We start from the raw sequence: 131,681 nt of genomic DNA, 5'->3' as shown, positions 1-131,681 counted from the left end.
GCTAATAAACCAATATTCAAAACGCTACCGTTTCGTCGTCGAAAGTCGGATCAAAAAACTGTCTGAGGGTTTCTTTGCGTGTGCGTCTGAAGATGCCGTGTGCAAAGTTTGGTGTTGATTGGTCAAGAAATGTGGGAGGAGTAGCGAAAAAACAGTTTTGCGGTTTTCGCGATTTTGCGGAAAAAAATTCTGGACGCAAATGGGCGTGGCCTATGCCAAAAGATGCAGCAGACTCCAGTGAATCTGTGTGTACAAGGTTATGAATGTGGGAGGTTCGGTGTGGGAGTTATAGCCCCAAACGCGTATTCCTTGGTATAGCGCCACCTAGTGACCGGCGGGTCTGGATTTGGTTATCTGAGTAGCGGTGCCGGACCTGGATCTAGTCATGCAATTGGCGTGTCGGCACCATTTACGGTTTGGGCTGTGGTACAACTTCTAGGGGGAGGTAGTATAACTAGAACTGCAAGCAGTTATGCAGGGGTCCAAGAAGTGTGCATTTCGCCGGCACAGCGCAACAAGAAATGTGCGTTTCGCCGGCACAACGCGAAGCATGTGTTCAAAACGCTACCCTGAACCTGTGGATACAAAGGATTTGACTGTGGTAGGAGTAGCGAGAAGTAAGTGTGGCGTTTTCGCGGCGAAATTGTGTAGAAGATATACAATTTCCTCGTTTATTGCGCCCCCTAATGGCGAAATTTTCCGATTTTTTTATTGAACGACATTAACGTTAACACCAACATGTGTGTAAAATTTGGACTCGATCCGATGTCTAATTTTGGATTTCTTTGGATTTTTGATATTCCACGTCTAATTTAGCTAATAAACAAATATTCAAAACTCTACCGTTTCGTCGTCGAAAGTCGGATCAAAAAACTGTCTGAGGGTTTCTTTGCGTGTGCGTCTGAAGATGCCGTGTGCAAAGTTTGGTGTTGATTGGTCGAGAAATGTGGGAGGGATAGCGAAAATACAGTTTTGCGGTTTTCGCGATTTTGCGAAAAAAAATTAATGACGCAAATGGGCGTGGCCTATGCCAAAAGATGCAGCAGACTCCAGTGAATGAGTGGGTACAAGTTTTTGACTGTGGGAGGTTCGGTGTGGGAGCTATAGCCCCAAACGTGTTTCTCCTTGGTATAGCGCCACCTAGAGGCCGGCATGTCTGGATTTGGTTATCTGAGTAGCGGTGCCGGACCTGGTTCTAGTCATGTAATTGGCGCGTGTGCACCATTTACGGTTTGGGCTGTGGACCGACTTTCAAGGCGGGAAGTATAATAATAATAATAATAACTAGAACTGCAAGCAGTTATGCAGGGGTCCAAGAAGTGTGCATTTCGCCGGCACAACGCGACAAGAAATGTGCATTTCGCCGGCACAACGCGAAGCAAGTATTCAAAACGCTACCGTGAACAACATGTGGATATAAAGGTTTTGACTGTGGGAGCTTCGGTGTGGGAGTTATAGCCTAAAACGCGTTTTCAGAACATTCCATTGGCCAAATAGGAGATAGACAATGTCGTCGTTTTTTGGCGCCGCCCTGTGGCGAAATTTTCCAAAGACAATTTTCCTTTGCCAAATAACTCCCGCCCATATTAATAATTCTTGGCCATATTTTCTATATAGACTCGGGTTTGCCCCTTGATGGTTTCCCTTGAGTTTGAAGAACATTCCTTTGGCCAATTAGAAGATATACAATTTCCTCGTTTATTGCGCCCCCTAATGGCGAAATTTTCCGAAATTTGTATCGAACGTCATTTAGGTTAGCACCAACATGTGTGTAGAATTTGGACTCGATCCGATGTCTAATTTTGGATCTTTTTGGATTTTTAATTTTCCACGTCTAATTTAGCTAATAAACAAATATTCAAAACTCTACCGTTTCGTCGTCGAAGGTCGGATCAAAAAACTGTCAGAGGGTTTCTTTGCGTGGGCGTCTGAAGATGCCGTGTGCAAAGTTTGGTGTTGATTGGTTAAGAAATGTGGGAGGAGTAGCGAAAATACAGTTTTGCGGTTTTCGCGATTTAGCGAAAAAAAATTCTAGACGCAAATGGGCGTGGCCTAGGCCAAAAGATGCAGCAGACTCCAGTGCATCTGTGTGTACAAGTTTTTGGACTCTGGGAGGTTCGGTGTGGGAGTTATACCCCCAAACGCGTATTCCTTGGTATAGCGCCACCTAGTGGCCGGCATGTCTGGATTTGGTCGTCTGCATAGTCTTCACGTACCTGGATCTAGTCATGTAATTGGCGTGTCGTCACCATTTACGGTTTGGGCTGTAGTACCACTTTCTTGGTAGGAAGTATAAGAATAATAATCCTTACAAAAACAATAGGGATCCAACCTGTTGGCTTGGACCCCTAACTAGAACTGCAAGCAGTTATGCAGGGGTCCAAGAAGTGTGCGTTTCGCCGGCACGACGCGAAGCATGTGTTCAAAACGCTACCCTGAACATGTGGATACAAAGGATTTGACTGTGGTAGGAGTAGCGAGAAGTCAGTGTAGCGTTTTCATGGCGAAATTTTGTAGAAGATATACAATTTCCTCGTTTATTGCGCCCCCTAATGGCGAAATTTTCCGAAATTTTTATCGAACGACATTAAGGTTAGCACCAACATGTGTGTAAAATGTGGACTCAATCCGATGGCTAATTTTGGATTTCTTTGGATTTTTGATATTCCACGTCTAATTTAGCTAATATACCAATATTCAAAACGCTACCGTTTCGTTATCGAAGGACGGATCAAAAAAGTGTTTTCATGCATTCTTTGCGTGTGCGTGTGAAGATGTCGTGTGCAAAGTTTGGTGTCGATTGGTCAAGAAATGTGGGAGGAGTAGGGAAAAAACAGTTTTGCGGTTTTCGCGATTTTGCGAAAAAAAATTCTAGACGCAAATGGGCGTGGCCTATGCCAAAAGATGCAGCAGACTCCAGTGAACATGTGTGTACAAGGTTTTGAATGTGGGAGGTTCGGTGTGGGAGTTATAGCCCCAAACGCGTCTTTCCTTGGTATAGCGCCACCTAGTGGCCGGCGTGTCTGGATTTTGTTATCTGAGTAGCGGTGCCGGACCTGGATCTAGTCATGCAATTGGCGTTTCGGCACCATTTACGGTTTGGGCTGTGGGCCCACTTTTAGCGCGGGAAGTATAACTAGAACTGCAAGCAGTTATGAAGGGGTCCAAGAAGTGTGCATTTCGCCGGCACAACGCGACAAGAAATGTGCGTTTCGCCGGCACAACGCGAAGCATGTGTTCAAAACGCTACCCTGAACCTGTGGATACAAAGGATTTGACTGTGGTAGGAGTAGCGAGAAGTCAGTGTAGCGTTTTCGCGGCGAAATTTTGCAGACGATATACAATTTCCTCGTTTATTGCGCCCCCTAATGGCGAATTTTTCCGAATTTTTTATCGAACGACGTTAAGGTTAACACCAACATGTGTGTAAAATTTGGACTCGATCCGATGTCTAATTTTGGATTTCTTTGGATTTTTGATATTCCACGTCTAATTTAGCTAATAAACCAATATTAAAAATGCTACCGTTTCGTCGTCGAAGGTCGGATCCAAAAAGTGTTTCATGCATTCTTTGCGTGTGTGTCTGAAGATGTCGTGTGCAAAGTTTGGTGTCGATTGGTCAAGAAATGTGGGAGGAGTAGCGAAAAAACAGTTTTGCGGTTTTCGCGATTTAGCGAAAAATATTCCTAGACGCAAATGGGCGTGGCCTAGGCCAAAAGATTCAGCAGACTCCAGTGCATCTGTGTGTACAAGTTTTTGGACTCTGGGAGGTTCGGTGTGGGAGTTATAGCCGCAAACGCGTATTCCTTGGTATAGCGCCACCTAGTGGCCGGCGTGTCTGGATTTTGTTATCTGAGTAGCGGTGCCGATTCTGGATCTAGTCATGCAATTGGCGCGTGTGCACCATTTACGGTTTGGGCTGTGGTTCCACTTTCACCGCGGGAAGTATAATAAAAATCCTTACAAAAACAATAGGGATCCAACCTGTTGGCTTGGACCCCTAATAAGAAAAATCCTTACAAAAACAATAGGGATCCAACCTGTTGGCTTGGACCCCTAATAAAAAGAAAAATCCTTACAAAAACAATAGGGATCCAACCTGTTGGCTTGGACCCCTAATAACTAGAACTGCAAGCAGTTATGCAGGGGTCCAAGAAGTGTGCATTTCGCCGGCACAACGCGACAAGAAATGTGCGTTTCGCCGGCACAACGCGAAGCATGTGTTCAAAACGCTACCCTGAACCTGTGGATACAAAGGATTTGACTTTGGTAGGAGTAGCGAGAAGTCAGTCTAGCGTTTTCGCGGCGAAATTTTGTAGAAGATATACAATTTCCTCGTTTATTGCGCCCCCTAATGGCGAAATTTTCCGAAATTTTTATCGAACGACATTAAGGTTAGCACCAACATGTTTGTAAAATGTGGACTCGATCCGATGTCTAATTTTGGATTTCTTTGGATTTTTGATATTCCACGTCTAATTTAGCTCATAAACCAATATTCAAAACGCTACCGTTTCGTTATCGAAGGACGGATCAAAAAAGTGTTTCGTGCATTCTTTGCGTGTGCGTCTGAAGATGTCATCTGCAAAGTTTTGTGTCAATTGGTCGAGAAATGTGGGGGGAGTAGCGAAAAAACTGTTTTGCGGTTTTCGCGATTTTGCGGAAAAAAATTCTGGACGCAAATGGGCGTGGCCTATGCCAAAAGATGCAGCAGACTCCAGTGAATATGTGTGTACAAGGTTTTGAATGTTGGAGGTTCGGTGTGGGAGTTATAGCCCCAAACGCGTCTTTCCTTGGTATAGCGCCACCTAGTGGCCGGCGTGTCTGGATTTTGTTATCTGAGTAGCGGTGCCGGACCTGGATCTAGTCATGCAATTGGCGTGTCGGCACCATTTACGGTTTGGGCTGTGGGCCCACTTTTAGCGCGGGAAGTATAATAACTAGAACTGCAAGCAGTTATGCAGGGGTCCAAGAAATGTGCATTTCGCCGGCACAACGCGAAGCATGTGTTCAAAACCAATTGGCGTGGCCTATGCCAAAATATGCCACTGACTCCAGTGAATCTGTGCATATAACGTTTTTGACTGTGGGAGCTTCGGTGTGGGAGTTATAGCCCAAAACGCGTTTTCAGAACATTCCATTGGCCAGTTAGGAGATATATTATTTCGTCGTTTATTTGCGCCTCCTTGTGGCGAGATTTTCCAAAGACAATTTTCCTTTGCCAAATAACTCCCGCCCACATTAATAATTCTTGGCCATATTTTTTATATAGACTCGGGTTTGCCCCTTGATGGTTTCCTTATAGTTTGAAGAACATTCCTTGGGCCAATTAGAACATATACAATTTCCTCGTTTATTGCGCCCCCTAATGGCGAAAAATTCCGGAATTTTTATCGAACGACAGTTAGGTTAGCACCAAAATGTTTGTAAAATTTGGACTTGTTCCGATGTCTAATTTTGGATTTCTTTGGATTTTTGATTTTCCACGTCTAATTTAGCTCATAAACCAATATTCAAAACGCTACCGTTTCGTCGTCGAAGGTCGGATCAAAAAACTGTCTCACGATTCCTTTGCGTGTGCGTCTGAAGATGTCGTGTGCAAAGTTTGGTGTCGATTGGTCGAGAAATGTGGGAGGAGTAGGGAAAAAACAGTTTTGCGGTTTTCGCGATTTTGCGAAAAAAAATTCTAGACGCAAATGGGCGTGGCCTATGCCAAAAGATGCAGCAGACTCCAGTGAATATGTGGGTACAAGTTTTTGACTGTGGGAGGTTCAGTGTGGGAGTTATAGCCCCAAACGCGTATTCCTTGGTATAGCGCCACCTAGTGACCGGCGTGTCTGGATTTTGTCGTCTGCATAGTCCGAAGAGACCTGGATCTAGTCATGCAATTGGCGTGTCGGCACCATTTACGGTTTGGGCTGTGGGCACAGTTTCAGGGAGGTAAGTATAATAATAGGAAAAATCCTTACAAAAACAATAGGGATCCAACCTGTTGGCTTGGACCCCTAACTAGAACTGCAAGCAGTTATGCAGGGGTCCAAGAAGTGTGCATTTCGCCGGCACAACGCGACAAGAAATGTGCGTTTCGCCGGCACAACGCGAAGCATGTGTTCAAAACGCTACCCTGAACCTGTGGCTACAATGGATTTGACTGTGGTAGGAGTAGCGAGAAGTCAGTGTAGCGTTTTCGCGGCGAAATTTTGTAGAAGATATACAATTTCCTCGTTTATTGCGCCCCCTAATGGCGAATTTGTCCGAATTTTTTATCGAACGACATTAAGGTTAACACCAACATGTGTGTCAAATTTGGACTCGATCCGATGTCTAATTTTGGATTTCTTTGGATTTTTGATATTCCACGTCTAATTTAGCTAATAAACCAATATTCAAAACGCTACCGTTTCGTTATCGAAGGACGGATCAAAAAAGTGTTTCGTCCTTTCTTTGCGTGTGCGTCTGAAGATGTCGTGTGCAAAGTTTGGTGTCGATTGGTCGAGAAATGTGGGAGGAGTAGGGAAAAAACAGTTTTGGGGTTTTCGCGATTTTGCGAAAAAAAATTATGGACGCAAATGGGCGTGGCCTATGCCAAAAGATGCAGCAGACTCCAGTGAATATGTGTGTACAAGGTTTTGAATGTGGGAGGTTCGGTGTGGGAGTTATAGCCCCAAACGCGTCTTTCCTTGGTATAGCGCCACCTAGTGGCCGGCGTGTCTGGATTTTGTTATCTGAGTAGCGGTGCCGGACCTGGATCAAGTCATGCAATTGGCGTGTCGGCACCATTTACAGTTTGGGCTGTGGGCCCACTTTTAGCGCGGGAATAATAATAAAAAAAATCCTTACAAAAACAATAGGGATCCAACCTGTTGGCTTGGACCCCTAACTAGAACTGCAAGCAGTTATGCAGGGGTCCAAGAAGTGTGCATTTCGCCGGCACAACGCGGCAAGAAATGTGCGTTTCGCCGGCACAATGCGAAGCAAGTATTCAAAACGCTACCGTGAACAACATGTGGATATAAAGGTTTTGACTGTGGGAGCTTCGGCGTGGGAGTTATAGCCTAAAACGCGTTTTCAGAACATTGGCCAAATAGGAGATAGACAATGTCGTCGTTTTTTGGCGCCGCCCTGTGGCGACATTTTCCAAAGACAATTTTCCTTTGCCAAAAACTCCCGCCCACATTAATAATTCTTGGCCATATTTTCTATATAGATTCGGGTTTGCCCCTTGATGGTTTCCCTTGAGTTTGAAGAACATTCCTTTGGCCAATTAGAAGATATACAATTTCCTCGTTTATTGCGCCCCCTAATGGCGAAATATTCCGAATTCTTTATTGAACGCCATTAAGGGTAGCACCGACATGTGTCTAAAATTTGGACTTGATCCGATGTCTAATTTTGGTATTTTCTGAATTTTTGCGTATCGACGTAAAACGTAGCTAATAAAGCAATATTCAAAACGCTACCGTTTCGTAGTCGAAGGTCGGATCAAAAAAGTATATAGTTTTTCTTTTCGTGTGCGTCTGACGATGTCGTGTGCAAAGTTTGGTGTCGATTGGTCAAGAAATGTGGGCGGAGTTGGGAAAAAACAGTTTTGCGGTTTTCGCGATTTTGCGAAAAAAAATTATAGACGCAAATGGGCGTGGCCTATGCCAAAAGATGCATCAGACTCCAGTGAATCTGTGTGTTCAAGGTTTTGAATGTGGGAGGTTCGGTGTGGGAGTTATAGCCCCAAACGCGATTTTCTTGTTATAGCGCCACCTAGTGGCCGGCAGGTCTGGATTTTGTCGTCTGCTTAGTCCGAACAGATCTGGACCTAGTCATGCAATTTGCGTGTCGGCACCATTTACGGTTTGGGGTGTGGGCCCACTTTTAGGGGGGTAAGAATAACTAGAACTGCAAGCAGTTATGCAGGGGTCCAAGAAGTGTGCATTTCGCCGGCACAACGCGACAAGAAATGTGCATTTCGCCGGCACAACGCGAAGCAAGTATTCAAAACGCTACCGTGAACAACATGTGGATACAAAGGTTTTGACTGTGGGAGCTTCGGTGTGGGAGTTAAAGCCCAAAATGCGTTTTCAGAACATTCCATTGGCCAAATAGGAGATAGACAATGTCGTTGTTTTTTGGCGCCGCCCTGTGGCGAAATTTTTAATTTTCCAAAGACAATTTTCCTTTGCCAAATAACTCCCGCCCACATTAATAATTCTTGGCCATATTTTCTATAAAGACTTGGGTTTGCCCCTTGATGGTTGCCCTTGAGTTTGAAGAACATTCCTTTGGCCAATTAGAAGATATACAATTTCCTCGTTTATTGCGCCCCCTAATGGCGAATTTTTCCGAATTTTTTATCGAGCGACATTAAGGTTAGCACCAACATGTGTGTAAAATTTGGACTCGATCCGATGTCTCATTTTGGATTTCTTTGGATTTTTGCTATTCCACGTCTAATTTAGCTAATAAACCAATATTCCAAATGCTACCGTTTCGTCGTCGAAGGTCGGATCAAAAAAGTGTTTCATGCATTCTTTGCGTGAGTGTCTGAAGATGTCGTGTGCAAAGTTTGGTGTCGATTGGTCAAGAAATGTGGGAGGAGTAGGGAAAATACAGTTTTGCGGTTTTCGCGATTTTGCGAAAAAAAATTATAGACGCAAATGGGCGTGGCCTATGCCAAAAGATGCAGCAGACTCCAGTGAATATGTGCGTACAAGTTTTTGACTGTGGGAGGTTCGGTGTGGGAGTTATAGCCCCAAACGCGTATTCCTTGGTATAGCGCCACCTAGTGACCGGCGTGTCTGGATTTTGTCGTCTGCGTAGTCCGAAGAGATCAGGATCTAGTCATGTAATTGGCGTGTGTGCACCATTTACGGTTTGGGCTGTGGTACCACTTTTAGGGGGGTAAGTATAATAATAATAGGAAGAAAAATCCTTACAAAAACAATAGGGATCCAACCTGTTGGCTTGGACCCCTAATAATAATAACTAGAACTGCAAGCAGTTATGCAGGGGTCCAAGAAGTGTGCATTTCGCCGGCACAACGCGACAAGAAATGTGCGTTTCGCCGGCACAACGCGAAGCATGTGTTCAAAACGCTACCCTGAACCTGTGGATATAAAGGTTTTGACTGTGGGAGCTTCGGTGTGGGAGTTATAGCCTAAAACGCGTTTTCAGAACATTGGCCAAATAGGAGATAGACAATGTCGTCGTTTTTTGGCGCCGCCCTGTGGCGAAATTTTCCAAGGACAATTTTCCTTTGCCAAATAACTCCCGCCCACATTAATAATTCTTGGCCATATTTTCTATATAGACTCGGGTTTGCCCCTTGATGGTTTCCCTTGAGTTTGAAGAACATTCCTTTGGCCAATTAGAAGATATACAATTTCGTCGTTTATTGCGCCCCCTAATGGCGAAATATTCCGAATTCTTTATTGAACGCCATTAAGGGTAGCACCGACATGTGTCTAAAATTTGGACTTGATCCGATGTCTAATTTTGGTATTTTCTGAATTTTTGCGTATCGACGTAAAACGTAGCTAATAAAGCAATATTCAAAACGCTACCGTTTCGTAGTCGAAGGTCGGATCAAAAAAGTATATAGTTTTTCTTTTCGTGTGCGCCTGACGATGTCGTGTGCAAAGTTTGGTGTCGATTGGTCAAGAAATGTGGGCGGAGTTGGGAAAAAACAGTTTTGCGGTTTTCGCGATTTTGCGAAAAAAAATTATAGACGCAAATGGGCGTGGCCTATGCCAAAAGATGCATCAGACTCCAGTGAATCTGTGTGTTCAAGGTTTTGAATGTGGGAGGTTCGGTGTGGGAGTTATAGCCCCAAACGCGTTTTCCCTTGGTATAGCGCCACCTAGTGGCCGGCGTGTCTGGATTTTGTCGTCTGCGTAGTCCGAAGAGATCTGGATCTAGTCATGCAATTGGCGTGTCGTCACCATTTACGGTTTGGGCTGTGGGCACACTTTTAGGGAGGTAAGAATAATAATAATAATAATCCTTACAAAAACAATAGGGATCCAACCTGTTGGCTTGGACCCCTAACTAGAACTGCAAGCAGTTATGCAGGGGTCCAAGAAGTGTGCATTTCGCCGGCACAACGCGACAAGAAATGTGCATTTCGCCGGCACAACGCGAAGCATGTGTTCAAAACGCTACCCTGAACCTGTGGATACAAAGGATTTGACTGTGGTAGGAGTAGCGAGAAGTCAGTGTAGCGTTTTCGCGGCGAAATTTTGTAGAAGATATACAATTTCCTCGTTTATTGCGCCCCCTAATGGCGAAATTTTCCGAATTTTTTATCGAACGACATTAAGGCTAGCCCCGACATGTGTGTAAAATGTGGACTCGATCCGATGTCTAATTTTGGGTTTTTTTGGATTTTTGATTTTCCACGTCAAATTTAGCTAATAAACCAATATTCAAAACGCTACCGTTTCGTCGTCGAAAGTCGGATCAAAAAACTGTCTGAGGGTTTCTTTGCGTGTGCGTCTGAAGATGCCGTGTGCAAAGTTTGGTGTTGATTGGTCAAGAAATGTGGGAGGAGTAGCGAAAAAACTGTTTTGCGGTTTTCGCGATTTTGCGGAAAAAAATTCTGGACGCAAATGGGCGTGGCCTATGCCAAAAGATGCAGCAGACTCCAGTGAATATGTGTGTACAAGGTTTTGAATGTTGGAGGTTCGGTGTGGGAGTTATAGCCCCAAACGCGTCTTTCCTTGGTATAGCGCCACCTAGTGGCCGGCGTGTCTGGATTTTGTTATCTGAGTAGCGGTGCCGGACCTGGATCTAGTCATGCAATTGGCGTGTCGGCACCATTTACGGTTTGGGCTGTGGGCCCACTTTTAGCGCGGGAAGTATAATAACTAGAACTGCAAGCAGTTATGCAGGGGTCCAAGAAATGTGCATTTCGCCGGCACAACGCGAAGCATGTGTTCAAAACCAATTGGCGTGGCCTATGCCAAAATATGCCACTGACTCCAGTGAATCTGTGCATATAACGTTTTTGACTGTGGGAGCTTCGGTGTGGGAGTTATAGCCCAAAACGCGTTTTCAGAACATTCCATTGGCCAGTTAGGAGATATATTATTTCGTCGTTTATTTGCGCCTCCTTGTGGCGAGATTTTCCAAAGACAATTTTCCTTTGCCAAATAACTCCCGCCCACATTAATAATTCTTGGCCATATTTTTTATATAGACTCGGGTTTGCCCCTTGATGGTTTCCTTATAGTTTGAAGAACATTCCTTGGGCCAATTAGAACATATACAATTTCCTCGTTTATTGCGCCCCCTAATGGCGAAAAATTCCGGAATTTTTATCGAACGACAGTTAGGTTAGCACCAAAATGTTTGTAAAATTTGGACTTGTTCCGATGTCTAATTTTGGATTTCTTTGGATTTTTGATTTTCCACGTCTAATTTAGCTCATAAACCAATATTCAAAACGCTACCGTTTCGTCGTCGAAGGTCGGATCAAAAAACTGTCTCACGATTCCTTTGCGTGTGCGTCTGAAGATGTCGTGTGCAAAGTTTGGTGTCGATTGGTCGAGAAATGTGGGAGGAGTAGGGAAAAAACAGTTTTGCGGTTTTCGCGATTTTGCGAAAAAAAATTCTAGACGCAAATGGGCGTGGCCTATGCCAAAAGATGCAGCAGACTCCAGTGAATATGTGGGTACAAGTTTTTGACTGTGGGAGGTTCAGTGTGGGAGTTATAGCCCCAAACGCGTATTCCTTGGTATAGCGCCACCTAGTGACCGGCGTGTCTGGATTTTGTCGTCTGCATAGTCCGAAGAGACCTGGATCTAGTCATGCAATTGGCGTGTCGGCACCATTTACGGTTTGGGCTGTGGGCACAGTTTCAGGGAGGTAAGTATAATAATAGGAAAAATCCTTACAAAAACAATAGGGATCCAACCTGTTGGCTTGGACCCCTAATAATAAAAATCCTTACAAAAACAATAGGGATCCAACCTGTTGGCTTGGACCCCTAATAATAATCCTTACAAAAACAATAGGGATCCAACCTGTTGGCTTGGACCCCTAATAATAATCCTTACAAAAACAATAGGGATCCAACCTGTTGGCTTGGACCCCTAAAAAATATAATACAAAACATGACGGTAACTCTAAAGTCAAACCGTCCAATCTGAAGGCTTTACTTAACCACTCCCCCTACTCACTTCCACCAATGCAAAGCGAACAGAACTGAGTATGGGAGGGCGTAGCCCAACTAGTTTGTGACAGACCCAGAGGAACGCAACGCAAATTAAATGTCAACATGTATTGAGGCTTTATTAAAATCCCTGAAATTTCACCCGGACGCATTTGATTCCTACCCTTCCACTGTCAAATAGCGGCGCAAGTTGTGTGGCGTGTGAGCGTGTGCATGGGTTGAATTGCGTGCGTCTCACGGACAGCCCTGCGCAATGTGCAGCTGTCAGAAATGTGTTGTAATCACTTGGATTCCTCATAGCTCTCAGGCTGTGAGGAAATCAGCAGTCCGCGATCTCAGCTCCTTTTGATGTGAACGCGTACAGAGCGCATAGTTCAGAGCCGGACAATGATGTCGTAGTAAAGCCCTCAGGTCTATTCTGCATGTATTAACTGTGGATAAACATCAACTGCACTGAAGTCATCATAACTTCATAAGTTCTCATTGTCAAATGATTATGTACACTATTATTGTTATTTGAAGCCGTGTCAGTCTTGACTGTGGGTGGTGTGGTCCTCTGTGTCTGCTAGTGTCTATGATAAAGTAATATTTTTGTCGACATTATCAAACGGAAGAACTTTTATTATGAAGAGCACAGGTCAATGAAGCACGCTAGCCAACAAGAGGACCCGCCCACCGGCGGAAACCAGATATTGAGTGGTAAATTCGTTTCGCTCAGTAAGAACCAAAAAACGAATAAACGAACTGAAATATTGATTTTCGTTTTTTTGACAAAACGTAGAAACGAATAAACGAACTGAAATCTTGATTTTCGTTTTCTTGTCAAAACGAAAAAAAGAAAAAACGGCTTGTTTTCTGGTTTCTGCTTGCGTCAATTATTCCCAGAAAACAGAGTAATAAAACGTACCTTGCTCGTTAAAGAAAGCATTGAGGCCCCTTCAGCATTTTTAGTATTCGAAACACCTTTACTCCAAGCACTTCCGGGTCATCTCCATAGGAAAGGGAAGTCTTTTTCGACCGCTCGTATATTGTATTCTATTGTAGGTTTTTATCCACAACAATATCAATTTGTTAATAAACATGTCACCGTGCGGCCCAACTTTGGAAGAACAGCTTTCGTCCATAATGGATTTACTTGCGAAAGGTGCTGTATCTGAGATTAGCCAACTGTTCTTGGAAGGCTCGGCTACGATTCGCTTGCAATTAACTCGGAGCATGAAAGAAAACCAAGCGCTGAGGAGGAGGATGAAGGTGATGAGGAGTAAGATATTTTCTTTGCGGCTTCAAACGAGATCAAATGCATCGTGTGCAGCCAGACATTTTGCCCTGGCTCGAGCCATCGTCTGCAAACCACAGACTACTAAACCACTGGGAAATGGTGAGTTGTGTCCCGGCTGTGATGAAAACAAGACGGTTCAGGGGGCACTATTATTTTCTACATTTGTAGCAATTGGAAAAAAGTTTTAATAATCATGATTCCAAGTTAATAATGACAGGGCTGCCAAGTTTCAGAAAATGACAAGAGTGAGACTTTAGAGTCAGAAGCGTTCGGCCGCCGACCAAAGAAATTGGCCTTTTTTAACATTGATTTATACCTTAGGACTGATGTCCTAAGGTATAAATCTAAAACTTAGATCACTTAAACATGTCTATCACAGCATGAGAAAACGTAGTAATTGTTTTCGAGGGTGTACGGAAAAGCATAACACAAGGCTTTCTATGGGATAACTGTATAACAGCTGTACTAGCGACCTGTCACAACTGTTGCCTTTCCCCCGGGACGAACACTTGAATGATGTTCGTGTCATTAACTAACAACCAACTAATACATTTGCTGAACTACATAAGCAGAGGGCAGACAAACTGCTTTCCCTGTCTTTAATTTTCAACGTGGGACATTATCATATTACATTTGGGAATCTCAAGAATAGATTTGACTTTGGATGAACAGACAGCGGAGACAAAATATTAGCAAGGGGGAGGGAGAGGCGTCAGCGGGTAAAAGTCAGCCGCAGGTTCGATATTCGCTGGATATTCGGTTTTCATTTACCCCGCAATCAGCTTTATCAACCCAATTGCATTTCATTACGGCTGTAGTTTGTTGAGGACAGCATAGGACACCGTATCAACAAAAATCACAGTGACATGTTGCTCCTATCGATATCTGTGCGAGAAAAGCTCTCAAATCAACGTCCTGGCTGCTGTCTGTTTTAGGGACCGTCTACAAATTACACCCCACAGACTGGTGGCAGAAACGTTTCCATGGAATTGTTTCAGGAAAGAAATCACCACAAATCACTTGAAACATATTTTCTCATTCTGATTGCTGTAGTACTTGCCAATGGTGGGCTTTTACTTACTACGGGTCATTATGTGTTGATATTTTGCATAATAGTGGAACAGGATGAAATTAATAGCTAAAATATTCACCAAAAATCAATAAAAGTACATTTTTTCATTCTGATTGCTGTATTACTTGCCAATGGTTGGCTGTTACTTACTACGGGTTATTATTTGTTGACATTTTGCATTATAGAGAATGAGGATGCAATTAATAGTTTCAAATATTCACCAAAAATCAATAAAACTACATTTTTTCATTCTGATTGCTGTAGTACTTGCCAATGGTTGGCTTTTACTTACTACGGGTCATTATTTGTTGAAATTTTGCATTATAGCGAAAGAGGATGTAATTAATAGTTTCAAATATTCACCAAAAATCAATAAAACTACATTTTTTCAATCTGATTGCTGTATTACTTGCCAATGGTTGGCTGTTACTTACTACGGGTTATTATTTGTTGACGTTTTGCATTATAGAGAATGAGGATGCAATTAATAGTTTCAAATATTCACCAAAAATCAATAAAACTATTTTTTTTCATTCTGATTGCTGTAGTACTTGCCAATGGTTGGCTTTTACTTACTACGGGTCATTATTTGTTGAAATTTTGCATTATAGTGAATGAGGAGGTAATTAATAGTTTCAAATAAAGTCAAAGTAAAAGCCAACCATTGGCAAGTACTACAGCAATCAGAATGAAAACAATTAGTTTTATTGATTTTTGGTGAATATTTGAAACTATTAATTGCATCCTCATTCGCTATAATGCAAAATTTCAACAAATAATGACCCGTAGCAAGTAAAAGCCCACCATTGGAAAGTACTACAGCAATCAGAATGAAAAAATGTAGTTTTATTGATTTTTGGTGAATATTTGAAACTATTAATTACATCCTCATTCGCTATAATGCAAAATTTCAACAAATAATGACCCGTAGTAAGTAAAAGACAACCATTGGCAAGTACTACAGCAATCAGAATGCGAAAACGTATTTCCATTGATTTTTGGTGAATATTTGAAACTATTAATTGCATCCTCATTCGCTATAATGCAAAATTTCAACAAATAATGACCCGTAGTAAGTAAAAGCCCACCATTGGCAAGTACTACAGCAATCAGAATGCGAAAACGTATTTCCATAGATTTTTGGTGAATATTTGAAACTTTTAATTGCATCCTGTTTCACTATTATGTAAAATATGAACAAATACTGACCCGTAGTAGGTAAAAGCCCACAATTGGCAAGTACTACAGCAATCAGAATGCGAAAATGTATTTACATTGATTTTTGGTGAATATTTGAAACCATTGATTGCATCCTCATTCGCTATAATGCAAAACTTCAACAAATAATGACCCGTAGTAAGTAAAAGCCCACCATTGGCAAGTACTACAGCAATCAGAATGCGAAAATGTATTTACATTGATTTTTGGTGAATATTTGAAACTATTAATTGCATCCTCATTCGCTATAATGCAAAATTTCAACAAATAATGACCCGTAGTAAGTAAAAGCCCACCATTGGCAAGTACTACAGCAATCAGAATGCGAAAACGTATTTCCATAGATTTTTGGTGAATATTTGAAACTTTTAATTGCATCCTGTTTCACTATTATGTAAAATATGAACAAATACTGACCCGTAGTAGGTAAAAGCCCACAATTGGCAAGTACTACAGCAATCAGAATGCGAAAATGTATTTACATTGATTTTTGGTGAATATTTGAAACCATTGATTGCATCCTCATTCGCTATAATGCAAAACTTCAACAAATAATGACCCGTAGTAAGTAAAAGCCCACCATTGGCAAGTACTACAGCAATCAGAATGCGAAAATGTATTTACATTGATTTTTGGTGAATATTTGAAACTATTAATTGCATCCTCATTCGCTATAATGTAAAATGTCAACAAATAATGACCCGTAGTAAGTAAAAGCCAACCATTGGCAAGTACCACAGCAATCAGAATGAAAAAATGTAGTTTAATTGATTTTTGGTGAATATTTGAAACTATTAATTGCATCCTCAATCGCTATAATGCAAAATTTCAACAAATAATGACCCGTAGTAAGCAAAAGCCAACCATTGGCAAGTACTACAGCAATCAGAATGAAAAAATGTAGTTTTATTGAGTTTTGGTGAATATTTAAAACTATTAATTGCATCCTGTTTCACTATTATGTAAAATATGAACAAATACTGACCCGTAGTAAGTAAAAGCCCACCATTGGCAAGTACTACAGCAATCAGAATGAGAAAATGTATTTCTATCGATTTTTGGTGAATATTGGAAACTATTAATTGCATCCTCATTCGCTATAATGCAAAATGTCAACAAATAATGACCTGTAGTAAATAAAAGACCCCCTACTGGCAAGTACTACAGCAATCAGAATGAGAATATGGGTTTTTATTGATTATTGGTGATTTCTTTCCTGAAACAATTCCATGGTAACGTCTATGTCACCAGTCCGTGGGGTGTAATTTGTGGACGGTCCCTAAAACAGATTGCAGCCGGACCGTAATTACAGCGCTGTTCTTGCACAGATATCGATAGCAACAACTAATTTCGGTGTGATTTTTTGTCAGTACGCTGTCCTATACTGTCCTCAACATACTACACCCGTAATATAGTGCAATTTTGTTGATTAAGCCGATTGCTGGATTAATCCGATTGCAAAACTGAATATCCGGCGAATATCCAACCTGCTGCTAACTTTTACCCGCTAGAGGCGTCTCACACCTACTTCGCCAACATTAAATTGACATCAGCCCTTGCTCCGGGAGGTTCCTACCCCCCCCTCCGGCAGGAAGTCCGAAAACTCGGTGAGAGGGGAGCTCTCGGCGTCCTCGGGTGGGTCGTTCAGGTCTGGCGCCGTCAGGGTATCCGACGTGTCGGGTCCGGACCGCGGTCGTCCAGCAGCACAGCCTCTCGAGGAGGTTGGAGTCCCCGGTGGCGAGGGTCCGTCCCCTTCCGGCCCGGTGTCCTCTGCCGATGCCTCCTCCTGGGTCGCCGGGATCCGGGTGGCCCCATACGACGGTCGCGTCTTCCTCCCCGCTCGGGGAGGCGGCCCTCTCCTTACCCGATTTTCCCGCTCCGGATCCCAGAGTCTACGGAAAATCGGGCAATCCCTCCCGATAAGGAGGGGTACCGGTAGGTGGGGTACGATCCCTGCCCGGGCCGTGAACACCCCGTAGGGGGTCCGGATGACCACATGGCAAGACCCGTAGGTCCGGGTATCCCCGTGTACACAGGCCACCTCCATAGGCTCCCCACCCTTCCCCCCAGCTAGTTCGGGACGAAGGAGGGTCACTGCACTACCCGTGTCCAGGAGGGCCTGTGTGTCCTGGGTCATAACCCGTGCTGGGACAGTCGGGGACCCGGCTAACCCCTGTGCCCAACAGGTGGCCAGCATACAGGGCCGGTGCGTGTCTCCGTCCGCGTAAGCCGACGGCATCGACACGTCTCTGTCCCCGGGACAGTCTCGTGCCAGATGTCCCGGCTGTCCGCAGGCGTAGCACCGCCTCGTGTCTCGAGCCTCCCGGGACACGACCGGCGGCTCCGGTGGTGGTGTCCGCGACGCCGTCAGGGACCCCCTCCGGTCACGTCGGGTCTCCGTCGGTCGCAGGTTGGTCCGGGGACTGGCGCTGAGTTGCTGGGCCACTTGCCAGTTCTCTAATTGCCGGATCAGGTCGTCTACCGACTCGGGATGGTGGTGGGCTAGGACCCTCCGGGCGTCGGCTGGCAGCTGGCGGACGGTGTTGTCGATAAGCACCCGATCCAGCGAGCAGGGTCCCTCACCCGTGGCCAGCCACCTCCTCACTAGCCGCCCCTGCTGGGCGATCTGGGTCCGCACCGCACCATGGATGTCGAACCGCCAGTCGTGAAACCGTTGGGCGCGGGCGGCGAGGTTGTGCCCGTAGTAGGCCATTATGGCCTGTTTGAGCACCGGATACTGGTCGGCGTCCTCGGGTGGTAGATCCTGGCTTGCCTGCTGCGCAGGTCCGGTGAGGAAGGGCGAGATGATGTGGGCCCACTGTTCGGCCGGCCAGCTCTCCCTCCGGGCGGTCCTCTCAAACACCTCCAGGTACGCCTCGACATCGTCGTCCGGCCCGAGTTTAGTGAGCCGGCTGGTCGGACCGGCTGTCGGCGCGGCTGGCGGCGTGTTGTGGACGGCATGCTGCGTGAGACGGAGCACCGCTTCCCGGAGCAGAGCAAGACTCTCCGCCGTCTCCCGCTGTGACGCGGCCGCCTGCGCCAGGATCTGTTGTTGTCTCTGAGCCCCCGTGGGAGCGGCGGCGCCGTCGGGGTTCTGCATGCTGGATTGAGTGGGTACGTTACCGCGTGAGGTAGTGGCGTCGAGCTGGCTGCATTCTCCACCATATGTGGCAGCCCGGTTCGCGGATGTTTCTGTCGTACACGGAAAGCACCACACTCAGGGTCCAAGGTAAGCCGTAGTAGGCGTTTATTCAATGAAGGTACAGGGTAAAGCAGACACTATCGATCGTGGCCTCCGCGAGGCTCTCTCCTCTCGACTCGTCGTTGGCTGCTCCTACTAGTTCCCCCGGTGTGCGTCCGTGACCGTCTTTTAAGCCGGCTCTCCCCTCCTCCGGCCGGGTGCGTTGCATCCCGGTGATTGCGCCGGATGCCGGCGCATGCTCTGCTGCCGACTGGTGGGTGAAGGCGGTACACCCCGTCGACCACTACCCCGCGGTTCCCCCGGGTAGGGAGCGGGTTGTCACAGTATAATGTATATTTGAAAGAAGGCGATTGATGTAGGCCTACTTACCCTTCTTGAAAATGTTGCAGAATGCAGTCCAGAAGTCAAATTTGGCACTATATACAAAGACGCTCCACCAAGACGCTCACACGCGCAGGTCGCGGGAGATTGTTTACAAACTGTCAAACGTATACATCGCAAAGTGGACACCGCGCGACTACATAACCACTCGAAGCCGCGAGGACCAAAGCTTATTATCATGAGAAAAAAAAATAGAGTAATGAATGGGGAAATAAGCGTGAGAAATGGCAAGTGTGGCGTGTGGTGTGAGAATGGGTCAAATTGCGTGACTGTCACACTCAAAGCGTGAGGCTTGGCAGCCCTGTAATGACGTTAATCCCATTTCCTGTCTTTGAATGGTCTTGGATGTAATGTATTCCTCATCCTCGTCATCAGGCCTAAAGCACAAGGCGGTTGGAAATTCCACAAATCTTACAGCACCCATAGATTCTAGGCTGACTGCTAGATTCCGCATTCCCTAAAAAGCCTGATGCTCTTTTGCAAAACATGACCAGAGCCCTGGTGAAACACGAGTCAGTTTTCGGAGTTGCATTTCGAAGATGGAAACAGTCAGGAGCCCAGAAGGGTTTCAAGACAGATGCCACGTGAGCTGGTTTATCATTCTTATCACATAATTAGTCTTTCACATTCAATAGACAGGAGTATAATCTGCGTTTGAGTAGGTATATTCAATAACATGTTCCACTGATAGAGACAGAATTTGGAAAGACTGCTTTTACTTATAATGCACCAGTTGCTGGGAATGAAATTCAGAGATCACTCAAACGTATCGCTTTCATTTCACTTACTGAGTTGTTGAAGTCGTATCTCAACCAAACAATTCAAATTGTCTGCGCCTGTTTTTAATTTCTGACTTTGTTTTATGTCCCTATTGATTACCTTTGTCTGTCCTATGTTAATTGTGTGCTGCTACCTTGGCCAGTGCTCACTTGTAAAATAGATACCTCAATGTGATTTCTGCCTGGTTAAATAAAGGTTGAATAAACAAATAATCTCAAACATCATTCAATTCAAAACGTAAAAATGTTAGCTGATCAGCCTACAGGCAATGACACGTTGTCGTTTGTTATTGTAAACTATAATAAGTGTGCCCGTCTTGCATGTCATGTTGTGCACATGTGATTTTGCACTGGTGTTCGATCAGTGTCCTCAACCTGGTCACCCGCTTGGGCTTTGAGGGAGCTCTAGGGAGGAGTTGGTAGGAGGAGACATCCCTCTCAAACTCTGAATCTGTGTTTGCAGTACACAATTATACCTGTGTCAATGTTGCATAAAGATATTTCTAAATTGTTTTGTTCAAGCCCCTGGCTCCTCCCACATGTCCAGTCACAGCGAGGAGCTGAGGATCCTGAGCGTCCACGGAAAAGGGGGGGGCCCACTGGCGCTACACGGCCATGACGCCCTCTTCACTGCGTCTGAACCAGAGGCTCTGAGCTCGCTGTCCACGGAACACAGCGTGGTCAAGAGCCTGGAGCGCGGCGAGCAGCTGGTCCGCCGCGAGGAGCTGACTGGGCAGGTTGGAAATCATCTTCTCATTCACCATCCAAAAGAGAGGCTTCCTCTGCTACAACTCCAACACACACCCATAGAAAGCACACACATTTATGATTCAATGTGTCGTTAGCGGGGATTGACAACTATTCTGTGCTAATGAAAGATTATGTCTTGTGTGTGTTTCCTTCTTTCTGTGGAAAGCAGCAGACCCCAGACACCATTTTAACCAAGGATGAAGAGGATATTGGTGGAGGCATGGCCGCTGTAGGTTAGTAATACACATTGCATTTAGGGGTTTTATTTGTTCATCACAAGGGCAGATGCGAGCGCAGAATAATCGTAAAAAGGAAATTTGTTTGACCGGTTGCCATGGTTTTCTCCGTGTGGTTACTTCTACTAATCATGCTTGCACTTAAAGGTTGGGTATGGAATTCGCTTTTTTCGCCATTTTTGCAAAATTACTTGAAATCCTTATCATAACCCACTTACAGCCACTGAGTTAGAAGTACTGACATGAAAATTAAACGAGTCAATCATCTGTGGAACGGGCAGGGCTCGAAAAACTCCAGCCAATGATTTCCAGAGCCACCGAGTTGCATTGGACAGTAAGTACGTCAATCAAACGGTCGCACTGCACTCCCCCTCTCCCCGCGCGACCCCTTCGTGCACGTACTCAAAGCTCGTGACCCAGAGCAAGCTTCTGTTTGTTGTTATCCTGCGGTAGCTACTGGAGCTAGCTAACTAGCTAATGGCTCGCTCTCGCGCATCTGTGTTCACTCGTGCATGATTGCGCGTCCATGTACTTGGAATGGGTGGAGTCAGCGTTGAAGGAGAGGGGGTAGGACCATTTGAGTTGTTTATTTTCAGAATCTGTTGGCGTTTCGCAAATCCCATACCCAACCTTTAAATGCTTGGTCCTCTTTTGAAATTGCATTATGACCAGAGCCCTGCTAAAACACAAGGACTACTTGTACAGTTTATAGTAGAATGATTTACATCTTCTTCATAGCAGACAGGTGGCAGGAATGCTCAGATCAGCTCTGATTCCCAATATAACTACAGTATTGGTAAAACAGGGGATAGAAAACAACAGATCGTCTGGGTTTTGTCTTCATGACCTCCCCACATCTTTAAAAGGGGGAGACGTAGTGGTGCTACGTTTCAAATGGATACATACTGTATCCCTTTGTGCAAATAATTAATTTAGTACAATTAGTACAATTACTTCCTGCCTTTATTCCCTCTGCAGAAGACTGCGATGAGTTTGGAGACTGCAGCACACAACACGGCGCCACCTTGGATAGTCTGCATGTGGAAGCCCCTGGCTCCTCCCACATGTCCAGTAACAGCGAGGAGCTGCGGATCCTGAGTGTCCACGGAAAAGGGGAGTACCCACTGGCGGTGGACGGCCATGACAACCTCTTCACCGTGTTCAAACTGGAGACTCTGAGCTCGCTGTCTGCGGAACACAGCGTGGCAAAGAGACTGGAGGGTGGCGAGCAGCTGGTCCACCGTGAGGAGCTGACTGGGCATCGGGGCGGCGGCAAGGACCGGCCCGCTGTGTTGTCTGGCGAGTGTTTTCCCGACAAAACCAATATGGTCATCCACAGGCGTACCCACACCGGCGAGAAGCCGTACGGGTGCGACCAGTGCACGGAGCGCTTCAAACTGAAAGACAGCCTGAAGAGCCACATGAGGAGGACTCACTCCGGGGAGAAGCCCTACAGGTGTGATCAATGCGTGAAGTGCTACTATAGGAGCTCTCACCTGAAGAGGCACATGAAGACTCACTCCGGGGAGAAGCCCTACAGGTGTGACCAATGCGTGAAGCGCTTCAGTCGTAGTTGCATCCTGAAGGAACACTTGAGGACTCACTCCGGGGAGAAGCCCTACAGGTGTAACCAATGCGTGAAGCGCTTCATTTCGAGCTCTCACCTGAATGTCCACATGAGGACTCACTCCGGGGAGAAGCCCTACAGGTGTAACCAATGCGTGAAGCGCTTCAGTCAGAGCTCCGCCCTGAAGAGACACATGAGGACTCACTACGGGTAGAAGCCCTACAGGTGTAACCAATGCGTGAAGCGCTTCATTTCGAGCTCTCACCTGAAGAGCCACATGAGGACTCACTCCGGGGAGAAGCCCAACAGGTGTAACCAATGCGTGAAGCGCTTCAGTCGGAGCTCCGCCCTGAATAGACACATGAGGACTCACTCCGGGGAGAAGCCCTGAAGGTGCAACACCAGCCTCAGTGACCCTAGCAATTTGCGTTGGCACATGCTTAAGCACAGAGGCAATGGGGTGCTTTGACACGGGCAATGGGACCTTTTAATTCACACCTCTATCCTGTTTTTGTCTGCTGTAGTTATTTTTTATTCATGATTATAGACGCTTTCCAACTTTTCGTTCGTTTCGTTTACTCTTTTATTGTTGTAAATAATTGATTTCTGTGTGAAGGTGAGGGGTATTGACCAACGTGGAGATTTTAGGATTGGCCAGAGGAGCGAACAAGTTGAATTGCAATACACTGTGGGTGAAGTGGACTTGGCTGCAAGACAATTAAAGGAATCTACAAAAAAAAAGTCACTAGATTGGCCAAAGTATCAGACTTGGTGGCTACAGTTGCAATGCAAACTATAACAACACCTTTCATTTAGAGAGGACAGGAGGTATATCTAGGTCCAAAGAGAATGTATATACAATATACAATTGTATATTATAATTAGGTGATGCATGCAACGCTCAATGTAGCTGCCAGCAGAAACGGTTGCATGATTTTGGATATTATCAGAATAATTTTAAGTTTCATAAAATAATATTTTTAAAGGTCCCATAGCATGCTACTTTATAGATGCTTTAATATAGATATTAGTGGGCCCCAAATGCAGTATTTGAAGCCGTTTTCGAAATTTAGCCGTGGTGCAGAATTACTGCCACTACGAGCCAGTCGCACATTGAGCTTTCTCCAAACGCACCATTTCGGTGTCTGTAGCTTTAATGCAAATTAGGAGAGAGGTGGTTCAAGGTGGAGGGTGGGGGTGTGGCCCTGAGCAGCTTGCTGCCACGGTTTCATGCGCTCCGATTACAGTGGATGTATCGCAATGGCGAGGCGCACATAGCCTTTGGCAGTGTTCTGTAAATATTCTAGAACACTCTGGGTGCTCCGGGGGGAGTCCTGGAGCTCTACATCTAAATAATATATTATACATGGATATCTATCAAAAAATATATATTATTACGACCAAAAGCTGGGCCTCCAGAAGATATTATGAATCACAAACGACTACGTTGGGTTCTCTGACCCTCTGGTTCTTCCACGTCCACATCAATCTGAAGTAGACTGAACCACGAAATGGAGAAGAAAGGGTTTGTTGAGCACGGTTGTCTCCCGCTGGAGCCTCGCTGCCGAGGGACCACCTTCTCGGCAGTGGTCAGCGCTTAGGCACCACTGCCTCCTGCAGCGGGCAGCGCCGACACGGTGGTCCCTCGGCAGGGGGAGGAGGGGCTCATGCAGGAGATATTTGCGGGCAACAATCCCTTTCTCCTCCATGTCGTGGTTCATGTACTTCAGGGAATCAAAGCCAAAGTTCCTTTCCCCCAATTCCTTCTCAAACATGTCTGAGATAACGCCCACTACAAGTCTCGTTGTGGAAATACCAGAAACGAGAGTCCGACGTGTTATATGCCATAACAGGGTTCCCGCGGATCCTTAAAGTCTTAAAAAGTCTTAAATTCATAAATCAAAAAAATAAGGCCTTAAATAGCATTAAAAAGTCTTAAATCCATCTTTCAAAAGTCTTAAAAATGTTTACACATGGTAAGTAGGATTTTATGATTTTAATTAGTCTCAAATCTAAGAAAGAATAGTTAAAAAAAATGTATAGGCTATATATAAATTAGGGCTGTAACGATACGCGTATCGAAACCGAAATCGCGACACTCAAAGCCATGGGAAAGTGAAGGGAAAAGAAAAAAACAATAATGCAGAAGGCAATTCTTTTTTATTGTCTCAGGTTGAACCACCTAGTGTCATACAGTCTCTCCCCTGAGCTAGCTGCAACAGCCTGAACTGTGTAATCGAAGATTTAAACAGTAAACTATAGGGCTTTAACGATACGAGTATCGAAATCGCGACACTCAAAGCCAAGAACCCGTCTCACGGTTTGAGAAGGCCGAAGCGCGATACGCCCTTTCTAACTCTCCGGTCAAATTGTCCGATTTAAATTTGCTAATAATTTGTCTAAATAATAGTCTGCTGACACCGCCCCCTCTTATCGATGCCATAAGTTTGCGACGAGATGCCCAGTGATGACCGCTCTCCGTGGCTACGGAGGATTTCATTTCTCCACAGCCGTCGAAGTCCTCATATGCGATATGAACTACATTTATCCAGAGTGGGCCAAGCGCGAAAAAAATTGCCTGCCCTTGTCTCTATTGTTTTGTGTGATTTGACCGGCAGTTGGTCTGCTTATAGGTCGGAATGAAGCGGCCACCGATTATTGACAGGATGGGTACTTTATTCTACCGGACTCGTTCGCTTCTTCACTAGACACACACGCTACCCATCGCTCTCCTTGCTCGTCTACTCACTCGCTGACGTCACTCACACACACACACATACGCACACTACCATTCTCGCGCACACACATACGCTACTCGTTTTTTCCCATCTATTGAAAGTTAGGCTATTAAACATTTTTCATTCTATACGGATTATGTCATTATTTAAGTTTCATAGCCTAATAAGAAGCGCCAATAGGATATTTGACTAAACCTCCAAACTAGTTGAGGGTTTTTGCTCCAACTACAATCTTTGGTTATTTATTTATGAATTTAGCTATACTTTAATAGTATTCTTTCTGTTCAAATCTGTTCAGTGTTCCAAATTATTTGTTATTAAATGTGACATTAAGTTAATTGTTATATAAGTGTTGTTGAAATAAAATGCTTTTTAAATTTAAAAAAATCGTGGGATGTATCGAATTGTGGGTCAAAAATCGTGATACAAACCGAATCGTGAGTTGGTGTATCGTTACAGCCCAAATATAAACGAATAGCAGTATTGTTGCGCAATCACGAGAGCGGAACCAACAAAACATTTGTTTTGCGGCCGTGACTCAGATGCACGTCGTTCAGGTGCGCAAGAGGTCATTTTTGTTTCTGTCCAAAAAGCCTACTGAGAGTGGAAATATGTTCAAATACATTTTTCCACTAGTGTTTATTGTGTCGTTGGTCTTAAATTTCCTTTCAAGTGGCATTAAAAAAATCTTAAAGTCTCAAATTTAACTTTCATTAAGCTGTAGGAACCAACACCAACAGCAGACCGGTTATCCAAATAACAAAGAAGTGTACCATACTTGCGTTACAGTATGTGTAATCACACACACACACACACACGGCGCTCTCACGGGCGTATCTCATTGGCGGACTACATTTTCTGGGCTGGCAAGGCAGAGAAAGGAGAGGTTGCATCTCCCCTTATGACGACACACCGGGAAAATTCCAAAACGGCACGTCTGACCTTCGTTTTTTCAATGGCGGAGCAGAATGCCTAGTGGTCGTTTTACACCCAACAAAATTTCTAGCTACTGGGGGAGCATAGGTAGGCTAGGGGATCTCATATTAAAGGCACCCAGTGCAACTTTCGAGGCTTAAAAATAAACATTCAATTTCTAGTCTTTTTTACATGTAGTAAGTTTCAATAACTCCATACCATTACATACCGACATTCAAGCAGCAAAGATGAGACGTCGTTGTGTGGTGAGAACTGATAGAAAATCGATAACAACAATGCCGCCATTTTCTTTATTTTTTGTAACCTACAATAAATAAAGCAGGCTTCCAGTCAATGGAAAAATGGCTTCTCCCCACCGGAGATTGTTGTTGTTTCAGTTCTCACCACACAGCGACATCTCATCTTTGCTCCTTGAATGTCGATATGTAATGGTATGGAGTTATTGAAACTTACTACGTGTAAAAAAGACTAGAAATTGAATGTTTAATTTTCATTGAATGTTTACATAAAGTTGCACTGGGTGCCTTTTAATGTTAGAAAACCTCAAAGTGAAATTTTCATGACATGGGATCTTTAATAAGAATGACACCACATTTAAATATATCATATATTTATCTGCATTTCTTTTATTTTGCAATATGTTTACAAGCGGACCCGTTTATGCAATGTATAGCGGAACTCGATCCAAGCCAATCAAATGTATTCAAACTTTGTCGCATTGTCTATTAGTTTAACTCTTCCATTTATTTGTTCCCAACTCTTTTTTTTTAATGGTGTGCAGGTTTACATTGTTTACTCCATTTAGACCAGGGATGGGCAACTGGCGCCATCGGGCATGCGGCCCGCGGGCATCCTCACTCAGTCAGGCCCGCACATAATTTAAAAAAAAAAAGATTTTTTTTTTTTTTATAATTGATCGAGTTACAGAAAACTCGGTCAAGAAAGATGAGAAGAATTCATAGAATTCTAAGGCAAACCCATGCTTCTAGTTTGCTTAGAAAGGATATCAGTCATTAAAGATATCCACATAAGTCGCCACTACAACTACTACAACTGCAATGAATATCATGCTTGTTGGGTTTGAGGTCATTGAGTTGTTGCACTTAATGTTGGGCCACTGTTTTTCAGCTTTGTGACATCATTGAATTATGATATATGTGAGCCCTTTGCACTGATAACAATACTAACCATTCATGTGGCTGTTTGAGCATGCAAAACATGAAATGAATTGTTGGTTAAATTAACATACCGTACATAGGTACGGAAGATTTTTTAGGTAGTTTTTAGGTAGTACCAGAGCCCAGTCGGAAGATTTTTTAGGTAGTTTTTAGGTAGTACCAGAGCCCAGTCACGCCCTAACCCATAGGGTTAGGGCGTGACTGGGCTCTGGTAGAGCTCAGTCACGCCCCTTACGTTAGAGCCCATGGGACCTATAAAATCGAAAAATATGAATGGGTTTCAATGGAGAGAAAGTAATTATATTCTGGTCCCAGTCTTTATATGCTCCGGAAATATGTTGTTCGTGGATTTAAACGATAATTTTTCAGCCAAAGAAAACTAAACATTTTCGTGAAGAATTTTGATAATGTTAGGTTTTTTCCAAGGGGAGGATGAAAACATCAGAAGAGGTGAAAACCATTATAAATTGGGGCATGTGGAGAGTTTTCAGTAATGCCGATGGGGAGATTGTCGGTCTTGTCCACGCCAGCGTGACGTGACGGCACATACAAGACAGTCTTTCTCAGTTCTTTTTCTCTACAGCCTTTAACTGAACAATTACACAATAAACAATCAAACTCTTGACATGAAAAATTAAAGTTTAAATCCACAAACATATGTGTAATCCGGGGCATATAAAGACTGGGATCAGAGGATAATTACTTTCTCTCAATTGAAACCCATTCATATTTTTCGACTCTACCGGAAAGGGCGTGACTTCGCCACTCTATGGGTCCATGACATCCAGACTTTTCCCGGGAAGAAGATTCCTGCGCCCGGGAGTTTGCAAACCATTTCAGGTTTTGTTGATAGCTAATGCAAGTGGTAATAAGCCTTAATCTTTCAAACCTAGTCCTTCTCGACCTCTCGTATCTTGTTACAGTATTCCATTATTTTTTTGTTATCCACAATAGGGTAAAATATGTTGATAAACATGTCGCCGTGCGGACCAACTTTGGAAGAACAGCTTTCGTCCATAATGGACGTACTTGCGAAAGCTGCCGTATCTGAAATTAGCCAACTGTTCTCGGAAGGCTCAGCTACCCTTCGATTACAAATTACTCAGAGCCTGAAAGAAAACCAAGCGCTGAGGAAGAGGATGAAGGTGATGAGGAGTACGCTGTTTTCTTTTCGGATTCAATCGAGATCAAATGCATCGTGTGCGGCAAGTCGTTTTACCCTGGCTCGAGACAACATCTGCAAACCACAGACTAAACCACAGGGCGATGGTGAGTTGTGTCCCGGGCCGTGATGGGTGGAAAACAAGACGGTTCAGGGTTCACTATTAGTTGTTACATTTGAAGTAATTGGGAAAAGTTGATTATTCAAAATGAACAATGTATAATGACAGTATAATGTTAGTCCCATTTCGTGCTCTTTGAATGGTCTTGGATGTAATGTATTCCTCAGTCATCCGGCCCGAAACACAAGGCGGTTGGAAATTCCACTTATGTTACAGCACCCATGGATTCTAGGCTGACTGCTAGTTTCTACCTGGAGCTCTTTTGAAAAGCATGAAGACCAGGCCTTGATGAAACACAGTCAAACTTGGTAGTTGCATTTCAAAGATGGAAACAGTCAAGAGCCGAGAATGGTTTCCAGACAGATGCCACATGAGCTGGTTCATAATCTCAAACATCGATTCATTCAAAACCTATAAATGTTAGCTGATCAGTTTACAGGGAATGACACGTTGTCGCTTGTTATTGCCAGAATCGATTAATTACGCTTGTCTTGAATGCAGGGGCGTAGGAACGTGTTTAACATTGGAGGGGACACATCGGAAACCTGACAGATCCATTGATGGTTCGAAGAGAAATGTCATAAATGAACTACACTGCAAAACATTCACAAATGTATTTTATTCTTCTAAAAATATACATTTGTAAAGGAAAACACATTTTGAATGGCAGTATTGAACTGATACATATCAAATCAATTATTTAATTGCAGGCCTTATCATACAGTTTTGTAGACTGATAAATAACATGTGAAAAATATTGATCTAAATTTGAATTCGTATTTTCTGAATACCTTTTCTTAGTTGTATCTCATGCCTCAATGAACACACAGGCAAAGTTTAAGGTTAAAGGGAAAAACAGCATCAAGAATTTTAACATATACACCAACGGTTCTATGAACATCCTTTCTGTACCGACAGCGATATATTGATGCACTTCTTATGACAAATGTACTTATTGTAAGTCGCTTTGGATAAAAGCGGCTGCTAAATGCCCTAAATGTAAACGTAACTTGTTTTTAATCTCGAGTATGTGATATTATTCAAACATTTCCACTAACTGATTGGTGTGTGAAGGCAAACGAAAACGACATTAGAATGGATGTAATGAACTGATAAATATACATTTGTGTGTAGAACTGATACAAATAAAAGCTAGATAGCACTGTAGTGTTATCCAACAGTGTCAAACGTGCCGTGACACACAAAAGGTTGAAAAACAATGGGCAAAAGAGCCAAAATGTTTTCTTCTCCTGTCATTTGCAGCCACGAAATGCTTGCAAATTGACTTCTTGTCAGTAAGTCAAGTCTATCCTGATGGACATGACAGACAGCAACATGGTTGAGTCTGTTTTGAGACATTGTGGACCGGAGCCAGGTTTTGAGCCTGCGGAGGATACTAAAACTTCTCTGCTCTTCTGCTGCTGTCTTTTAATTTTAACAGCTCTAACCTGTTGCGTTAGCTGCAGACACCCGCATCTCAAACAGCCGTTGAGGGGATGCGGCAGCTTATGGCTGTCTTGCGAGACAGCCGTATTCACGCGAGATCACGAGATCACGCGATTAGAGTTGCAGGCTTGCAGCGATCAGCAGCGGTGACAGCGGCGCAGCCGTTCCGCGGCGCTTACGTCCCCGATGGAAAGCAGGCAACTTAGCCTTCTAGGCAGCGATTCGAAGGCGTTTCCAGCCTGAAGTCCTTCTAACTCCCAACCGCCCCCAACCCTGCGCGCTGCCATACATGGGGCAGGTGACAAGACGCTGTGTTGCGCTTTCAAAATAAAAGCAAGTGAGTAAAATATTTTTAAAAAAAAAGATATTTTGCGGTATAATGTTTGGGGGGGACAAATGCGCCTGTCTCGAAAATTGGAGGGGACACGTCCCCTCCGTCCCCCCCGGTTCCTACGCCCTTGCTTGAATGTCATGTTATGCTCGTATCATTTTGCGCTGGTGTTCGTTCAGTGTCCTCCACCTGGTCAACCGCTTGAGCTTTGAGTTGAGGGAATCTGTGTCTGCACTAGTACACATTTTGAACCCTCTGTGTGTTACATACATTTAAATAGTTTCTTTATTGTCTCCTTTTCTGCAAATAATGTTTCGAAACAATCACTTTCTGTCATTTTTCCCCCTCTCTTCAGAACACTGCGATGTCTTTGGAGACCGCAGCACACAGCGCGGCGCCACCTCAGAGAGTCTTTACGCCCCTGGCTCCTCCCACATGTCCAGTCACAGCGAGGAGCTGAGGATCCTGAGCGTCCACGGAAAAGGGGAGGGTCCACTGGCGTTGGACGTCCATGACACACTCTTCACCGCGTCTGAACGGGAGGCCTTGAACTCGCTGTCTGCAGACCACAGCGTGGTCAAGAGCCTGGAGCGCGGTGAGCAGCTGGTCCACCATGAGGAGCTGACTGTGCAGGTTGGATATCATCTTCTCATTCACCATCCAAATGAGAGGCTTCCTCTGCTACAACTCCACCGCATACCCATAGAAAGCACGTACCTTTATAATTCAATGTGTCGTTAGCGGGGATTGACAACTATTCTGTGCTAATGAAAGAATATGTCTTGTGTGTGTTTCCTTCTTTATGTGAAAAGCAACAGACCCCAGACACCATTTTAATCAAGGATGAAGAGGATATTGGTGGAGGCATGCCTGCTGTAGGTTAGTAATACATATTGCATATAAAGCAAGCAAGAAAATGACCTGGATCAACTGAGAATGTACTCTGCTGCTAAAAAAACAAGGACTAATTATACAGGTTATAGTAGAATTATTGACATGTTCTTCATGGCAGACCGGTGTCAGGAATGTTGAGATCAGCTCTGATTCCCAATAGGGGTGTAACGATACATGTTTTCGTATTGAACCAAATCAGTACGGATGTCACGGTTCGGTGCATAGATTTACACAGAGAATACATGGGTATAAAATTAAATAAAACTGGCGTGCAAATAAATTAATGTAATGCCAAACTATTGTTAGATAGGCGATCTTAAGGGACAACTGAGACGCCTGAAAGGGTGCCGGCAAGTTCGAGCTACACACGCCATCCGTGGATTGGGCGACAGAATCGCACACCCCCCCCCCCCCCACCATAAGGGTACTGTCGGCAGTGGAAACGTGAGCCGTAACTGAGCTGCGCCGAAACGCACCTTCACTACTCCACCAAGCCACACCGAACCGACCCGCACCCTCCGGTGGAAATGCGCCATTTCTGTGTACTTTGCAGTTTCATAAATAAGACATACTGAAATTTCTGTTTTATAACTGAGTCTGGAGGTGAAGTGTGGTACTTATTGTTTACTAGGGCTGTAACGATACACCAACTCATGATTCGGTTTGTATCACGATTTTTGTCCCACGGTTCGATACATCCCACGATTTTTTTAAATTTAAAAATCATTTTATTTAAACTTCACTTGTGTAACAATTAACTTAATGTAACATTTAATAACAAATCATTTGGAACACTGAACATTTGAACAGAGTGAATACTATTAAAGTATAGTTAAATTAATGAATAAATAACCAAAGATTGCATTTGGATGCTTGCAGGTAGGCAAAAACCCTCAACTAGTTTGGTTGGTTTAGTCCAATATCCTATTAGCGCTTCTTATTAGGCTATGTAGCTTAGATAATGACATAATCAGGCCGTATAGAATGCAACATGTTTAATAGCCTAACTTTCAATAGATGGAAAAAAACATGGACGTCTAACATGAACATCGCAATAACGAGGCATGTGTTACGAGTAGCGTATGTGTGTGCGCGAGAATGGCAGTGTGTGTATGTGTGTCAGCGAGTGAGTGGACGAGCGAGGTGAGTGGACTTGCGAGGAGAGCGAGCGGTAGCGTGTGTGTCTAGTGAAGAAGCAAACGAGTCCGGTAGAATAAAGTATCCATCCTGGTGTCTAATCAGTGGCCGCTTCCTTCCGACCAATAAGCAGACAAACTGCCGGTCAAATTACACAAAAAAAAATTGCGCTTGGCCCACTCTGGATAAATGTCGTTCATATCGCATATTAGGACCTTGACGGACCGTGGTAAAGTTAGTTTTATATTGGACGTTGGATATTCGACACATTCGAAAAATCTATTTAGCACTGGCTATGATGTACGAATTTGTGTCTAACCAACTTAGATGTGTTATTACAAGGCCTGTCTATGTAAAGCAAAAAATGTTTTACAAAAAAAAGATCTTTTGATTTTATATCATTTTTAATGTTGATAAATGCTTTAAAACGATTATGTACTATTACTATTTACTTACCCTTTTCAAAACACAGAGGCTGAACTCAGCTAACTGCCCTACACATAACACAAAGCTTATTCTCTAAAAAAAAAAAAAACTTTCATCTTATATGATTTTTTAATGTTAAATGCTATAAATCTATTATGCGGCTTGACCTTTTGACCTACCCATATCAAAACACATCTGGTGAACTCAGCTAACTGCCCCACACATAACACAAAGCTTATTTTCTCAAAACACCTCAAAAAATACTATTTTTTTAATGTTAAAAAAAGGCTATAAATCTATTATGCGGCTTGACCTTTTGACCTACCCATATCAAAACACATCTGGTGAACTCAGCTAACTGCCCCACACATAACACAAAGCTTATTTTCTCAAAACACCTACCCTTTGATTTTATATATATTTTTTACTCTCAGAAAAAGCTATGAATCTATTATGCGGCTTGACCTTTTGACCTACCCATATCAAAACACATCTGGTGAACTCAGCTAACTGCCCCACACATAACACAAAGCTTCTTTTCTCAAAATACCTACCCTTTGATTTTATATATATTTTTTACTCTCAGAAAAAGCTATACATCTATTATGCGGCTTGACCTTTTGACCTACCCATATCAAAACACATCTGGTGTAATCAACTAACTGCCCCACACATAAGACAAAGGTTATTTTCTCAAAACACCTACCCTTTGATTTTATATATACTTTTTACTCTCAGAAAAAGCTATAAATCTATTATGCGGCTTGACCTTTTGACCTACCCATATCAAAACACATCTGGTGAACTCAGCTAACTGCCCCACACATAACACAAAGCTTATTTTCTCAAAATACCTACCCTTTGATTTTATATATATTTTTTACTCTCAGAAAAAGCTATAAATCTATTATGCGGCTTGACCTTTTGACCCACCCATATCAAAACACATCTGGTGTAATCAACTAACTGCCCCACACATAACACAAAGCTTATTTTCTCAAAACACCTACCCTTTGATTTTATACATATATTTTACTCTCAGATAATGCTATAAATCTATTATGCGGCTTGACCTTTTGACCTACCCATTTCAAAACACATCTGGTGAACTCAGCTAACTGCCCCACACATAACACAAAGCTTATTTTCTCAAAACACCTACCCTTTGATTTTATACTATTTTTTTTAATGTTAAAAAAGGCTATAAATCTATTATGCGGCTTGACCTTTTGACCTACCCATATCAAAACACATCTGGTGTAATCAACTAACTGCCCCACACATAACACAAAGCTTATTTTCTCAAAACACCTACCCTTTGTTTTTATATTTTTTAATCTCAGAAAAAGCTATAAATCTATTATGCGGCTTGACCTTTTGACCTACCCATATCAAAACACGTGTGATGAACCCATCTAACTGCCCCACACATAACACAAAGCTTCTTTTTTCCAAAATCCCACCTTTTGATTTTATACTTTTTTTTTAATGTTAAAAAAGGCTATAAATCTATTATGCGGCTTGACCTTTTGACCTACCCATATCAAAAAACATCTGGTGAACTCAGCTAACTGCCCCACACATAACACAAAGCTTATTTTCTCAAAACACCTACCCTTTGATTTTTTACATAATTTTTACTCTCAGAAAAAGCTATACATCTATTATGCGGCTTGACCTTTTGACCTACCCATATCAAAACACATCTGGTGTAATCAACTAACTGCCCCACACATAACACAAAGCTTTGTGTTATGTGTGGGGCAGTTAGCTGAGTTCACCAGATGTGTTTGATATGGGTAGGTCAAAAGGTCAAGCCGCATAATAGATTTATAGCCTTTTTTAACATTAAAAAAATTGTATGAAATCAAAAGGTGGGTTTTTGGAAAAAATAAGCTTTGTGTTATGTGTTGGGCAGTTAGATGGGTTCATCACACGTGTTTTGATATGGGTAGGTCAAAAGGTCAAGCCGCATAATAGATTTATAGCTTTTTCTGAGAGTAAAAAATATATATAAAATCAAAGGGTAGGTGTTTTGAGAAAATAAGCTTTGTGTTATGTGTGGGGCAGTTAGCTGAGTTCACCAGATGTGTTTTGATATGGGTAGGTAAAAAGGTCAAGCCGCATAATAGATTTATAGCCTTTTTTAACATAAAAAAAATAGTATAAAATCAAAAGGTGGGTTTTTGGAAAAAATAAGCTTTGTGTTATGTGTGGGGCAGTTAGATGGGTTCATCACATGTGTTTTGATATGGGTAGGTCAAAAGGTCAAGCCGCATAATAGATGTATAGCTTTTTCTGAGAGTAAAAAATATGTATAAAATCAAAGGGTAGGTGTTTTGAGAAAATAAGCTTTGTGCTTTGTGTGGGGCAGTTAGTTGATTGCACCAGATGTGTTTTGATATGAGTAGGTCAAAAGGTCAAGCCGCATAATAGATTTATAGCTTTTTCTGAGAGTAAAAAATATATATAAAATCAAAGGGTAGGTGTTTTGAGAAAATAAGCTTTGTGTTATGTGTGGGGCAGTTAGCTGAGTTCACCAGATGTGTTTGATATGGGTAGGTCAAAAGGTCAAGCCGCATAATAGATTTATAGCCTTTTTAACATTAAAAAAATTGTATGAAATCAAAAGGTGGGTTTTTGGAAAAAATAAGCTTTGTGTTATGTGTGGGGCAGTTAGATGGGTTCATCACACGTGTTTTGATATGGGTAGGTCAAAAGGTCAAGCCGCATAATAGATTTATAGCTTTTTCTGAGAGTAAAAAATATATATAAAATCAAAGGGTAGGTGTTTTGAGAAAATAAGCTTTGTGTTATGTGTGGGGCAGTTAGCTGAGTTCACCAGATGTGTTTTGATATGGGTAGGTAAAAAGGTCAAGCCGCATAATAGATTTATAGCCTTTTTTAACATAAAAAAAATAGTATAAAATCAAAAGGTGGGTTTTTGGAAAAAATAAGCTTTGTGTTATGTGTGGGGCAGTTAGATGGGTTCATCACATGTGTTTTGATATGGGTAGGTCAAAAGGTCAAGCCGCATAATAGATGTATAGCTTTTTCTGAGAGTAAAAAATATGTATAAAATCAAAGGGTAGGTGTTTTGAGAAAATAAGCTTTGTGCTTTGTGTGGGGCAGTTAGTTGATTACACCAGATGTGTTTTGATATGAGTAGGTCAAAAGGTCAAGCCGCATAATAGATTTATAGCTTTTTCTGAGAGTAAAAAATGTATATAAAATCAAAGGGTAGGTGTTTTGAGAAAATAAGCTATGTGTTATGTGTGGGGCAGTTAGCTGAGTTCACCAGATGTGTTTTGATAGGGGTAGGTCAAAAGGTCAAGCCGCATAATAGATTTAGAGCATTTTTTAACATTAAAAAAATAGTATAAAATCAAAAGGTGGGTTTCTGGAAAAAATAAGCTTTGTGTTATGTGTTGGGCAGTTAGATGGGTTTATCACACATGTTTTGATATGGGTAGGTCAAAAGGTCAAGCCGCATAATAGATGTATAGCTTTTTCTGAGAGTAAAAAATATATATAAAATCAAAGGGTAGGTATTTTGAGAAAATAAGCTTTGTGTTATGTGTGGGGCAGTTAGTTGATTACACCAGATGTGTTTTGATATGGGTAGGTCAAAAGGTCAAGCCGCATAATAGATTTATAGCTTTTTCTGAGAGTAAAAAATATGTATAAAATCAAAGGGTAGGTATTTTCAGAAAAGAAGCTTTGTGTTATGTGTGGGGCAGTTAGTTGAGTTCACCAGATGTGTTTTGATATGGGTAGGTCAAAAGGTCAAGCCGCATAATAGAAGTATAGCTTTTTCTGAGAGTAAAAAATATATATAAAATCAAAGGGTAGGTGTTTTGAGAAAATAAGCTTTGTGTTATGTGTGGGGCAGTTAGCTGAGTTCACCAGATGTGTTTTGATATGTGTAGGTCAAAAGGTCAAGCCGCATAATAGATTTATAGCCTTTTTTAACATTAAAAAAATAATATAAAATGAAAAGGTGTGTTTTTGGAAAAAATAAGCTTTGTGTGGTGGGGCAGTTAGTTGATTACACCAGATGTGTTTTGATATGGGTAGGTCAAAAGGTCAAGCCGCATAATAGATTTATAGCTTTTTCTGAGTAAAACATATATATAAAATCAAAGGGTAGGTGTTTTGAGAAAATAAGCTTTGTGTTATGTGTGGGGCAGTTAGCTGAGTTCACCAGATGTGTTTTGATATGTGTAGGTCAAAAGGTCAAGCCGCATAATAGATTTATAGCCTTTTTTAACATTACATTTTTTTATAAAATCAAATGGTGTTTTTTTTTTTAAAGAAATAAGCTTTGTTTTACATAGGTAGGCCTTGTATTAACACATCTAAGTTGGTTTGACACAATTTCGTCCATCGAAGCCAGTGCTAAATAGATTTTTCAAATGTGTCGAATATCCAACGTCCAATATAAAACTGACTTTACCACGGTCCTTGACGGCTGTGGAGAAATGCAATCCTCCGCAGCCACGGAGAGCTGTCATCATAGAGAGGGAATCTCGTCGCATACTCACGGCATCGATAAGAGGGGGCGGTCTCAGCAGACTATTATTTAGACAAATTATAAGCAAATTTAAATCGGACAATTTGACCGGAGAGTTAGAAAGGGCGTATCGCGCTTCGGCCTTCTCACACCGCGAGACAGGTTCTTGGCTTTGAATGTCGCGTTTTGGGTTTCGATACGCGTATCGTTACAGCCCTATTGTTTACTGTTTAAATCTTCGATTACACAGTTCAGGCTGTTGCAGCTAGCTCAGGGGAGAGACTGTATGACACTAGGTGGTTCAACCTGAGACAATAAAAAAGAATTGCCTTCTGCTTTCTTGTTTTTTCTTTTCCCTTCATTGTACCGAACTCGTACCGAACTGTGATGTCTGAACCGAGGTATGAACCGATCCGTGACTTCATTGTGCCGTTATATCCCATATAATATAATTCCCAATATAACTACAGTTTTGTTAAAACAAGTGATAGGAAAACAGATACCATGGGTTGTGTCTAGGGATGTAACGGTATGAAAATTTAACCTCACGTTTATTGTGGCCAAAATTATCCCGGTTTTCGGTATTATCGCGGTATTTTTAAATACCCAAAGTATGCCCATACTTCAGACTTAGTCCTCTTAGAAGGTAGGGATGGGCAACGATCGTCGAATAGTCACTCGCGTAGAATATCAATAATATAATATGATTATCGTTATTTATTACACAGCTCTTCTCAATGCTGTTGAACGCTCTGTTCACTTTCATGGGCCGTCACAACTTCTGCTGGTGAATAATTTTTTAATAATTCACCGTTGCTAAGCATATAATGACCGCTGTCAAGGAAGGTAAAAAAAACGACTTCTCTGCTGATCAAAACTACGACTGCTGTTGACAAATAAAATAAAAAAATAATTGTCTTTTTTTGACGTGTCTAGTTCACCGTCATGCAGGCTGTGTTCAGTAAGATAAATAAATAAATAGCGATCTGTCCTAGGCCTACATGCGCCTATCTGCCTAAGCCCACGTTGAAATAATTTTGATGTTGAATGCTGACGGCGTCAGTTGTTGAAATAAACAGATTGATTTCATACATATCATAAAAGCCTCTCACTCTGTGTCATTGCGTGTATCCGAGTAACGTGCGTGTGTGGGGGGGGGGTCTTGATTTTAGAATATTGAATATTGAATAGAAAATGCACATTCCTATTAGAAGGCTGATGGATGTCTTGAGCGCTGTCGTCTCCTCCTTCCGCCATGATTCCAACTTCAACAAACTTAAAAACATTCTGTGTAGCTCCCAAGTAGTACACATGAGACCAGAGGTCTTGGTTGGAAAACAGGGTTTTATTTTCCAGGTCGAACCAACCCGTGAGAACTGGGTTTAAAGAAATAATTAAAATGAATAAATACAATGGCGAATATGCAAAATTAGATTTTTACAGCAGCACATCAGGTGTTACATTTACACCAAAAACACTGCAAATAATGAATTAACACAATTACATTCTGTCATTCTTTCCAGAAGACTGCGATGACTTTGGAGACTGCAGCACACAACACGGCGCCACCGTGGATAATCTGCACGCCCCTGGCTCCTCCCACATGTCAAGTCACAACAGGGAGCTGCGGATTCTGAGCGTCTATGGAAATGGGGAGGGCCCACTGACGGGGGATGACCATGATAACCACTTCACCTCGTTCAAACCGGAGGCTCTGAGCTCGCTGCCCGTGGTACACAGCGTGGGAAAGAGCCTGGAGCGCGGCGAGCAGCTGGTCCACCACGAGGAGCTGACTGGCCATCGGGGCGGCGGCAAGGACCAGCCCGGTGTGTTGCCTGGCAACGGTTTCCCCGACAATACCAATATGACCATCCACATGCGTACCCACACCGGCGAGAAGCCGTACGGGTGCGACCAATGCACAAAGCGCTTCCAAATGAAAGGCAGCCTGAAGATCCACCTGAGGACTCACTCCGGGGAGAAGCCCTACAGTTGTGAGCAATGCGTGAAGCGCTTCAATCAGAGCTCCGACCTGAAGGTTCACATGTGGACTCACTCCAGGGAGAAGCCCTACAGGTGTGACCAATGCGTGAAGCGCTTCAGTACGAGCTCTCTCCTGAAGACCCACATGAGGACCCACTCCGGGGAGAAGCCGTACGGGTGTGATCAATGCATGAAGCGCTTCACACAGAGCTCTCTCCTGAAGAGACACATGAGGACTCACTCCGGCGAGAAGCCGTACGGGTGTGATCAATGCATGAAGCGCTTCACACAGAGCTCTCACCTGAAGGTCCACATGAGGACTCACTCCGGGGAGAAGTCCTACAGGTGTGACCAATGCGTGAAGCGCTTCAGTACGAGCTCTCACCTGAAGGTCCACATGAGGACTCACTCCAGGGAGAAGCCCTGAAGGTGCAACGCCAGCCTCAGTGACCCTAGCAATTTGCGTTGGCACATGCTCAAGCACAGAGGCAATGGGGTGCTTTGACACGGGCAATGGGACCTTTTAATTCACACCTCTATCCTGTTTTTGTTTAAATTTGTCTGCTGTATTGATTTTTTATTCATGATTATAGACACTTTCCAACTTTTCGTTCGTTTCGTTTACTCTTTTATTGTTGTAAACAATTGATTTCTGTGTGAAGGTGAGGGGTATTGACCAACGTGGCGATTTTAGGATTGGCCAGAGGAGAGACCAAGTTAAATTGCAATACACTGTGGGTGAAGTGGACTTGGCTGCAAGACAATTAAAGGATTCTACAACAAAGAAGTCACTAGATTGGCCAAAGTATCAGACTTGGTGGCTACAGTTGCAATGCAAACTATAACAACACCTTTCATTTAGAGAGGACGGGAGGTATATCTAGGTTCAAGGAGAATGTATAGAAATCCCTTTCAATTGGCTACATACAATATACAATTGTATATTATAATTAGGTCATGCATGCAACGCTCAATTTAGCTGCCAGCAGAAACCGTTGCATAATTTTGGATATTATCAGAATAATTTTAAGTTTCATAAAATAATATTTTCAAAGGTCCCATAGCATGCTACTTTATCGATGCTTTAATGTAGATATTAGTGGACCCCAAACGCAGTATTTGAAGCCGTTTTCGAAATTCAGCCGTGGTGCAGAATTACTGCCACTACGAGCGAGTCGCACATTGAGCTTTCCCCAAACGCACCATTTCGGAGTCTGTAGCTTTAATGCAAATGAGGAGAGAGGTGGTTCAAGGTGGAGGGTGGGGGTGTGGCCCTGAGCAGCTTGCTGCCACGGTTCCATGCGCTCCGATTACAGTGGATGTATCGCAACGGCGAGGCGCACATAGCCTTTGGCAGTGTTCTGTAAATATTCTAGAACACTCCGGGTGCTCCGGGGGGAGTCCTGGAGCTCTACATCTAAATAATCTATATTATTACGACCAAAAGCTGGGCCTCCAGAAGATATTATGAATCACAAACGACTACTTTGGGTTCGCTAACCCTCTGGTTCTTCCACGTCCACATCAATCTGAAGTAGACTGAACCAGTCTACTTCAGACTGACCAGCGGTCAGCGCTTAGGCACCACTGCCTCCTGCAGCGGGCAGCGCCGACACGGTGGTCCCTCGGCAGCTGGAAGAGGGGCTCAAGCAGGAGATATTTGCGGGCAACAATCCCTTTCTCCTCCATGTCGTGGTTCATGTACTTCAGGGAGTCAAAGCCAAAGTTCCTTTCCCCCAATTCCTTCTCAAACATGTCTGAGATAACGCCCACTACAAGTCTCGTTGTGGAAATACAAGAAACGAGAGTCCGACGTGTTATGTGCCATATAACACCAACAGCAGACCGGTTACCCAAATAACAAAGAAGTGTACCATACTTGCGTTACAGTATGTGTAATCACACACACACACACACACGGCGCTCTCACGGGCGGATCTCATTGGCGGGCTAAATTTTTCTGGGCTGGCAAGACAGAGAAAGGAGGGGTTGCATCTCCCCTTATGACGACACACCGGGGAAATACCAAAACGGAACGTCTGAGCTTCGTTTCTTCAAAGGCGGGGCAGAATGCCTACTGGTTGTTTTACAACACAATTTCTAGCTACTGGGGGAGCATAGGTAGGCTAGGGGATCTCATATTAATGTTAAAAAACCTCAAAGTGAAATTTTCATGACATGGGATCTTTAATAAGAATGACACCACATTTAAATATATAATATATTTACCTGCATATCTTTTATATTGCAATATGTTTACAAGCTGACCCGTTTATGCAATGTATAGCGGAACTATTTTTCTGAGGTGCAGACGTTTTGTTGATGTAGCAGCAGCATCGGAGCATGCAGCGCATGTCGAGCCAACTGCCGCTCCTTGAGATAAGTGGTAACGTCTTTACATCCATTAGTTCACCGAGAGACACACGGGAAAGAAGTTGCCAATCAACCATCCAATTTTATAATGTTAAGATTGGCTCGGAATTCTTCTCTGACACTCTGACACACAACTGCTTCAGACTTCGTAACTTGGTCAATTTTAACCGTTAATCTTCGTTCAAACATGGAGCAAATTAACAACTGATATGTTTGAGACTGAACAACTGAACTAGACATGAAGGAATAAGGTCAAAACTTTTCCTAAATACTACCACACATACCTAGCTATTCTGTATTTTCTCAAATGTATTCAAACTTTGTCGCATTGTCTATTAGTTTAACTCTTCCATTTATTTGTTTCCAACATTTATTTTTAAATGGTGTGCAGGTTTACATTGTTTACTCCATTTAGACTGTTCAAATCCCTTCACTTGATTTAAGCCATCGAACATTTCTTTACGTCTTGAACTAGGTTGCTTTACTAAAACATATTTCCAACCTCACTTTTCACGAAAGCACTTACCACATTTTCTGAAAGAAATGCATTTTCTAGTGTGTTTCATGGCGAATCATCTGAAGACATGCAGGATGGTCGGAATCGCTGAGGGAAGATGTGGTATAACTCCTATAAAAGCAGTAGGCATATTAGGGAATATTGCACTACGGTCCTCATGTTTTTGCACATAGCGGAACAGGAAGTTAATGACTATTCAGATGTAAACCTACCGGCACTTTTAGCTGCTCATGACATGTTTGGTTATTGTAATTTCACTGCTGTCGTTCATTAAAGCAAGTGAACAAATGGTAAGTTGTTCTTATTTATAACCAAACATCTGGATTAAGCCAAGCAGACATCTCCGACGTCGCGAAAGAATGCGATCAAACGAGTGGGCAGACCGCGTGTGTAACGTCCCCCGGGAACCTGGATATACGAGCGCATCATTGAAAACAAACAAAATTACAAAACGGAGACCAAGGATGAATGTGCCTTGCCCTATCAAGGAGTGTGGCTACAGATGCAGAAGCAGCAGTGGTGGTGGCCATGCTGAACATACACGCGACCACGCATGTTGCAGCCCCCAGGGAACCGCGAGCAAATGCCAAAATGGAGAAACTCAGGCACCCGTCCATAGCGTTGGCTGGAACAGCCGAGACCTGGTCATACTTCCTAACCCGCTGGGGTGAGTAAAAGAGGGGCACTAAACTAATTGGATCAGATGTTGTCACACAACTGCTAGAGTGCTGTGAGGAGGATTTGAGAAAAGACCTCACCCGTGCTGCAGGCAAAAGCCTAGAGGACAGTGATGAAAAGGACGTTCTCTCTTCCATGAGGGCACTCGCTGTCCGTGCGGAAAACACAATGGTAGCTCGAGTGGCCCTATCTAACATGCGACAGGGACACGAAGAGCCCATCCGATCATTTCATGCTTGCTTAAAAGGGCAGGCAGGCACGTGTAAATACGAAATGACATGCACTGAGGAGGGGTGTGACCAAGTCAACGACTTCACAGAGGAAATACTGCGCGATGTGATCGCCCGCGGCATAGCAGACCAGGAAATACAGCTCGATCTGGTTTGGCGAAAAGAATCAGGATATGCCACTAAAGGACATGATAGAGTACATCGAAGCCAAAGAGTCAGGAAAGCGCTCAGTGTCACGCCTGCTTGACCCCCAGAGCACGGACTCTATCAGCAGCTCATACCGACAGGGGAAGCAGCAGGACGACCGGAAATGCAACCGTGAGAACCACCTCGACAAGGTCTGCCTGGGTGGCCGATCATCTAGGCCCGCGCCAGAGGAGACTGATGGGGTGTGCGACGAACAGCAGACGACCGCCTTCGGCGAGCTGTGCACACTCACCATTACCGCCGACATGGTACGCACACTCCCCCTCGCTCACCACCTGTATGATGACATGTGTGACAAGTGGATGAAGCGCCCGTCCAACTCACAGCCATACATCCACCTCACACTCACGATTGAAAACGAGGATTACAAAGCACTGGGCCTCGACCTCCGGGAACGCACCCGCACTGTGACTCCGCCTGCCATGGTTGACACGGGGTGCCAGAGCTGCCTGATCGGCATGATCTCAGACAGGTTCCCAACGCTCGGGGAGGTCAACCTCGCGACCTCAGACCCATGTGACTGCCCGCGGCATGCAGAACCTCCAACCAGGCCAACCACGCTCCCCATGCCGGCCACGGAGGCTAACGGGGAAGCTCTACGGAGACACTTATTTGGTCTATACGCTCAGAGCACATTCAATACATGCCCCCACTAGCCCTTGCCGAGGATGTCTGGTCAACAAGACCAAGTGTGTGGACGACACACTCCTGTGGGGTGATACAGTTGTGGAGAGCTACTTCCAGGCGGCACATTTGGCTTCTGGCTGTTCCAGAAGCACTGTCAGTGCACGGCTGCACGCCGGTCAGGCCCTTCCGCTGCGCCGATGGATGGAAGATGACCCTTGTCGGCAGCAGGTTCACACACGCGGCCGAGTCCAGATACGCGCCTGTAGAGGGCGAGGCGCTCGCAGTCGCTAACGCCTTGGACAAAGCGCGCTACTGCGTGTTGGGCTGCAGGGACCTGATTGTGACAGTCGACCACAAGCCATTACTTAAACTCCTTGGCGACCGAGCACTCGACGACATACCCAACCCCCGTCTCAGGAACCTCAAGGAGAAGACCCTGCGCTATCGTTTGCGCAACATACATGTCGGAATGAAGAACAGGGCTGCAGATGCCTTGTCGGGCAGGCCGGTCGGCACACCGTGCCCGTCGCCCATGGATCTTCCAGACGACAATGCCGCCATGGTGACCCACCTCTCACCCAGCGCACACGCTGATGTGCTGTCTCTCATACGGTGGGCAGGGCCGGTGGCCGATGATGATGAGGAGGGCGACCTGGCCTGGTGCGCTGCGGGGCTTGAATCACTGCAGTCCGTGACATGGGACCACGTCAGGGAGGCCATGAGCAGCAGGGTCGATATGCGCACCGTTGAGGAGAAGGCAGCAGACAGCTCCCGCGAGTCAAGGACTGGGATGCCGGTGGCGATTCGTGGCTTCCATCAGTACCGCGAGGACATCACATCAGCTGATGGGGTGGTCCTGTGCAAGGATAGGGTAGTCATACCACCCTCACAGCCCGCGCCGCCGCCGACCCTGCCTGTCATGGCCATCTACCCCTTCCAGGCTGTGTGTTCAGACTTTTTCATGCACAGGGGTGTACACTATCTTGTGATAGTTGGCCGCTACTCGAATTGGCCAATCATCTCGAGGTCGACGGGAGGCGCCACAGACGTCATATTCCACCTACGCCGTGCCTTTGCCACGTACGGGACTCCGGAAGAGCTTGCATCGGACGGGGGACCAGAGTTCACCTCCGCCGAGACCAACGCCGAGGCAGATGGGGCGTGCACCACCGCCTCTCATCGGTGGCCTTCCCCCACAGCAATTGCCCAGCAGAGATCGGGGTGAAGACGATGAAGCGGCTCATCATTGACAATACAGGCCCGAAGGGCGAACTCGACACCGACGCTGTGCAGAGGGCGATACTCCAATACCGTAATACACCGGACCCTGACACAAAGCTATCCCCGGCGAAGTGTGTCTTCGGCCGGCCCATCCGCGACTTCATCCCGATTGCCCCCGGGAGGTACAGATAAGGTAATATACATTTCCTACGGAGAAAAATAATACCTCAGGGGTAATCTTCTTTAAGGAGATTATCAAGATACCAATGTGTGTGGTGGTTGAAGTGCTTTTGCCTTCAATTCTCAGGGATATTCCGAAGATGGCGACGCCTCCTCACGAGCCAGTGGGAAAGCAACTCCGGGGAACAGAAGCAGTCTCTTTCAGCAACGGTCATTCACTCGGCTGAGTTCTGTTCTTCTTCTTGTGGATTAATTTTGCAGACAGGCTTCCGGATTATTATCAAAAGGAAAACCGAGACAGTGATTAAAAAGACAAAAAATCGAGTCAAGATGATACAAATGTAGCCTATTCATGATAACTTAAAGGGGACCTATTATGCTTTTTCAACTTTTATAACCTATAAACGTTGTTATAATGATTGATAGTCATGTTTAACCATACTAAAGTGTCAAATAATGACTTACATGCATTTCGATGTATTCCCTGCTGACAGTCTGGGGTGGCTGTGCAGAGCGCTAAACACTCGGGACAACAATTGCGATTCACTTGTTCACATTTCCGGGAAACATCTACATAGACCTACTCCTGCCACGCCCCCATATGCCTGGTCAAATCTGCCCGCGCGAGCGCTCCAAGGAAGGTAACCAATCACAACGGAGTTGGGTTGGCAGGAGGGGGGCGAGGGGGCGGAGAAGGACGAAACGGAGCGTTGACAGAGAAGGCTGAAAGCGCCCAGATGAGAGGAAGAGTTTCCCGAAAATCTACATCGTTTTTTGTGTATGGTTAAACATGAAAAGCAATCATTATAACAACGTTTATAGGTCATAAAAGTCGAAAAGCATAATAGGTCCCCTTTAACAGTGTTCACCTGTTTGAGGGAAAATGATTGAGTCTTTAAGGAACATCTTTTCCATATTTCTGATCACAGTATGGAAAAAAGCAGAGTTAATGGGAGGCCCTAATCCAGGGGATTCCCTTTGTCATTCATAACACCCCCTGATCCTCTGCTAGGGGCCCCTTGGATCAGATGACGTCATCGTTTGCGTATCTGGCGTCCACACAAATCCTAACATGAAAACGCATACGGCCGGTTTTTTTTTTGGTTAAAGTCAACAATTTAACTTTGCAGTCAGTTCAAATTCATCTCATATGTTGACATTATGCTTCTTATGAAGTCACGCTATCAAGCTTGGTGACCAGGAGCATACCTTCAGAACTCCCCAATAAAGCAGTCCAAACCAGCAGGCACTGTGGAAGACTGTTTGTTTTCCATCGTTGTTTTTGGAGAGCATCAGGAGCAAAGCAGCGTAGCAAGATTAGCCTGTTGAAGTCTTTATATGTTGGGGAGCTGCAACATTATAACTGATATATATCATATTTTTACTGTAGGTATATGCTTCGCCGTTCAAATGTTTTTCATGCATGGTTGAATGGCTAAGGAATTTGACTAGAAGTAAGCTTTGCCTTTTCTCGTAATCACCGGAACCAAACTCAGGAAATAATTAGGAGTTTGTAGCTAAGAAGGATTAAGCTGTCATAAAATAGTTAGTGCAACCTGTTTATTAGTAATATTTACCGGGCTGAGATATGAATGATGATCAAACCATGAATTGATTGAATCAGTTGGTTAAAATCCTAAACAGACTATATTCCAGGTGTTGGTGGTTTTATATAGGATAACAATTTATTTTAATATAGGCCTACCTATACTATTCTAATATTCATCCATCTATTTCAGTTTGGTAACCATTAACCAGTAAATGGCTGTGTCAGCACTTTAATTTTGTCCTTTGTTGGTTTTGTTAAATTCATATGCATCAATCAAAAAGGCAGATAAAAATTGTTAATCATAGAAAGAATAACGCTGACAATTAAGACGACGGTCAAAAATTACAATCCATGTTTCATTTAGTTATCAATGACAAGCAGTGGCTACAGTGGCGTGACATTTTGAGGGCAGGTTCGGTAACAACGTTGTGGGATGAATATTCTCTCTATGGCTCACTTGACTCTACAGTGGAGTTTGGTATCAGGTTGAACTGAATCCTAGCATCTTCTCAGAGATGAAATGGAAAGGTTTCCAAATAAGTACACTGTTCATCCAATTGCTTCTTCCTATATGCCTGACGGGTAATCAATGCGGGTCGCTCACGATTATTTATGTTCATGTCTAATCAAGTCTTCTGGAGTTGTTGTTTATACTATTTATTTATTTATTTTTAGGTATAAGACAGAGTGGGGCACCTCAAATGCTTTTGCTACAGCTCCCCATATTAGGATAGGTACTGGCTGTCTGATTCAAAGACGAAAAAGTACAGAACGATAAGATATAAAGACCAGTCCATTTGAGGATGTTCAGGAGACTTTGCCAACGTGAACCCTCAGATCCTCCTGTCCCTGCTCAACTGGCTTACTTTCTATTGCACCAGACTAGGCAGTAAGGACTTTCTGGTTAGACTCCTTTATTGGGAAACCACATTCCCTGACCTCTGACCTGCTATTGTCCATCAAATAGTACATGGTATTTTAGAATAACCAGCCAGACAACATTCTGTTTGTTGAACGAGAAGAAGATGGATAATTGAGGTGAAGGAATTTGGTACCTTTTGAAAATATGTTGCGTATTTAATGAATTCTTAATGAAACAGACTAATCTATGGGCAGAATGAACGCTGGACCCCAACCCCTTGGGTCTCAAACCCAAGCACTTCTTTTAGAATCAGTCTTGCTGACTGGTGATGAAAATCTTGCAGTTAAAGTCAACAATTGAAAGTTGCAATCAAGTCAAATTCATCATGACCTCAAATGGAGATATTATGCTTCTTATGAGGTCATGCTATCCAGCTCGGTGACCAGGAGCATGTAGCTTCAGAACTCCCCAATAAAACAGTCCAAACCAGCAGGCACTGTGGAAGACTATTTGTCTTCCATCATTGTTTTTTGAGAGCATCATGAGCATAGCAGCCTAGCAAGATTAGCCTGTTGCAGTCTTTATATGTTGGGGAGCTGCAACATTATATCTGATATATATCATATTTTTACTATTGGGATATGCTTTGCAGTTCAAATGTTTGCTCATGAATGGGTGAATAATTTGACTAGAAGTGAGCTTTGCCTTTTCTCTTAAGCACCGGACCCAAACTCAGGTAATACTTTGCAGCTAAGAAAGGATCACGATTCACCTGTTATAACATACTTAATGCAACCTGTTCCCAAATAATATTTATCGGACCAAGATATGAATGACGATCAAACAATGAATTGATTGAATCAGTTGGTTATAGGGATGGGCGTGAGGAATCGATTACTCAAGTACTCCTCGTTACAAATGAACTCGGTTGGTGGACAGGCAAACTCGAGTTTGCATAATACACACACAAAAACAAATTTTTCTGAAGCAAATGTAAACATTTTCTGTGCGGCGCCACTAACGCATGCCGTGAGCAGTGGCACAAAGCAAATTAAAAGTATCCAATTTCTGTGTGGCGCGTGCCGTGCCGCGCGCAGGCACGCCAGAATTTAAAAAGTTAACAGATGGCGGTTAAAGCAAAGCGCAGCGAAGAATTGAAGAACTTTAAAGAAATAGGAGATCATAAGGTGAATTGTAAAATATGCCAAGCGAAATCAAGCTACCAGAGTACTACAAGTAGGCTACTATGAGCAGGGCCGTAGCACCAAATCCTGGGCCCCTATACTATAGGTACTGCTGGACCCCCTGTGCCAGGTTGTTGACGGGGGGGGGGGTCCGGAGCGATTGTTGACGGGGGGGGGGGGGGGGGTCTGGAGCGATTGTTGACGGGGGGAGGGATAAAGAAAAAAAAAAAAACGGTAAGGTAAAAAATTTTTTTTTTTTTTTTTTTTTGGTCATGGGCCCCCCCTCTGCCTTGGGCCCCCCCACAACTGTCCCCTTTGTCCCCGCAGTCCGACGGCCCTGACTATGCGGCAACATATGCTCCTGAAACACAACTGTGAGTTCGGGAAAGCAGACCCGCAGCAACCAAGTGTGTCGGCTATTTTCACCGCCGCAAGACGCAGCTATCCCGGCTGTGTAGAGAAGATCACAACGCTGAGTATTTCCATTGTACATTTGCTGCCATTTTATTTGCAGCTTTAAATTATTTGCAATGGTTAGGCTACTTGTTTTGTTTTTTGTTTTTTTTAAACCGTTACAGGCCTTGGTTCGACGTGATTTAAATTGTGAGACGCATATTTATTTTTGTAAGGAAAATGAGTTTTGAACGTTTGCAAAAATAAATAATGAATACTCTGATAACTCTGACTGTTTTGATGGAAAATAAGCATTACATGTTTGGTTGGTAATATTACCGTTCATCACTAGGCCTACTGCTGCAGATGCGTTGCATTCTAAAAATAGATTTGATTAAACGAGTACTCGATTGATCCTCGAGGAATTCCTTTGATCACTCGAGTTTGGAATTTACTACTCGTGCCCATCATCATGAAATCCTAAACAGAGTATGACAGGTGTTGATGGTTTTAAATAGGATAACCATTTATTAAAATATACCTATACTATTCTAATATTCATACATATTTTCAGTTTAGTAACCATTAATAAGTAAATAGCAGTGTCAGAACTTTTATTTTTTTCTGTAGGTTTGGTTCCGTTCATATTCATTCATCAAGAAAGCAGATGAAAATATTCCATGGAAAGAGAAAAGTGCTGACAATTAAGTTGACGAACAAAACAATTTTTTTGAAATGTTTATTGTCATCCAGAATCTCAACATTTGATGAACGGAGATGTGTGCTCAAGCACAGAGATCAGCTGTCAAACACAGAGATCAGTTCTCAATCAAAGAGATCTTTCCCGAACAACCTCTCTTTACTCTTTCTGACCTTCAGAATTCTCAGAGCTCCAGACGGTCTGAGCATCCTTGTCAAGGACCAGGTGACCTTCGTTTGTCATGGTCAGACGCATCTTGTTGGAGTTCGCTTCATTCCAGGTGACAGAGGACCACACGGCTTTCCTCTCCTTGGTGTACATAACCAGGTTGTTGTCCTCTTGCAGCAGAACTCTGATTCCCCCATCGTTAGCCGTGTTGGAATGCCAACTTGGAGACCACTTGTAGATGACAAAATTGCCGTCATCCTGGGATTGGTTGAAATCAAGTCACAAAGTTATTATAAGGTATCGAAAGAGCCACCCCTACTTTTTCTTTTTTTTTTTTAAACAAGCAAGAAAATATTTGCTGCTTCTTATCTATTTAAATGTTGTACTTGTTTGGAAGGTTTTTTTGTTGTTTTGTGAAGTCATAATATTTTCCCCTATCTGCTTTGAAACGCTTGATTCAAATTACACATCAAACCTTTCAACAAATGTTATGCTAAACTGAATTGAGATGATGGAAACGAAAATAACTTTTTTTGCTCACCTGAAAGATTGCTTTGTGGCTCCCATCTTGACTCATAAGGGAGTCGCCCTTACGAAGCTCCTGGTTGGTGGCTATGAAGTTGAATTGCGTCATTCTGAAGACTCACCCTAAAAGACACATTAATAGGGACTCAAACATCATCTATGGAGTTGAAGTTCTCATACAGAGGCAGGCACTCTCAAATATATTCTCACAGCAGATTTCCCTCACTCATAACTGATGGATTGCTATTATCAAACAATAGCTCCTAAATATTACCTACACCGTATCTAAAGTGTATTCTAGTTGGTTATCTTGAACCTTTTACTAAGTGCAGTTTCCTCACACATGTGACTGACCTGTGAAGGCAGATGTAGATGTTGTGATGAGAAGTTGAGGTGAAGCTGTCGTGGAGTTGGCCGCTATTTATCGTTCCAAGACAAGGTGAGGCAGCTAGGGGCGTGTGTACTGGGCCCCATAATATTGCCCTCTGGGGAAATAACATCATTCTATTTGTTGAAAGAGAGGGAGGGGGATGATTGAGCTGAAGGAATTGGTGACCTTTTGAAAATACGTTGCGTAGGGGTTCCATCTGATAAGGCACGGCGTTGACTACATCCTGACATCCTGAGGAGGTTCACCGATAGTTTACCATCTGGTTAATCAATACCATAGTTTATTGGAGGGCACAGCTGCTATCAGGGTCCTGACAGAAGTGTATAAGAAGTCTGTGTTTTAGTCAAAACAGCGGTCTTCAGCTTGTGCACATCTTGGAGGGGCACAGAGTGATTTCCCATCCAGGGGTCTTCAGCCTGCGGAGCTCTTTGAGCGACAGGATGGTTTCCCATCCAGAGAAGACTTCGGCTCATGGAGATCTCGGAGCAGCACGGTTTGATTTCCCATCCAGGGGTCTTCAACCTGCGTGCCTCTTGGAGGGACGCAGGATGATTTCCCATCTGGGGACTTCTCCTTGCGGAGCTCTTTGGAGAGACACAGGGAGGACTCCCATCAAGGGTCTCCAACCCAAGCACTTCTTTAAGAATCAGTCTTGCTGACTGGTGATAAAAAGCTTGCAGTTAGAAATTCTTTACTTGGATTAAACGTAAACCCTCATTAGGGTTTGGTTAAAGTCAACAATTGAACTTGTTAGTTGGTTAGTTAGTTGCAATCAGGTCAAATTCATCATGACCTCATATGGAGACATCATGCTTCTTATGAGGTCATGCTATCCAGCTTGGTGACCAGGAGCATGTAGCTTCAGAATTCCCCAATAAAACAGTCCAAACCAGCAGGGACTGTGGAAGACTATTTGTCTTCCATCATTGTTTTTGGACAGCATCATAAGCATAGCAGCCTAGCAAGAATAGCCTGTTGCAGTCTTTATACGTCGGGGAGCTGCAACATTATATCTGATAATATATATATCATGTTTTTACTAAAGGGACATAGGGAAGTAATGTGACTAGAAGTAAGCTTTGCCTTTTCTCTTAAGCACCGGAACCAAACTCAGGTAATACATAGGAGTTTGTAGCAAAGAAGGATTAAGATTCAGCTTTCATAAAAAAGTTAGTGCAACCTGTTTACTAACCTGTTTATCGGGCAGAGATATGAATGATGATGAATTGATTGAATCAGTTGGTTATCATGAAATCCTGAACAGACTATATTCCAGGTGTTGGTGGTTTCATATAGGATAACCATTTATTATAATATACCTTTACTATTCTAATTTTCATAAATCTATTTCAGTTTGGTTACCAGTAAATGGCTGTGTCAGCAGTCAGCACTTTCATTCGGCTCACTTTCATGTTATTGCCCTCTGGGGCAATAACATAATTCTATTATGTTAAAAGAAAAGAAGAGGGATAATTGGGCTGAAGAAATTGGTGACTCTTTGAAAATATGTTGGGTCTCAAACCCAAGCACTTCTTTTTTTAATCAGCCTTGCTGACCGGTGTTGAAACCTTTCCGTTAGAAAGTCTTTAATTTAGTTAAAAAACACTCATCCTGGTCTGGTAAAAATTAACAATTGAATATTGGAATCCGGTCCAAATAATCATGACCGTATATGAAGACATATTTCATCCTTAACCTCCAACTGGGTGACAAGGAGCATATAGCTCCAGACATTCCCAATTGTAGCTCTCTCAGACATTTAGCGCTCCATTTACACATTATACACGTTTATTTGAGTTCATACAGTCAAAAAAGTATGAAAAAGATATGTATGAATGTTAAAGGGTATTGTTGATAAAAAAAAATTATCTGAGATGTCCCACCTTCAAATATTGTATGTTTAAAAATTGTGTGCGCTTTATGTAAGGTTACATTAATTTAATTTCATTCATTAGTCTTTAATCATTTATATTGTATGTACTGTTTAATGTGCTTTTACAAGAATAATGTAACATGTCTTCCGTAGATTTCAGCATTCATGTTGTGTTTACTCGTTTGGACCTATAAATCAATTAATACTAGCTTGAGAGGCGGACGAAATGACTGAGAGATATATAATTTAAACCATTTTAAGTTTTATTTTCTTGTAGTTTTCGTGGTGTTAGCTGATGAAAGTGAGTGATAATATGAATCTTCAAAAGACATCTGAATGATCAGTGTCATCAGCGTAGACAACAAGGAATTCTGGGTGAGACCCCTTTCTGAGACAACCTCTTTTCCAGTCCTCTGACACGCACACATGTTGCACATGCAAATATTAGAAAGTATTTCAGAAATACCTGCCATACAACCATCTGTCTGTGTAAAATAAAGAGAGGAGGGGGATGATTGAGCTTAAGGAATTGGTGACCTTTTAAAAAAAGAAAGAACTACTAAAACATGATGAGACAGATCCTCCCTCCTCTCAGACAAAAATGCCTGTGGGAACCAAACCCCTTGGGTTTCAAATACAGCCACTTCTTACATAATCAACCCTGCTGTCTGGTTTTGAAACCAGTCAGCCGTTCTTGGGTTCAACTAAAACCCTCATCAGAGTTTGGCAAAAGTCCATAATTGAACGTGCAATCAAGTCAAATTGATCAGGACCTCATATGAAGACATATGCTTTATATGAGTGTTTAGAGTTATTTTATTTTTTTTGGTTTAGCACAAATACAACATCTGTGCAAGGCTGGAGCAAAGCCTATGAAGGCTTGTACAGAGTTCCACGTCTATGAAGGTATGCTATACAGCTTGGTGACCAGGAGCATATAGCTTAGAAATCCCCAATACAACAGTCAAAACCAGCAGGCACTGTGCAAAACTATTTGTCTTCCATCATTACTTTCAGAGAGCATCATGAGCATAGCAGCCTAGCAAGATTAGCCTGCTGCAATCTTCATATGTTTGGAGCTTACATTACAGCTGATATATATTCAATTTTTATTATATACTGCTATCAGGGTCCTGACAGAAGTGTATAAGAAGTCTGTCTTTTAGTCAAAACAGCGTGTGCACATCTTGGAGGGGCACAGAGTGAATTTTAATTGAAAACATTCATGAGTAGGTCCTATCACATTAAATAGATTAAGGTTCAAACTGACACTATAACATTCATGTGGGCTATGTGGGGTAGATAAGAACAAATCCAGTCTCTTTTATCAGCTGTGAAAATATGACACATTGGGAGTCCTTTTCCTCCTGCCAGAAAATGATCTCAAGCCCTCTCTTGGTACTGAAATGTTTTATATGCCTTAAAATGTGTTGAGAACATTCATGAGTATCAAATTACATTGATTCTATCCCATCCAGTGTATATTACCAGCTGAAACACATTGACATGGGTAAATATAAGACATTTCAGGCCTGACCGGGAAGGGCGTCGATGCCATGGGTCGATGCTAGTGTCACTTCCGCAAAACAATCAGCGTCGGCACAGTTGGCGCCATAGACATCATATATTATAGACGGAGCATCGAATGCTACCGCCTACTGGCGCTGACGAGACGCGGGGCTGCCATCTTGGAGTGGTCATCCGCTCCACTCAGTGTAATCCGTTTGGCTGGAGCAATGAACTTTCAGCGCATTTAATTAATCATACCTCACTGAATACCACTGATTTTCATGCGGTTTTTTGTCATACGTGTAGCTATGATAAAGGCCACATGGTTTGGCGTGTTTTAATATTCAATACCAATTATACCAATAGTACGGTAATGTTAAATCTCACTTCTGAAAAGTAATCCCCCCGATTCCTATTGTGGATTGTCCGCCGATTTGAGCAGGGATATGCTGAACAACAGCCCGTCATCCTGTTTCTGCTGCTGTTGCTGCTCCCGGTTGACCACTCCAAGATGGCGGCCGTATTTCTCGCGTCCCAGCAGCCAATGCTCCGTCTATGCTATAAGATGTCTATGGTTGGCGCCTTCAAAACAGCCCGGAGGTTCGGAACGGCCGATTCTTACCTCCGGATCCGGACGAATTTCGTCCGTCCGCCCCAAACGTTGCCTCCGGAACTACTCTTCATACCTCCGTCTGGTTACAGCGTTGTTATGGATGTTACGCAATAAATCCTCTCGAGGGCATTGACTGTCGTTTCACAAATTAACGGCATCGACAATCGCAAACATGATATCTGTAGAGATGATTTTGCTTTGTGTCATCCGAAATCGGCGACAAAAAGTATAGGCCTATGCGGCGGTGGCATGTGACACCCCTCACCAACCCGCAGATTATTCCCTCAAAATGTTCTTAAATGACCAGTTACAACTCATTGCCAAAGCAGGGGAACAATAAAATAAAAAGGTCAGGTATAGTATAATATAAGTATAAAACGTTAAATACAATATATATACATATCAGATATTGTACTACTCTATCTATTTTCACGAATGGTCTGACTTTTGACTCTAAACTGCTGCCCCGATTTCCGGTGGTATTGCTCCTTTTCTCCCGGAGCACTCCGGATTCGTAAACTCAGAGGCGACGGACCCATTGACGGACGAAACACCTCCGGGATCGGACGAAACGGTCCGTATCCGTATTTACCGTAGGGTGTGAATGGGCCTTTACGTGTCTTTACGTAAACCCTACCCCTTGTTCCGAAATCAGTGTTCAGGAAACGTCACAACAATGGCTGCCCATTTCATTGATAGACTAAAGTGAATTTGCAGCAAGCAATAGGAGGCGAACTTAACACCAATTATAACATTTGCATTACGATACATTATAGCTTACAATTATAAATATCACATGAAAGATTCTCGCTCATGTTCAACAATTCCAAGCAGTTCTCATAACTGATTCATCTGATTCAGCAAAAAGGTCCCTGGGGGCATCCATACTTGTTGTTCTGAAGTCTAGTCTCACGAACGATCTGTTTTTCCCGTTTTGTGTCATAGCCTACGAACTTTTGAGGAGCGTTTCCTGAACACTATTATTTCGTGAGAAGGAAAGGTTTACGTAGACACGTAAGAGCTTCCGAACCTCCAAGCTTATTTGAAGGCGGCATCAGAATTCCGAGAGATGAGGACAAAAAGAGGGCGTGCCTCCTTGAAATGCCGCAAGAAAGCTGGGAGATTTCCCCACTAAATCGGAAGGCAGGGGCCCCTACGCAGGGTCGGCCCTGGGCATAGGCAGTATAGGTGAATGCTAAGGGCGCATCCATCGACAGGGGGCGCCAAAAATATGTCTCTTTTTTTTGTCTTTTCTTTTTTTTTGCATACTGTATTCATCTAACTTTAACTTCAATGTTTATATTACTTAGTACCAGTAGTTACGTTGAAATAAATATTAGACAACATAACATAACATGTAAAATAAAAGAGCGCCCTAGTTTCCGTGTCCCCCCCCCCTCCCCATAGACTCTACCTGAATCGGGAGGTTGGGAAGGACGAGTTACCATAGTTACCCAATTGATACATCATTCTAACCGGAGAGGAGAAAGCTATCTATTTGCACATCACAATGTCAAAGAAACCTAAACACTCTGGCGCCCAGGGGAGGAAGAGAACGAAAGAAGAGGAGGAAAAACGGGAAAAGACAGAGACACTAAGCTTTAATTTGTTTATCTTTAATTGAGGCCTGGCTGGCTGTAGCCAACTGGTCACTTTGTCTGGCTCTTGTTCACCTTTATATCTTTATTTCTCTGGAGCTAACTGTTCCCTATACATAACTCCGCTTAATACGTGGCTATTGGTTTAATTTATTCACTTATCAAAGCAATATTTGGTTTTATTATTTAGTAAGTACAAATAATCAGTAGTAATAAACAGTTGTCAGGGCGTAGCGCGTTTCCAAGCAACGTGTAAACAACTTAACCAGAGTTAACTAGTCATGCAGTGTTTGTTTTAAAAAAGTAAAAGGAACATCAGCTCTTTACCTAGCTGGTCCGCTGCTCAATCCAAACCCACACGCTTCAATGAAAATCAAAACATGTCAGCTATGTTCATAGGTCCATAACAGTTTGTAACCCACAGTAAAATGGGGGTATTATCCTTAAATCATCCAATGCATTGTAGTAACCATTGTTAGAGCGGTGTGTATTTTCAAGCTGATTTGGGTGATAGTTTGTGGTTTGCATGTCTTACATTTCCACTGTCTTTCATTCAATAATATATTATTGTATTTTTTTTACACTTCAGTTGAGTGCTTGATTAATCTCAGGTTAGAACCAAACTAGATAGACCATACTACATTTAATTGTATTTACAATAATTTGATTCTGAACTCATATCTATTATTGTGCTTATGAATGCCTTTAGTAAACATCATGCATTTCTTTGCAGTATTGCTTGCATACCTTGTTGTATGAATGGTTCATTGCGACTTGTTTTGCAAGACTTTTTTTACGGCAAATTGTTTAATTGTTAAAAGTTCTAACGTCTGCAGTATTTGTGCATACCATATTGTGTTTATGATTCATGGCTTGTTACTTGGTTTGTAATATGTTTTGTGTGTTTAATTTTCCATCTAAAACCAAAGAGTCTCAAAGAGAAACCTTTGTAGCTTCTCTGAGTTTATGAACATTGGTACAGTAGTCGAATTTACTGTGCGATCCAAAGGGGTAGGGGGCGCCAGCAAAAATCTTGCCTAGGGCGCCAAATTGGTCAGGGCCGGCCCTGCTTCTACGAATAGTCAAATCTCCTAACGTTTATGCCTCCTTTCCTTAACCTTTGTGGACAACGTCATCGGGTCAAGGAGAGATGAAAAGGTGCTTCCTTTTGAACAGCACTGTTTAAAATTAATTTGACGCCACTTTTCGTAAGAGACGTTATTGCTCGACGGCTGGTATTGCCGACCACTATAGCGTCTCTCGTGTGACACTACAATTTTTCCGAAGATTGAAAACAAGCGCTCTGTGATCCATGCGTTCTTGTCGTATTGATTTCATTCAGCTTGACGCCAACGGTGAGAATCACTTAGGTCTGACTTGGCCGACGGGAATATTTTAGACCACTTGAATTCCAATTCACATTTGAAAAAAAAGAGGCTTAATTTACGTTGATGTTGAAATTATCTGCCCCCAGTAGTCTTGCTTAAATGTGAAGTTGACATTTTATTTTCTTAAGGCGTATTCTATGTGCTTACTTACGGTGGCGCATTGCATTCACATCACAAAAAAAAAAATCTGGTTATCTCGTAATTATGAAATAAAGATCTCATAATTATGAGAAAATATAATTAGGCCCCTACGAGATCTTTATGTCATAAAGATCATATATCTTTCTCATAATTACGAGATAACTATCTCGTAATTACACGATACTTTCTCGTAATTACGAGATAAAGATCTTGTAATTATGAGATATTTTCTCATAATTATGAGATCTTTATGTCATAATTACGTGATAACCTGATTTTTTTTGTGATGTGACTGCAATGCGCCACCGTACTTACTAACCAGCAATAAATTAATTCATTTATATTAAAATAATTATGTTTCTGGAATTGGCATCCATTATTATCAATTGTATTTTCTTCTCTTCTATTCTTCTGCTTTACCGCGTCTCTCGTGCGTCTTCGGGTAGTGTCGGTAAGCTTCGTCAGTGGCATGTTGCTTTCAATGTTGCCGCCGTAAAGATTTATGGGATACCACTATCTCCTTTCGCAAAGGAAGCTCATGAGGAACCTTTGCTAAAGGAGGGTTAAAGGAGCAAGGTACGTTTTATTGCTCTGTTTTCTGGGAATAATTGACGCAAGCAGAAACCAGAAAACAAGCCGTTTTTTCGTTTTGACAAGAAAACGAAAATCTAAATTTCAGTTCGTTTATTCGTTTTTTGGTTCTTACTGAGCGAAACGAATTTACCACTCAATATCTGGTTTCCGCCGGTGGGCGGGTCCTCTTATTGGCTAGCGTGCTTCATTGCCCTGTGCTCTTCATAATAAAAGTTATTCCGTTTGATAATGTCGACAAAAATATTACTGTATTATAGACACTAGCAGACACAGAGGACCACACCACCCACATTCAAGACTGACACGGCTTCAAATAACAATAATAGTATTCATAATCATTTGAAAATGAGAACTTATGAAGTTATGATGACTTCAGTGCAGTTGATGTTTAGCCACAGTTAATAGGCCTACATGCAGAGCAGACCTGCGATCGCTGGCTGCTGATTTCCTCACAGCCTGAGAGCTATGAGGAATACAAGTGATCACAACACATTTCTGACAGCTGAAAATTGCGCATTTGTTGACCTTTATCCATTTAAAGTAACCAAATTATTTTTTCTTGTTGAAAGATATTTTATATTGTTTTCATATTATTATTTACTGATGGTGTTTACAGAATGCGAGTGCGTGTTATATTAAAAGCGAGGCTGGGTGTGCCTATGAATAGGCTACAGTGAGTTTTTTAAGGTGCTGTACAAGCAAATCATATTGTCTACTCTGTACAGTGACAGGGAGTGTAAAGTAACCTACTTCATTCAATATCGAATAGGCTACTGTAGCCTACACTATGTACAAATGGTTTTGCTCATGGGAGTTATGACAGTCATTTTAACGTGTCAGCAGGCAAGCTTCACTCATTCCAGGATGCATGATGCGTTGTCCTATAGCCTACTTGGAACATGTTTTGGAATGGATCTATAGTAGCGTATAGAAATTTGCTCATAACAGGCCAGCTGGAATACAAAGCAAACTCTTTGTATTCCAGCTGTTTTTTTTGTGATGTTTTATGATGTTTCAATGTTGCGTTGGTAATGTGTTAGACAGCTTAGATGTTCTTAGATGTTTTGTTAACCTGATTCCTATCCCACTATGTTTAAGTAAAAGTGTGCTACTGCTGCAAAATCTCTTTGCTTTTGTTTTTTTCTTTTCTTTAATGTGTTTGGAAATGAATTATAATGATGTTAACTAGATCTCATAACTGGCCTAAACACATAAAAATTTGTATATACCCTATACCGTTTGACTATAAGACCTCTATAAGAATCTCTATTCATGTAGTCAGTCAATGATCAAACTAGTAGCATGAATATGAATTACAGTCCAAGCGGGTTAGGCAAGGCAAGGCAATTTTATTTTTATAGCCCGTTTTTACAAACAGTTTGTCTCAAAGGGCTTTACATAGCATGAGCATCATAACAACATCCTCTTCCCTTAAACCCTCACATCGACTGAGTAAAAACTCCCAGGAAAACCAAGGGGAAAAATTGCAGTTGGTTCAGACTGGGGGTTGGAGCTGTGGAGAACATATAGAAACACAGAGAGACTGCGAGACGCCAAGGCCAAACTACAAGGTGCGAAAGGTGAAGGGGGGGGGGGGGGGGGGGGGGGGGGGGGGGGTCTGCCTCTCTGACCCATGGGGAGAGCTGGTTCCACAGTAAAGGAGCCCAGTAACTGAATGCTCTACTTCCCAGTCTGTTTTTAGAGATACTGGGAGTCACTAACAGACCTGCATTCTGGGAGCCAATAAAAATCTTTGATAAGTCATAATAAAAATAATGACTCATTATTATGCATTTAAAGATGTATATTATTACATTGCAGCATTATTTGGGGATGACAATACAAGACTTCCATGAATGTGCATTTGAAGGAGAGTTTGCTTTGTATTCCAGCTGGCAAATTTCTATAGGCTACTATAGATCCATTTCAAAACACGTTCCAAGTAGGCTATATGAAAAAGCATAATACATCCTGGAATGATTGAAGCTTGCCTGCTGACATGTTAAAATGACTGCCACAACTGCCATGAGCAAAGAGCAAAACCATTTGTACATAGTGTAGGCTACAGTAGCCTATTCAATATTGAATGAAGTAGGTTACTGTACACTCTTTGTCACTGTACAGAGTAGTCAATATGATTTGCTTGTACAGCACCTTAAAAAACTCACTGTAGCCTATATTCATAGGCACACCCAGCCTCGCTTTCAATATAACACACTCGCATTCTGTAATCACTGTCAGTAAATAATAATATGAAAACAATATAAAATATCTTCCAGCAAGAAAAAATTATCTGTTTACTGTAAATGGATAAAGGTCAACAGATGCGCAATGCAGGGCTCTCCATTTTTGAACTGAGTTCAGAGTGAGATTTTGTCGGCGGGGGGGGGGGGGGGGATATATTAATATGTGACTGCATACAAATTTGTCCACAGACATGGTGACTAATGTATGATAGTAGGCATTATTGGCCCTTAACACTAATATTCAGAAACAACACTGCCTCAAAAGGATATTGGCCTAAGCAACACCAGTAGTGGCATATACTTTTCCCTGAACTTTTAAACGTTGCAAACGTGCAAAACATACATTATATTTATGTGGCATTCAGTCCAATGCTTAAAAATATATCTGTGGCATTCAGTAGGCCAATGCTGTGGTAAAGTGTGCAAAGTATGAGTATGAATATTTGATGGAGCATGAGTAAGTGTTTCCTTCTGTTACATAGATAGAACTTTATCAATCCCCTGCAGGAGAATGGAGAAATGTGTTAATGTTTGTCCCTATAAAACAATAATGGCAAAAAAATAATACAAAACATGGCGGTAACTCTAAAGTCAAACCGTCCAATCTGAAGGCTTTACTTAACCAATCCCCCTACTCACTTCCACCAATGCAGAGCGAACAGAACTGAGTAGGGGAGGGCGTAGCCCAACTAGTTTGTGACAGACCCAGAGGAACGCAACGCAAATTAAATGTGAACATGTATTGAGGCTTTAATAAAATCCCGGACGATTTTGAAATTTCACCCGGACGCATTTGATTCCTACCCTTCCACTGTTAAATAGCGGCGCAAGTTGTGTGGCGTGTGAATGGGTTGAATTGCGTGCGTCTCACGGAGAGCCCTGCGCAATGTTCAGCTGTCAGAAATGTGTTGTAATCACTTGTATTCCTCATAGCTCTCAGGCTGTGAGGAAATCAGCAGCCCGCGATCGCAGCTCCTTTGATGTGAACGCGCACAGAGCGCATAGTTCAGAGCCGGACAATCATGTCGTAGTAAAGCCCTCAGGTCTACTCTCCTATTAACTGTGGCTAAACATCAACTGCACTGAAGTCATCATAACTTCATAAGTTCTCACTTTCAAATGATAATGAATACTATTATTGTTATTTGAAGCCGTGTCAGTCTTGACTGTGGGTGGTGTGGTCCTCTGTGTCTGCTAGTGTCTATAATACAGTAATATTTTTGTCGACATTATCAAACGGAAGAACTTTTATTATGAAGCGCACAGGGCAATGAAGCACGCTAGCCAATAAGAGGACCCGCCCACCGGCGGAAACCAGATATTGAGTGGTAAATTCGTTTCGCTCAGTAAGAACCAAAAAACGAATAAACGAACTGAAATTTAGATTTTCGTTTTCTTGTCAAAACGAAAAAACGGCTTGTTTTCTGGTTTCTGCTTGCATTATTCCCAGAAAACAGAGTAATAAAACGTACCTTGCTCCTCCCCCTTCCTAAGCATTTGTAGAATTCGAAACACCTTTACTCCAAGCACTTCCGGGTCATCTCCATAGGAAAGGGAAGTCCTTTTCGACCGCTCGTATTTTGTATTCTATTGTGGGTTTTTATCCACAACAGTATCCATTTGTTAATAAACATGTCACCGTGCGGCCCAACTTTGGAAGAACAGCTTTCGTCCATAATGGATTTACTTGCGAAAGGTGCTGTATCTGAGATTAGCCAACTGTTCTTAGAAGGCTCGGCTACGATTCGCTTGCAATTAACTCGGAGCATGAAAGAAAACCAAGCGCTGAGGAGGAGAATGATGGTGATGAGGAGTAAGATATTTTCTTTGCGGCTTCAAACGAGATCAAATGCATCGTGTGCAGCCAGACATTTTGCCCTGGCTCGAGCCATCGTCTGCAAACCACAGACTAAACCACTGGGAAATGGTGAGTTGTGTCCCGGCTGTGATGGGTGGAAAACAAGACGGTTCAGGGGGCACTATTATTTTCTACATTTGTAGCAATTGGAAAAAGTTTTAATAATCATGATTCCAAGTTAATAAAGACGTTAATCCCATTTCCTGTCTTTGAATGGTCTTGGATGTAATGTATTCCTCATCCTCGTCATCAGGCCTAAAGCACAAGGAAATTCCACAAATCTTACAGCACCCATAGATTCTAGGCTGACTGCTAGATTCTGCCTGCCCTAAAAAGCCTGATGCTCTTTTGCAAAACATGACCAGAGCCCTGGTGAAACACGAGTCAGATTTGGGAGTTGCATTTCGAAGATGGAAACAGTCAGGAGCCCAGACGGGTTTCAAGACAGATGCCACGTGAGCTGGTTTATCATTCTTATCACATAATTAGTCTTTCACATTCAATAGACAGGAGTATAATCTGCGTTCGAGTAGGTATATTCAATAACATGTTCCACTGATAGAGACAGAATTTGGAAAGACTGCTTTTACTTATAATGCACCAGTTGCTGGGAATGAAATTCAGAGATCACTCAAACGTACCGCTTTCATTTCACTTACTGAGTTGTTGAAGTCGTATCTCAACCAAACAATTCAAATGGTCTGCGCCTGTTTTTAATTTCTGACTTTGTTTTATGTCCCTATTGATTACATTTGTCTGTCTTATGTTAATTGTGTGCTGCTACCTTGGCCAGTGCTCACTTGTAAAATAGATGCCTCAATGTGATTTCTGTCTGGTTAAATAAAGGTTGAATAAACAAATAATCTCAAACATCATTAAATTCAAAACGTAAAAATGTTAGCTGATCAGCCTACAGGCAATGACACGTTGTCGTTTGTTATTGTAAACTATAATAAGTGTGCCCATCTTGCATGTCATGTTGTGCACATGTGATTTTGCACTGGTGTTCGATCAGTGTCCTCAACCTGGTCACCCGCTTGGGCTTTGAGGGAGCTCTAGGGAGGAGTTGGTAGGAGGAGACATCCCTCTCAAACTCTGAATCTGTGTTTGCAGTACACAATTATACCTGTGTCAATGTTACATAAAGATATTTCTAAATAGTTTCGTTCAAGTGTACAAATGCACATTGTCTCCTTTTGTGCAAATAATGTATCGAAACAATTACTTTTAATCTTTTTTTCCCCTCTGCAGAAGACTGCGATGACTGTGGAGACCGCAGCACACAGCGCGGCCCCACCTCAGATGGTCTGCATGTGGACGCCCCTGGCTCCTCCCACATGTCCAGTCACAGCGAGGAGCTGAGGATACTGAGCGTCCACGGAAAAGGGGAGGGCCCACTGGCGCTACACGTGGTCAAGAGCCTGGAGCGCGGCGAGCAGCTGGTCCGCGGCGAGGAGCTGACTGGGCAGGTTGGAAATCATCTTCTCATTCACCATCCAAAAGAGAGGCGTCCTCTGCTACAACTCCAACACACACCCATAGAAAGCACACACCTTTATGATTCAATGTGTCGTTAGCGGGGATTGACTATTTTTGGATTGACTATTGAACTATTTTGTGCTAATGAAAGATTATGGCTGCATCCGAATACTCGTACTTGCATACTATATAGTATGCATTTTGTAGTATGCGAAAAATCTAGCGCGTCCGAATACTCAGTATGCATTCTGTAGTACGGAAGTCGTTTCCGAATGCATACTACCGCCAAAGTGAACCACGGACCACACTACGCTATCCCACAATGCAACCGGAGTCTGGTAACAAACGAAGAAGAGATGGCTGACCCGACACCACCAACAGCGGCTTTTTATTTATGTGTGTGTGTGTGTGTGTTCAATAAAAAAGGAAAAATTAACTTCAATCGTCTTTTTCACGGAGTAACAAATAACTGTAAATGTATTATTATTATTCCAAAAAAATGACTTACCAAATGTCCACATATATGCAACATAAACTGCCGGTAAGTCGCTCTACGAGATGACCGACGACGACGCCTTCTAGCAGAGATATCCATTTCAAGAGCCATTCGCGTAGAAAGAGACATTTTTTTATTTAATAGCAACGATAACAAGACGGAAAACAGGTACATTTTGCCGCCATCTGGGGGGAGATACGTCATCTCCAAACATCCGGTGGAGTTTCGGCGGCGTTCGGAGGCGTTCTACGCATGTCTGTAGACCGTACTACACAGTCAAGTGTAGTATGGTCAAGTAGTAGACACTAGACAGAAATAGTATGTACTAGGTATTCGGATGCAGCCTATGTCTTGTGTGTGTTTCCTTCTTTCTGTGGAAAGCAGCAGACCCCAGACACCATTTTAACCAAGGATGAAGAGGATATTGGTGGAGGCATGCCCGCTGTAGGTTAGTAATACACATTTCATATAGGGGGTTTATTTGTTCATCAACACGGCGGATGCGAGCGCAGAATGATCGTAAAAAGAACATTTGTTTGACCGGTTGCCATGGTTATCTCCGGGTGGTTACTTCTACTAATTATGCTTGCACTTAAAAGCCTGGTCCTCTTTTGAAAGTGCATCATGACCAGAGCCCTGCTAAAACACAAGGACTACTTATACAGTTTATATTAGAATGATTTACATCTTCTTCATAGCAGACAGATGTCAGGAATGCTCAGATCAGCTCTGATTCCCAATATAACTACAGTATTGGTAAAACAGGGGATGGAAAACAACAGATCGTCAGGGTTTTGTCTTCATGACCTCCCCACATCTTTAAAAGGGGGAAACGTAGCGGTGCTACGTTTCAAATGGATACATACTGTATCCCTTTGTGCAAATTATTAATTTAGTACAATTAGTACAATTCAAAGCTGCAAACTTGTCGCTTTTTGGCGACAATCGCCGTTTTCTTAGTCAATTTGGTCATTCACGTGAATTGTGTAGAACCGGAGAGGTTTTTTTTTGGGGGGGGGTCCAGAATTGTGAAAAATTATTGGATCATTCTTATAATTGACATTTCTCTGGGCCAATCGGAATCTCAGCACTTGCTTCAGAATCTTTCTTATGATTGACATTTCTCTGGGCCAATCGGAATCCTGAAGCACACAGCGCCAACTGAGCTCGCCATTGGAAGAGACGGTCGCCTGGCTACCGCGCATGCGCATCCGCATCCGCGCAATACAACGCAAGAGAGCTTGCGAAACACTCGTCCAGAGGGGTGTTGAGTTAATGCACTGAGTTAATGCTGAACTCTAGGTTGATTTACCCTGTGCCGAGTGACTAACCCAGAGTTTTCGGTTCCACAGCAGCGGTTATGCATTAGTTCAATCAACTCAGGGTTGGTTAACACAGGGTTGTGCGTGTCCACGCCAAACCTAAAAAGACGTGATGTATGGATCATGGAAACCCTGATCGAAATGGCGAAACGGGCCGCTTATTTCAATGAAATGGAACTTCAGGTTCTCCTGGAGAGCTATGACGAGTAGAAGGTCATTGTCACAAGAAAAGGGAACGCTAAAGCTTCTGCAGCCCGGAGAACCAAAGCCTGGCATCGGATCGCTGACCGCGTAAATGCGTTAGTTACACGTCAAAAGCATGATCCTTAAATTGAGCCATGAATATATAAATATCCCAGTTAAGCATTCTTAAAGATCCTACCACATAACCCCTTTCTTCTAAAAAAATATGTACTCCGATGGCTTCCAAGCGGTCAGCGGATCAAGTATAAAAATGAAGTATAAACTAGAACTGCAAGCAGTTATGCAGGGGTCCAAGAAGTGTGCATTTCGCCGGCACAACGCGACAAGAAATGTGCATTTCGCCGGCACAACGCGAAGCATGTGTTGAAAACGCTACCCTGAACCTCTGGATACAAAGGATTTGACTGTGGTAGGAGTAGCGAGAAGTCAGTGTAGCGTTTTCGCGGCGAAATTTTGTAGAAGATATACAATTTCCTCGTTTATGGCGCCCCCTAATGGCGAAATTTTCCGAAATTTTTATCGTACGACATTAAGGTTAGCACCAACATGTGTGCACAATTTGGACTCGTTCCGATGTCTAATTTTGGATTTCTTTGGATTTTTGATTTTCCACGTCTAATTTAGCTCATAAACCAATATTCGAAACGCTACCGTTTCGTCGTCAAAGGTCGCATCAAAAAAGTGTTTCATGCATTCTTTGCGTGTGCGTCTGAAGATGTCGTGTGCAAAGTTTGGTGTCGATTGGTCAAGAAATGTGGGAGGAGTAGGGAAAAAACTGTTTTGCGGTTTTCGCGATTTTGCGAAAAATATTTCTAGACGCAAATGGGCGTGGCCTAGGCCAAAAGATGCAGCAGACTCCAGTGCATCTGTGTGTACAAGTTTTTGGACTCTTGGAGGTTCGGTGTGGGAGTTATAGCCCAAAACGCGTATTCCTTGGTATAGCGCCACCTAGTGGCCGGCATGTCTGGATTTTGTCGTCTGCGTAGTGTTCACGGACCTGGATCTAGTGATGCAATTGGCGCGTGTGCACCATTTACGGTTTGGGCTGTGGTACCACTTCTAGATGGGAAGTATAACTAGAACTGCAAGCAGTTATGCAGGGGTCCAAGAAGTGTGCATTTCGCCGGCACAACGCGACAAGAAATGTGCGTTTCGCCGGCACGACGCAAAGCATGTGTTCAAAACGCTACCCTGAACCTGTGGATACAAAGGATTTGACTGTGGTAGGAGTAGCGAGAAGTCAGTGTAGCGTTTTCGCGGCGAAATTTTGTAGAAGATATACAATTTCCTCGTTTATTGCGCCCCCTAATGGCGAAATTTTCCGAATTTTTTATCGAACGACATTAAGGCTAGCCCCGACATGTCTGTCAAATGTGGACTCGATCCGATGTCTAATTTTGTTTTTTTTGGGATTTTTGATTTTCCACGTCAAATTTAGCTAATAAACCAATATTCAAAACGCTACCGTTTCGTCGTCGAAAGTCGGATCAAAAAACTGTCTGAGGGTTTCTTTGCGTGTGCGTCTGAAGATGCCGTGTGCAAAGTTTGGTGTTGATTGGTCGAGAAATGTGGGAGGAGTAGCGAAAAAACAGTTTTGCGGTTTTCGCGATTTTGCGAAAAAAAATTCTAGACGCAAATGGGCGTGGCCTATGCCAAAAGATGCAGCAGACTCCAGTGAATCTGTGTGTACAAGGTTTTGAATGTGGGAGGTTCGGTGTGGGAGTTAAAGCCCCAAACGCGTATTCCTTGGTATAGCGCCACCTAGGGGCCGGCGGGTCTGGATTTGGTCGTCTGCATAGTCCGAAGAGATCTGGATCTAGTCATGCAATTGGCGTGTCGGCACCATTTACGGTTTGGGCTGTGGTCCCACTTTTAGGGAGGTAAGTATAATAGGAAAAATCCTTACAAAAACAATAGGGATCCAACCTGTTGGCTTGGACCCCTAATAAAAATCCTTACAAAAACAATAGGGATCCAACCTGTTGGCTTGGACCCCTAAAAACATACAAACTGGTAAGCTTTTCCCACCATCGTATTGGTATAAACTTAAATAAGCCATTTTTTTAAGCCAAATCGGAAAAGGCCGACAGTCGGCAGACTGGATCTGGCCCTCAAATTGTCTTGACCCCGGTGGAGGAGCTGTTAATAAACATAAATTCAGGGCGCCCTGGCATGGAGGGGGTACCTGGAGGTACCTACCTCCTCAGAGAGACAGGGGCCATACCCCACTGGTTGAATGTAGGTTTTTGTGTTTTCTTGTATTTTAGATTTTTTTTGCCTTCGAAGTAACACATGCAAACCATGTACTTGCCACAGCGCATACTATTCCAAATGTTTATTTTTTTGGCAACTGGGTAGAAAACCTAAAAGTAACAATTCATCAACTTCACAGATCAAGATGGATTAGTGCGTGTAGTGATCTAACATTCTCCAGTGGATGCAAGTCCGTTAGGAATATTTTATACTTTGTGTTGTAAGTGCCTCTCGGCATAGTACTCGGACAATATTGTATGATATATTGTATGATCTTTGTATGATAGGAGGCCGATACAAATCTTGGATGGGTCATCTGAAAGGACTGAGATGGGCTCAGCATCTCCAACATTATAGCCTAGATAAAACTACCATTTGCAAAAAACGGAGGGCTATGCAAATAGTCTGGAGTGAACTGAGGCCAGGTCCTCGATTGGTAGTGTTGGCTATGTAAGGCTATTAAAATATATTAAAGATTTGCGCGAGAATCTATAGGCCTATCTCTCCACTCCAGCAAAAAGTCATTTGATATGCCAAGATGTCGAGCCGTGGTCTTATCAATCGCTCCCGGTGGATTGCACGCATAATTTGCGCTCCGATATCAGCAGTTCTCTCATCAAAAGGACATGCCATTGTGAAAACATGAAATCTGCGGTGAACGGTTTTAAATACGGGGTTTAAATACCCAAAACCGGGTTATGTTTCAAACTTAACCTGCGCATTACATGCTCCGACCTGGTTTGATTCAGCGCATATTTTTCTATAGCAACTAACATACCGTGATCCTTTGGGAACGGAAAACCTAGGGTTATAGCAAACCCTGGGTTAACTTACCCGGTTATGTGATAAAACCGGCTTTGTGGAACACCCCACAAGAGACAAAAAGAAAAAATTGTTGTAAATAAAATATTTTTTATAAGCCTCAAGGATGTTGGACATTGATTTTTGATAAAGTATGCTGAGTTTTGTTAAGTCACGCTCAGACTAGTGTCATTTGTATATTACAGTCAAAAAAAAATCTCCCCGTGACAATGTCACCTTTTTTCCTCTGAGGAGTTTGCAGGTCTGACAATTACTTTCTGCCTTTATTCCCTCTGCAGAAGACTGCGATGACTTTGGAGACTGCAGCACACAACCCAGCGTCACCTTGGATAGTCTGCATGTGGACGCTCCTGGCTCCTCCCACATGTCAAGTCACGACAGGGAGCTGAGGATCCTGAGTGTCCACGGAAAAGGGGAGGACCCACTGGCGGTGGACGGCCATGACAACATCTTCACCGTGTTCAAACTGGAGACTCTGAACTCGCTGTCTGCGGAACACGGCGTGGCAAAGAGCCTGGAGCGCGGCGAGCAGCTGGTCCACCGTGAGGAGCTGACTGGGCATCGGGGCGGCGGCAAGGACCGGCCCGCTGTGTTGTCTGGCGAGTGTTTTCCCGACAAAACCAATAAGGTCATCCCCAGGCGTACCCACACCGGCGAGAAGCCGTACGGGTGCGACCAGTGCACGGAGCGCTTCAAACTAAAAGACAGCCTGAAGAGCCACATGAGGAGGACTCACTCCGGGGAGAAGCCCTACAGGTGTGATCAATGCGTGAAGTGCTACTATAGGAGCTCTCACCTGACGAGGCACATGGCGACTCACTCCAGGGAGAAGCCATACAGGTGTGACCAATGCATGAAGCGCTTCATTTCGAGCTCTCACCTGAAGAGCCACATGAGGACTCACTCTGAGGAGAAGCTCTACAAGTGTGATCAATGCGTGAAGTGCTACAATAGGAGCGCTCACCTGAAGAGGCACATGACGACTCACTCCAGGGAGAAGCCCTACAGGTGCAACCAATGCTTGAAGCGATTCATGAGGAGTTCCAACCTGACGGTCCACATGAGGACTCACTCCGAGGAGAAGCCCTACAGGTGTCACCAATGCATGAAGCGCTTCATTTCGAGCTCTCACCTGAAGATCCACATGAGGACTCACTCCAGGGAGAAATCCTACAGGTGTAACCAATGCGTGAAGCGCTTCATTTCGAGCTCTCACCTGAAGATCCACATGAGGACTCACTCCGGGGAGAAGCCCTACAGGTGTAACCAATGCCTGAAGTGCTTCAATCAGAGCGGTCACCTGAAGAGACACGTGAGGACTCACTCCGGGGAGAAGCCCTACAGGTGTAACCAATGCGTGAAGTGCTTCAGTCGGAATTCCAGCCTGAAGGTCCACATGAGAACTCACTCCGGCGAGAAGCCCTGAAGGTGCAACGCCAGCCTCAGTGACCCTAGCAATTTGCGTTGGCACATGCTCAAGCACAGAGGCAATGGGGTGCTTTGAAACGGGCAATGGGACCTTTTAATTCACGCCTCTATCCTGTTTTTGTTTAAATTTGTCTGCTGTAGTTATTTTTTATTCACGATTATAGACGCTTTCCAACTTTTCATTCACTTTTCTTTTATCGTTGTAAATAATTGATTTCTGTGCGATGATGAATCACTTATTTTTTGCTACCAGCATTCTCTAGACCCAGTTCAGGGTTCCCGTTCTCTTGATAACCCTCTCCCCTCTCCCTTCGTTCTCCATCCGTTACTCTGCCTAACCGTCGCCGAACCCCTGCCGGCCGCCTGACTACCCACCTGTCGCTGAGTCTTTGCCTGTCTGACTGACTCCCTGTTGCCGAACCCTCGCCTGCCTGACTGCTTCGCCCCAGCTTGTCTCCTACCCCGTGTCCCAATAAACCCTGTTTCCTTTTTCCCCGTCTCTGTCTCCCTGTGTCCAGCGCTTGGGTCCCCTCGCCCTGTTCCTTAACATATAACCTTGCAGGAAATCACATTTGCAGTTGAACATTGTAAAACTAACATATCTCCTGGAGTTAATGGCCTCTCTGCAGAGTTTTTTCAGGCTTTTACACAAGATTTAGCTCTTTTTCTACTTGAGGTAATATTAGAAAGTGTTGAAAAAGGTTCTTTACCTCCTTCACTGACCCAAGGCTTAATTACGTTAATCCCCAAGCCCAAAAAGGATCCACTGTTTATAGATAATTGGCGACCTATTTCATTAGTAAACACTGGCTACAAAATGTTTGCCTCAATTGAAAATAGATTAAAAAATGTTTTTTTATTGATGAAGTCCAATCAGGGATTCGTGAGAAAAATACATGTCTCAAACAATATTTGGCTTGTCTTGGATATAATTGATTTATCATTTTTATGTCCTGATGATAGCTTTATCTTTTTCTTGGACTTCTATAAAGCTTTTGACACAGTAGAACATAACTTTATATTTCAAACTATTGAGAAATTTGGTTTTGGCAAAAAAAAAATCTGGCCTGCCCTGCCTCTGTCTACCTATTCATTTTTTCTACACGACTTCTTTCCAAGTGCCAATTTCTATCAAAACAATATAATTACTTTCCACAAGTTCTGGACTCCGCTTGTATCTGAAGAAGTGCGAACTTTTTTCCCTTAGAGAAAGCGACACCTCCCAGGTTTGTAACATACCAATCAAAGATAAGATTACTTCTAGGGATTAATATAATGATTAACGAGGAGGAGAGATGCTCTGCAAACTTTAATTTGATTGGTGAAAAGACAAAGAAACAGCTTAATCAATGGCTGCAGAGAGATTTATCCTTGAAAGAACGAGTATGGTTGACAAAGGCAGAAGGTTTATCTCGGCTTACATATTACGAATATTACATATTACGCAGGGACGCGGGAAGTGGGGGTGCTTAGGGCCAGAAGGCTCCAACGGAACGTACGGATCCACAATGTATTGCGCGTCCGTCCCCATTAAAGTCAATGGGGACCACGCAACGGACGCATGTAGTGGGCACGGGGCCTAAGGGTGCTGCAGCACTCCCCTGGCGGTCCCTGGCTGTAACTGCAAGGGAGAACGTTTTCTGAACAAATCAATACTTTTTTTTTTTTCAGTAGAATTTTTTATCATACAACATGATTATTCATGAAATCATTGACATCCACCCTTTTTTTTATATATTTATCATATTAGCATTTAATTTTATTCAGGACATTGTCTGTGTAGGCTGACGTAGTGACGCACAACCCAGAACAATGCTGTGTGCGCGACGGGAAAATTCGAAAAGTCAAGCTTGTTACAAGTGCAATGTGTCGCAGAAAATAAGTATTTTCCGATTTTTTGGCACCAAAAGGCAAAACTTCGCGATCAAAACACAAGCCATCCAATTCCCTGCATTCCGTATGTGACCTGTCCATAGCTCAATATGGTAGGCCTACTATGCTGATTATACATAAGCCCGTTGGTGTTCAACATCTGTTGTAGTGAAAAACATTCTAAAACTGGTATAAAATGTTGCTGGCCATATTAATAGACACGTTGAATGTTATCGTTTTAATTCTGGAATCCCGCACGAAAACTGGTTGGCAAGAAAAGAGCAAAGACGGACGGACGGTTCACTTGACGGAGAAATCGTCACCTTCCTAATATCAGACAACTCGTAAGTCTGGATGAAAATGTAGGCTTTCGTTTACTGTCACTTTTATTTATTTTAGTTGTTAGTGTGTGCAATTCAGCACAGTATCAGCCGAGTTGACTCTAATTTCCACATTGTTTACTTGCTAACGTTTTCGAATAACAGTGGCTAGTTGGCAGAGTTAGTATTTTTACACACCAGTAAGTGTTTATCAGAGCGGAGCCCTAAATGTGACGTCACCCGTCATATCGTCTCTGTAAACATTGGATGTTGCGCAGCATTTATTATGACGTCATTATATAGACTCTCTCAGCACCCCCCACTCGGACTGACTTCCCGCGTCCCTGATATTACGGCTTACATATTACGAACTCGGCACTACGGTGCCGAGTTCCAAGTGCGGGTGTGGTGACGTATATCATATGCGTCGAGAGCAGCGAAGAGCTGTAGGGGGTCCCAATTCCTAGGACGCATCCTTCGAAGGCTGCATTCGAAGGATGCGTCGACGCCGATTGCGTCACAGCGTCGCGCCAAGTGCTGTCCCAATTCCAAGGGTCCTTCAAATGCGGCCTACGAATGCAGCCTTCTTTTCCCGGATTTGAAGGATGCATCGGCTGTATCCTTCACGGCCCAACGTATCCCAAGATCCTTCACGGCCCAACGTATCCCTCCCAAGATTAATTGCGCATTCAATCAAGATGGCGGAGAATGGCGATTTAGGTTCTGCATTTAAATGTAAGTATTTTGTTTATAGTCACTCGAGTATTTAACGATACAAATGTTAAAAATACAAGGGCCCTTAAAACTTTTTTCATTAAAGTAATAGGCAATATAAGTAAGGTAACGTTACAGTTAGTGACGCTGTAACGTTAACTAAGAACACCCGTTAAGCCCTATAGTTTCAAATTTAAGAGGATAAAATGGTTATATTTACCGAAATTGTGGCGATTATATAGATAATTTGCTATTCTGTAACGTTAGATAAATGGACCAACGCAGGTTGTGGACCCTGGTTTTCAGACCGTAACGTTACAGACGTTGGGATTGATTACACAGTTAACTGGGTTATTTTGCTATTTAAGCTGCTTTTGTTTGGTAGTGTAAAGCAAAACTAATTCTAACATTTGGTTTTGGTTTAGGGGGCCAGCAGCATACTGCTCGATTTAATCTATTGAGGGGGGAGAACGATGAGCAAGTGTGGCTTGGGGGTAAAGAAACAATCGTTTATTTATATCGTAAGTTAGTTTATAAAAATTATTATAGGCCATTTATATATCTACATTTGACCATCTTGTAAAGGTTAGTTAAATTAGCCCTCATTAAACAGCAGGACAGATACAACATCCCCATAAATCGTTTACTACGATGTCCTAAGAAAGATAGACAAAAAAAGTCACAGCTCGCATCAGTAGGCCTACTAGACAGCACTAGAAAAACACACAAAGGAAAAGGGTGTTTTGACTTCTACTGGTTGTCTTATTATTATGGGCTTCATATAGGATGAGGGCTAATTTAGATGTAACCTTTACAAGATGGTCAAATATATATATTATAAATGGCCGATTGTTAACATGAGCTATTAACATGATTGATAAATGTGTCTCTTGTTTTCTCTGATTAATAATGTCTCTGTGTTTAGGACAATTCTGGAGAAAATAGGCCTGCAGGTGAAGGTGACTCCCCTGCAGGCAAAGAAAAAATGGGACAATTTAAAAAAAAATATAAAGTATGTACATGTCATTTTAAATATACATTATTTGTTTTAACCATGCAAGTTAATAAACACTTTTGCTGAAATATGTTTTGATACTGCTGTTGTTGTTGTTAACTGCCATGATTGATTTCCTCTGCCTTAGGATTGCAAGTATCCAGGGTCAGGAGAGGGGGTAGGTGGGAAACCCAGTGCTGCCACTTGGCCCTGGTTTGTCCCCATGGATGAGGTATTGGGACAGAGGCATTCCACCAACCCCCCTGTCCTAATTGCCTCCATCCCTGAGAACACACCAGGGCCAAGTACAGCAAGTACAGCAGTGGTGGATCAGGAGGTGGAGGACAAGGATCAGGAGGAGGAAAGACAGCAAGGGCCAAGGTCCAGAAAGAGGGACAAAGATGAAGACATGTTCCAGAGTCGCTCACTATCTTCCGAAAAGGACTCAAGACTCACCTGTTCAGAGTCCACCTCGACTGCATAGCCACCCTCCCCCTTCTGGCAACCATTGTACACTGTGTTGTATTGTATTGTATTATAGTACTTAACTGTGTAGCAACTGCAGTAGCTGCTATCATGGCTGTAACACGGGGAATTGATTAGCCTAGCGATTGTGGTACTTGCACTTGGTTCTATGAACATCCTTTCTGTACCGACAGCGATATATTGATGCACTTCTTATGACAAATGTACTTATTGTAAATCGCTTTGGATTAAAGATGAAAGCGTCTGCTAAATGCCCTAAATGTAAATGTAAAATGTAAATGTTCCAGTTAATAAAAGAGGACATGAGGCTACAAAGGGGGGAGGCAGAGGAGAGAAGAGCCCAGGGAAAGAATGGATAGGTTTTTCTCATTTTTGGAGCGTTTGGTGGACAAATAACTTATGTTCTTTTGTATTTAAAAGATTGTTTATTATTATTTACATATTTATTGAAACTAACTTATTTAACTAACTATTTAACTAACTTTTTTGATTAACTATTTATTAAAACCCTTACTAACTTTTTTGTATTCACTAATGTATTCGTATATAACTTGTAAAAAATATATACAACAATAAAACTATTTACAACAAACATTCATGTGACTATTTACAACAATTATTATAAAACTACTATAACAGGTCAGTTCAGCTGTCAGGGTTGCTAGGTGACAGGAGCAGCGCGTGGTCACGCAAGGTAAAGGGCGGTAACGGTTTGTTACGTAAACCAGAAATGCTCCGTAGGCTAGACCGTCCCATTTCTTCGGCCTTCGGAGTGTCCTTCGCGGTCTACAAAGGCCGCATCCTTCGAAGGACGCGGTCTACGAAGGATGCGTCCTATGAATTGGGACATGTTCACAAAGCGGCCTCACGTAAAACCTAAAATTATCAAACTTCTTCACGAACATTTTTAGCTTTCTTTGCATGAAAAATTATAATTTAAATCCACAAACAACATATGTGTAATCCAGGGCATATAAAGACTGGGACCAGAAAATAATTATTTTCTCTCCATTGACACCCATTCATATGTTTCGATCTCATAGGTCCCATGAGCTCTACCGGAAGAGGCGTGACTTCGCCACTCTATCTCCTTTCGTAAAGGAAGCTCATGAGGAACCTTTGCTAAAGGAGGGTTAAAGAAAGCATTGAGGCTCCTTTCCTAAGCATTTTTAGAATTCGAACCACCTTTCCTCCAAGCACTTCCGGGTCATCTCCATAGGAAAGGGAAGTACTTTTCGACCTCTCGTATTTTGTATTCTTTGTGGGTTTTTATCCACAACAGTATACATTTGTTAATAAACATGTCACCGTGCGGCCCAACTTTGGAAGAACAGCTTTCGTCCATAATGGATGTACTTGCGAAAGGTGCTGTATCTGAGATTAGCCAACTGCTCTTGGAAGGCTCGGCTACGATTCGCTTGCAATTAACTCGAAGCATGAAAGAAAACCAAGCGCTGAGGATGAGGATGAAGGTGATGAGGAGTGAGCTGTTTTCTTTGCGGATTCAAACGAGATCAAATGCATCGTGTGCGGCAAGTCGTTTTACCCTGGCTCGAGCCAACATCTGCAAACCACAGACTAAACCACAGACTAAACCACAGGGAGATGGTGAGTTGTGTCCCGGGCCGTGATGGGCGGAAAACAAGACGGTCCAGAGTTTCAGGGGTCACTATTAGTTGTTACATTTGAAGTAATTGGGAAAAGTTGATGATTCAAAATGAACAATGACGTAAGGTGACCAGATTTCTGAAATTAAAATCGGGGACATTTTAAATGCGGCGGTGAAAAATCCTTACATATTATCATTATGAAATAAAAAATTGGGACAAGTACTTTTTCATGTATTTTAACCAGCTTTTATTACACAAAAGGTCAGAGGCGACATTAGGGGGCGAAAAGTTAGGACAATTCTGTGGGCCAGTGACTGACACGGGCCCTGAAAAAATATTAGAACATTAGTTATGTTGTAGTGGACATTATGGACACAATTCCCCATACTGTGTGTTACATTTATTTCCCTTGATATATATTCCCTTATTATCCTTGTTATGCTTATCATCAGTCGTGCGTTCTGCACGACATGTTATTGTGTTCCAATATAAGGGACGCTGTCTCTTTAAGGAAGCGGACCTGTTTTGGTTGTGATGACAACGGCGCGGTTTGTTTATTCCGGTTTTGTGAGCAACAATAAATGACACGCCGTTGCGTTGTCAACGTGAGAAATCGCTTCTTTTATCAAATCACGATTTCCACAATGTTAATAAAAAAACATCATTAATGGATTTTAATAGAAAATCAAATTTATAATTAAACAAACACTTCATCAGTATGCAGAGTGTTTCCTGCATGTCTTCACAGTGTTATATTATCACAGCTCAGTGTCAGTAGATATTGTAAAGTTAGTATCGGACTATAAGATAATTGAAGCCTTCACAGGTAGAGGTGTGATTACAGAAACTGCACATGGTTGGCGTTGCCTGTGTGTGATGGTGGGACCCAGTGTGATATATTTTAATGGGGCCCAACATCCCTGGTGGCGCCCCTGCAAAAGGTTAATACATCAAAATATCAGCACCCACAAATATCATGCATCAGTAGTATCATGCAAAAAAATCTCTCTTCCAAAGTTAAGTGTCATGTGCAAAGACAGCTGCCAGACCAGTAGCTAGTAAATATCATCAAGATGTAATTAATAATAATTACCAAGTCAAAACATATAAAAAGATGTAAGACTCTCGTCTGTTCTCTTCTCCTTCAATGCTTTTCTTTTCTTCACCCTTCTTTCTTCTCTCCTTAGCTTCCCTCTGTTGTTTGCTTCTTTATTTCCGCCTTTCCACACTATTCTCTGCTCTTTTCCTCTTCTCTCCTTCACTCTGTTGTTTACTTCTTTATTTCTGCCTTTCCACACTATTCTCCTGCTCTTTTCATCTTCTCTCCTTCTCTGTTGTTTACTTATTTATTTCTTTATTATTCCTTTACTAAAAACCGTGATATATAAAACAGTGACCCAGGGCATCAGCTAATCAAATGGTCTGCATTTATAACTACTACAGTCATTGGTTACCCACACAGCCCAACACAAAAAACAGCTGCCTAACACACAGAACTATCAACCATTGACTTATTATTAATTAATTTATTTTTAATGAATAATATCATCATTATTATTATTATTTGAACAGTCTCAGGTCGCTATGCCTACAGGAAAAACATATGCTACCAAAGCAGTCTTCCACCTCCCGCTCTTCCAAAACAGAGCCACATACAATGTCATCACCTGGTAATCTCATGCTAACGTTAACATTACAGCTTCACTAATGACGGATATGAAAACATTGTCATGATCTAAACGTTCACTGACTTTTATAACGTTACGTTAGGTCTTCAGTTCAGATAAACAATCATACTTATTTTAACGTTACATCACTTCTCACATACACACACACACACACACACACAGCCAAGTCTACTGCCAATTCACACAAAATAAATAAGTTCATACACACCATTTATGAGACCGCTGATCTTCTCTTTTTCCTTTTTGGCGCCCCTAGATTGTTGTTGTTGACGCTGCTGCGTCTGGTCGTACGCCCTGATAACGTCTGTATGTCATACGACGTCTTCTCTGGTGATGCGTTAAATGACTACCGTAATAACTGGTGTTTGAGTCTGCGCGCATTTTTCCCCCATTCAGTGTAAAAATCGGGGACATTTCCGGGGACAGCTTTGACCGGGGACAGATCACCGAAAACGGGGACTGTCCCCGGAAATCGGGGACGTCTGGTCACCCTACGTTAGTCCCATTTCCTGCTCTTTGAATGGTCTTGGATGTAATGTATTCCTCAGTCATCCGGCCCGAAACACAAGGCGGTTGGAAATTCCACTCATGTTACAGCACACATGGATTCTAGGCTGACTGCTAGTTTCTACCTGGTGCTCTTTTGAAAAGCATGAAGACCAGGCCTTGATGAAACACGAGTCAAACTTGGAAGTTGCATTTCAAAGATGGAAACAGTCAAGAGCCAGACAGATGCCACATGAGCTGGTTCATAATCTCAAACATCGATTCATTCAAAAGCTATAAATGTTAGCTGATCAGCTTACAGGGAATGACACGTTGTCGCTTGTTATTGCCAAAATAGATTAATTACGCTTGTCTTGCATGTCATGTTATGCTCGCATCATTTTGCGCTGTTCGTTCAGTGTCCTCAACCTGGTCAACCGCTTGAGCTTTGAGTTGAGGGAGGGGGGATCCCAAACTCTGAATCTCTGTCTGCACTAGTACACATTTTGAACCTACATACATTTAAATAGTTTCTTTATTGTCTCCTTTTCTTCAAATAATTTCAAAACAATCACTTTCTGTCATTTTTTCCCCTCTGCAGAAAACTGCGATGACTTTGGAGACCGCAGCACACAGCGCGACACCACCTCAGAGAGTCTTTACGCCCCTGGCTCCTCCCACATGTCCAGTCACAGCGAGCAGCTGAGGATCCTGAGCGTCCATGGAAAAGGGGAGGGCCCACTGGTGCTGGACGGCCATGACACACTCTTCACCGCGTCTGAACGGGAGGCCTTGAACTCGCTGTCTGCAGACCACAGCGTGGTCAAGAGCCTGGAGCGCGGTGAGCAGCTGGTCCACCGTGAGGAGCTGACTGGGCAGGTTGGAAATCATCTTCTCATTCACCATCCAAAAGAGCTCTGCTACAACTCCAGCACAAACCCATAGAAAGCACACACCTTTATGATTCAATGTGTCGTTAGCGGGTATTGACAACTATTCTGTGCTAATGAAAGAATATGTCTTGTTTGTGTTTCCTTCTTTATGTGAAAAGCCACAGACCCAGACACCATTTTAATCAAGGATGAAGAGGATATTGGTGGAGGCATGCCTGCTGTAGGTTAGTAATACATATTGCATATAAAGCAAGCAAATAAACGACCTGGATCAACTGAGAATGTACTCTGCTGCTAAAAAAACCAGGACTAATTATACAGGTTGTAGTAGAATTATTGACATGTTCTTCATGGCAGACAGGTGTCAGGAATGTTGAGATCAGCTCTGATTCCCAATAGGGGTGTACCGATACATGTTTTCGCATTGAACCGAATCACTACGGATGTCACGGTAGTGATTCGGTAGCATTTCCACCCTCTGGTGGAAATGCACAATTTCTGTTTACTTTGCAGTTTCATAAATAAGACATTCAGAATTTTCTGTTTTATAACTGAGTCTGGAGTCTGGAGGTTAAGTGTAGTACTTATTGTTTACTGTTTAAATCTTAGATTACACAGTTCAGGCTGTTGCAGCTAGCTCAGGGGAGAGACTGTATGACACTAGGTGGTTCAACCTGAGACAATAAAAAAGAATTGCCTTCTGCATTATTGTTTTTTCTTTTCCCTTCATTGTACCGAACTCGTACCGAACTGTGATGTCTGAACCGAGGTATGAACTGATCCGCGACTTCATTGTGCCGTTTTATCCCATATAATATAATTCCCAATATAACTACAGTTTTGTTAAAACAAGTGATAGGAAAACAGATACCATGGGTTGTGTCTAGGGATGTAACAGTATGAAAATTTAACCTCACGGTTATTGTGGCCAAAATTATCCCGGTTTTCGGTATTATCGCGGTATTTTGAAATACCCAAAGTATGCCCATACTTCAGACTTAGTCCTCTTAGAAGGTAGGGATGGGCAACGATCGTCGAATAGTCAGACTCGCGTAGAATATCAATAATATAATATGATTATCGTTATTTATTACACGGCTCTTCTCAATGCTGTTGAACGCTCTGTTCACTTTCATGGGCCGTCACAACTTCTGCTGGTGAATAATTTTTTAATAATTCACCGTTGCTAAGCATATAATGACCGCTGTCAAGGAAAGTAAAAAAAACGACTTCTCTGCTGATCAAAACTACGACTGCTGGTAACAAATAAATTGTGGAAAAAAAAAAAAATTATAATAATCTTTTTTTGACGTGTCTAGTTCACCGTCATGCAGGCTGTGTTCAGTAAAATAAATAAATAAATAGCGATCTGTCTTCGGCGCATGTAGGCCTATCTGCCTAAGCCCACGTTGAAATAATTTTGATGTTGAATGTTGACGGGCAGTTGTTGAAATAAACAGATTGATTTCATACAAATCATAAAAGCCTCTCTCTCTGTCATTGTGTGTGCGTGTATCCGAGTTGCGGGCGTGTGTGGGGGGGGGGGGGGGGGTCTTGATTTTCGAATATTGAATAGTAATTTTGCCAGAAATGCACATTCCTATTAGAAGGCTGATGGATGTCTTGAGCGCTGTCATCTCCTCCTTCCGCCATGATTCCAACTTCAAGAAACTTAAAAACATTATGTGTAGCTCCCAAGTAGTACAAACGAGACCAGAGGTCTGTGTTCGAAAACAGGGTTTTAATTGGGTTCATAGAGAAAAATAATTAAAATGAATAAATACAATTGACAATATGCAAATGTAGGTTTTTACAACAACACATCCGGTGTTACATTTACACCAAAAAACACTGTGCAAATAATGAATTAACACAATTACATTCTGTCATTCTTTCCCTCTGTAGAATACTGCGATGACTTTGGAGACTGCAGCACACAACACGGCGCCACCTTGGATAATCTGCATGTGGACGCCCCTGGCTCCTCCCACATTTCAAATCACAAAAGGGAGCTGCGGATCCTGAGCGTCTATGGAAATGGGGAGGGCCCACTGACGGGGGATGGCCATGACAATCTCTTCACCGCGTTCAAACCGGAGGCTCTGAGCTCGCTGCCCGCGGTACACAGCGTGGGAAAGAGCCACATGAGGACCCACTCCGGGGAGAAGCCCTACAGGTGTGACCAATGCCTGAAGCGCTTCAGTAGGAGCTTTCAACTGAAGAGACAAATGAGGACTCACTCCGGGGAGAAGCCCTACAGTTGTGACTATTGCCTGAAGCGCTTCAGGGAAAGCTCCGGCCTGAAGGTCCACATGAGGACTCACTCCGAGGAGAAGCCCTACAGGTGTAACCAATGCGTGAAGCGCTTCAGGAGGAGTTCCCACCTGACGGTCCACATGAGGACTCACTCCGGGGAGAAGCCCTACAGGTGTAACCAATGCGTGAAGCGCTTCAGTTGGAATTCCGACCTGAAAGTCCACATGGGGACTCACTCCTTGGAGAAGCCCTACAGGTGTAACCAATGTGTGAAGCGCTTCAGTACGAGCACTCACCTGAAGAGACACGCGAGGACTCACTCCGGGGAGAAGCCCTGAAGGTGCACCACCAGCCTCAGTGACCCTAGCAATTTGCGTTGGCACATGCTCAAGCACAGAGGCAATGGGGTGCTTTGACACGGGCAATGGGACCTTTTAATTCACACCTGTATCCTGTTTTTGTTTAAATTTGTCTGCTGTAGTTATTTTTTATTCATGATTATAGACGCTTTCCAACTTTTCGTTCGTTTCGTTTACTCTTTTATTGTTGTAAATAATTGATTTCTGTGTGAAGGTGAGGGGTATTGACCAACGTGGAGATTTTAGGATTGGCCAGAGGAGAGACCAAGTTGAATTGCAATACACTGTGGGTGAAGTGGACTTGGCTGCAAGACAATTAAAGGAATCTACAACAAAAAAGTCACTAGATTGGCCAAAGTATCAGACTTGGTGGCTACAGTTGCAATGCAAACTATAACACCACCTTTCTTTTAGAGAGGATGGGAGGTATATCTAGGTTCAAGGAGAATGTTTAGAAATCCCTTTCAATTGGCTACATACAATATACAATTGTATATTATAATTAGGTCATGCATGCAACGCTCATTGTAGCTGCCAGCAGAAACGGTTGCATAATTTTGGATATTATCAGAATATTTTTAAGTTACATAAAATAATATTTTTAAAGGTCCCATAGCATGCTACTTTATGGATGCTTCAATATAGATATTAATTGGCCCCAAATGCAGTGTTTGAAGCCGTTTTCGAAATTCAGCCGTGCTGCAGAATTACTGCAACTACGAGCCAGTCGCACATTGAGCTTTCCCCAAACGCACCATTTCGGTGTCTGTAGTTTTAATGCAAATGAGGAGAGAGGTGGTTCAAGGTGGAGGGTGGGGGTGTGGCCCTGAGCAGCTTGCTGCCACGGTTCCATGTGCTCCGATTACAGTGGATGTATCGCAATGGCGAGGCGCACATAGCCTTTGGCAGTGTTCTGTAAATATTCTAGAACACTCCGGGTGCTCCTCTACATCTAAATAATATATTATACATGGATATCTATCAAGTAATATGTATTATTACGACCAAAAGCTGGGCCTCCAGAAGATATTATGAATCACAAACGAGTACGTTGGGTTCTCTGACCCTCTGGTTCTTCCACGTCCACATCAATCTGAAGTAGACTGAACCACGACATGGAGAAGAAAGGGTTTGTTGAGCGCGGTTGTCTCCCGCTGGAGCCTCGCTGCCGAGGGACCACCTTCTCGGCAGTGGTCAGCGCTTAGGCACCACTGCCTCCTGCAGCGGGCAGCGCCGACACGGTGGTCCCTCGGCAGCGGGAAGAGGGGCTCAAGCAGGAGATATTTGCGGGCAACAATCCCTTTCTCCTCCATGTCGTGGTTCATGTACTTCAGGGAGTCAAAGCCAAAGTTCCTTTCCCCCAATTCCTTCTCAAACATGTCTGAGATAACGCCCACTACAAGTCTCGTTGTGGAAATACCAGAAACGAGAGTCCGACGTGTTATGTGCCATAACAGGGTTCCCGCGGATCCTTAAAAAGTCTTAAGTCTTAAATTCATAAATCGAAAAATAAGGCCTTAAATAGCATTAAAAATTCTTAAATCCATCTTTCAAAAGTCTTAAAAATGTTTACACATGGTAAGTAGGATTTTATGATTGTAATTAGTCTCAAATCTAAGAAAGAATGCTTAACATTTTTTATATATATAAATTAGGGCTGTAACGATACGCGTATCGAAACCGAAATCGCGACACTCAAAGCCAAGGGAAAGTGAAGGGAAAAGAAACTAGAACTGCAAGCAGTTATGCAGGGGTCCAAGAAGTGTGCATTTCGCCGGCACAACGCGACAAGAAATGTGCGTTTCGCCGGCACAACGCGAAGCAAGTATTCAAAACGCTACCGTGAACAACATGTGGATATAAAGGTTTTGACTGTGGGAGCTTCGGTGTGGGAGTTATAGCCTAAAACGCGTTTTCAGAACATTCCATGGCCAAATAGGAGATAGACATTGTCGTCGTTTTTTGGCGCCGCCCTGTGGCGAAATTTTCCAAAGAGAATTATCCTTTGCCAAATAACTCCCGCCCACATTAATAATTCTTGGCCATATTTTCTATATAGACTCGGGTTTGCCCCTTGATGGTTTCCTTATAGTTTGAAGAACATTCCTTGGGCCAATTAGAAGATATACAATTTCCTCGTTTATTGCGCCCCCTAATGGCGAAAAATTCCTGATTTTTTATCGAACGACAGTAAGGTTAGCACCAACATGTGTGTAAAATTTGGACTTGATCCGATGTCTAATTTTGGATTTCTTTGGATTTTTGATTTTCCACGTTTAATTTAGCTAATAAACCAATATTCAAAACGCTACCGTTTCGTCGTCGAAGGTCTGATCAAAAACGTGTTATTATTTAAATTGTTGTGTGCGTCTGAAGATGTCGTGTGCAAAGTTTGGTGTCAATTGGTCAAGATATGTGGGAGGAGTAGCGAAAAAACAGTTTTGCGGTTTTCGCGATTTTGCAAAAAAAAATTATAGACGCAAATGGGCGTGGCCTAGGCCAAAAGATGCAGCAGACTCCAGTGAATATGTGCGTACAAGTTTTTGACTGTGGGAGGTTCGGTGTGGGAGTTATAGCCCCGAACGCGTATTCCCTTGGTATAGCGCCACCTAGTGGCCGGCGTGTCTGGATTTTGTCGTCTGCCTAGAACTCAGGGACCTGGATCTAGTCATGCAATTGGCGTGTCGTCACCATTTACGGTTTGGGCTGTGGGCCCACTTCTAGGGGGGAATAATAATAATAATAATAAAAAAAATCCTTACAAAAACAATAGGGATCCAACCTGTTGGCTTGGACCCCTAAAAACAATAATGCAGAAGGCAATTCTTTTTTATTGTCTCAGGTTGTACCACCTAGTGTCATACAGTCTCTCCCCTGAGCTAGCTGCAACAGCCTGAACTGTGTAATCGAAGATTTAAACAGTAAACAATAGGGCTAGCCTGTAACGATACGAGTATCGAAATCGCGACACTCAAAGCCAAGAACCTGTTTCGCGGTTTGAGAAGGCAGAAGCGCGATACGCCCTTTCTAACTCTCCGGTCAAATTGTCCGATTGAAATTTGCTAATAATTTGTCTAAATAATAGTCTGCTGACAGCGCCCCCTCTTATCGATGCCGTAAGTTTGCGACGAGATGCCCAGTGATGACCGCTCTCCGTGGCTACGGAGGATTTAATTTCTCCACAGCCGTCGAAGTCCTCATATGCGATATGAACTACTTTATCCAGAGTGGGCCAAGCGCGAAAAGAATTGCCTGTGTGATCCTGTCTTTATTGTTTTGTGTGATTTGACCGGAAGTTTGTCTGCTTATAGTTCGGAATGAAGCGGCCACCGATTATTGACAGGATGGGTACTTTATTCTACCGGACTCGTTCGCTTCTTCACTAGACACACACGCTACCGCTCGCTCTCCTCGCTCGTCCACTCACTCGCTGACGTCACTCACACACACACATACGCACACTACCATTCTCGCGCACACACATACGCTACTCGTAACCTCGTTATTGCGATGTTCATGTTAGATGTTCATGTTTTTTCCCATCTATTGAAAGTTAGGCTATTAAACATTTTTCATTCTATACGGCCTGATTAGGTCATTATTTAAGCTTCATAGCCTAATAAGAAGCGCCAATAGGATATTTGACTAAACCTCCAAACTGTTAAGGGAGGTACGTAACGTGGGGACCCAAGTGCAGACACAGACTGAGGCGGGGTAAAGGGAAACGGGGTTTATTGATTGGCAGGCGGGTAGTCGGACAGGCGAGGGGGTCTGGTAACGGGCGGGCAGTCAGGCAGGCAGGGGCTCGGCGGTAGGCAGGTAGTCAGGCAGGCGGGAATCCGGCAACGGGCAGGCAGTCAGGTAGGCGGGGGCTCGGCGGTAGGCGCAGGCCCGGTTCTACGGGGGTGCATAAGCATGCATTACACCCCCAAAAAAAATGTTTGCACCCTCAATTGAAAAAGAAAATAATAATAAAAAATATTATTTTTTTTATAAATATGATAAAAATAATAAAATACTTGCTCACAAAACAAATTGTAATGAAACCTGTGACAATTTCCATTAAATACCGTTGAGATATCAGCATCCAACATGACTGACTGTTCACCAAACTGACAAAATCACTCCGCATTTATGTATGGTGTTTTGTTTATATGTTGCTTGGCAACAGTCCGCTCAGTGGGGATCTATTTTTGTTGCCGGAAGCAATTTCATTCGTTTATATGATTAAATAAACAAATCGAAATCTATTGTCAATTATTATTATTAACAATAGCAATAATAATAATAATAGCAATATCACACTCGAGGTCGCAATGTTGTCGCTCTATATCAGCGCTGCTGTGATTGGCCGCCGGCCGGCATCGTGTGCAAAATGCACGCACCCATATAGTACATCTATGGTGCGCACGGTAGTGACGTTGAACTTCTTCGGCAGCAACAGTTATATATCCGTTGGATATCCGTTGGATATCCAATACATGTATTAAATGTATTATGTTCATAAGAACCCATATTTATTTGTATTGCATTTATTTACAATCGTGTTAACTTTAAGAGTATGATTACTTTTTGTTCAAAGTTCAAAGTCTGAAAGTGTTCTTTCCTTGTTCATCTAAAATCTGTTTTATTTTTAAGTGGCAATGTACAATTATTTGTTATGTCAAATATCCTGCCACAATTTATAAAAAATAAACGTTATTTTTGAATTGCAGTCACATGTTTTTTTTTTTGTGTAGAATTCTGTTCTTTTTTACACCTCAAAAACCTATCTCATATTCAAAGCTATCTAAGATATCAATAAGCTAATGTTGCAGCTGAAATGTTCTCCACATCACAAGACATGATATGATACCATCTTTTAAGCACAGTAATTGTTTGTTGTCCCAACATGTCAGTAGAACTACGCAGAAGTGCTTGTCTATGGTAGGAAAAGCCTGTGTGTAAAAAAGCGAAGTCTGAACTGAAGCTGGGTAGCTGGTTTTAGTATAGTACTGGTGCACCCCCTGTAATCTCAGATGCACCCCAAGGCATTCTGTTCTGGAACCGGGCCTGGGTAGGCGGGTAGTCAGGCAGGCGGAAACTCGGCAACAGGAGGTCAGGATATAAACGGAGAACTAGAGACGAAGGGCAAAGGGTTACTGGAGGACAGAGGACAACGGGCTAGGCAAGAGATAGGCTACTGCTGGTAGGTACGTTACTAACTGGGTAGTGATAAACGACGAACTGGCGCCGGCAGACTGGAGATCTCCGGCTTAAGTAGAGGACGTTTGATGAAGATGGCGAGCAGGTGTGCAGAGGAAATGAGGCCCAGTGGCACCAGGCGGCCACTAGATGGTGGTGTTGGACCGTGTGACAGGCCGTGGCGTGACACAAACTAGTTGAGGGTTTTTGCTCCAACTACAATCTTTGGTTATTTATTTATTAATTTAGCTATACTTTAATAGTATTCTTTCTGTTCAAATCTGTTCGGTGTTCCAAATGATTTGTTATTAAATGTGGCATCAAGTTAATTGTTATATAAGTGTTGTTGAAATAAAATGCTTTTTAAATTTAAAAAAATCCTGGGATGTATCGAACCGTGGGTCAAAAATCGTGATACAAACCGAATCGTGAGTTGGTGTATCGTTACAGCCCTAATATTTATTTCTTATTGCTTATGTTTGTTTATTTATTTATTTATTTATGTATTTATTTTTTTCCACAATGTCTTGCTTTTTAAAAAATGTATGATGACTATATGCTCTGTAAGGTGACCTTGGGTGCCTTGAAAGGCGCCTCTAAATTAAATGTATTATTATTATTATTATTATAAATGAATAGCAGTAATGTTGCGCAATCACGAGAGCGGAACCAACAAAACATTTGTTTTGAGGCCGTGACTCAGATGCACGTCGTTCAGGTGCGCAAGAGGTCATTTTTGTTTCTGTCCAAAAAGCCTACTGATAGTGGAAATATGTTCAAATACATTTTTCCACTAGTGTTTATTGTGTCGTTGGTCTTAAATTTCCTTTCAAGTGGCATTAAAAAAGTCTTAAAAAGTCTTAAATTTAACTTTCATTAAGCTGTAGGAACCAGCACCAACAGCAGGCCGGTTATCCAAATAACAAAGAAGTGTACCATACTTGCGTTTCAGTATGTGTAATCACACACACACACACACACACACACACACACACACACACACACACACACACACACACACACACACACACACACACACACACACACACACACACACACACACACACACACACACACACACACGGCGCTCTCACGGGCGTATCTCATTGGCGGGCTACATTTTCTGGGCTGGCGAGGCAGAGGAAGGAGAGGTTGCATCTCCCCTTATGACGACACACCGGGAAAATTCCAAAACGGCACGTCTGAGCTTCGTTTCTTCAAAGGCGGAGCAGAATGCCTAGTGGTCGTTTTACACCCAACAAAATTTCTAGCTACTGGGGGAGCATAGGTAGGCTGGGGGATCTCATATTAATGTTAGAAAACCTCAAAGTAAAATTTTCATGACATGGGATCTTTAATAAGAATGACACCACATTTAAATATATCATATATTTATCTGCATTTCTTATATTTTGCAATATGTTTACAAGCGGACCCGTTTATGCAATGTATAGCGGAACTCGATCCAAGCCAATCAAATCAAAACTTTGTCGCATTGTCTATTAGTTTAACTCTTCCATTTATTTGTTTCCAACGTTTTTTTTAAAATGGTGTGCAGGTTTACATTGTTTACTCCATTTAGACTGTTCAAATCCCTTCACTTGATTTAAGCCATCTAACATTTCTTTACGTCTTGAACTAGGTTGCTTTATTAAAACAAATTTCCTACCTCACTTTTCACGAAAGCATTTACCACATTTTCTGAAAGAAATGCATTTTCTAGTGCGTTTCATGGCAAATCATCTAAAGACATGCAGGATGGTTGGAATCGCTGAGGGAAGATGCGGAATAACTCCTATAAAAGCAGTAGGCATAACCCATAGGGTTAGGGCGTGACTGGGCTCTGGTAGAGCCCAGTCACGCCCCTTCCGTTAGAGCCCATGGGACCTATAAGATCGAAAAATATGAATGGGTTTCAATGGAGAAAAGGTAATTATATTCTGGTCCCAGTCTTTATATGCTCCGGATTATATGTTGTTCGTGGATTTAAACGATCATTTTTCAGCCAAAGAAAACTAAACATTTTCGTGAAGAATTTTGGTTAGGTTTTTTCCAAGGGGAGGATGAAAACATCAGAAGAGGTGAAAACCATTGTAAATTGGGGCATGTGGAGAGTTTTCAGTAATGCCGATGGGGAGATTGACGGTCTTGTCCACGCCAGCGTGACGGCACATACAAGACATAGTCTTTCTCAGTTTTTTTTCTCTACAGCCTTTAACTGAACAATTACACAATAAACAATCAAACTCTTGACATGAAAAATTAAAATTTAAATCCACAAACATCATATGTGTAATCCGGGGCATATAAAGACTGAGATCAGAGGATAATTACTTTCTCTCAATTGAAACGATATATTGATGCACTTCTTAAGACAAATGTACTTATTGTAAGTCGCTTTGGATAAAAGCGTCTGCTTAATGCCCTAAATGTAAATGTAAATGTAAATGAAACCCATTCATATTTTTCGACTCTACCGGAAAGGGCGTGACTTCGCCACTATAGGTCCATGACGTCCAGACTTTTCCCGGGAAGAAGATTCCTGCGCCCGGGAGTTTGCAAACCATTTCAGGTTTTGTTGATAGCTAATGCAAATGGTTATAAGCCTTAATATTTCAAACCTCTCGTATCTTGTTATAGTATTAAATTTTTTTTTTGTTATCCACAATAGGGTAACATGTTGATAATCATGTCGCCGTGCCCTTTGGAAGAACAGCTTTCGTCCATAATGGACGTACTTGCGAAAGCTGCCGTATCAGAAATTAGCCAACTGTTCTCGGAAGGCTCGGCTACCCTTCGATTACAAATAACTCAGAGCCTGAAAGAAAACCAAGCGCTGAGGAAGAGGATGAAGGTGATGAGGAGTATGCTGTTTTCTTTGCAGATTCAAACGAGATCATATGCATCGTGTGCGGCAAGTCGTTTTACCCTGGCTCGAGACAACATCTGCAAACCACAGACTAAACCACAGGGCGATGGTGAGTTGTGTCCCGGGCCGTGATGGGTGGAAAACAAGACGGTTCAGGGGTCACTATTAGTTGTTACATTTGAAGTAATTGGGAAAAGTTGATGATTCAAAATGAACAATGTATAATGACGTTAGTCCCATTTCCTGCTCTTTGAATGGTCTTGGATGTAATGTATTCCTCAGTCATCCGGCCCGAAACACAAGGCGGTTGGAAATCCACTCATGTTACAGCACCCATGGATTCTAGGCTGACTGCTAGTTTCTACCTGGAGCTCTTTTGAAAAGCATGAAGGTCAGGCCTTGATGAAACACGAGTCAAACTTGGTAGTTGCATTTCAAAGATGGAAACAGTCAAGAGCCAAGAATGGTTTCCAGACAGATGCCACATGAGCTGGTTCATAATCTCAAACATTGATTCATTTAAAACCTATAAATGTTAGCTGATCAGTTTACAGGGAATGACACGTAGTCGCTTGTTATTGCCAAAATAGATTAATTACGGTTGTCTTGAATGTCATCTTATGCTCGTATCATTTTGCGCTGGTGTTCGTTTCATTGTCCTCCACCTGGTCAACCGCTTGAGCTTTGAGTTGAGGGAATCTGTGTCTGCACTAGTGCACGTTTTGAACCCTCTGTGTGTTACATACATTGAAATAGTTTCTTTATTGTCTCCTTTTCTGCAAATAATGTTTCGAAACAATCACTTTCTGTCATTTTTCCCCCTCTCTTCAGAGCACTGCGATGTCTTTGGAGACCGCAGCACACAGCGCGGCGCCACCTCAGAGAGTCTTTACGCCCCTGGCTCCTCCCACATGTCCAGTCACAGCGAGGAGCTGAGGATCCTGAGCGTCCACGGAAAAGGGGAGGGCCCACTGGCGCTGGACGGCCATGACACACTCTTCACCGCGTCTGAACGGGAGGCCTTGAACTCGCTGTCTGCAGACCACAGCGTGGTCAAGAGCCTGGAGCGCGGTGAGCAGCTGGTCCACCGTGAGGAGCTGACTGTGCAGGTTGGATATCATCTTCTCATTCACCATCCAAATGAGAGGCTTCCTCTGCTACAACTCCAACGCATACCCATAGAAAGCACACACCTTTATGATTCAATGTGTCGTTAGCGGGGATTGACAACTATTCTGTGCTAATGAAAGAACATGTCTTGTGTGTGTTTCCTTCTTTATGTGAAAAGCAACAGACCCCAGACACCATTTTAATCAAGGATGAAGAGGATATTGGTGGAGGCATGCCTGCTGTAGGTTAGTAATACATATTGCATATAAAGCAAGAAAGAAAATGACCTGGATCAACTGAGAATGTACTCTGCTGCTAAAAAAACAAGGACTGATTATACAGGTTATAGTAGAATTATTGACATGTTCTTCATGGCAGACCGGTGTCAGGAATGTTGAGATCAGCTCTGATTCCCAATAGGGGTGTAACGATACATGTTTTCGTATTGAACCAAATCAGTACGGATGTCACGGTTCGGTGCATAGATTTACACAGAGAATACACGGTATAAAATTAAATAAAACTGGCGTGCAAATAAATGAATGTAATGCCAAACTATTGTTAGATACGCGATCTTAAGGGACAACTGAGACGCCTGAAAGGGTGCCGGCAAGTTCGAGCTACACACGCCATCCGTGGATTGGGCGACAGAATCGCACACCCCCCCCCCCACCATAAGGGTACTGTCGGCAGTGGAAACGTGAGCCGTAACTGAGCTGCGCCGAAACGCACCTTCACTACTCCACCAAGCCACACCGAACCGACCCGCACCCTCCGGTGGGAATGCGCCATTTCTGTGTACTTTGCAGTTTCATAAATAAGACATACTGAAATTTCTGTTTTATAACTGAGTCTGGAGTCTGGAGGTGAAGTGTGGTACTTATTGTTTACTAGGGCTGTAACGATACACCAACTCACGATTCGGTTTGTATCACGATTTTTGTCCCACGGTTCGATACATCCCACCATTTTATTTAAACCTCACTTGTGTAACAATTAACTTAATGTAACATTTAATAACAAATCATTTGGAACACTGAACATTTGAACAGAGTGAATACTATTAAAGTATAGCTAAATTAATGAATAAATAACCAAAGATTGCATTTGGATGATTGGAGGTAGGCAAAAACCCTCAACTAGTTTGGTTGGTTTAGTCCAATATCCTATTGGCGCTTCTTATTAGGCTATGTAGCTTAAATAATGACATAATCAGGCCGTATGGAATGCAACATGTTTAATAGCCTAACTTTCAATAGATGGAAAAAAACATGGACGTCTAACATGAACATCGCAATAACGAGGCATGTGTTACGAGGTGTGTGTGTGTGTGTGTGTGTGTGTGTGTGTGTGTGTGTGGTCAGCGAGTGAGTGGACGAGCGAGGTGAGTGGACTTGCGAGGAGAGCGAGCGGTAGCGTGTGTGTCTAGTGAAGAAGCAAACGAGTCCGGTAGAATAAAGTATCCATCCTGTCGTCTAATCAGTGGCCGCTTCCTTCCGACCTATAAGCAGACAAACTGCCGGTCAAATTACACAAAAAAAAATTGCGCTTGGCCCACTCTGGATAAATGTCATACATATCGCATATTAGGACCTTGACAGCTGTGGAGAAATGCAATCCTCCGCAGCCACGGAGAGCTGTCATCATAGAGGGGGCATCTCGTCGCATACTTACGGCATCGATAAGAGGGGGCGGTCTCAGCAGACTATTATTTAGACAAATTATAAGCAAATTTCAATCTGACAATTTGACCGGAGAGTTAGAAAGGGCGTATCGCGCTTCGGCCTTCTCACACCGCGAGACAGGTTCTTGGCTTTGAATGTCGCGATTTTGGTTTCGATACGCGTATCGTTACAGCCCTATTGTTTACTGTTTAAATCTTCGATTACACAGTTCAGGCTGTTGCAGCTAGCTCAGGGGAGAGACTGTATGACACTAGGTGGTTCAACCTGAGACAATAAAAAAGAATTGCCTTCTGCATTATTGTTTTTTCTTTTCCCTTCATTATCCGCTATGTAAATTTCATTTATTATTATTATTATTATTATTATTACCAAACTCGTACCGAACTGTGATGTCTGAACCGAGGTATGAACTGATCCGTGACTTCATTGTGCCGTTATATCCCATATAATATAATTCCCAATATAACTACAGTTTTGTTAAAACAAGTGATAGGAAAACAGATACCATGGGTTGTGTCTAGTGATGTAACGGTAGGAAAATTTAACCTCACGGTTATTGTGGCCAAAATTATCCCGGTTTTCGGTATTATCGCGGTATTTTTAAATTCCCAAAGTATGCCCATACTTCAGACTTAGTCCTCTTAGAAGGTAGGGATGGGCAACGATCGTCGAATAGTCAGACTCGCGTAGAATATCAATAATATAATATGACTATAGTTATTTATTACACAGCTCTTCTCAATGCTGTTGAACGCTCTGTTCACTTGCATGGGCCGTCACAACTTCTGGTGGTGAATATTTTTTTAATAATTCACCGCTGCTAAGCATATAATGACCGCTGTCAAGGAAGGTAAAAAAAACGACTTCTCTGCTGATCAAAACTACGACTGCTGGTAACAAATAAATTGTAAAAAAAAAAAAAATGAATTGTCTTTTCTTGACGTGTCTAGTTCACCGTCATGCAGGCTGTGTTCAGTAAAATAAATAAATAAATAGCGATCTGTCTTCGGCGCATGTAGGCCTATCTGCCTAAGCCCACGTTGAAATAATTTTGATGTTGAATGTTGACGGGCAGTTGTTGAAATAAACAGATTGATTTCATACAAATCATAAAAGCCTCTCACTCTGTCATTGTGTGTATCTGAGTTGCGTGCGTGTGTGGGGGGGGGGTCTTGATTTTCGAATATTGAATAGTAATTTTTAGGGGTGTGAATCTTTGGCTTCAGACGATTCGATTCCATTAACGATTCAGTAGTTGGCGATTCGATTCAAGGACAATTCTATTTTTTTTGGAACGATTCGATTCTGTAAACCACGATTCGATTCAGTAACTTTGAACCAAAATTCTATATCCGTGAAATAAACATGCAATAATGTGACACCCCTTGTCAATTTTACCATTATTGTTTGCGATGCCAAAATGCTTCCACACTTTGGATTTCAAGTTTGCTGATGCATTAACAATCATTTAGGCCTAAAACGCCTGCTAAAAAGGCCTTTTATGCCTTGCAAACCCCCCCTCAAAACCTGAGGGTTTTCAGAACAATATTCAAAATGTGTCGACGCCTACTAAAGCCTTAATTTCTCAGGCTCTATAGCAGATAATAACATGAGGTAAAAGGCATTTGAGAGATTAATTATTTGGCTTTCAACTTGACTTGCTTGGCCATAAACTTCAACTGCATATTTTTAAAAAATCAATAAACATCCAAAACATCAGGATCATTTTGAAAATCAATACAGATCTGCTTTTATTTCATACTTTTGAGGTACCAAAGTGACAAATGATAGACACTGAAACACAGATATAGAACAAAACCAAAACAAACCAGAGGGTTACTTATTCTTTACCTGATAATTTCATTTTAATTAATGTTCATTTTCTTTGTTGTATTATTTTGATGGATTAAAGCGTCTTGAGAAACCATATAATCATAACTTGGTGGTGAGGGCACAGATTTACAGAACAGTACAGTCTCAAGTCTAAACACAACTCATAATTTACGGTCGAGTGCTGCGGTAATGCTTTCCAAAGCATTACCGATATATCATTTAGGATATCATTTAAATCTGGTCCTGTGTCATCCTGCATAATTTCATTAAAATCCGAATTAATTACTTCGTCAATATCACTTCCCTCACTTGAGTCAGCCATGACGGATCGCTCGCTGTGTTTACAATTTCGAACCAAAACATTCTCTGCGTGTATGTTTATTTCGACCAATCACAGAGCATTTTATTAGTCGGTCAAAAGTACCTAATCATCTCTGTCACTCACCCCAAGAGTATTTCAGCCAATCACAGTGCATATTATTGGCCACGTGCCTCGGAAAAGACGACACCGCTCCAAATGACACAGACGCGTTTGCCGGCATTAATGGTAAATACACATTGATGCGTGATCCGGTCTTAAAGGTAAACACGCACACATGCGTGATCCGGTCTGAATGGGTTAACAATCTCGCTGCCGCTCTCTGCCATGTTTGAAATGCACCAGTAGAGGGTGAGGGAGAAAAAAAACTCTCGTGGGACTTCCTTGCAAGCTGACTAGCTGATGACAGAGTTACGGATTACCGAGCTGCACTTCACAAAATAAATGTGTAAACTAAGTCTTAAAACATTAATCATAATCGATTCATACGATTTAAAGCATTTATATCGATTATTGGCGATTCATTCTATTTATTTATTTTAGCAGATCGATTTAGTTGAATCGGTAGGACTGAAAATCGATTCATCGATGCATCGCATGAATCGTTGCACCCCTAGTAATTTTGCCGGAAATGCACATTCCTATTAGAAGGCTGATGGATGTCTTGAGCGCTGTCGTCTCCTCCTTCCGCCATGATTCCAACTTCAAGAAACTTAAAAACATTATGTGTAGCTCCCAAGTAGTACACACGAGACCAGAGGTCTTGGTTGGGAAAACAGGGTTTTATTTTCCAGGTCGAACCAACCCGTGAGAACTGGGTTTAAAGAGAAAAATAATTAAAATGAATAAATACAATTGCGAATATGAAAAATTAGATTTTTACAGCAGCACATCAGGTGTTACATTTACACCAAAAAACACTGCAAATAATGAATTAACACAATTACATTCTGTCATTCTTTCCCTCTGTAGAAGACTGCGATGACTTTGGAGACTGCAGCACACAACACGGCGCCACCTTGGATAATCTGCACTCCCCTGGCTCCTCCCAAATGTCAAGTAACAACAGGGAGCTGCGGATTCTGAGCGTCTATGGAAATGGGGAGGGCCCACTGACGGGGGATGGCCATGACAACCTCTTCACCGCGTTCAAACCGGAGGCTCTGAGCTCGCTGCCCGCGGTACACAGCGTGGGAAAGAGCCTGGAGCGCAGCGAGCAGCTGGTCCACCGTGAGGAGCTGACTGGGCATCGGGGCGGCGGGAAGGACCAGCCCGGTGTGTTGCCTGGCAAGGGTTTCCCCGACAATACCAATATGACCAACCACATGCGTACCCACTCCGGGGAGAAGCCCTACAGGTGTGACCAATGCGTGAAGCACTTCAGTACGAGCTCTCTCCTGAAGACCCACATGAGGACCCACTCCGGGGAGAAGCCCTACAGGTGTGACCAATGCGTGAAGTGCTTCAGTACGAGCTCTCACCTGAAGGTCCACATGAGTACTCACTCCGGGGAGAAGCCCTACAGGTGTGACCAATGCGTGAAGCGCTTCGGTCGTAGTTACATCCTGAAGGTCCACATGAGGATTCACTCCGGGGAGAAGCCCTACAGGTGTAACCAATGCGTGAAGCGCTTCATTTCGAGCTCTCACCTGAAGGTCCACATGAGGACTCACTCCGGGGAGAAGCCCTACAGGTGCGACCAATGCGTGTAGCGCTTCAGTACGAGCTCTCTCCTGAAGACCCACATGAGGACCCACTCTGGAGAGAAGCCCTACAGGTGTGACCAATGCGTGAAGGGCTTCATTTCGAGCTCTCTCCTGAAGAGACACATGAGGACTCAATCCGGGGAGAAGCCCTACAGGTGTAACCAATGCGTGAAGTGCTTCAGTCAGAGCACTCACCTGAAGATCCACATGAGGACTCACTCCGGGGAGAAGCCCTACAGGTGTAACCAATGCGTGAAGCGCTTCAGTCGGAATTCCAGCCTGAAGGTCCACATGAGGACTTACTCCAGGGAGAAGCCCTGAAGGTGCAACGCCAGCCTCAGTGACCCTAGCAATTTGCGTTGGCACATGCTCAAGCACAGAGGCAATGGGGTGCTTTGACACGGGCAATGGGACCTTTTAATTCACACCTGTATCCTGTTTTTGTTTAAATTTGTCTGCTGTAGTTATTTTTTATTCATGATTATAGACGCTTTCCAACTTTTCGTTCGTTTAGTTTACTCTTTTATTGTTGTAAGCAATTGATTTCTGTGTGAAGGCGAGGGGTATTTATTGACCAACGTGGCGATTTTAGGATTGGCCAGAGGAGAGACCAAGTTAAATTGCAATGCACTATGGGTAAAGTGGACTTGGCTGCAAGACAATTAAAGGATTCTACAACAAAGAAGTCACTAGATTGGCCAAAGTATCAGACTTGGTGGCTACAGTTGCAATGCCAAGTATAACAACACCTTTCATTTAGACAGGACGGGAGGTATATCTAGGTTCAAGGAGAATGGATAGAAATCCCTTTCAATTGGCTACATACAATATACAGTTGTATATTATAATTAGGTCATGCATGCAACGCTCAATTTAGCTGCCAGCAGAAACGGTTGCATAATTTTGGATATTATCAGAATAATTTTAAGTTTCATAAAATAAAAATTTTAAAGGTCCCATAGCATGCTACTTTATGGGTGCTTTAATGTAGATATTAGTGGACCCCAAACGCGGTATTTGAAGCCGTTTTCGAAATTCAGCCGTGGTGCAGAATTACTGCCACTATGAGCCAGTCACACATTGAGCTTTCCCCAACGCACCATTTCGGAGTCTGTATCTTTAATGCAAATGAGGAGAGAGGTGGTTCAAGGTGGAGGGTGGGGGTGTGGCCCTGAGCAGCTTGCTGCCATGGTTCCATGCGCTCCGATTACAGTGGATGTATCGCAATGGCGAGGCGCACATAGCCTTTGGCAGTGTTCTGTAAATATTCTAGAACACTCCGGGTGCTCCGGGGGGAGTCCTGGAGCTCTACATCTAAATAATATATTATACATGGATATCTATCAAATAATATATATTATTACGACCAAAAGCTGGGCCTCCAGAAGATATTATGAATCACAAACGAGTACGTTGGGTTCTCTGACCCTCTGGTTCTTCCACGTCCACATCAATCTGAAGTAGACTGAACCACGACATGGAGAAGAAAGGGTTTGTTGAGCGCGGTTGTCTCCCGCTGGAGCCTCGCTGCCGAGGGACCACCTTCTCGGCAGTGGTCAGCGCTTAGGCACCACTGCCTCCTGCAGCGGGCAGCGCCGACACGGTGGTCCCTCGGCAGCGGGAAGAGGGGCTCAAGCAGGAGATATTTGCGGGCAACAATCCCTTTCTCCTCCATGTCGTGGTTCATGTGATTCAGGGAGTCAAAGCCAAAGTTCCTTTCCCCCAATTCCTTCTCAAACATGTCTGAGATAACGCCCACTACAAGTCTCGTTGTGGAAATACCACAAACGAGAGTCCGACGTGTTATGTGCCATAACAGGGTTCCCACGGATCCTTGAAAAGTCTTAAAAAGTCTTAAATTCATAAATCGAAAAATGAGGTACGGTGGCGCATTGCATTCACTTCACAAAAAAAATAATCTGGTTATCTCGTAATTATGAAATAAAGATCTCATAATTATGAGAAAATATAATTAGGCCCCTACGAGATCTTTATGTCATAATTACGAGAAAAGTATCTCATAATTACGAGATCTTTATCTTTCTAATAATTACGAGATAAAGATCTCGTAATTATGAGATATTTTCTCATAATTATGAGATCTTTATGTCATAATTACGAGCAGTGGTGTATAAAGTACTCAAAAGCCATACTTAAATAAAAGTACAGATACCTTACTGGAAAATTACTTAAGTAAAAGTAAAAGTCACCTTTTAGAATAGTACTTAAGTAAAAGTATTAAAGTATCTGATCTTTACTGTACTTAAGTATCAAAAGTACTTTTCTGATATTAAATGTACTTAAGTACTGAAAGTAAAAGTACAAGTAACTGCTGTTAATAAAAAAGCAAAGGGTCAGAATTTTGAGAATAATGGAGTTTATTTCAACTAACACAAATACAATAGGCAAAACTCCACAAGGCCATAAACACTTCCGGTCCAACCTACCTCCAGGACCTCCTCACCGCTCATTTTAAATCAAGGACACTCAAACCTCCTTGCAGTGTTATATACAAATTAAATTAATTATTTATCATTATTAAAACAGCACCGAAAGTGTGTGTGTGTGTGTGTGTGTGTGTGTGTGTGTGTGTGTGTGTGTGTGTGTGTGTGTGTGTGTGTGTGTGTGTGTGTGTGTGTGTGTGTGTGTGTGTGTGTGCGCGCGCGCGCGCGCTGGTACACGTTACTTAATATTGATTTTGGTGTCATCCAGGATCGCGGATTTTCGGAAAACTTAAGTCCCTGCCCAAAAAGGGTATTTAAATTAGCTTTGTAGCAAAAATGGCACGTATACAGCGTATTGAAGTGTATAAGATAGTGTTGTAATACTGCGTGTACAAACCAGCCTGATACAAATTGTAGAATTTTGATAGCCCTTGCCCTCGTCCTAGCCATGCATTTGTGTGTTGACAGTCGTAGGAGTTTTGATCGACGTAGCAACAGTAACTAAGCAAGGGGGCTTTGCGAACGTGCGCTGGGACAGCTGATTCGCCAAACAGGCTCGCAGTCTGTGTTCTACCACAGTCCCCAACGTTATTCGCATATCTCTCATGATTCTTTTTTTTTTTTCTAAAGATGAGTTGATTTTGTAACGAGTAACGAAGGTTTCAAGGGAAATGTAGCGGAGTAAAAGTATCCGTTTTCTTCGCAAAATGTAGCGAAGTAAAAGTAAAAGTACAGAGAAATATAAGTAGTTAAGTACAAATATCCAAAAAAAACTACTTAAGTACAGTAAGGAAGTATTTCTACTTCGCTACTATACAACACTGATTACGAGATAACCTGATTTTTTTTTTGTGATGTGACTGCAATGCGCCACCGTACTTACTAACCAGCAATAAATTAATTCATTTATATTAAAATAATTATGTTTCTGGAATTGGCACCCATTATTATCAATTGTATTTTCTTCTCTTCTATTCTTCTGCTTTACCACGTCTCTCGTGCGTCTTCGGGTAGTGTCGGTAAGCTTCGTCAGTGGCGTGTTGCTTTCAATGTTGCCGCCGTAAAGAATTATGGGATACCACTATCTCCTTTCGCAAAGGAAGCTCATGAGGAACCTTTGTGTTAGGAGGGTTAAAGAAAGCATTGAGCCGGCATTGAGGCCCCTTCTTCAGCATTTTTAGAATTCGAAACACCTTTACTCCAAGCACTTCCGGGTAGTGGTGGCGAGATGATGCCTCATGAAACGTCAAAGCCTCGCAGCCAGGTGAACCATAAAAGTGGTTCGACCTCGAAGCTTCAAATGAGTACGCTAGGGACACCTAGTGGTGAATGAAATTATGATGAAAGAAAGAGTTTCCTGTGGTGATGTGATGTTTGCTTCGTACAACATCACAACGTTTAAGAATTAAAGTCATTTCAGTGATACGTGTGAGTGTGCCGTTCATAAATATCTCCCGAGCTCATGGTAGAGAACAAATCATTTGACATAGGTTTTAAGTAATCCCGGGCAAAATAGATTGTCTTATAACTACAGTAGCCTACTAATAATTGTAATAATAGAACTGCATGATGACTGAGAACGAGTGTGATTAATTACATAGCCATAAAAGTGATCTTGGAACTGGGTAGGGTCTTCTTTTTGTAAAGTGAACCCATATCGCGGAACAGCCCGGGATGAAGCCTCGAACGTCACACGCTACGTCATTTCGCCTATGTGAATCCTACTCGATACGGAGCTTCGCTGGGGGAGGAGCCGAGGTACTCGACACACGCCCCGATCATGGCCCCGATGCCTCGACGCAAACCATAACATCACTACTTCCGGGTCATCGCCATAGGAAAGGGAAGTCTTTTTCGACCGCTCGTATTTTGTATTATATTGTAGGTTTTTATCCACAACAATATCCATTTGTTAATAAACATGTCACCGTGCGGCCTAACTGTGGAAGAACAGCTTTCGTCCATAATGGATGTACTTGCGAAAGGTGCTGTATCTGAGATTAGCCAACTGTTCTTGGAAGGCTCGGCTACGATTCGCTTGCAATTAACTCGGAGCATGAAAGAAAACCAAGCACTGAGGAGGAGGATGAAGGTGATGAGGAGTGAGCTGTTTTCTTTGCGGATTCAAACGAGATCAAATGCATCGTGTGCGGCGAGTCGTTTTACCCTGGCTCGAGCCAACATCTGCAAACCACAGACTAAACCGCAGGGAGATGGTGAGTTGTGTCCCGGGCCGTGATGGGTGGAAAACAAGACGGTCCAGGGGTTCAGGGGTCACTATTAGTTGTTACATTTGAAGTAATTGGGAAAAGTTGATGATTCAAAATGAACAATGAAAAATGACGCTAGTCCCATTTCCTGCTCTTTGTAATGGTCTTGGATGTTTGTAAAGTATTCCTCAGTCATCCGGCCCGAATCACAAGGGGGCGGTTGGAAATTCCACTCATGTTACAGCACACATGGATTAGGCTGACTGCTAGTTTCTACCTGGTGCTCTTTTGAAAAGCATGAAGACCAGGGCCTCACCAGAGTCAAACTTGGTAGTTGCATTTCAAAGATGGAAACAGTCAAGAGCCGAGAATGGTTTCCAGACAGATGCCACATGAGCTGGTTCATAATCTCAAACATCGATTCATTCAAAACCTATAAATGTTAGCTGATCAGCTTACAGGGAATGACACGTTGTCGCTTGTTATTGCCAAAATAGAATAATTACGCTTGTCTTGCATGTCATGTTATGCTCGTATCATTTTGCGCTAGTGTTCGTTCAGTGTCCTCCACCTGGTCAACCGCTTGAGCTTTGAGTTGAGGGAATCTGTGTCTGCGCTAGTGCACATTTTGAACCCTCTGTGTGTTACATACATTCAAATAGTTTCTTTATTGACTCCTTTTCTGCAAATAATGTTTCGAAACAATCACTTTCTGTCATTTTTTCCCCTCTGCAGAACAGTCCGATGACTTTGGAGACCGCAGCACACAGCGCGACACCACCTCAGAGAGTCTTTACGCCCCTGGCTCCTCCAACATGTCCAGTCACAGCGAGCAGCTGAGGATCCTGAGCGTCCACGGAAAAGGGGAGGGCCCACTGGCGCTGGACGGCCATGACACACTCTTCACCGTGTCCAAACGGGAGGCCTTGAACTCACTGTCTGCAGACCACAGCGTGGTCAAGAGCCTGGAGCGCGGCGAGCAGCTGGTCCACCGTGAGGAGCTGACTGTGCAGGTTGGAATCGGATATCATCTTCTCATTCACCATCCAAAAGAGCTCTGCTACGACTCCAGCACACACCCATAGAAAGCACACACCTTTATGATTCAATGTGTCGTTAGCGGGGATTGACAACTATTCTGTGCTAATGAAAGAATATGTCTTGTGTGTGTTTCCTTCTTTATGTGAAAAGCAACAGACCCCAGACACCATTTTAATCAAGGATGAAGAGGTTATTGGTGGAGGCATGCCCGCTGTAGGTTAGTAATACATATTGCATATAAAATTTCTGTTTACTTTGCAGTTTCATAAATAAGACATTCAGAATTTTCTGTTTTATAACTGAGTCTGGAGTCTGGAGGTTAAGTGTAGTACTTATTGTTTACTGTTTAAATCTTAGATTACACAGTTCAGGCTGTTGCAGCTAGCTTAGGGGAGAGAGTGTATGACACTAGGTGGTACAACCTGAGACAATAAAAAAGAATTGCCTTCTGCATTATTGTTTTTTCTTTTCCCTTCATTGTACCGAACTCGTACCGAGACGTGATGTCTGCACCGAGATATGAACCGATCCGTGACTTAATTGTGCCGTCACATCCATAATAATATTATTCCCAATATAACTACAGTTTTGTTAAAACAGGTGATAGGAAAACAGATACCATGGGTTGTGTCTAGGGATGTAACGGAATGAAAATTTAACCTCACGGTTATTGTGGCCAAAATTATCCCGGTTTTCGGTATTATCGTGGTATTTTTAAACACCCAAAATATGCCCATACTTCAGACTTAGTCCTCTTAGAAGGTAGGGATGGGCAACGATCGTCGAATAGTCAGATTCGCGTAGAATATTAATAATATAATATGACTATAGTTATTTATTACACGGCTCTTCTCAATGCTGTTGAACGCTCTGTTCACTTTCATGGGCCGTCACAACTTCTGGTGGTGAATCATTTTTTAATAATTCACCGTTGCTAAGCATATAATGACCGCTGTCAAGGAAGGTAAAAAAAAACGTCTTCTCTGCTGATCAAAACTACGACTGCTGGTAACAAATAAATTGTAGAAAAAAAAAAAGTTCACCGTCATGCTGGCTGTGTTCAGTAAAATAAATAAATAAATAGCAATCTGTTTTCGGCGCATGTAGGCCTATCTGCCTAAGCCCACGTTGAAATAATTTTGATGTTGATTGTTGACGGGCAGTTGTTGAAATAAACAGATTGATTTCATACAAATCATAAAAGCCTCTCTCTCTGTCATTGTGTGTGTGTGTATCCGAGTTGCGGGCGTGTGTGTGGGGGGGGGGTCTTGATTTTCGAATATTGAATAGTAATTTTGCCAGAAATGCACATTCCTATTAGAAGGCTGATGGATGTCTTGAGCGCTGTCGTCTCCTCCTTCCGCCATGATTCCAACTTCAAGAAACTTAAAAACATTATGTGTAGCTCCCAAGTAGTACACACGAGACCAGATGTCTTTGTTCGAAAACAGGGTTTTATTTTCCAGGTCGAACCAACCCGTGAGAATTGGGTTTATAGAGAAAAATAATTAAAATGAATAAATACAATTGACAATATGCAAATGTAGGTTTTTACAACAATCAGGTGTTACATTTACACCAAAAAACACTGTGCAAATAATGAATTAACACAATTACATTCTGTCATTCTTTCCCTCTGTAGAATACTGCGATGACTTTGGAGACTGCAGCACACAACACGGCGCCACCTTGGATCATCTGCATGTGGACGCTCCTGGCTCCTCCCACATGTCAAGTCACAACAGGGAGCTGCGGATCCTGAGCGTCTATGGAAATGGGGAGGGCCCACTGACGGGGGATGGCCATGACAACCCCTTCACCGCGTTCAAACCGGAGGCTCTGAGCTCGCTGCCCGCGGTACACAGCGTGGTAAAGAGCCTGGAGCGCGGTGAGCAGCTGGTCCACCGCGAGGAGCTGACTGGGCAGGTTGGAAATCATCTTCTCATTCACCATCCAGAAGAGAGGCTTCCTCTGCTACAACTCCAGCACACACCCATAGAAAGCACACACCTTTATGATGCAACGTGTCGTTAGCGGGGATTGACAACTATTTTGTGCTAATGAAAGAATATGTCTTGTGTGTGTTTCCTTCTTTCTGTGGAAAGCAGCAGACCCCAGACACCATTTTAATCAAGGATGAAGAGGATATTGGTGGAGGCTTGCCCGCTGTAGGTTAGTAATACACATTGCATATAGGGGGTTTATTTGTTCATCAACACGGCGGATGCGAGCGCAGAATGATCATAAAAATAAAATTTGTTTGACCGGTTGCCATGGTTATCTCTGTGTGGTTACTTCTACTAATCATGCTTGCACTTAAAGGTTGGGTATGGAATTCGCTTTTTTGGACATTTTTGCAAAATTACTTGAAATCCTTATCATTACCCACTTACAGCCACTGAGTTAGAAGTACTGACATGAAAATTAAACGAGTCAATCATCTGTGGAACGGGCAGGGCTCGAAAAACTCCAGCCAATGATTTCCACAGCCACCGAGTTGCATTGGACAGTAAGTACGTCAATCAAACGGTCGCACTGCACTCCCCCTCTCCCCGCGCGACCCCTTCGTGCACGTACTCAAAGCTCGTGACCCAGAGCAAGCTTCTGTTTGTTGTTATCCTGCGGTAGCTACTGGAGCTAGCTAACTAGCTAATGGCTCGCACTCGCGCATCTGTGTTCACTCGTGCATGATTGCGCGTCCATGTACTTGGAATGGGTGGAGTCAGAGTCAGCGTTGAAGGAGAGGGGGTAGGACCATTTGAGTTGTTTATTTTCAAAATCTGCTGGCGTTTCGCAAATCCCATACCCAACCTTTAAATGCCTGGTCCTCTTTTGAAAGTGCATTATGACCAGAGCCCTGCTAAAACACAAGGACTACTTGTACAGTTTATAGTAGAATGATTTACATCTTCTTCATAGCAGACCGGTGTCAGGAATGCTCAGATCAGCTCTGATTCCCAATATAACTACAGTATTGGTAAAACGGGATAGAAAACAACAGATCGTCTGGGTTTTGTCTTCATGACCTCCCCACATCTTTAAAAGGGGGAGACGTAGCGGTGCTACGTTTCAAATGGATACATACTGTATCCCTTTGTGCAAATTATTAATTTAGTACAATTACTTCCTGCCTTTATTCCCTCTGCAGAAGACTGCGATGACTTTGGAGACTGCAGCACACAACACGGCGCCACCTTGGATAGTCTGCATGTGGACGCCCCTGGCTCCTCCCACCTGTCCAGTAACGGCGAGGAGCTGCGGATCCTGAGTGTCCACGGAAAAGGGGAGTACCCACTGGCGGTGGACGGCCATGACAACCTCCTCACAGTGTTCAAACTGGAGACTCTGAGCTCGCTGTCTGCGGAACATAGCGGGGCAAAGAGCCTGGAGCGCGGGGAGCAGCTGGTCCACCGTGAGGTGCTGACTGGGCATCAGGGCGGCGGTAAGGACCGGCCCGCTGTGTTGTCTGGCGAGTGTTTTCCCGAAAAAAACAATATGGTCATCCACAGGCGTACCCACACCGGCGAGAAGCCGTACGGGTGCGACCAGTGCACGGAGCGCTTCAAACTGAAAGACAGCCTGAAGAGCCACATGAGGAGGACTCACTTCGGGGAGAAGCCCTACAGGTGTGATCAATGCGTGAAGCGCTTTATGAGGAGTTCCAACCTGAAGGTCCACATGAGGACTCACACCGAGGAGAAGCCCTACAGGTGTACCCAATGTGTGAAGCGCTTCATTTCGAGCTCTCACCTGAAGACCCACATGAGAACTCACTCCGGGGAGAAGCCCTACAGGTGTAACCAATGCGTGAAGCGCTTCAGTACGAGTTCCAACCTGACGGTCCACATGAGGACTCACTCCGGGGAGAAGCCCTACAGGTGTAACCAATGCGTGAAGCGCTTCAGTCAGAGCTCCCACCTGACGGGCCACATGAAGACTCACTCCGGGGATAAGCCCTACAGTTGTAACCAATGCGTGAAGGGCTTCAGTACGAGTTCCCACCTGACGGTCCACATGAGGAGGACTCACTCCGGGGAGAAGCCCTACAGGTGTAACCAATGCGTGAAGCGCTTTATGAGGAGCTCCAACCTGAAGGTCCACATGAGGACTCACTCCGGGGAGAAGCCCTACAGGTGTATCCAATGCGTGAAGCGCTTCAGTACGAGTTCCCACCTGACGGTCCACATGAGGACTCACTCCGGGGAGAAGCCCTACAGTTGTAACCAATGCGTGAAGCGCTTCAGTACGAGTTCCCACCTGACGGTCCACATGAGGAGGACTCACTCCGGGGAGAAGCCCTGAAGGTGCAACACCAGCCTCAGTGACCCTCGCAATTTGCGTTGGTACATGCTCAAGCACAGAGGCAATGGGGTGCTTTGACACGGGCAATGGGACCTTTTAATTCACACCTCTATCCTGTTTTTGTTTAAATTTGTCTGTTCTAGTTATTTTTTATTCACGATTATAGCTCTATAGCTCTGTTCCAGACTGTTCCCGGGAAGAAGATTCCTGCGCCTGGGAGTTTGCAAACCATTTCAGGTTTTGTTGTTAGCTTATGCAAGTGGTAATAAAGCCTTAATCTTTCAAACCTAGTCCTTCTCGACCTCTCGTATTTTGTTACAGCATTCGATTTTTTTATTTTTTATCCACAACAGGGTAAAATATGTTGATAAACATGTCGCCGTGCGGCTCAACTTTGGAAGAACAGCTTTCGTCCATAATGGACGTACTTGCGAAAGCTGCCGTATCTGAAATTAGCCAATTGTTCTCGGAAGGCTCGGCTACCATTCGATTACAAATAACTCGGAGCCTGAAAAAAAACCAAGCGCTGAGGATGAAGGTGATGAGGAGTACGCTGTTTTCTTTGCGGATTCAAACGAGATCAAATGCATCCTGTGCGGCAAGTCGTTTTACCCTGGCTCGAGCCAACATCTGCAAACCACAGACTAAACCGCAGGGAGATGGTGAGTTGTGTCCCTGGCCGATGATGGGTGGAAAACAAGACGGTCCAGGGTTTCAGGGGTCACTATTAGTTGTTTCATTTGAAGTAATTGGGAAAAGTTGATGATTCAAAATGAACAATGTATAATGACGTTGGTCCCATTTCCTGCTCTTTGAATGGTCTTGGATGTAAAGTATTCTACCTGGTGCTCTTTTGAAAAGCATGAAGACCAGGGCCTTGATGAAACTCGAGTCAAACTTGGAAGTTGCATTTCAAAGATGGAAACTGTCAAGACCCGAAAATGGTTTCCAGACAGATGCCACATGAGCTGGTTCATAATCTCAAACATCGATTCATTCAAAACCTATAAATGTTAGTAGAGATGTCCGATATTATCGGCCCACCGATATTATCGGCCCGATATTAGCATAAAAATGTAATATCTGTCAATATCGGTATCGGATTTTTTTTGCCTTAAAACCAATTTTTTTTTTTTTTTTTTTTATAGCTCAAATAAATGTTTTCAAAATTGTGCAGTACAGTGCACATTGTAATTGACTCATATTTGTGCATTTATTCAATTAAGGTTATTGAGTTTTAGTTAAAGAAACATACTGCTATGTTGCACATAGTTCAGGTACAATGTTTTATCATTTGTGAAGTCAAGTTTGCCCTATTTGTTGTGGGCATTGTCAAGATTATCTCAGGGAGAGTGTAATCCAAACTGTTGTCTGAGACCATTAAAAAAATAAAAATAAACATGGCACTTTTCCCTTAAATTAAGTTGAAGTATTTTTCTTATTTTGCACAGACAATGTTAACATTTGGAAATCCTTGTTGCATTCAAGAATGCATCCAGTGGGGCATCACAATAACATTAAGCATGTTGTGTTAATTCCACAACAGGAGATATGTAATGTTACCTAAATTAGGTTTGAGGAAAAATAACCCAAATATCGACATCGGTATCGGCTGATATCGGAATCGAAAATTTAGAGTTGGAGAATATCGCATATCGGATATCGGCAAAAAAGCCAATATCGGACACCCCTAAATGTTAGCTGATCAGCTTACAGGGAATGACACGTTGTCGCTTGTTATTGCCAAAATAGAATAATTACGCTTGTCTTGCATGTCATGTTATGCTCGTATCATTTTGCGCTGGTGTTCGTTCAGTGTCCTCCACCTGGTCAACCGCTTGAGCTTTGAGTTGAGGGAATCTGTGTCTGCACTAGTACACATTTTGAACCCTCTGTGTTGCATACATTTAAATAGTTTCTTTATTGACTCCTTTTCTGCAAATAATGTTTCGAAACAATGACTTTCTGTCATTTTTTCCCCTCTGCAGAACATTGCGATGACTTTGGAGACCGCAGCACACAGCGCGGCGCCCCCTCAGATGGTCTGCATGTGGACGCCCCTGGCTCCTCCCACCTGTCCAGTCACAACGAGGAGCTGAGGATCCTGAGCGTCCACGGAAAAGGGGGGGGCCCACTGGCGCTGCACGGCCATGACACCCTCTTCACTGCGTCCAAACCAGAGGCTCTGAGCTCGCTGTCCACGGAACACGGCGTGGTCAAGAGCCTGGAGCGCGGCGAGCAGCTGGTCCGCCGCGAGGAGCTGACTGGGCAGGTTGGAAATCATCTTCTCATTCACCATCCAAAAGAGAAACTTCCTCTGCTACAACTCCACCACACACCCATAGAAAGCACACACCTTTATGATTCAATGTGTCGTTAGCGGGGATTGACAACTATTTTGTGCTAATGAAAGATTATGTCTTGTGTGTGTTTCCTTCTTTCTGTGGAAAGCAGCAGACCCCAGACACCATTTTAACCAAGGATGAAGAGGATATTGGTGGAGGCATGCCCGCTGTAGGTTAGTAATACACATTGCATTTAGGGGTTTTATTTGTTCATCAACACGGCGGATGCGAGCGCAGAATGATCATAAAAATACGATTTGTTTTGACTGGTTGCCATGGTTATCTCTGTGTGGTTACTTCTACTAATTATGCTTGCACTTAAATGCCTGGTCCTCTTTTGAAAGTGCATCATGACCAGAGCCCCGCTAAAACACAAGGACTACTTGTGCAGTTTATAGTAGAATGATTTACATCTTCTTCATAGCAGACCGGTGTCAGGAATGCTCAGATCAGCTCTGATTCCCAATATAACTACAGTATTGGTAAAACAGGGGATGGAAAACAACAGATCGTCTGGGTTTTGTCTTCATGACCTCCCACATCTTTAAAAGGGGGAGACGTAGCGGTGCTACGTCTCAAATGGATACATACTGTATCCCTTTGTGCAAATTATTAATTTAGTACAATTAGTACAATTACTTCCTGCATTTATTCCCACTGCAGAAGACTGCGATGACTTTGGAGACTGCAGCACACAGTGCGGCGCCCCCTCAGATGGTCTGCATGTGGACGCCCCTGGCTCCTCCCACCTGTCCAGTAACGGCGAGGAGCTGCGGATCCTGAGTGTCCACGGAAAAGGGGAGTACCCACTGGCGGTGGACGGCCATGACAACCACTTCGCCGTGTTCAAACTGGAGACTCTGAGCTCGCTGTCTGCGGAACACAGCGGGGCAAAGAGCCTGGAGCGCGGCGAGCAGCTGGTCCACCGTGAGGAGCTGACTGGGCATCGGGGCCGCGGCAAGGACCGGCCCGCTGTGTTGTCTGGCGAGTGTTTTCCCGACAAAACCAATATGGTCATCCACAGGCGTACCCACACCGGCGAGAAGCCGTACGGGTGCGACCAGTGCACGAAGCGCTTCAAACTGAAGAACAGCCTGAAGAGCCACATTAAGAGGACTCACTCCGGGGAGAAGCCCTACACTTGTGATCAATGCGTGAAGTCCTACTATAGGAGCTCTCACCTGAATAGGCACATGAAGACTCACTCCAGGGAGAACCCCTACAGGTGCAAGCAATGCGTGAAGCGATTCATGAGGAGTTCCAACCTGAAGGTCCACATGAGGACTCACTCCGAGGAGAAGCCCTACAGGTGTGACCAATGCATGAAGTGCTTCATTTCGAGCTCTCACCTGAAGATCCACATGAGAACTCACTCCGGGGAGAAGCCCTACAGGTGTAACCAATGCGTGAAGCGCTTCAGTACGAGTTCCAACCTGACGGTCCACATGAGGACTCACTCCGGGGAGAAGCCCTACAGGTGTAACCAATGCGTGAAGCGCTTCAGTCAGGGCTCCGCCCTGAAGAGACACATGAGGACTCACTCCGGGGAGAAGCCCTACAGGTGTAACCAATGCGTGAAGCGCTTCATTTCGAGCTCTCACCTGAAGAGGCACATGAGGACTCACTCCGGGGAGAAGCCCTACAGGTGTAACCAATGCGTGAAGCGCTTCAGTCGGAGCTCCGCCCTGAATAGACACGTGAGGACTCACTCCGGGGAGAAGCCCTGAAGGTGCAACACCAGCCTCAGTGGTTTCCAACTTTTCGTTCGTTTCGTTTACTCTTTTATTGTTGTAAATAATTGATTTCTGTGTGAAGGTGAGGGGTATTGACCAACGTGGAGATTTTAGGATTGGCCAGAGGAGCGACCAAGTTGAATTGCAATACACTGTGGGTGAAGTGGACTTGGCTGCAAGACAATTAACGGAATCTACAACGAAAAAGTCACTAGATTGGCCAAAGTATCAGACTTGGTGGCTACAGTTGCAATGCAAACTATAACAACACCTTTCATTTAGAGAGGACAGGAGGTATATCTAGGTCCAAAGAGAATGTATAGAAATCCCTTTCAATTGGCTATATACAATATACAATTGTATATTATAATGCATGCAACGCTCAATGTAGCTGCCAGCAGAAACGGTTGCATGATTTTGGATATTATCAGAATAATTTTAAGTTTCATAAAATAATATTTTTAAAGGTCCCATAGCATGCTACTTTATGGATGCTTTATTATAGATATTAGTGGGCCCCAAATGCAGTATTTGAAGCCGTTTTCGAAATTTAGCCGTGGTGCAGAATTACTGCCACTACGAGCCAGTCGCACATTGAGCTTTCCCCAAACGCACCATTTCGGAGTCTGTAGCTTTAATGCAAATGAGGAGAGAGGTGGTTCAAGGTGGAGGGTGGGGGTGTGGCCCTGAGCAGCTTGCTGCCACGGTTCCATGCGCTCCGATTACAGTGGATGTATCGCAATGGCGAGGCGCACATAGCCTTTTGCAGTGTTCTGTAAATATTCTAGAACACTCCGGGTGCTCCGGGGGGAGTCCTGGAGCTCTACATCTAAATAATATATTATACATGGATATCTATCAAATAATATATATTATTACGACCAAAAGCTGGGCCTCCAGAAGATATTATGAATCACAAACGACTACGTTGGGTTCTCTGACCCTCTGGTTCTTCCACGTCCACATCAATCTGAAATAGACTGAACCTCGACATGGAGAAGAAAGGGTTTGTTGAGCGCGGTTGTCTCCCGCTGGAGCCTCGCTGCCGAGGGACCACCTTCTCGGCAGTGGTCAGCGCTTAGGCACCACTGCCTCCTGCAGCGGGCAGCGCCGACACGGTGGTCCCTCGGCAGCGGGTAGAGGGGCTCAAGCAGGGGATATTTGAGGGCAACAATCCCTTTCTCTTCCATGTCGTGGTTCATGTACTTCAGGGAGTCAAAGCCAACGTTCCTTTCCCCCAATTCCTTCTCAAACATGTCTGAGATAACGCCCACTACAAGTCTCGTTGTGGAAATACCAGAAACGAGAGTCCGACGTGTTATATGCCATAACAGGGTTCCCGCGGATCCTTAAAGTCTTAAAAAGTCTTAAATTCATAAATCGAAAAAATTAGGCCTTAAATATTATTAAAAAGTCTTAAATCCATCTTTCAAAAGTCTTAAAAATATTTACACATGGTAAGTAGGATTTTATAATTGTAATTAGTCTCAAATCTAAGAAAGAATGGTTAACATTTTTTATAGATATAAATTAGGGCTGTAACGATACGCGTATCGAAACCGAAATCGCGACACTCAAAGCCAAGGGAAAGTGAAGGGAAAAGAAAAAACAATAATGCAGAAGGCAATTCTTTTTTATTGTCTCAGGTTGTAACACCTAGAGCAAGGTACGTTTTATTACTGTTTTCTGGGAATAATTGACACAAGCAGAAACCAAAAACCAGCCGTTTTTTCGTTTTTTTCGTTTTGTCCAAAAAAACGAAAATCAAAATTTCAGTTTGTTTATTCGTTTTTTGGTTCTTCTTACCAAAACGAGTTTACCACTCAATATCTGGTTTCCGCCGGTGGGCGGGTCCTCTTATTGGCTAGCGTGCTTCATTGCCCTTCAGTTGATGTTTAGCCACAGTTAATACATGCAGAGCAGACCTGCGATCGCTGGCTGCTGATTTCCTCAAAGCCTGAGAGCTATGAGGAATACAAGTGATCACAACACATTTCTGACAGCTGAAAATTGCGCATTTGTTGACCTTTATCCATTTAAAGTAAACAAATTATTTTTTCTTGTTGAAAGATATTTTATATTTTCATATTATTATTTACTGATGGTGTTTACAGAATGCGAGTACGTGTTATATTGAAAGTGAGGCTGAGTGTGCCTATGAATATAGGCTACAGTGAGTTTTTTAAGGTGCTGTACAAGCAAATCATATTGTCTACTCTGTACAGTGACAGGGAGTGTAAAGTAACCTACTTCATTCAATATCGAATAGGCTACTGTAGCCTACACTATGTACAAATGGTTTTGCTCATTGCAGTTGTGACAGTCATTTTAACGTGTCAGCAGGCAAGCTTCACTCATTCCAGGATGCATTATGCGTTGTCCTATAGCCTACTTGGAACATGTTTTGGAATGGATCTATAGTAGCGTATAGAAATTTGCTCATAACAGGCCAGCTGGAATACAAAGCAAACTCTTTGTATTCCAGCTGTTTTTTTTGTGATGTTTTATGATGTTTCAATGTTGCGTTGGTAATGTGTTAGACAGCTTAGATGTTATGTTTTGTTAACCTGATTCCTATCCCACTCTGTTTAAGTAAAAGTGTGCTACTGCTGCAAAATCTCTTTGCTTTTGTTTTTTTCTTTTCTTTAATGTGTTTGGTAATTACTTTTAATGATTTTAACTAGATCTCATAACTGGCCTAAACACATAGAAATTTGTATATACCCGATACCGTTTGACTATAAGACCTCTATAAGAATCTCTATTCATGTAGTCAGTCAATGATCAAACTAGTAGCATGAATATGAATTACAGTCCAAGCGGGTTAGGCAAGGCAAGGCAATTTTATTTTTATAGCCCGTTTTTACAAACAGTTTGTCTCAAAGGGCTTTACATAGCATGAGCATCATAACAACATCCTCTTCCCTTAAGCCCTCACATCGACTGAGTAAAAACTCCCAGGAAAATCAAGGGGAAAAATTGCAGTTGGTTCAGACTGGGGGTGGAGCTGTGGAGAATATATGGAAACACAGAGAGACTGCGAGACGCCAAGGCCAAACTACAAGGTGCGAAAGGTGAGGGGGGGGGGGGGGGTCTGCCTCTCTGACCCATGGGGAGAGCTGGTTCCACAGTAAAGGAGCCCAGTAACTGAAGGCTCGACTTCCCAGTCTGTTTTTAGAGATAATGGGAGTCACTAACAGACCTGCATACTGGGAGCCAATAAAAGTCTTGGATAAGTCATAATAAAGGTAATGATTCATTATTGTGCATTTAAAGATGTATATTATTACATTGCAGCATTATTTGGGGATGACAATACAAGACTTCCATGAATGTGCATTTGAAGGAGTTTGCTTTGTATTCCAGCTGGCAAATTTCTATAGGCTACTATAGATCCATTTCAAAACACGTTCCAAGTAGGCTATAGGACAAAGCATTATACATCCTTGAATGAGTGAAGCTTGCCTGCTGACATGTTAAAATGACTGCCACAACTGCCATGAGCAAAGAGCAAAACCATCTGTACATAGTGTAGGCTACAGTAGCCTATTCAATATTGAATGAAGTAGGTTACTGTACACTCTTTGTCACTGTAGTCAATATGATTTGCTTGTACAGCACCTTAAAAAACTCACTGTAGCCTATATTCATAGTAACACCCAGCCTCGCTTTCAATATAACACACACTCGCATTCTGTAATCACTGTCAGTAAATAATAATATGAAAACAATATAAAATATCTTCCAGCAAGAAAAAATTATCTGTTTAAGGTAAATGGATAAAGTTCAACAGATGCGCAATGCAGGGCTCTCCATTTTTGAACTGAGTTCAGAGTGAGATTTTGTCGGGGGGGGGGGGGGGGGGGGGGGGATATATTAATATGTAACTGCATACAAATTTGTTCACAGACATGGTGACTAATGTATGATAGTAGGCCTTATTGGCCCTTAACACTAATATTCAGAAACAACACTGCCTCAAAAGGATATTGGTCTAAGCAACACCAGTAGAGGCATATACTTTCCCTGAACTTTTAAACGTTGCAAACGTGCAAAACATATATTATATTTACGCGGCATTCAGTCCAATGCTTAAAAATATATCTGTGGCATTCAGTAGGCCAATGCTGTGGTAAAGTGTGCAAAGTATGAGTATGAATATTTGATGGAGTATGAGTAAGTGTTCCCTTCTGTTACATAGATAGAACTTTATCAATCCCCTGCAGGAGAAATGTGTTAATGTTTGTCCCTATAAAACAATAATGGTAAAAAAATATAATACAAAACATGACGGTAACTCTAAAGTCAAACCGTCCAATCTGAAGGCTTTACTTAACCACTCCCCCTACTCACTTCCACCAATGCAAAGCGAACAGAACTGAGTATGGGAGGGCGTAGCCCAACTAGTTTGTGACAGACCCAGAGGAACGCAACGCAAATTAAATGTCAACATGTATTGAGGCTTTATTAAAATCCCGGACGATTTTGAAATTTCACCCGGACGCATTTGATTCCTACCCTTCCACTGTCAAATAGCGGCGCAAGTTGTGTGGCGTGTGAGCGTGTGCATGGGTTGAATTGCTTGCGTCTCACGGAGAGCCCTGCGCAATGTGCAGCTGTCAGAAATGTGTTGTAATCACTTGGATTCCTCATAACTCTCAGGGTGTGTTCGAAACCGCGTACTTGCTTACTACACCTACTAACTATGACGTCAAATTGAGTAAGCGAGAACTTAGTAAGCGAGTTTAGGTAAGCGAGTAGTATCCGAATGTCTTCTACTTCCGGAAAGATTTTGAGTAAGCATCACTAGCTTACTAGACGTACTCAACCGCCCCAGAATGCACTGCGTCTATTCAAAAGAACAGTGGAAGCAATGGCGCTAAACGGGGAGCCGCAGCAGCAGTGCTTTTAATAATTGTTTAATAATTGTTTTAACATATCACCGCAAATCCTTAGGTTGAAGGTGTACTGTGACGTTAAATGTGACGTTTATATATTTATTTATAATATTTATTAACGGCGCCCGGCCGGTAGGTTATTGACACGTCATTTGATTCACGTCATCTGAGGTGGTTAAGTAAGGACGGTCTTCTGAACGTCGATTACTCAAATGGATTACTCAATCATTATTTAAGGATTCGAGAAGTAAGCCAAATATTTAGTAGGTAGTAAGCAGTAAGCAGTAAGCAAGTAGGCGGTTTCGAACACACCCTCAGGCTGTGAGGAAATCAGCAGCCCGCGATCTCAGCTCCTTTGATGTGAACGCGTACAGAGCGCATAGTTCAGAGCCGGACAATGATGTCGTAGTAAAGTCCTCAGGTCTATTCTGCATGTATTAACTGTGGATAAACATCAACTGCACTGAAGTCATCATAACTTCATAAGTTCTCATTGTCACATGATTATGAACACTATTATTGTTATTTGAAGCAGTGTCAGTCTTGACTGTGGGTGGTGTGGTCCTCTGTGTCTGCTAGTGTCTATGATAAAGTAATATTTTTGTCGACATTATCAAACGGAAGAACTTTTATTATGAAGAGCACAGGTCAATGAAGCACGCTAGCCAATAAGAGGACCCGCCCACCGGCGAAAACCAGATATTGAGTGGTAAATTCGTTTCGCTCAGTAAGAACCAAAAAACGAATAAACGAACTGAAATATTGATTTTCGTTTTTTTGACAAAACGTAGAAAAGAATAAACGAACTGAAATCTTGATTTTCCTTTTCTTGTCAAAACGAAAAAAACGAAAAAACGGCTTGTTTTCTGGTTTCTGCTTGCGTCAATTATTCCCTGAAAACAGAGTAATAAAACGTACCTTGCTCGACGAGCAAGGTACGTTTTATTTCTCTGTTTTCTATACCACTACCACTACCACTACCACGACCCCATGGGGTCTTGAACTATAACCCTGAAGTGAAATGAGCCTGAAATAACAGGGCATTTTCTTTTAAATTTAATCCAAAATCATATGTAATATGTCTCATATTGGAAACTTTGGTTGGCTTTTATTTTGAATCTCCACATCAGAATGTTCTGAAACCTTTTGCGTGACCCCATGGGGTCTTGAACTATAACCCTGAAGTGAAATGAGCCTGAAATAACAGGGCATTTTCGTTTAAATTGAATCGAAAATCATATGTAATATGTCTCATATTGGAAACTTTGGTTGGCTTTTACTTTGAAACTCCACATCAGAATGTTCTGAAACCTCTTTTGTGACCCCATGGGGTCTTGAACTATAACCCTGAAGTGAAATGAGCCTGAAATAACAGGGCATTTTCTTTTAAATTGAATCCAAAATCATATGTAATATGTCTCATATTGGAAACTTTGGTTGGCTTTTACTTTGAAACTCCACATCAGAATGTTCTGAAACTTCTTGTGTGACCCCATGGGGTCTTGAACTATGACCCTGAAGTGAAATGAGCCTGAGATAACTGGGCATTTTCTTTTAAATTGAATCCAAAATCATATGTAATATGTCTCATATTGGAAACTTTGGTTGGCTTTTATTTTGATACCCCACGTCAGAATGTTCTGAAACCTTTTTCGTGACCCCATGGGGTCTTGAACTATAACCCTGAAGTGAAATGAGCCTGGAATAACAGGTCATTTTCTTTTAAATCGAATCCAAAATCATATGTAATATGTCTCATATTTGGTGGGCTTTTATTTTGAAACCCCACATCAGAATGTTCTGAAACCTTTTTCTTGACCCCATGGGGTCTTGAACTATGACCCTGAAGTGAAATGAGCCTGAGATAACAGGGCATTTTCTTTTAAATTGAATCCAAAATCATATGTAATATGTCTCATATTGGAAACTTTGGTTGGCTTTTATTTTGAAACCCCACATCAGAATGTTCTGAAACCTTTTGCGTGACCCCATGGCGTCTTTATCTATAACCCTGACGCGAAATGAGCCTGAAATAACAGGGCATTTTCTTTTAAATTGAATCCAAAATCATATGTAATATGTCTCATATTGGAAACTTTGGTTGGCTTTTATTTTGAAACTCCACATCAGAATGTTCTGAAACTTCTTGTGTGACCCCATGGGGTCTTGAAGTATGACCCTGAAGTGAAATGAGCCTGAGATAACTGGGCATTTTCTTTTAAATTGAATCCAAAATCATATGTAATATGTCTCATATTGGAAACTTTGGTTGGCTTTTATTTTGAAACCCCACATCAGAATGTTCTGAAACCTTTTTCGTGACCCCATGGGGTCTTGACCTATAACCCTGAAGTGAAATGAGCCTGGAATAACAGGTCATTTTCTTTTAAATCGAATCCAAAATCATATGTAATATGTCTCATATTTGGTGGGCTTTTATTTTGAAACCCCACATCAGAATGTTCTGAAACCTTTTTCTTGACCCCATGGGGTCTTGAACTATGACCCTGAAGTGAAATGAACCTGAGATAACAGGGCATTTTCTTTTAAATTGAATCCAAAATCATATGTAATATGTCTCATATTGGAAACTTTGGTTGGCTTTTACTTTGAAACTCCACATCAGAATTTTTCTGAAACTTCTTGTGTGAACCCATGGGGTCTTGAACTATGAACCTGAAGTGAAATGAGCCTGAGATAACTGGGCATTTTCTTTTAAATTAAATCCAAAATCATATGTAATATGTCTCATATTTGGTGGGCTTTTATTTTGAAACTACGCATCAGAATGTCCTGAAACTTCTTGGGTGACCCTGTGGGGTCTTGAACTATCGCCCTGCAGTGAAATGAGCCCGGAATAACTTGGTATTTTCTTTTAAATTGAATCCAAAATCATATGTAATATGTCTCATATTGGAGATTTTGGTTGGCTTTTACTTTGAAACTCCACATCAGAATGTTCTGAAACCTTTTGTGTGACCCCATGGGGTCTTGAACTATAACCCTGAAGTGAAGTGAGCCTGAAATAACAGGGCATTTTCTTTTAAATTGAATCCAAAATCATATGTAATATGTCTCATATTGGAATGTTTGGTGGGCTTTTATTTTGAAAGTAAATACCACAACGTCCGTACACTTCCTTTGATAGTATTTGCTTTTATTGACTGTCTTTTTGTATGTACCCGACGAATGCTTTTATTTGAAACTAGTTCTGAGACGCTATTACCGTAATGGCTAGTATATACAGGTACGGCAAAAAACTGAGTCGGCTGGCTTGACCGCCGATCTTGATGAGTCGGCTGGCTTGACCGCAGTGAGTGACGCGCCGTTGATATGGATTACGTCAATTCTCGTGCACGAGTTTAGAAGCGGTCAGTTCGGTGATTGGTTGTTCAGACGAGCCCACTGAATCACCGAAAAACAAGGAAATAGCCTAGGCTAGAAATGAATTCCTATTAAGTAGTTATAGTGCAGTTAGCAGAATACACGTATGATGACAATTTTGTGCAGACCACGATAATGACGTTGTAGTCTGCACGTTCAAGAGAGAGAGAAAGCAAACAATAAAAATACGTAAAATTTAAAAGAAAATAAATGTTATGAACTACACAAGTGTCGACTGATTTGTGCCAAGGTGTTTACCTAAAATGTGTTTTCAAAGTGATCCCTAAATGCCAGTCCACTCGGTTCCACACGGCCAAATTCATTGTCATGTTGATCGCCATCATCATCATCATCATCTCTGGGGTGAGGCGTATTTCGCCGTGGAGGACATGAAACCGACGTTTCATCTGCCCAATTCCTCTCTCCACAACATTTCGTGTATGTTTGTGTGCGCTAACATATATGGAAGAAATAATCAGTAAACAATAATAAATATGGATTCAACAAATAAAAGGCGTCAAAGAGCCAATACGATGTGTTTTACGCATAGGACTAAGCGTAATCTGCGTAATCACTTACATGTTATACTTTAACTGTGCTCCCGGTTGTGGATTGAGGTAGGGTGTCTAGAGCCACGTCTTGCATGGATAGCCACTGTCACCAAGCAAGTGACACCCAACTGGGGTACATCTCAAAAAGCTGCCTCAGACCGCTCACCATTAAAATGCGCGAATCATGGGTAGCTGAAGATCCAGGCCACTTTGCAACAACATCCAGTAGGCTATGTTAAAATTTGCATCAAAAACAACCTGCGTGTTGATGGAATGCACTTTCTTCCTATTGACGAACACGTACTCGTCTTTTGATGGCGCAATTATTTTAATGTGCGTCCCGTCAATAGCACCATACCGGGCATACCTGCAATTGCCATGAAGTTGGCTTTGATCCTGTGTAATTGTTGAATGTCCAAAGGAAAGTTTATGGCACGGCTGACTGATGGTTGCGATATTTTTAAATCGTCGGCACTGCAAAGTTGCATTTCCCCTGTTGCTAAATCACGTAGTGTGGCCAAACATTTTATTTCGGGACTAATCGGATTATTCCTGTTAGTCGGGGATGTTATTGCATCACGCATTAACTCCACAACAAGTTTAATACCCTAACATTTCGTCTCGCAGGCATTTTACGATTCTTTGTGAATAGGTCTTACTGAGTTAGGAGTCCTCTTGAGGACTTTTAAGCTCTCCTAGACTAAGGTGCTACTTTTAGGCCTAAAATACTTTGTGAATTGCTCTTAGTGAAAAAAGTTAGGAGTCCTTAGTTAGGAGACACGCCCATTATTTTTAGGAGTTACTCCTACATTTTTCAGTTAGGACCTACTTTTAGCCCTAAGATCCTTTGTGAATACGGCCCCTGATTTCGGAGCTGAGTAGAATCTCAAAACTTGTTGGCAGAGACAGACAGAAACATAGGAATTTACATCTTTCATTTCTGAATGACAGGATTATGTGAGAAACAGTTATAAAAGGGCAGATTACTATTTTAAAACAAAAGGCAATTGTTGGTTTACTGCCATATTTGGATTTTGGAGCGGGATATGCTTACTTCAAACAGATCTCCAATTAATTTTACTTCAGTATTTAGTTAGTGCCGTGTGTTGGAGCTATGCAGTCGTAAGATTTAATTGTAAAACATTTATTAACATTATATATAAACATTATATATTTATTTAAACATTATATATTTAGTTCTCCCAAAGCGAGAGCTGTGTTCGTGTTCTCGGCAGCCAGTCAGTTTCGTTCTCAGTGGGTGCTGGTCTCCGCCAGGGCTGAGCCTTGTCACCAATCCTGTTTGTGATATACATGGACAGGATATCGAGGCGTAGTCGTGGTCAGTGGCGATTCTGGGGGGTGGCCTGGGGTGGCCAGGGCCACCCCTGAAAGCTCATTGGCCACCCCTGTGGCCACCCCAGATCTGATAGGTAGTTGGTCAAGTTCGTCAACACAAGAAATAAGAGAAATGCTGTCAATCAATGATGACCGCTGATCAACTGATTTAGGGTCAGTTTTACATTTTTAACTAACACAGTAATGGTCGTGCTGAGGCTGTGAGAGCTGATTTCTCGGCGGACATTTAGCTATGCAGGTCAGGTGACCCATGAGATGAGCGCGCTGCACATGCTGCTGGTCCGTGAAACAGGAGGACGACGACGGTCACAGTGACAACGTGAACAATATAAAAACGATAAAGACGCTGAAATCTGTCGTTGAGAGGTATGGTAATTTAATGTTTAGTTATATCGTAGTTCCCTCTGAATGTGTAGGAAAACTTTATCCAGCACTAAGTAGCAGCTAAAAGACGAACTACACTGCACTAGCTAGCTTAGCAGCCTGCAAACCAAGTTAAGCATGTAACGTTAGTGTTTTGGATACCGCCATGAAATATATAAAGATGTTTTCTGGACTGAAGACTGATGGTGTTTTTTGCAGATGTGTGTGTTCAATAGAGCTAATGTTATATTTTTGGCCAACCAGTGTGTGAAACATAGTGACAGTCTAGATTTAAGTAGCTATAACACAAGAACAAGCTGTGACTTGTTTGTTGCATTCAAATGCCACAAATGCTTGAGATGCAATATGTGTTAATTGTGTTATTAAAAGTGAGTTGTAAGAGTGGTAGTTATGTAAAAATAAACCTTTGTAGATCCTATAAATAGACATAATTAGGCACATTGTTCACACCTCCTTTCTTTTTGACATTTTAATGGAGTCAAAGGTGCTATTTAAGGGGTTACAAGTTATATTTGGTCTGGTGGCATTGCATTGGACTTAAGTCTTGTCTTGTGGTCTTATGGCCTATGTGAAAGCATTTTGTAGCAGGAGAATGGGCAAAAGCAAGAACTAGCTACCTCTATTGCACTTTGTTACTATTATTAGAATTCTCTATTGTTCATGAGAGTTTGAAGGTTTACATAACATTACTTTATAGTATATACTTTGGAGTTAAGATTTATTTGGTTTATGTTACAATTGTTTATGTATATTTATCAAGTTAATTTGTGATTCTTAGGCTTAACTGTTTGATTTAAATAAACGTCATAATTTATGCTGAATCAAAGCCAACATTTATACCTTCATCAGGGCCCTGGACATGAATACTGTCTGGGTTGAAAACCCACTTTTTGCACATTTTCATACATCACAAGGCATCCTAGAATAACATTATTCAGTCATCAGGCCATCATCTGTGTCACCTGTATTGTTACCTATGTTTGCTTTACTAATTTAGGTGCCATCTTGTGGTTAAATAAAAACACACCAAAGCAAAGAACAAACCAAAAAAATCTAATTCCAGTATCTCCAACAAATTATATCTAAGCTAAATAATAACATAAACTAAGCATGTAAAGAACAACAAATATTTCTGTTTTTTTCCTTACAAGCTTAATTTATCCTTTGCTTACAGATACACTTTTTAATAAGGTCTATCTTAAAGCATTTTGGTTTGTTCTGTTGCCTGGATTTCTGTGTTTTATGTAACCACAAGATGGCGCCTCAATTAGTAAAGCAAACACAGGTAACACAGATGATGAGCTGATTAATGTTATTATATAGGATGAGTTAAGAGCAGTTGAATTTTGCTACTCTAATTTAACTTGTGAAGAGATGAGGACTTTAATCCACTATAAGGAAATGGCTCTTAGAAAATGTGTACCTTATTCTGAACATAATTACTGATTAAAAATAGACATATTAAAATAACCAGATATACTTGAGGACTGTGATAGGTGGTAATGGAATTTAAAAAATGACTTTAAAAAGAAAAAGTCATTTTACCAGCATAGACACCTTTATTTGACAGTTATGAGACAGGAAATCATGGGAGAGAGAGGGGATGTGACATGCAGCAAAGGACCGGGATTCGAACCGCAGTTGGCTGCGTACGTGTATGTATTAAACTTCGCTATGCCATGGCCACCCCACACTAGCTTTGTGTCCCATCTTGGCCACCCCAGTAAAAATGTCCTGGATACGCCACTGGTCGTGGTGGGGAGGGGTTGCAGTTCGGTGGTCTGAGGATCTCGTCACTGCTTTTTGCAGATGATGTGGTCCTCATTGGATCATCGGCCTGTGACCTTCAGCACTCACTGGATCGGCTGGCGGCCGAGTGTGAAGCGGCTGGGATGAGGATCAGCACCGCTAAATCTGAGGCCATGACTCTTAGCAGGAAACCGGTGGATTGCTTACTCCAGGTAGGAAATGAGTCCTTAGCCCAAGTGAAGGAGTCCAAGTACCTCGGGGTCTTGTTCGCGAGTGAGGGTACTATGGAGCGTGAGATTGGCCGGAGAATCGGAGCAGCGGGGGCGGTATTGCGTTCGCTTTACCGCACCGTTGTAACGAAAAGAGAGCTGAGCCGCAAGGCAAAGCTCTCGATCTACCGGTCGATCTTCGTTCCTATCCTCACCTATGGTCATGAGGGCTGGGTGATGACCGAAAGGACGAGATCGCGGGTACAAGCGGCCGAGATGAGTTTTCTCAGAAGGGTGGCTGGCGTCTCCCTTAGGGATAGGGTGAGAAGCTCAGCCATCCGTGAGGAACTCGGATTAGAGCCGCTGCTCCTTTACTTAGAAAGGAGTCAGCTGAGGTGGTTCGGGCATCTGGTAAGGATGCCCACTGGGCGCCTTCCTTGGGAGGTGTTTCAGGCACGTCCAGTGGGGAGGAGACCTCGGGGAAGACCCAGGACTAGGTGGAGAGATTATATCTCAACACTGGCCTGGGAACGCCTCGGGATCCCCCCGTCAGAGCTGGTCAATGTGGCCCGGGAAAGGGAAGTCTGGGGCCCCCTGCTTGAGCTGCTCCCCCCGCGACCCGACCCCGGATAAGCGGATGACGATGAGGATGAGGATATTTAGTTTGTTTGTAAAATAATATGATTATTTTATGTTTATTTTCTCGTTTGTATTATAAATTAAAGTTAATTTGAGTTTGTTTATGCTTTTGTTTTGAAATTATTACTAGCCTATATATAGAGGTAGGCGGGCATAGGTAAGACAGGCACTGGGAAGGGTCATGGTTTTTTACCAGCTGTACGAGAGAGACAAAGGAGATGATGCGGCAAGTTCCCACTGTTGCACATTTGTTTTGTTTGCTTGGAAGATCAGAAAATAAACCTTCAGAAACCCAAATTCACGACTGGACAGTTGACTCTTTTCCCTGCACTGCGTAAGATTCGTCCCCCTGGTGCCTCAGTGGCTATTTTGATTACGTTGCTTTGTTTGATTTCTTAATTTTCAAGTTATTGTTTTATTGAGGTCAAATCGCCACTACACCTTATAACACAGTTCAAGGGGAAAAAATAAAAGCGTGTTAATCTATGGGAATATTAAATATTAATAACGTATTCCCTTAGTTTGTCAAGTTAGTTCATTAATAGATTTGTTCCAAATATTTGAAACCTTTGACATACACCCCCCCCCCCTCACACACACACACACAGACAAACACACTCTCTTATTCTTTCTTTCTTTCTTTCTTTCTTTCTTTCTTTCTTTCTTTCTTTCTTTCTTTCTTTCTTTCTTTCTTTCTTTCTTTCTTTCTTTCTTTCTTTCTTTCTTTCTTTCACAAACGCTTTTTATTACTCAAATTCCAGGTGGTGAAAAGGGGAGGGGAAAGTTGACCTTTCCCGTTACCTTCAATGTGGCATCAGAGAAAGCATCTGAGGAGGCATAATTGTTCTCTAAAGTCACATTGACCACAGAGGACCCATGTGACTCCTATTAACATTTTGCCTGCTCGGTGGCAGCCTTAAAACTCCTGTCACCGCCTTGGTTCAAATGATGATTACTTTTCTTTGCAAGCAGAATAAAGCAAAAGCTTGTGCTTATTGAAAAGAAAGATTGCAGTGACTTTCTTCCATCTTGTAATGACTGGTGGTCAAACCTTTGTCAAACAGACATCATATTTAATTGCCGAGGGCTTGGGAAATCAACTAAACCTCAGCTTAATATGGCGGCTACACTAGTGGACTACATGTCTATGAATGTAGCCGATTTTCTCACCACTATTGCACAGAACTGATCCCTTCGTCTGACTCGGCCTTTGCAAACCTTAGAGGGCTTAATCGACCAACCACCAATCAGCCAACCATTTGGCACCATAGCGACTGCACTACTATACTATAGATGTATAGACTGTGTATCTCCTCTCATACAGGGTGGGACAGAATTGCCTATCCTAAAACTAAAACACACAGAGCCGTCCCAGCGCTCTCTGGTGTCTCGTGGACAAGGAAACCATTTTATCCCCTCCCACCCTAACCCTCTGTGTCTGTGCAGCCGTGCGTATGTCCCTCTTGTATTATAATCCGAGGGTTGGTTTTGAGCTAACTCATATAAACAGTTAGGCAGAGTCACATGACTTGATGCCTATCATGAATTGCATGTGCCAACAAGCTTTTGATGGTGCTTATCACTGGTCGCCACTGATAGGTTGTGAATTCCAGCTGGCTTGTTTACTGATTTCACTAGCTAGCTCAATTAATTTCAGAGCAGCCATTCAGAGGCAGACTAGGGCCAGGACTTCCGAGAATGTGGGTTGGGTGGGGCCTGGATGAGAGGACAGATTGCATTGCCATTAGAATTTTGAGGCCAAAAGATAATTGCTAATTGAATTTAGACAACAAAATACCACAGCAATATGCGATTCAATTGATTAAACTTTAATTTTAAAATAAATCAATAATACATATTGCATTGACAATTGCAAAATGCATTTCTATTTGAATAAAGACACCAAAAAAACAAGGCAATGTGGTGGTACACCAATTATTCTTAAGTTGAAGCACAGATACTTATTTACTTTACTTTCAACTTCTTTACTTTCGTCAAAGTGGAAAGGAACAGGCTCTGAAATGTAGTCAAAGTATAAAAGTGTAAAGCAGCCCTCTGACATTTCTACCGGCTGTTTCTGTGCAAAGCTCACTGAACCTCATGTCATATTAATATAATAAGAAGACTGTTAAAGTTAAACCATTCCAACTTTGAATAAAATAAACAGTATACTGAAAATAATGAGCATTAATTTCACTGCAATGTGCAAATCAGAACTGAACTCAAAACATTCGCCAAGAACACATTCGCCAAGAATTCATTCTTAGAGCCGACAACTTCAAACATTTCTCTTAAATCAGGCCATGGATGGGGAATGTCTTGGTGCTGCTCTGAATCTGCTTGGTCTGCAATGATTGCTGGTTCACTTTCATCCATTCCCACTCGCTACACTACTAGTTCTCCCATAGACGTAATTTCCCCACGGTGAGGTCTCTGTCTTTAGGTCATTTTCATCTTGTTACGTCTGTCATGCGGGATTGACACCGATGGATACACAAGGGCTCATCTCTCCTTTGTGTTATTGTCCAATCCATGAAGGCTGAAATCTAACTTGATGTTTGGAAGGCATGCATAAATGCAAAATTTAAAAAATATTGGATAATTTCCCCTCAAATGCATTAAAACTAGTAGAAGTTATAAGCCTGTTTTGAAAGGAGTAGAAAGTACTGATATTTGTGTTACAATGTTGCGAGAAAAGTAAAAATAAAGTAAGTAAGTAAAATACTGATACTTGAAAACTGTGCTAAGTACAGTAACAAAGTATTTTTTACTTCGGTACTTCCCACTTCTGGCAATATGGAGGGCAATTGATGAGCTTTCATTATAATCTTTTATCTCAATAATTAAAACTGAATTGAGGATTGCCAAATGCATGATGGATTTTCAAATTGCATGACCCTTGAAATAAAGAGGCCAAAAAACTGATAGAGAGTTAGAAAGTGTTTACAACAACACTGTGTAGACTGGCCACTTTAGAAATGCACTTTTTAAAATCCCATTTGAAAGCATTATCCACTGCGCCTCCTTGAGTTTCTGGGTTCCGGCCCAGGAAGCTTCTGTTATTACATAGCTGGACTGCTACAATCCAGACTGCTTGAAGGGAAAGCTTTATGTCAAAGGAATCACACATCTTTTCGTTCATAGTAAGCCAATAGTCACAATGTCCATTTAAAGAACATTAAGAACAGAGCAAATTTAGCTGTCAGTCATCGTCAAGTACACATTAAATAACAGATCACTGACACTAACATCCAATTTGTGTGTGTGTCTATGTCTGTGACCCGGCAGACAAACAGCCTTATAGCAGACAAACAGAGCTCCGGGACATAGGGAGCGTGAACAGGTTATTCTCCATGTCTGCTAGAAAAAATATTTTAGACACCATCAAATGATTCTTCATGGGGACGTTTGATCCATGAAGTATGCCGGGTTTTAATTCCCCCTGATGTTGTCTAGACACTGGTTGGGGTGGGACTATCGATGAAGTTCCTTGTCCCTTGAGGATGTCATATCTTTCTCTGTACAGGTGGAGTTTAATCCCAGAGGGGAAGGGGATAGAGGAGGGCTGCAAGAAGTCTCAACGGACACTTCAGGACTTGGGAGACGTCAAATTATTATTAAGTGCTGTCAGCCCAATTACTTTGCCACGACAGCCCTCAAGTTCTCACAAGGTCTACTTATCCAAATGTGAAGAAAATGATTTTGAGCGGTTGTACTTTAACAGCTATTTTGAACACAGCATGCCTCTCTATCCATTGTCCACCTTCCACCCTGTGTGACTCCACCATCCTGATTCCTAAATTGGCCACAAATGAGGCTTCTGTGGTGAGGCTTCTGTGGAGAGGCTGGTTTGATACTCCTCATAGTGACCTGCCTCATGGGTGGACTGAAACACTAATTCAGGCCGATATTTGACTCCATCCCCGGCCAACCTGTTCAGGCAAACCACTAGCCTGCTATTTTTGTAGACTAACACTATTTGCTGATGTACCAGACTATTTATACATTTGGCTACTATTTTCATCCTGCAGGAAAGTTGTCAGAACTAAATAATGACAATGTTGGGACTGATATGCAAGAAGCCTGTCTGAGTTTTCAAGGTATGCTATGGCTATGGCTGGAACCTCAAAACTCACTAGGAAAACAACAATCATAGCACATAGAAAGATAAAACGCTAGACACACCCAACTAAAACCTACACTTATTTGAAAGAGAATGAGATGCAGAGTTAGGTCAAATGTTGAAATGATTATCTTTATATTCAACCATCAAGCAGATAGAAAGTACCAAAACACTTCCCACACACATTCACTGAAATGGAACATAAGCTACAACAATGTAACAAAGTCTTATACAAAAGTCCATAAAACACTTAACTGCAAAATAATTTCACATTACAATGTTCACTCATTGGTGTTCAGCACAAAAATAAACACATCAATTTGCTGAGTCAGAGAAATTTAACATTGTCTAATTAGCTGCAAGTTTATTGGAAAGTGAAGAGAACCGCATTTTTCAGTTATGCATACTGTTTAAATGCAATATATATTCTACAAGTAAATAACGGTATTCTACTTGTCTATGTTACTTTAAAGCATGCATGAATTATTATTGCTATAATATAAAGTGATTGATGGTGAGAATTATTTAGATATTTGGTATTCCGTTTATTGCAATCTGCAACCTCAATGCTAGATGCCACTAAAACCTACATACTGAACCTTTACACTTCATTCATCAGCGTAAAACGTGAATTCCCTTTATTATTGTTCTAACTTGAACTTTCCTCAGTAAACTTTTGAAGTAATTTAGCTGGCTTAACAATGACAATCCTTGTCACTGGTCAACTGTCACTTGATTTATCAAGTAGTTAGTATCTTATGGCCCTTTACTCTCCTGAAACAAAAAGAAAATAGTAACATTTTCCACAACATTTTTCGCTAAATAATTGTTTCAAAGTCACCTCCCCTCACTGTATTTTTCCGCCATTGATCGGCACGGAGACATTTTATTGGAGCGCAAGATTCCCTAGACAGATCGAGTCGTTGATCGATTGCTTTTTATTCTATACACATTTAATAACTTAGATAATTGTGAACGTGCAGTGAAAGTTACACATTAGAGCTTTAAAATACGTTTTTCTGTTGCTATAACATCTCAGGTAAACGCTGTTATAGTATTGATCAGAAATTACACAGTGATTGAAGACGCCCTCCTCTCTGTCCTCTGGTCAACATGCATCACAATTAGCTCTGGAATGCCAACCTCTCCTCCTCGCCACCTCTGGTTAGGGGGTGGGAACTTAATCCTCTTTCTTTCGATTTATTTTAACCAAAGTAACCACGACAGCCCAACCATTATAGGTTGTCGTGAAATATGAAACTTTTATCTAATCAACAACAGACAGTATCATTATTTCCCCCCTGGAATTATCCTAAACTCTGCTCTGTGTAAATGAGTGTTACTCTATGACGATCTTGTGGCTGGATCTCCCTGCAGATACTTCTAGTTTCAGTAGAAGCAATGGATTGTCACTTCAGACAAAACCTCACTACCAACTATCCTTGAGAAATTTTTCTAACCCTAACTAACTTGCGACTATCATTTTAAATCCTTGGAGATGTTACATCTCGATGTGTTAAAAAAAAACACTCTAGAAAACAGATTTGGATATATGCGTAAAGATAGGATAATCTCTTAAATCATACTGGGGATTTTGAGGGTAATTGAATTGGCCAACCAATAACAACGATCCTTAACCCCGAACCACATAACATGCACAGAGACAACCCCTAGCCTTGTTACCTTACACTGAACTGTGCTCAGTAATGATCATGATTTAATTTCTTCCTTGTTTGCTGTCTCCTGTCTTTCCGCTCTCCCTTTATTTCTGTGGCAGCCATTGACTTTTCTAAAGGATCAATAACACTGAAAGAGTTGTATTCTGACAGTTCCTTCTTGATCTGACCCATTTCCTCTTGTCACTTACTCCACTCTCACACGAGATTACTGAGTGGAAGCAAGGCTCTGGCTCAATGTCTTCTCTCTGAGCCTTGGCAAATAGACACGTCACTTTGAGAGAGTATACTAGAGTCTCTTATCATCTCTCTGTTGGAACTCCCATTGTCGTGTTTCCAATGAGACCTCAAGCACCTGCGCCGCCATACAGCTGCGCTATGCCTTTAGGCGTTGCTCAAACCCTTAGCGAGCATCACAGCACCATTTTATATTCTTAATCTTCAGTCAGTGGATGTGAATGATGTTTAGTATGTAAGTTACTGCAACGTTTTTCCATCGTTGCCATGGGGATTCATATGGATGCTGCCCTACCCCGAAACCACTCAGCTTGCATGTTGTTTGAATCCTGTCTTTGTGCTGTGTAGTCATCTGTGCTGTTGTGATAAGTGCTATTTTATGTAACTGATGATTTTTCAAATGAAGTGAACTGACATCTATTTTTCCTTTGGACGGATAAGGGTTATGTGGTTTTGCTCAAAATATCAGAAGTTGGCCGCAGGGTGAGCTGTCACTACAGCATTAACTAAGGCTTCATTAGTACTAATTACATCACTTCCTGTAGAGCTGGATGTATAGCATATAATCTAGCATTTAAATAAACCCTAATGCCCTGATTAATATAAAAGACACCAGACGTCTCCCTCTCTCTCTCGCTCGCAAGTCATTCGGTTCCCCTGTGAATGGTGTGTTTGCATCACTTCCTGCAGGTCAACAACCGCCAATGTGGATCATTTTTGTAGCCTTTTGAAATATTTTTTGTCTTCCTTTTTCTTTATTGATGCATGAACAATACAAAATACTTTAAATCAGGATTCATCGGTTGATGATTATCTTGTACAACCAAATTTATGAATGAAACAAACCATTGGATTGTTTATTAGGGCAGAAGCAA

General features: G+C 42.7%; 5 protein-coding genes, 2 long non-coding RNA genes and 1 pseudogene across 11 annotated transcripts; 7 read left to right on the top strand and 1 right to left on the bottom strand.

The window, feature by feature from the left end:
• Window positions 1-13,133: 13,133 nt before the first annotated feature.
• LOC115547373 (zinc finger protein 501-like) lies at window positions 13,134-23,392 on the top strand. The gene is made up of 2 exons (XM_030361563.1): window positions 13,134-13,541; window positions 22,059-23,392. Exons 1-2 carry the CDS (start codon window positions 13,244-13,246, stop codon window positions 22,859-22,861), a joined length of 1,101 nt encoding a protein of 366 aa, XP_030217423.1. The 5' UTR covers window positions 13,134-13,243; the 3' UTR covers window positions 22,862-23,392.
• Window positions 23,393-28,182: 4,790 nt separating this feature from the next.
• On the top strand, window positions 28,183-40,121 carry LOC115547371 (zinc finger protein 271-like). The gene is made up of 4 exons (XM_030361561.1): window positions 28,183-28,768; window positions 30,915-31,192; window positions 31,372-31,438; window positions 39,053-40,121. Exons 1-4 carry the CDS (start codon window positions 28,462-28,464, stop codon window positions 39,937-39,939), a joined length of 1,539 nt encoding a protein of 512 aa, XP_030217421.1. The 5' UTR covers window positions 28,183-28,461; the 3' UTR covers window positions 39,940-40,121.
• Window positions 40,122-50,254: 10,133 nt separating this feature from the next.
• On the bottom strand, window positions 50,255-51,389 carry LOC115547374 (comitin). The gene is made up of 3 exons (XM_030361565.1): window positions 51,281-51,389; window positions 50,943-51,049; window positions 50,255-50,659 (listed from the first exon to the last, which is right to left on the bottom strand). The coding sequence occupies exons 2-3, from the start codon at window positions 51,033-51,035 to the stop codon at window positions 50,393-50,395; spliced, it is 360 nt and encodes a 119-aa protein (XP_030217425.1). The 5' UTR covers window positions 51,036-51,049; window positions 51,281-51,389; the 3' UTR covers window positions 50,255-50,392.
• An 11,411-nt stretch (window positions 51,390-62,800) lies between these two features.
• Window positions 62,801-64,962, top strand: LOC115547375 (uncharacterized). The gene is made up of 2 exons (XR_003977352.1): window positions 62,801-63,206; window positions 64,389-64,962. It is a non-coding gene; the product is annotated as an uncharacterized LOC115547375 (long non-coding RNA).
• Window positions 64,963-65,502: 540 nt separating this feature from the next.
• LOC115547372 (gastrula zinc finger protein XlCGF17.1) lies at window positions 65,503-72,299 on the top strand. Its single transcript, XM_030361562.1, has 2 exons — window positions 65,503-65,560; window positions 69,992-72,299. Exons 1-2 carry the CDS (start codon window positions 65,548-65,550, stop codon window positions 71,137-71,139), a joined length of 1,161 nt encoding a protein of 386 aa, XP_030217422.1. The 5' UTR covers window positions 65,503-65,547; the 3' UTR covers window positions 71,140-72,299.
• A 1,594-nt stretch (window positions 72,300-73,893) lies between these two features.
• Window positions 73,894-75,279, top strand: LOC115547376 (uncharacterized). The gene is made up of 3 exons (XR_003977353.1): window positions 73,894-74,068; window positions 74,973-75,059; window positions 75,190-75,279. It is a non-coding gene; the product is annotated as an uncharacterized LOC115547376 (long non-coding RNA).
• A 1,346-nt stretch (window positions 75,280-76,625) lies between these two features.
• Window positions 76,626-98,029, top strand: LOC115547109 (zinc finger protein 431-like; annotated as a pseudogene).
• Window positions 98,030-100,703: 2,674 nt separating this feature from the next.
• On the top strand, window positions 100,704-111,801 carry LOC115547369 (zinc finger protein 25-like). 5 transcript variants are annotated; one of them, XM_030361557.1, is made up of 8 exons: window positions 100,704-102,185; window positions 102,920-103,192; window positions 103,371-103,437; window positions 104,863-105,392; window positions 106,369-106,662; window positions 109,511-109,794; window positions 109,977-110,040; window positions 110,531-111,801. In XM_030361557.1, exons 4-8 carry the CDS (start codon window positions 105,281-105,283, stop codon window positions 111,592-111,594), a joined length of 1,818 nt encoding a protein of 605 aa, XP_030217417.1. In that variant the 5' UTR covers window positions 100,704-102,185; window positions 102,920-103,192; window positions 103,371-103,437; window positions 104,863-105,280; the 3' UTR covers window positions 111,595-111,801. The 5 variants fall into 5 exon arrangements, with proteins under 5 accessions (XP_030217417.1, XP_030217414.1, XP_030217416.1 ...); XM_030361554.1 differs by having other exon boundaries at window positions 102,915-103,192; XM_030361556.1 differs by lacking the exon at window positions 103,371-103,437 and having other exon boundaries at window positions 102,915-103,192.
• Window positions 111,802-131,681: the final 19,880 nt, after the last annotated feature.

This window comes from Gadus morhua, chromosome 7 (assembly GCF_902167405.1).
Source record: "Gadus morhua chromosome 7, gadMor3.0, whole genome shotgun sequence".
Taxonomy (NCBI): domain Eukaryota; kingdom Metazoa; phylum Chordata; class Actinopteri; order Gadiformes; family Gadidae; genus Gadus; species Gadus morhua.
This window is presented reverse-complemented; position numbering and strand designations above follow the sequence as displayed.

Bases quoted from the DNA above. Each gene is read 5' to 3' on its own strand.
- LOC115547373 (XM_030361563.1), top strand. From the start codon at position 13,244: ATGTCACCGTGCGGCCCAACTTTGGAAGAACAGCTTTCGTCCATAATG. The intron at 13,542-22,058 runs GTGAGTTGTGTC...TTCCCTCTGCAG, and splicing joins TACTAAACCACTGGGAAATG to AAGACTGCGATGAGTTTGGA.
- LOC115547371 (XM_030361561.1), top strand. From the start codon at position 28,462: ATGTTGATAAACATGTCGCCGTGCGGACCAACTTTGGAAGAACAGCTT. The intron at 31,193-31,371 runs GTTGGATATCAT...TTATGTGAAAAG, and splicing joins ATGAGGAGCTGACTGTGCAG to CAACAGACCCCAGACACCAT. The intron at 31,439-39,052 runs GTTAGTAATACA...CATTCTTTCCAG, and splicing joins TGGAGGCATGCCTGCTGTAG to AAGACTGCGATGACTTTGGA.
- LOC115547374 (XM_030361565.1), bottom strand. From the start codon at position 51,035: ATGACGCAATTCAACTTCATAGCCACCAACCAGGAGCTTCGTAAGGGC. The intron at 50,660-50,942 runs GTGAGCAAAAAA...AACCAATCCCAG, and splicing joins GCCACAAAGCAATCTTTCAG to GATGACGGCAATTTTGTCAT.
- LOC115547369 (XM_030361557.1), top strand. From the start codon at position 105,281: ATGAAAGAATATGTCTTGTGTGTGTTTCCTTCTTTCTGTGGAAAGCAG. The intron at 109,795-109,976 runs GTTGGAAATCAT...TGTGGAAAGCAG, and splicing joins GCGAGGAGCTGACTGGGCAG to CAGACCCCAGACACCATTTT. The intron at 110,041-110,530 runs GTTAGTAATACA...TTCCCACTGCAG, and splicing joins TGGAGGCATGCCCGCTGTAG to AAGACTGCGATGACTTTGGA.